Source organism: Paramisgurnus dabryanus, chromosome 23, assembly GCF_030506205.2.
Source record: "Paramisgurnus dabryanus chromosome 23, PD_genome_1.1, whole genome shotgun sequence".
Lineage (NCBI taxonomy): Eukaryota > Metazoa > Chordata > Actinopteri > Cypriniformes > Cobitidae > Paramisgurnus > Paramisgurnus dabryanus.
The window spans coordinates 15,231,302-15,353,197 of record NC_133359.1 but is presented as its reverse complement, the minus strand read 5'-3'; the positions used below and the strand labels follow the sequence as shown (position 1 = coordinate 15,353,197).

The following is a 121,896-nucleotide window of genomic DNA, read 5'->3' as shown; positions in this document are numbered from 1 at the left end:
CATCCCTTAATCCTACATTGGACATCTGAGACGTAGATGGCACAAAGGGCCGTTATTGAGTCTCCATCTGCAACGCTATAGGTTTGGCAGGGGTGCTTACTTGGCTCAGAGCAAAAACAAACACATAATAAATATGCCTGTAAATTCTTCAAATGCTTTTGTACCTGATTTAATAACACAAATGCTCTTTTATAAGAAAATTTATAGTAAAAGTGGTAACACTTTACAGTAAGGTTGTATTTGTTTACATAAGTAAATGCATTAGCTACCTGAACTAATAATGAGCTATATAGTTTATTAGCATTTATTCATATTAGTTATAATATTAGTTAAATGTGTACGTAAATCTTGAAAAGAACATGAATTAGGATTAATAAATGTTGAAAAATTATTGTTAGTTGATGTTAGCAATGCATTAACTAATGGTTATCCCTATTGTACGTGTGACAAAGCGCAGTGGAAACGTGCCAGGGCAAATTAATTAACCTGGAAATGCTGGATATCACATAGCCAAAATATTGCAAATCATCAGCGATGAATGAGCGATCGAGTTTCTCACATCACAGGCACGCTAACCTGTTGTCACGTATGCCAATTAAACAATGAAGCGAATGCGGTGCACTCTTAAAAATGCCAGTGTGTTGCTATACCACTGCAAATGTGTTCATTCTTATATGACTTATTGGTCTATATCAAACCAAAATGATCCTCATGTCCCTCTTTTAATGTAAATCTATGGGACTATTTTCAAATCCCTAAGCAAAATGATGAGCAACGACAATAGAGCCGCTCGCCCTTGGCAGGCACAGTTAATGAGCACCCGTGTGATTTCTAAACCCCAAATCACCAGACGACAACAAGGCACGTAGATCTAAATAAAAATCATTTATTTCATTAATATAGTAATCAATCTACCTAGAGCAAAGAAATAAAGGTCCACCATGCCACTTTAAAACTACAGTATGTGGAGGCTGCGCCAAGGTCTGAATACTGAACAGACAGACACACAGACCAATGAGGAGAGAGGGGCGGGGTTCATTCTGTTCTTCATTCTCCATGCCTAGCTTATAGTGGGAGGGGCCAGTGTACTCAGGGGTGGAGTCAAGGATATAGTCCCTTCATCTACAACTGGGACGAACAACTTTGACATCATCTAGGTCTGTTTTAGAGGGGCAGACCGAACCTTAATAAAACACGTGTGGGGGGGTGTGTATGAAGGGGTGTGTGTGTGTGTCTGAGATACAGAGGTGACAGGTGCTGCTTAGATCCAACTTTCACTGTACACTTCAAGAGGTTTCAGACACGAGGGATAAAAAATTGAGGTAACAAACATCTTCCTTTTTCTTTCACTGCCTGAAAGACAAAGCAGAAAAATGGCATGGTTCAATTTTAGAAATGTATTTCGCACTTAAACCCAAATATACTCAAACATGTGTTACCTGCTCTCATCGGGGTGTATTGGTTCCACTTGTCACTATATTGCCATCTGAATTACTGTGGGACTGCTCCTTTACCACGGGATCTGAGGCGCAACACAAAATTGTTGAGGGTTATTATGGGGTGCTTGTTGTCTCTATAGTAGTACTTAAAGGAATAGTCAATTTTCTTAAAAAAAAATCCAGATAATTTACTCACCACCATGTCTTTCAAAATGTTAATGTCTTTCTTTGTTCAGTCGAGAAGAAATTATGTTTTTTGAGATTTTTCTCATTTTAATGGACTTTAATGCACCCCAACACATAACAGTTTTAATGCAGTTTAAAATTGCAGTTTCTAAAATCTCTTCTAGGGTCTTATCTAGCGAAACGATTGTCATTTTTGGCAAGAAAAAATATTCACTTTAAACCACAACTTCTTGTCTCCCTCCGGTCCTGTGATGCGCCAGCGCGACCTCACGTTATACGTCATCACGTCAAGAGCTCATGGATGACGTAGGCGAAACTACGCCCCACTGTTTACAAGTGTGGAGAAAGAGGACCGTTCCGATGTTGTTGTATGTGGAATGATACTAATTAATGTCTTTGTGTCAGTTTAAAATGGTCCGCAAATGTGCGTTTCATATATGTAACACGTGACCTTTCGACGTCATTACGCAATTACGTGAGGTCGCGCTGGCGTGTCACAGGCCCGGAGAAAGTAGAGAATGTGTGTTTTAAGTGCATATTTTTTATTTATTTATTGCCAAAAATGACAATTGTTTCGCTAAATAAGACCCTTATGCCTCGTTTGGGATTGTTTAGAGTCCTTTGAAACTGCAATTTTAAACTGCATTAAAACTGTTAAGTGTTGGGGTCCATTAAAGTCCATTAAAATGAGAAAAATCCTGAAATGTTTTCCTCAAAAAACATAATTTCTTCTCGACTGACCAAAGAAAGACATCAACATTTTGGAAGACAGTGATGAGTAAATTATCTGGATTTTTTTTTTTTAAGAAAATTGACTAATCCTTTAAGTAGTGGTAATGTAACCTACTCACAGAAATATGGGTGCTCCATAGCTTCAGTCGCTGTCAGTCTTTGCTGATGGTCATAACGTAGCAGCTTGTCAAGAAGGTCCACAGCTTCTGGACTCACCAGATGCTGGTTCTCCGTCTGCACAAACTGTTCCCAGCGTTTACGTGTTTGTCTGTGGGATTGGAGTGGGATGTTTTTACAAACCGGGACAAAGTCTGTATTAAAGCGATAGTTCACCCAAAAAAAATGACAATTGTGTCAGCATTTACTCACTGTTAAGTTGTTACAAGCCCGTATTAATTTCTTCGTTCCGAAAATCTTTTGAGCAGTGTTTCTAACCAGACATGTTTGTAGCACCATTGACTTCCATAGTATTTTTTTGTCCTACTATGGAAGTCAATGGTGCTCCTGTTTCCTACTCGATTACAAATGTCTTTGTGTAACTTGAGGGTGAGTGACAGAAGTTTCTTTTTGGGTGAACCCCTTTAAAATCACCCGACCAAGCAATTTTGATAAACCTGTATTTCTTCTACATTTGTTCTAATAAAATGTTACATGTTATGTCAAAAAATAAATAGTTAAAATTTGTCAACGTAATAGCATAATAGTGTACTCAAAGCTAACTCATGTGAGCTAAAAGCCTGAAAACATTTATGTCATCTCATGGGGTCTCTAGCTGCGTGCCTGCGTCCCCGTTCGCCTTATTATACTATGCTCTTATTAGTAGGTACTGTTTTTGTGTTGGGATAGTACATACTGTTGAGTGTAGAACAACACAGTAGTAGGCAAACACTGGGACATACTAACACCAAACAAAAGTGACGACTGTTTGCTGGACGACGTTGTGATCCAAACATCAGAATACAACTCTGCATTTATTATTTTTCATGTGATGTTTACTCTGTAGTTTAATTTATTGTTTCAGTGTCGCATCATTTATTTAATTTGTTAATTTTGTGTAGCGCAACTAAACCCCGCCCTCTTACAGTGAGTTGTGATCTGGTAATATCAGCCGTTTAAGTGTCCATGGGTCTACGTTTTGCATTTTCTAAAACAGTAGACTATCCGGGAACTTAATGGATACTCATTTTAACTTATTATGATATGCGACATATCAATTTCAAATACTATTTAGGATGGATAGTATGCAGATTGGTACGCAGGGTCTCAATGCCTGTGATGAAATACTTAAATGCCTCAATAGTGTCCTCTGTTGGTACTTACTGGCCCAGCAAGTCTTTGAATCGTGGATCCAGTTCAATGTGGTATTTGCGCAGGTAGCCGAACAGCTCATCTGTTCCGAGAACTTTGGCGATCCGCACCAACTAGATCCATAGGGATTGACAAAAATCTTACTTAATCACATATTAAGCATCATCTACTTAATAAACTTAAGCTAGTCGCACTAGTATTTTAAAGATTCTTTTATCAAAATATTATCAAAAAGATAAACAGATACAAGCAGATATAGGCACTATAATACAATTCATCCAAAAATACATTTCTTTGTTCTGCTGAACACAAATGAAGATATTTGTAATCAAGCAGGAAACAGAAGCACCATTGACTTCTATAGTAGGGAAAAATACCACTATGGAAGTCAATGGTGCTCAGAAACAGTTTGGTTACAAACATTGTCCAAAATGTATTTGTGTGTTCAGCAGAACAAAGAAATGCATACAGGTTTTTAACAACATGAGGGTGAGAAAATAATGACAGAATTTTTGGGTGTACTATCCCTTTAAGAATGCATAATCATTATTTGCTAAATACCTGATCATAGTTGTCTTGGCCATGAAAGAACGGCTCTTTCTGAAAAATCATACTAGCCAGCATGCAGCCGAGACTCCACATGTCCAAACTGTAATCATACATCTGTCCAAACAATACAACACACATGTCAAACCCAACAAACATAGCCACATATTGACTCATAAATGAATAGTTCACCCAAATATGAACATTTTCTCCCATCCCAGATGCATATGACTTGTTTTCTTTAGTTGAACACACACAACATTTTTTATAATAATTTAATATTAAAATGCTGTCAAGTAATTTTCTTATCTAAACACCAAAAAATGACATGAATCATTAAAGTAATCCAAATGACTACAAGGGGTTAATATAAATTATGTCTACCAGTGGCAGCTGGAGACTTCTCGTCCAAGGGGTGCAAATTCAAAATATGTGTTCGAAGTGCCGTTTGTTTATGATCTATACTGGACGAGACACTGGGGGGCGTTCAAAACGTTTTGGTTTCACCTTTCAGGTCTTGTACGGCACGCTTGGTAGAAGATAACATGACAACATTTTAATATAAAATTATTTGTGTTCAACTAAAGAATAGCTGTCACATACAGCTGGAATGGCATGAGGGTGAAGTATTTTTTATAAATATAAATTATTTATTTGCAAAAATAATTCATTTTTAAAGTAAAAAACATCAATGAACTATTAACATTGACACCCAAAAAATATTTAAACATATTCATGAATGCTATAATGGTTACGTCAAAAGGTTTTTACTGTTGTTGTTTACGTAACACTGATCAGGTCAATAATTACATCTGATACTAACTATCAGATATGTGTTTAACATCCGTTTTAATGAAAATGACATCTGTAAGACGTCTGATTTAAAGAGAAGATAAAAGGTCAGAGAATTGACACACATAAAACTGTCAGAGGATGTGGATGACAGATAGATGGGTTTCTGGAACTTGTTAAACTAGTTATTGACAAAGACAAGTGTCCGCGCCTAATACAACCACAGGAATGTTGAATAATTATACAAGAGAGCGTGACTGGCTTCCACAAACCGACTTTAACAGTAACTCAATGTTTTTTTATCCTGATTAATATAAAACCACCTTAGCATTTTACCTGGTAGTCCACAAGCAGTTCTGGACCCTTGAAATACCGTGACGCCACTCTGACGTTGTACTCTTGGGCGGGGTGATAAAACTCAGCGAGACCCCAGTCTATCAACCTCAGCTAAAAACACACACAGCACACAAAAAAAATCAACATTTGTATAGCAATGCATGCAACACTGCTGCCGTCTGCTGGTGAGTCAATGCCATGACACAATTAATTATCTTTACCTTTCTTAACTGGTGGTCGATCATGACATTGTGAGGTTTGACATCACGGTGCATGATGCCCATACTGTGGCAGTAGTCCAGAGCCTGTGGGAAACACAAATAACAACATTAAAATAACACATCATCTACTTGCAGGACCTCTATATAAGCCAATGGGTGATTCTCACGAAATTGGACTTATGAGGTATCATGAAACATTTTGATAAAAAAAGTAAATGCTATCAAAATAAGAAGCATACAGTTACAAACATCTCTTCATGTACTATTTTGCACATGGTTTAAAATGACATCATACAAACCAATTTTGTTGTTTTTCCACATTTAAGGGGAAACTATCAATGACTGGATTTGGGTACTTTGACTTGTAAATATTTATAATTAAAAAATCTAAAAAATAAAAAGCTTCAGTGCATGTTATACTATAAACATTTACAGTAAAGAAACATGTGGTATTTGGTGATCATTGGTAATTGTAGAGACAATAATAAGCAATATAAATTTGTCCAAGATCAATTTTCTCATTCTCCGCAACAAGTTTAAATCATTGTTTAAGCCCTCAAGGAACTAACATTAAAAAATATATTGGAAGGGACATTTTTTCTCTCCAAATAAAAGTTAAAATTTAGTTTGTCATAGTACCTAGACAGCTTTTTAGTTCACAATACCAAAACATAAGTTTGTAAATGCATATATTTAATGTAATATCATGTTGCGGTAATGATCATTTTCGATAATGATAATCTAAAAAAAGGAAATATATTTTTTAAATCCTCTAAAAATAATGGTTATAGTAAGTTCAGACCTTAAGCTTATATGTGCAAATAAATGGGCTTCAAGGGCTTTTTAAAAATTCTGATGCTGGACACCTTCTAAATCTGGATTTCGTCAGAATCATCCCACTGTGTTTCTTAAACTTACCTTTAGTAGTTCATACATGTAAAAACGTATATCATAATCTGTTAACTTTTGATACAGCTCCTTAACAAAAGAAAAAACAGAGCTATTAGATTCAAAGCAATGGATGAAGTACTGATCCAAACTAAAGTACATTAGTGCATGGCTTTAGAATACTTGATTCTGATTGGTCAATTGTAGCAATCTGACATTCATTTTAATAATGATGTTTAAACTGTTTTACTAACTGTTAACTAACGTTACATATTCACTAACCCTAACCAAATTCACCCAGTTATTTATTTATTTATTTATATGCCACAGTGCTAAGAATAATAAATGTACAATTTGCTAAAAAAAATAAATACATGCAGAATAATAACACACCGGCATATTGTACATTTTAATGACCACCAATTAAATATTCATTATCAAATCACATCAAACATGAACCTTATTCAGAATATACCTTAAAATCTGTGTTATTGATGCATTCAAAGACAAGCGCAGGCGTTCGAGACTGAAAAGAAGTTGGGGGGAATCAAGAGAAAGAGATGAACATGACAATTAAAAACAAAGCAAGTGCTTAAATCATCAATGCTAAGCATAAACAGACCGGGCGTTCTCATTGAGATTACAATCAGGAGTAACGCATGAGGTGCAGGGAGCACAATAGCATCGTTGTGATCGACTGCGCAAGCATTATTCAGACTTAAAATCTAATTTGAGCACATCATCACGCTCACAGCCATTCACATATGATCTCATAATCCCCAAAATCATTTTCCACAGCTTACTTGCGGGTGTGTGTGAGCGACGGGATGAATTTAATAGGGCAGAAGCATCTCTCATTGTTGAAAATTGTATGTTAGTGGATATTGGAGTTTGTTATTGCTGATGTTTTGCTTAGTGGACGCGGTTATCGGTTGCAGAAATTAAAAATAAATTATTTTAAAATTATATATTAGTAATATTACTCAATCTGTCCATTTAAATTTTTCTCAGTACAATGATTGATGACATAAGGAACAAATTTATATTGATAAATATAATCTCAACGGGCCAATATGTGTTTTTGGACATTGTTATTATTTACATACAGTTTTGACTTGAAAATGACCAAACCTCAAAACATCTGAAATTATAAATTTAAACAAAACGTTTGACATTATTATGCACCGCCTAATCGATAATCACAACCTATTTTGTGAGATGCAACCACAATGAACTGGTTTCGGCTTAAAACAAATCGTCTGCACCTGTGAGCTCGAAAAAGCAATTCGTCTCAAACCCTGTCCACCCACTCCAGATGAGAGAGAAAATCAAAGTTCTCCAGGGAAAAATTGCGTGCCCTGATAGGACAAGCATCTTCAACAACAGCAAATAGCAGATGGGGGTGTGGCTAGTGGGAGGGGATATGGAGAACATACCACGGGATCCTTTACTGTGTCCATAAGCTGAATGATGTTGGTTCCTCCTCGTAGGTTCTCCAAAATTTTGATTTCTCTCTTTATCTTTTTCTTCTTGACAGGCTATTTAAAAGAGCAACGATATAATATAAACAATCTCACAATATCTACATTTACAAATTTATATGAAATCTACAGTACTCCTACCTTGAGGATTTTGACCACAACCTTCTCGTTGCTGTTGACGCTGATGGCTTCAAAAACCTCGCTGTATTTTCCTCTTCCGAGCTTCCGCACCAGCTGGTAATCCTCTTGGTTGCTGCAGGTGGTACATGGTCAGAAAGAGAATAACATACATCAGTAATCGACATCTCCCATCCAGCACACAAACACGCGCCTTCTGTGAGCACACAGATGGGGGCTGAAACACAGTCGATCATCTGGGAAAATGACCAAGCCCATCATTTTCCCTGTCAGCTGAAGGATGACTGACATCTCAATCGAGAGACGGATTCGACATTTTAAACATTAGTCTGCGGTCTTGAAATTGCTTTAACTATAGTAATAAGGAAAATGTCACCACTGAGATAGAGGCTTGATCATTCAGGAACAGAAAGACTTTAACTTTTTTCATTTTTAATTAAACAGAAAAGCTTGAATTTATTTAATGGAATATAAACTAGCCCTAGTTTATATTCCATTAAATAAATTCAAGCTTTTTTGTGCACAATTTTGTGCCGATACCGATATTTAGTTAAAATGAGATTTTAAGAAAAAAAAATTTAACACACGAAGTTTGGACCCATTTTTTTGACATTTCTAATCACTGTATATAATCGGATCTGATCATTGCCTGTTTTTAAACAATCCATTAATGTCTGATAGTGGGATAACTGCTTTTATCTACCAATACCAATTATACACGGATACATCGGTGCATCCCTAATACAAACACATTATAATACGCAATTGACAATTTTTATACAGATATAAAAAATAACTGAATATTTAAGGCGTGTAAATTAATATTTATGCATTAATTAATATTTTTTAATCATTCAAGGATTCTTTTACATTTCTTTTTTTTTTTTAAACACACACAGATGCACCGATATATCGGCCACTAAACAATATCAGTCAATAAAAGCAATTTCACACTATCGCTATCGTTCGAAAGTTTGAAAACATATATTTCCTGTCAATCAAAAGAGAACAGGAAAATGCAATAAATTTGCAAGTAAATATAATACTAAACTATCGGTATCTGCAGATATCAATCTGAATATTCTGGGAATTTTTTTTTAATCGGTGCATCTCTACTATAAACCACATTAAAGGGGACATTTCACAAGAATTTTTTTAAGATGTCAAATTAATTTTTGGTCTCCCCAGAGTAGGTATGTGAATTATTAGCTCAAAATCCCATATAGATAATTTATTATAACATAAATTGCCACTTTGGAGTTGTGAGCAAAAATGTAATGTTTGGGGTGTGTCCTCTAAAATGCACAAGAGCTGAACTTTGCACTAAATGGCAGTGCCGTGGTTAGATAGTGCAGATTAAGGAGCGGTATTATCCCTTTCTGACATCACAGGGGGAACCAAATTTCAATTACCTATTTTTTCACATACTTGCAGAGAATGGTTTACCAAAACTAAGTTACTAGGTTGATCTTTTTCACATTTTCTAGGTTGATAGAAGCACTGGGGACCCATTATAGCACTTAAACATGAAAAAAGTCTGATATGATATCATGATATGTCCCCTTTAACTTCCCTTTAGGAATCTAACAATTAAAACCATGAAATGTGCATTGATATAAAATAGTAACGTGCATTGTAAGAATCTGAACATTAGTATAGCAATCTGTAGGTGCTACAGTAGATGAGGATAAGCACTGTGATCACACACACTCCCTCTCTTTTCACGTTAACCTCACATCATCAGATTTCAAACAGGGCCTGCTCAATCACGTCCTGATGACTTTCCCAGCAGGGATCGATACCCACCCTACAATGTGAACCACTGCGTAAAGACCAGCAAAGACAAACAGCACACAGAAACACGCTTCAACACAACATATGCATCCTAAATCTCAGTGTGCACACTTAGTTAAATGGTATTTTTGGGAATCACAACAGCACTCCTAATATTTGGAAAATAACTACAGCATTGCCATAGGCTAAAGTGCCTGTGGTGCCCAAAATGTTGTGAAGGTAGACAACTCACTGAGACACATAACAATCACAGCATCAACGCACATTTCCAACACAACGGTATAATTTCCCTAACCATAGTAAGACGGCATTTTAGGACATTTCCAATTTATAAAGGTTCCCATGGTGCCCCAAATGCTATAAAGGTAGGCAACATGCTGAGATCTCACGCGCAAATGAATCATCAGACAACATTGCACACCTTCAATACAATGATTGTATCTCAAAACCTACTGAGATCCCTTGTTAAACAGCATTTTAGGCATTCTCAACGTTGAAAGATTCCTATGCTGTCAATGTAGGCAGCACACTGAGATTTGAGACGCAAACGTGGTGATGATGATGATGGACTTTGATGGAGCATTTCTCACCTCCAGGTGGGCACATGGGCTTCATAGTCCCAGTATTCCCTGCTCTTCAATGTGTTGACATCGGCATAAACCCGAGATTTACTACCGGCCACTGGGCCGGGCATGGCGAGTGACGGAGCTCAGGGTGCGGGAGAAATCCGATGCTAAATCCAAACAAGACCACAAGCGCGGCCGAGGACCTAATGGTGTCCGACTCGGGTGTGTTTGATATGGCTCCAAAGATGTTGCGACCGCCGAGCAGCCCTCGTCCTTCGCCTTGTCAGCTCGGTTTAAATCGCTCGAAGACTCGAGGTTGAAAATGAATGGTCGTGAGATGGTCTTCCGCTGCCGAGGTTGCATGCAAAGCTAAAGAAGGATAAAAAATGGGGGTATAGGTCATCTATTTTGGACTTTTTAGTCCAAAGCGGAGGAGGGGGTGTTTAAATCTAATTATTGTGTGGTAAACCCCCCCACCAGCACCCCAGAGGGGCCTCAAATACCAAGATCCAAAACATAGAGATCCGAGCAGAAAACGCCAGGATGGGCGTCTTCTCTGTTTGGAAGATGCAGCAAGTTAGAAAATAAAGTAACTAACGTTAGCAGAAAATAACTAACCAGCCTCTTAGGATATTGACTAGTATAGCCGGTTAGTGTGTGTGAGAGAGGGGGCGGTGAGGCACAGATCGATATTACTCGCAAACTCTACCCGACCCCCGGGGAAAAACCGCGTCACCGTTATGCTTCTTGGATACGGCCGATACGCAGGGCAAAAAAAATAAAAATAGTAAATAACCCAGTGCAATAGTTTTAATATTACGGTTCGGTTTTAATCCCACCACCGGTCCGGACTTTCGTGCTGCTGGAAAAACGAACTGCAACGATTTAACCCGGAAGTGCTAGATAGCGTTTATCAATTAGCATTGGAGAGCCGGAAGTAGTTGTTGTCATAGCCACTGGGCATGTCCTGTCCGTTGCTATGCGACAATTTAAAAATATATTTGAAATTAGTGACAAACATTTTGATTTTGATTTTATTTAATATTTTTTTTAAAGTAGTTTAAATGCACAAGCATTTATTTAACACAGCAGAGCACTAAAATAAATAACTAAAAATAAAAGAGGCCAAGGTGCAAAAACTAACAAACAAAACATCGAGACTTCTGAACTGAAACCAAGACTTTTCACAAACTCACACAAAAAAAGATTAAATAGGAAGTTACCATTGCATATATATAGTTAAATATAGTCACAATGTGTCACATTAAAAAGTTTATTTACTTTAATTTATTTACTTGATTTTATATTATAATAGGCTTATCTTAAAAAAATCACAGTCATTAATAATACATTTATAAATATATATCACAATTTATCTACAAAATCGAGCTCATGGCAACGTTTACCATAGCAACCATGGCGGAGACGCGAGAGGACCGTAAAACCAATGCGGAACTTGTAGAGGATTTGAAGTAAGGCACAAACACTTTATATAGAAATAGACCCAGGTTATATCAAAAACTACCTTTATTATTAGTTCGTGTATTGATATTTTTAAAATGTAATTTAGCAGTTTATTTGACTAGGCATGAGCCACGTCAGTCATCCATGATTTAAACCCACAGCAGTCAGTTCGTCTCGTATAAACATTACATTTACAAAAATTAATAGCCTATTTATTTCCTAATATTAGACGCCGTAATGCTGTGCTACAAGCAGAGATCGATATCTGGAAACGATACACTAGCTGGATGGAAACACGGGCTGAATCAGAGATGGCATCACAGATGGAAACGGTACTCGTTTTTATACGTCATTCCTTAAACATGTCTAACCAGTGTGCTTAAAATAAATTTTATGTTGTGCTTTAAACGACGTAATGCTTGTTATGGAATGATAAGTTATTATCATACATTTTATTTATAAATAAAAGTATTTTTATTGTTGCATATCTGTACATGCACATTTTTGTAACATTTTTCAATAAATTCTCATGGGTTGTGTGTTATTAATTTTATTTTCAACATTCTTACGTCAGAGTCGAGGAAGAAAGACAAGAGAACCTGCTCCAGAAAGACAATTGCTTACAATGGAGCAGCAATGTGAGGTCGCCCAGAGTGTACATAAACAAATAAGTGAAGATCTGAAGAGACTTAAATGCGATACAGAGAGATCACTGGACAACTACAAGGTTATTAGGCAACAGAAAAAACAAGCTGATTTGGCCCTGTTACAAACATCTCACAAGCATACTCCATACTTTTCTCCTTAGGCAACTCTTGAAGAAGCTGATGTCCACTTGGCGGAGGTTAAAAAGGAAAGTGGCCAGTTTGATCGTGACATTGGTAAAGCACTGCAGGATAAAAAGAGCATGACGATGAACGTTGAGAAGGTTATCAGATACATTGAGAATAGAAAGAAAGCCAAGGTAAAATAACATTTCGGTTCAGATTTCTGTTGTGAACGGCTGTTCATAATTCAATCAGATTTCCAAACCGTTTTTAGGACAACCTGATTGAGAAGTTGCATCAGCAGAATGCAGCACTCCTAGCCCATAAACGAAAACTACAGATCCAGATAAAACAGCAGGAAACGATGGTTCAGGGCCTGACGCCGCTGGACTTTGAAAAGCTCAAGATTGAGAACATCAAATCTCATACGCAACTGGATAACCAAAACCACAAGCATCTGGAGCTCAAACTTCTCGCGGGCAACACCTTGCATGCTTTGAACTCTAGCAAGGTGAGATGTTCGACTGACCATCAAGATAAAGATATCAGTGTAAATTATTTTAATGCAGCACTGTGCATAAACACGGCCTTTGCAAAACTACACACCACCAATTTCAGGATAGTATAAGGCCTTGCAACACAATTTGAAAACAGCAACTGTTGGCCTTTACTAAAGGTATGGTGGATGGATGTACCTGCAAAATTGATAAATCTTGATATCCCTGTCTTACAGGAAAAGCTTCAGACCTTGACACAAGAGTCAGATGCGCTAAGCAGTGACATCGCTTCACGTAGGAGATTAATGGTTAAGATGGAGGAAGAGACCAAGCAAGCAGAAGAGGTCTGGATGTCTTTACAACATTGATTTTACTAGCTACTAGCAGAAAGATCAACACAGATCTAAAGGGATAGTTCACCCAAAAATGTACTCACCCTAAGTATGATTTTCTTTTTTTCTTATAAACACAAAAGAAGAAATGTGATAAATGATAAGCACACGGCTGGTGGAACCCATTGACTTCCATAGTAGGGAAAACAAATCCTTTGGAATTTAATGGGAACTGTCAACTGTGTGCTTACTATCATTTATCAAAATATCTTAATTTATCACAAATACTACTTTAATATTTGTTTATCCTACTATGGAAGTCAATGGTTTCACCAGTTGTGTGCTTACCATCATTTATCAAAATTTCTTTGTTTCATCATAAAAAAAATATATACAGGTCTATAGAACAACATGAAGGTGATTAAATAATGATAGAATTTTGGGTAAACTATCCCTTTAATCTTTAATGCTGCTCTTCTTAAGATTTTAGTATCTAAACAAAGTTCAGATACCAACCAGGATGGCAGTGAATAACCACTGAGCTACTTTATAAAGTGACAATACTCTTGTAAAAAAAAAATGCATATCATTCTGCCAAAAGGTGTTAGTGTTGCATTATATTGGGCACACTTCCTAACACAGATCCTTTTTCCTGACAGGAGCGGAGCAAAGCGGAGGCCCTGAACCGGAAGCTCAGGGGTCAGTTGGCCGACTTTCAAGTACCACATGTTCTACAATATATCAAAGTTGTAGACTCCCACAGCCAGTTGGTGAAGAGCGTCAAAGCCTGGGAACGCAAGGTGGAGATCGCAGAGGTGAGGATTTTTTCCAGAGAAGAATTCCAGAGTTTATCTTCACATGATCTAATGATTATAACATTTTCAGATGGCATTAAAAACATACACTAAAGAGTGGGACAAGCTTCGGATCTCTGCTGGAGTTGGATCGTCACGTCCGTGAGGAACAACCTTAGATGCAGATCTGTGTGGGCTTTAAGTACCTAGCGTCCTAAAAAGTCTTTTTTGCTCAAATGTTGTTCAATGTAAACAATAAAAGAATACCATACTTTATTAATGAAAAGGTTTATTAGTTAGTGCTGTGTATATTAAATGCTACATACAGATATTTTATCATGAATGTCACATCAACCGCCACATGAAGTTTTCTTACTAGCTCATCCACAGTCTACAATTCGAAAAAAGCTAAGAAGTATGAGCGCGCAAACGCGCAAATACTTGGAACGGGATACAGGAACTAACACAGCAGGCATGCACGGTGGAGAGGTCTCAAAACCATAGAGGAAGGCCAATCACATCCATACAAATGAAGGATCTAACTCGATCTCCTTTAACCTTCCCCTGTGGTTGTGACACTTCTGCCGAGAATAGATATTTATATAGAGATTTTAAACGATATTAATAAAAAAATTAATATACAAACATGAGAACAACAACAAAAACAACAACATGCTTTGTATTCAAATCCCAACTGCTCTTTGATACTTAATGCCCCTTGGTATTTAAAAACAATGGATAGATAGATATTATAAAGAGGATGTGGGAGAAATTTGGAGGCGAAAGGGTCTGTAAAGCACCTAGATGCCCCAGCTTAAGGCTAAAGTGTTATTTTCACCCCTCTTACCCCACTGTGCAGGATTTGACAAAGAAAACTTGGAAGGAGATGTTTAAAGACCGGCACCTTCGGTTAACATACATAATACTGCACAAGATGATGGGACATTGTGTTTTGGGTAAAGGGGGTAAAGAAAATTCGATTTAAATGAATTTATATCACTATCAGGGGCTAAACAGTACTCCGTATCAAAAAGTACCATTTACCATCTAAATCACAAATACAGTATGTGCTATAACTGTAGTAAATGTAAATAAAAGGTTTACCAAAAACAGCTTATTTTGTTATCTGATGAGTATCCAACAAAGTCGTACAGGCCAAAACTAATACTTGGATCCTGGGTAACCAAAATCCAAATTTCTTTGATCTTGCATTTTATATAAAAGAATAATAAAAAAGCCCTTATGATAATGTATGGAGGGCAAAAGACTGCTGGCAAGACACGATGTTGGCAGGTTAAGAGATAAAAAAGAATAAATCTGTACAAAATGGAAGAAACTTATACTTTTCTTTAGGTGAGAGATGATGGTACTAGAGAAAAGCGACACAGTCCCTACGGCAAAATAAAAAAACACAAGGGGCTAAAACGTTTGTATAAAACTTTCACACAACCTTCAACACACCAACTACAATCCAAACTACATCTACAAAGAGGCTGAGATTAATTAAAAAAAGGCAAATGGGAAACAAAACGTAAGAACGTGTGAATCAGAATGCACATAATGTTAAGCTACTTATAAAATAGTTTGCAGTTTAAGAATGACAACGTAATATCTAATGACAGGACTAGTAAACAAGTTGCATACATACTAACTATGTACATACAGTAATACAGCCTTTTGAGGGTTGTAGGCAATTCAGGACAGTGTACTGTAGTGACGTGAATTGTTCGTATACATGAGTGAAGTTTACATTTCTATATAGATTCTATATAATTATGTATAACTGTTTGGACCTTTGGCGGTCCTTAAACTTCTGCTGGTTAACGATCTGTCCCGTTAAGAGGTGCGGTACAGTACGTTGATGGTTTTTGGTACATACCATTAGTTACCACCACAAAGGGAACGCTCATATACATACAGCTCAAAGAGTTCATAACAGCACAATTTGTCCCCTTTTATATTCACATTTTCGGTTAGATGTGGGCAAACTAAATGTAGGAGACTGAAGAATGTTTCTCGATTATATGTACAACTGGTTTTAAACTTTTTGCAATGTTGCGAGTGTAATACACTCGTACTGGAGCATAGCTACAATTAGAGTATAGTTTCTCATTTCTAGTTGTTATGCACGTATAAAAATAATTAAAATGAGAGGCAACCTGAACAAGTGAAAGTATAGCTGAATTATTTAATTTGTCAATTCAAGAGAATAAATGGGGTGGTTTTGTACTTAGATGCAACGAATGTTCGGCAACAGAAAATATTCGTCTGAAAACATTTTCATACATTTCGAATAAAAGAATAGACCAAAATATTTTTACAGTTTACGTTTGTAACTTTTTGATGACGCAAATATATAGCAACTAGCGTAGTGTAAGAGGGACGCGCGCTTTATAAATGCAGCAAACATTTCGGGAGTGTGCACTTTAGGTGTCCAAGAATTTTTTTTCGGTCGAATAGTTTCGGATGCCGATTATTCGCGCATCACATCCACTTACAAGTTAGCAAATGCCCTATAGGAGTGGACAATCACTGCTTTCGGGAATAAAATTTGTTGCCCGTACAAGATCCAAATGTAAACGCACAATTGGTCTTCAACAGTTTACCTATTAACTATGTTGATTTTTCGCAACATGCCGTCTCTCGAAAAACCACAGCAAATCAAATTGAATAATTCAGTAATTACGGGGAAAAAAGGGCATACTACTTGAATATATGAATAATGTATGTATCAAAGAAAACAGGGTATAATTTACATGAAGAATTTGGAACGGGGAATACGTTTTGATGCTTTCTATAACCTTTAGATTATTGAATGAGAGAGGACACAGGGTAGCCTCCACTTTCGGCCGTGTGCTGAACCGTATGCTCCTGAAGAGCTCCCAGATCAGCGAAACGTTCTCCACACCACACACACTTAAACTGGGCATCTCTGGCATGCACGCTTTGATGCTTGGCCAGGTGCTCACGTTGCTTGAAGCCCTTGTCGCAGCTGGCACACTTATAAGGCTTCTCCCCGGTGTGGACGCGTCTATGCCTCTGCATCTCCGAGGAGTACTTGAAGCGTTTTTCGCAGTCGGGACACTTCAAAGGTTTTTCCCTTGACGGGTCGCATCGGTGCTGCACGAACTCCGAGGAGGACAGGAAGCGACGGTCACACAGCGAGCATTTGAGAGGCTTCTCGGTGCAGTGGGAATTTTGATGCCTCTGCAGCGTGGTCGCCTTTTTGTAAGCCTTTCCGCACACGTCACACTTGTAGGGCTTGTCCGGATTCGTGGGTGTCGATGAGGCCTCGCCACATTTGTGACGCAGAAGCTCCCCGGACTGACTGAAGCCCTTGCCGCAGGAGGCGCACTTGAAGAGGTTATCCATGCCGTGAACGTGCTGGTGGTACAACAGGTGGGACGGCTGCAGGAAGCCCTTGTCGCACAGGTTGCATTTGAAGGGGCGGTCGGCGGAGGCCTTGTGCGTGCGGCGATGCCGCACCAGGGCATACTGCTGTTTAAAGCTCATCTGGCAGTCTTCGCAATGAAAAGGGCGTTCTTCGGAGTGCGTACGCTCGTGTTGCCTCAGGTCGGACGGACGCTTGAAGCCCTTCCCGCATGTGGCGCAGCGAAACGGTCGGGCGCCCTGCGGCTGACACTGGTGGTGCAGAAGCTCGGAAGACTCTTTGAAATGCAATTCGCAGAGGTTGCACTTGAACAGGTGCTCGCCCGAGTGGGCGTACATGTGCCGCACGAGGTGAGAGCGATGCTTGAAGCTCTTCTCGCACACCGCGCACTTGAACGGTCGTTCGGAGCTGTGCGTGCGCTGATGGTGGGCTAGGTGAGAAGACTGGCTAAAGCTTTTGTCGCACGTTTCACATTTAAACGGCTTCTCGCCCGTGTGGACGCGCTCGTGACGGGTCAGCTCGGACAAATGGCGAAAGCCTTTGGAACACACAGAACACTTGTAGGGCTTCTCAGGCTGTGAAGGCTCAAACGTAGGCTGGCCGGACGTCCCAACGGCAGCGCTCCCGCTGGATGACGCTTCATCGTTCGCCGGCTGCCCTGCATTGCTGGTGGACGAAGTGGGCGTGGCATTTCCAGAGGAACCCGGTCGATAGGTTTTTTCACATATGGAGCACTTCATAGGGTTAGTGCTGTTATGGGCATTGTGGTGCTGTGCTAGAGAGGTCAGCAGGGAGAATCCCATTTTGCACACTCCACACACAAATGGTTTCTGCTCCACCTGCACGCACTGGTGTTCCAACAAATCAGTGGCTTGGTGGAAGATCTTAAGGCACTGTGTGCACTGGAAAGACCGATCTTGGCTAACCATGCACTGGTGCTCGTGCGGATTAGCCAGATGAGAGATATCATGGCCGCACGCGCCACACTTGTGCCCGCCCTCGTTGCCTACATGAAGGGAGGGTTGCTGCGCTTGTGCCGGATGCGGCTGTTGGTTGTGCTGCTGCTGACCATGATGCTGCTGCTGCTGTTGTTGTTGTTGCTGCTGCTGGGACTGCTGCTGTTGAAGCGCAGTGTCGAGGACAATGCCATAGACGGTGCATCCCAGAGCGTCCGCACCTGGAGGTATGGTGTGCACCACTGGAGGCGGGGCAACAGAGTGCTGCTGCCACGCCTCCGTCATACGGGCTCTGGTGTACGGATTCAGCTTTGTGCCGTAGTTGGACCTCTTACCGTGTGAATCCAGGGGGAAGGGATTATTGGACTGCCCACGATGGGAGACGTGGGGAGGCAGAGAGGAACTTATTTTGACAGCTCTTGTAAAGACGACAGCTGAAGAAAAATCGAATTGTTCTTTCGGTAATGCTCTTTGGCTCACAGGGATGCGAGTATCCGCCCAAGATGCGTTTGTGTGGGATAGTGAAGTTTGACTCGGTGAAGAAGATCAACCTTCAGTTATCATAATCTGATTCAGCCCTATAAGGAATAAACAAGGACATGGTTAGGACGGGATGAAAATTACAATACAGTGCTCCAAACATCTAGGGTACAGAGCGAATTCCCCTTAATCCACAATATTTAATGTCTCTCTCTTTGAATAAATTGGTGCTATACCAAATCATGCATGGGTTATAAATGAAATGACACACAAGGAAGCATTTGTTTACACAGAACTCACTTATATATGCTATGTGCATATACCAATGGCAGGTTTTTAACATAAACCAGCTCCACATTGAATTATCCAAAATGTATGTCAAACATATATTAAACAGGCATGTTTTCAAACCACCGGAAAAACACACAGCTTCGCAAAATGGCTAACGAATACTGGCTAACATGCTAACTTTAGCTTTAGCGCATTTTTGTCCTGCCATACACGTCGTATTCAGTTATAATCAAAAATGCATTTACCTTCTTTAGTACCGGGTACCATGCATGTTTATTCCCAGAATTAAAATAAGCACATAATCGTCTGTAAGGCCGCGAATGCTCCTCAGGTCCGTTGTGTCTGTCTGCTAGGCCGCACCCCCTGCTCCGTGCCTACAAAAACACGCAAACCCCGCCAACTCTCCAGTCGCTCGGTAAAAACTTAAATTTCCAGTATTTTCGGCGTTTGCAGTGCATTTAATGGAGCAGGTTGGTGGGGAGAGACCAATACATAGTGTGTGTTTTATTTCGGTCTGAGCCCGCTGACCACCAAAACCCCGACAGCTGCACGGGAACCTGTATAACACATAATTGGGCATCCTCACAAACCATACCGGAACTTCATTTATTTTATTCAAAAACGCATTTGGGTGTTAAGGTTCAAACATCGAACAACACAAATTAAACGCATTAAAGTGTGACTATTACTACTTTAAAGTAGTGTCAAGTTAATATTGTATTATAAATTAGATTTTGGAGAATTTCTCAAACTTGATGGTTTCGGTAAGTACAAATCTGCATTTGTACATGCAGGCTCTTTATATTTGTCCCTAAATGAATTTTAAAATGCAAGGTTATTTTATATATTGAACATTTGTGCACATAATAACATTTGCTTTAAAACATGTACGATTGTGTTAAAGAGACGGAATCTTAAACAGGCGGAACCATTCGAATGTGCGCTTGTTGTAGTAGGGAACCATGATAAAGAGACATCGTTTGTTTTCAACGGAAGCAGCATCTTGTCATCACAGATTTGAGAGTGTGGTTTGCTAAAAATAGGTTTTGCTCATTTGCTCAGGATTTTATGTTGTAGTATGATCGTCGGTTACAGCAGCAGCTCCGAAGATGAAACTGAAAATTCCTCCAAAGATGACGGCTCGCCTCCTCAAAAAAGAGCAAAACCTGACTCTGAAACCAGGTTTGGTGCGTTTCATCATGTGTGTACTGTTTCAATTCACGCTTTATTTGCTAGCCCATCAGATTTACAAATTGTGTTTGTAGTACAACCACAGTGACCACAAATTCATCATAATCTCACTACACTAAGAATAATTTAACCATATTTGTAAATGACCATCAATCGGACTGCCCCCCCCCCAAAAAAAAACGCTTACTTCCCTTTTACCATAATAAAACCATAGTTCATTTTCTAAGGGAGGAGCCTTTGGATGGTGCATCTGTTAATAGGAAAGGTATCATGACACCTCGTCTGCCCCTGCCTGAGTCTGTTAAGGAGATGTTTAAAGAATCAGAAGAGCAGTGGATTGACAACATTAAAGATCATGGAGGAAGACTGCGCTCCTTCCAGCACCAGCGGGGCAACTGGGCCACATACGTGTACTTACCATGTAAGAACTTTGTCAGGGTGTTTTTTTATTTTAATGTTATAATGAGAGTTCTATTGGTTTTAAAGGGGACATATTATGAAAATGTTTAAGTGCTATAATTGGGTCCCAAGTGCTTGTATTAACTTAGAAAATGTGAAAAAGATTAACCCAGTAACTTAGTAATGGTAAACCATTCTCTGCATGCATGTGAAACAAAAGGTAATTGAAATTTGGCTCCCCTTGTGATGTCAGAAGGGAATAAAACCACCCCTTAATCTGCACTATCCAACCACGGCACTGCCATTTAGTGCAGAGATGAACTCATTTGCATTTAAAAGGACACACCCAAAAGGCATTTTGCTCACACCCACAAAGTGTCAATTTTAAAGAGTAACTAAACCCCTGGTCAGAGCCTGACTCCACCCACTGGCAATATTTGAAAAAATGCAAGAAAAGTGGGCAGACCCCAATGGAGATAGAGTGAACGAACTGAGCTAGTGTGTGTAGTGATATCGTAACAAGGGCATGGTGAGCTTGAACCTGCTTACGTAGGATCATACCGCTTGCGTCACGCAGTACCTCAACATCCAAAAGGAAAATTCAACTGCAGTAGCCACCGTTCAACCTGACTGGGGCAGCACTCAAATGTTTTTACACCATTGAAACACTTTATACCCAAATGTCGAAAAAGTTATTCAAATCAATGAACAGCACTTATAAAGCCCCATTCTTACAGATCATTAACTAAAAAAATTGGTTTAGGGTTTAGTTACACTTTAACATGTTATAATAAATAATCTATATGATATGGTAATGTGTTGGGTTCTGTTGGTGGGATGTTATCTGGTGGTGAACGGACACCAAAAGACATCATCAAATCCTACTGGAATAATAAGAAACTGTTAGAATCTGTATTGTTTATCAACTCTGTAGTTTGTCTGATTGACCTTTGACCTTTTTGCAGATGACCCAGTAGAGGGGTTCCAGGAGCTCCTCGACAAAATAATAGAGGCTGCAGTTTCTCACAGCATATCTCTGACCCCGTGTGAAGAGTTTCATGTCAGCATCTCAAAGACGGTGGTTTTACGACATCACTGGATCCAGCCATTCATCCAGTCCATTCGGACCAGCTTAACACAGTTTCGGAAGTCTGTTATCCTCCTTACGCTTTTTTATTTATGCCCAAGTCATTTTTGTGTGTGTTTGTGACCAAGATTGTTTCTTTAGGTTTTTCTGCTTGGCGGATACACTTAGGGTGTATTGTAATGCTGAGAAGACGAGGTATTTTATTACTGTTAATACCTAGTTTATTTTCATTTCTAATAATGGGCAGTGCAATGTTTTAATAAAATGTTTGGAATGTCATTCAGGACTTTCCTCGGTATGGAAATCACCACTGGGAAGCCTCAGTTGCTCGAGCTCATTAAAATTGTGGATCAAACCATGAATGAATTCAACCTCAGCACTTTTTATAAGGTTAATATTGTGAATTGTAAACAAAGATTCGGTAAAATGTGTGTATAAAGACTCATGGCCACTATTTCTCCACAGGATCCATCTTTCCATGTAAGTCTTGCATGGTGTGTGGGTGATCAAACAGAAAGACTGAAAAGGGAATGTTTATCAGAATTGCAGGTATCGATACCAACTCAAATTTGCATCACAGGTTAAACAATGACAAGACTGCTTTTTTAAAGTATTGATTGAAGCAAAGGTCGTGGTGTAGGGTTTGAACTATAGTAACCTATGCTTTACTCTTAACAGGGTCTTGTTGATAAGCATGAGGATGGTCCGTTTCACATTCCACTAAACTGCAAGGAGGTCCGTTGCAAATCAGGAAATAAAGTCTTTCTGTTTCCTCTCCAGTAAACGTACATTCTTGATTGTTCCAAAAATGTATGTATGTGTTAAATTTGGATATTTTTATGCAAAATGTAATATTTTTACAATAAAATACCTTGATATGAAATGTTTTACAATGTTTGTGATGATTTTGTTACACAGAACTGCATTGTGGTGAATCCATACTGTGTACTTGTTCCTTGTTTCAGCTGCAACCGTACCGGTTTGCATTCCTCTTACAGGGTATCTGGTATGTCCAACCTGTCTCTGCAATTCACCACATCCTGAAAACTAAAGATGTAGTTCCACTTTTCATTTTTCGGTAATGTTGATCATAGAATACCATATACCAGGCCCTACTTCAAGTATTCATCTAGTTCAGTGGTTCTCAACCTGGGGTCCGGACCCCCCTTAGGGGGTTCCGGAGTATACATGGGAATACCTTTTGATATGCTTTGAGCTTGAAATGCATAACATTTTCCACTAATTAAAAAAAAAAAAATTATAAAATTAGCTAACAATGCCATATTTAAAATATTCACTTGTGTAAAATACTTATTTCAATTTAGCTCGCTCAATGTAACAGCAAATTCAAAGGGAAAGACAGATGTTGCCGGTTTGATGGACTCAAATTGTCATGTGTGTACTTAAAGGGATAGTTTACTTTAAAACGAAAATTCTGTCATTTACTCATCCGTATGTTTCCTAAACCTGTATGAATTTCTTTTTTTTCTGATGAACACAAAATAATATATTTTGAAACATGATGGTTAACACACAGCAGATAGTGACCATAAACTTCCATAGTAGGAATAAAAAAATATGATGAAATTTAATGGGTACCGTCAACTGTGTGCTTACCATCATTTATCACAATATTTTCTACATCATTTATCACAATACTTCCAAAATATTTTTTCCTACTATGGAAGTCTATGGTCACTATCTGCTGTGTGTTTACCATAATTTCTACAATATCTTTTTTTTGTGTTCATCAGAAAAAATAAATTCATACAGGTTTAGAACAAGATGAGGATGAATAAATGATGACAGAATTTTCATTTTAAAGTGAACTATCCCTTTAAATGAAAAAGGTTAGGAACTACTGAACTTGTACACATGGGCTTATAATCCGAAAGTCGCTGCGGTAATGGCTTGCTCCAGGTGTGTGTGTGGGTGCGCATAGTTGACAATCATCTCTTTTTCATTTTAACCCCCCTTGGTAACTCTTACAACAAGTGGAAGTTAATGGAATAACACAATGGAACATTGAAACGTATAGCATTTATTAATCTATAGGTTCATTTTTGAATCTACAAAAACAAATGCAAATTTTACAATGCATAAATTAACATTAGTTAATGCATCATGAATGCAAATTAACACTGAAAAGTATCAATTAAAAGTACCCCAGATTAATAAAACAAATCTGTAAAATTGCTAGTTTGTTACATTTATGATGCATTTACTATTGTTTCCAAATACAACCTTATTGTAAAGTGTAACCATTTCCAATACTCTTTAAAAAAGTAGAAATCGCTTGCGTCACAATTTTATATCATATTTAAGAAGTCACAAGATAAAAATAAAACCGAGTGCACAATAGTGGTCACAGACGTTAGGTTGAATTGAGCAATATATTGAGATATCCATCAATGTTGTACATTCAACATTTAAAGGCGGGGTGCACGATCTCTTAAAGCCAATGTTCACATTTGAAATCACCTGTTGAAAACAAAACACGCCCCTACCACAATAGAATCTGGGCTGCGTTCAGCCCAGACAAAACATTGCACAACGTTTATTAAACAGAAACAGTGATGCATTGAACACCCTGTTGTGATGACGCAAGAGTTGCAACTACTTTGTGTTCTTTTTTAAACGTTTCTGGAGCCCGTTGCGCACCGTTTTGATCTTGAACGTGCCCCTGGACCTTCTTTTGATAGACATGATCCACACATACGATGTTGGTTAGTAGACACGACCCTTACTGCTGATTGGCTACAAGTGCGTTTTGCTACTCGGCTTGGCTCCCTTTTCCAAAGCGTTTCTCAAAAATCGTGCAACCTGCCTTTAAAAGACCTATGATACAAATATATAAAATCAATACTAGTCAGACAGTCAACTGCACAAAAATACTGAAGTGTCAGTACAATTCGGATATAAAGGCCTTTGGAAAGATATTTAAAAAAAGCAATAAATCTGTAAATTTTACGAAAACTACAAAGATTAAAAATGTAGGTGACATTAAATGGCAGGCTATAGCTATTTTGCTTTAACAAATGGCAATTAATTTTTTACATGTGCTTTAAAATCTATACAATAATTTCTGATTGCACTGAACCACAGAAAGCGAATATATCCTGATCAAACTCAATTCCACAACAAGGGAAGTGATCAACCAAAATGATTCACATCCACCTTAAAAGCAGAACCGTTTCCCATCTCTTTGGCAAACCAGAATCACCAGTTCAAAGTTAAGGGCTTAATGTTATCACGGTGAGAAGAGCACTGATTTAATGTAAGAAACTGTGGTCACGTTTAACAGCATTGCAACATGCTCATTACCAGGTAGCTCCTTCATACTGACAGGATGCTTTTGCTGACCTATCCAACGCTTGCACTGTGTCGCGCTCAAAAAGTTAACCGTCCCGTCTCCTTCTCCATTTATGACGGTGGGCTCTCCATCTGGAAAATTTGTGTAATTGTAGGCCTGAGCTGTAGGGATGCCAGTCCCATACAGGCAGTGAACGGCAACCCCCGGAGGCTTCAACGCGCTGACCAAGGGTTCGGTGTCCTCCCTCATGGCCCAGCCATCTTCATAGCCAATGTCTTTAAAGAAGCGCTGATAGTCTTTGACGGTGTACGTGGTGTTAGGGGTAGTCACCAGGGCCATGTCCGAAGGCCAGGAGTGGGCATACGGGAAGAGCCAAGCGGTGGAGACGGCTGTTCGCTGCTGGGTACGAATCTTCAATGGACTGATGACAGGAATGCGGTTGTTGTCACCTGCGATGGGAGCACAACGTTCAAATTAGACATTCATACAGTACAAACAATGACTAAACAATTAAACTGGGTCTCACCTGTTGCCATAACTCTAAGAGTTTTGGCCACTCCGGCCCACGGGGGTCCGAGACACACAAAAGCTTTAATGTACCGATCCTTCCACGCCTGCGGTTGGTGGTTAAGGAAGTACAGGGTATACATGTTTCCCATGCTGTGTGCGATCAGGACCACGGGACCTCCAGCCTTCTCAGCCATTTCCTCGATCATATGCTGTAGTTGCAAGAAATAATCCTTGTTTTCATCTAGAAGTACAGACCAGAAGAAAAACAAAAGTCATATCTTCAAATCGTAAATCATCAATGCAGTAAAATACTAGAGACACTTACTTGGGGCTTTACGCCAGTCGTAGGGGGCTCCTCGTACATCATCGTCCCTTGTATACCCCCAATCAACCAATGCCTGTACTATGGTGAAAAAGTACATTCCTGAAAGAAACAAGGTACTCGTCAAACAATGGTAGAAATGTACCAAGTAGAGATTTACATGATGAAAAATGTACCACTTACCCACACTTCTTTTGCTTGGATCCAGGTATTCTAAACTAAATGTTTGGCCAAATCCAGGTACCCTAACTTCCACCCCTGGTGGAGACTCGGTGAGGTGAGTTGTCCGATTGTACAGCAACCTGGTACACACAAAATATGCACATTAGATTTATACAGGCGATTGGTAAAAAATTAAGCTCCGAACTTTGGTTTGTCTTTTTTCAGATTTCTTCCAGCTATTTTGGGGTTAGGAAAAACCAATAAATATAATAACCAAATATTTTTTTTGAACATGAAGCAGTGTAATTTAATTTTATTTAATGAGTAGATTTTTATGCAATTTGCGGTTTTATGTATGAGTTTATACATATTTTTTCTCTCTGTGATTATTGCAGGTGCAAACTACTTTGTGAAAACTATTGGGGTATGTTGTCACAGAGCTCAAAATGTGTCTCATTTACTGGACAAAAATTAGGGGTGTTTTTAACTGTTGTTTTCAACCATCAGTGTAAGGTATGCGGTTATAAATGACAGAGCTTCTCAAAATGCACGGTTTTGGTTTCAATTCCTGTATTTTAAATAGCATAATGTAAAAAACGCAGCATAATGTATGGTATTTTAGTGAAGTATTTTAACTCCAATAAACTTGAAAATGTAACTCCACGTTATTTCATTTAATACTTAATTACATTAAAAATTAATTAATTCTTACTTGAACTCAAGCAAGCACGTAAAGGTTAACTTGGGTAAAACTAAAACAAAAATACAGTGACAAGAAAAAGTATGTGAACCTTTTGGAAATTTACAGTCAAAGATTTGAAGGCATCATTGAAACTTGCTAACATCTCTGTTCATGAGTCTACAATACGTAAAACACTGAACAAGCAGGGTATCCACGGCAGGACACCACGAAAGAAGCCACTGCTTACTAAATATAAGATTGCTGCACGCCTAAAGTTTGCAAAAGAGCACACTGACACTCCACATGGAAAAATGTTTTGTAGACTAATGAAGCTAAGATTTAACTTATTGGAAAAAAACACAGCGCTACATCTGGCGTAGAAAGGGCACGGCATATTATCATTAAAACATCATCCTAACTGTAAAGTACGGTGAAGAACACATGATTTGGGCCTGCTTTGCTGAATCAGGGCCTGGCCAGCTGGCCAGGGGAAGATGAATTTCCCAAGTATATCAGATAATTCTTCAGGATAATGTCTGTACGTCAGCTGAAACTGTGTAGAAGGGTGGTGATGCAACAGGACAATGACCCAAAACACAGGAGCAAGTCCACAACAGAATGGCTGCATGCATGAATATTACAGAGCTAAAGCAGTTCTGCTAGGAAGAATGGGCTAAAATTCCTCCTCAACTGTGTGTAGGTTTGATTTTCCTTCACCACTGTGATGTTAATTTAGGATTAGGGGTGTGTTTTCGTTATTGATTTTTTTATAATAACCGTACTTTTTTGCATGATTAACTTAAATATGTAAGAATTTTCATGAGATCAGGCTGGAAATTTAGTGGAGCAAAAAGTACCATATTATGCTTTCAGATACAGCTGGGCAAAAAAATTAAATAATTTGCCTGCGATTCTTGTGTGTTGCTGAGTCCCAATTCGCCTACTTATACTACGACCTAAAAGTATGTACTTTTTGTGAGGAAGTGTGTAGCAAAAGAGTATGCACATTCTGGGACATAACTTCGATGACGTCATTCAAAATGAACGAAAACGTGTTTGCCTAGTTGCGCATACCACGACTGTTAACAATATTTCATTCATTCTTATAACTTACATCCAATATAATTTATTTACTATTCCCATTTTTTTTTCACAATACATTTTACAACATGTTCTACCAAGTTGAGGAGTGAAGCAGGGCGTCGTCGTAGAACCAAACGCAGGTCATTTGTGAGGTGGCTGGTTCTGACGTTCATGTGCACTGTGTTTAACGAAAGCTTCTTATTTTAAAGTCAAAATATTTAAAGTTTATAGTATAACTATTGTTTAACGTATTATTTTATAGACTCGGAATTTCAGCCAAGGACTGAGTCCTTTGTTCGAGAAATATTCCATATACAGGAAAGGATGATGTATCCTTTGCGCTCTTCGCGCGCTGAAATCACCCACAATCCTATGCGCGCATCGCCAAAAGAACACCTTTTTGACGTGCACTTGCTAGCCTGTTCCATTTACGTGTTCTCCGAATGCTTAAGAGGAGCCTCGCCTTGCCTCTAAAGGAAGTGATTTGTAAGGACTAGTCCTGCCAAGGAAGTATCCTTGACATTGAGAAACGGCCAGTATTTCACCAAGAAGCTAGGCAAAATCGGGTTCATAATTGAAGATAATCCTCTACGATTATGAACGTGATTTTGCCTAGCTTTCGGTGAAATATGGCTTTGTGTAGTAAATGCCGCTCCATCTGAAAGCAGGTCATAGCGGTTTCCTACAAACCACCGAACCGGCTTTACTGATGTGACACACATGAGAATCGCAGACGATTTTTTTTCCACCAGCTCTACTTTCAGACAATACTTGGTCATATGACATCACCCTCCCACCATAAGCTTTACCTCATGTTATCGATCCAGCAGTCAATGGCCACCGGCACCAGCAGCTCCAAGTTAAGCCATAATGTAAAGTAATCGGTCTTCTTGTAGCAGATGTAGTGCACCACACTGGGCTTGTCAAGTTTAGCTTCCAGCTGATTCCCAAGGTCTCCTGGAACTACAGAGGAAAATAAAATCAATGCCAATCAAACAACAGCACATTTAAAAGCCATGTAAAACCTATTATCACTCATTAAGAATAAAAATTAATAACACAAGAGTAATTCATCAAATATTAATCAGCTGTCACAAGAAGCTCAATATGCAGCACTTTAGTGATCAAAGATTCTTGATTAAAAAGCTGACACAATCAAAAGAAACTTCCTAGTTAACACCTCACGATTAAGCATCCCACACATCAATCATCTCTAGCAGTTTATTCTGGTTTAAACCATTTTAACACCCTCAAATATCACTTAATGTGGTTTCCTGCCAGCCTTATGGCCTTTTTTATCATCAGCCAGCACGGCTAGAATGCGTTTGCAAATATTTAATAGCAAAACCTCAACATATCTTAAAACCACACTTTTGACAAAATCAAAAAAAGAGGATTTTCCTATCAGCTGACATGCAAATATTGGCTTGTCGAACACTATAAAGTGTACTTGAGATAATATACTTTTTTTTGTTTGAACAATCTATGAAAGATATCCATGCATTCATGTTTTAACTACATTAAAACAATGGTTTATTGGACATGCACTATAATGGGAAATACCATATTGTTTAATAAACACACATACATTATTTGAAGTGCTGTCAGGCTAACATGTACTATAAATAGCATGTCAATGATATGATTTCTAATGTATTCAATGGTTATACAGGGAATTGTATTGGTTTTAATGCAAACTATAATAGTCTCCGTCGGGCCGTTTAGTTTCTGACATAAAAGGCTGTGAAATTATTAGTTGAGTTACGAATTTTGCAATCGAGTTTGCAAAGTCACGTTTTGGTCTCACTAAAACTGCTTGCGCAGTGTTACAAAAATAAGGAGTCACATTTTATTCATGTCATATGACCGTGTCATGAGAAACCGCCTGATAGAAAATAAGCAAACCGTCTTCGGCTCCATGCAGTGCTGCGGAACTATCTGCGCATGACATCAAAGTACCGCGAGAGCAATCGGAAAGCACTTAGCTTTTCATACGCTCTCGCGGTAGTTTGATGTAATTTTGCGCAGATTAACTAAAAAAAACTGACAGACTCCTTCGAATATGGCTGAAAACAAGACAGACACTAGTTCAACTTAAAATTAATGTATTCATGACATTTTATACATTTCGTACATTTATTTACAGTTTCCTAAAATTGATTTCAGTTGCTTCGAATGATCTTTTAATGGATAAATAGGCTCAAAAGCATCACATTATGTTATAAACCTTTGACAACGGACTGATTACAACACATCATACCTCAATTGGATCCTATAAATGCGTTTAAATAAATGACAAAATACATAAAAATTAAATGTTTGAACATCTGGCTTATCAAGACTACAGTGTCAACAGCGCATCCTGAGAGACGAGTAAACAACTGTGACTAGTAGGAAGAACAGAAAAACCAAAGGAAATTACAACAGAGTGGATAAGCTGCAATAACAGCAACACTTACTGAGAACCACAGGCGGTCGATCCGAGCACGTATTCCCCCGAGAACATTTCTTTAAACTTCTGCTGTCAGCGAATGACAACAACAAGCACAGCTGGAGCGAGGCGATGATCACGCGACGGCAGCAAAGCATGTCTTTCAACGGCTCACAACCTCTGCTGTCTGACAAAATCAGTGATGCTTTTGTTTCTATCTCTCCATGTTTAGCTTTGGGAGTCACCCAAGAAGTGTCTGGACTAGATCTGAACAAAGGTGACCGCACGATGAACACAAATGTGGCGATCAAGTAATAGGTGTTTTTAAAGAGGCTAGACTTGTTAAACAATGACCGAAGTCATCGAGTTGATGGGCGGGTTCGTGAGTTGGTGGGCGGGGCCGGGAGATGCAATTAGATAACGCTGAAATGGCTAAATTGCTGTAATTTATGAATTATTGAATTGTTATTTTTATAGATTTTCCGAATAATATAAACTACTAGACATAGCTACTCATTTTTATTATTAATTATTAACATTTTAAATTACTATCAAGTCAATGATAACATTGATCATGCAATACAAATGCATGCACTTTATGTTGTGTAGTATGTTTTTAATGGCTTTTTCAATTTTATGTTTTTTTTGTGTGTGTATATATTTAAAAGGCTTTTAAAGATATATAGTTTTTTAAATTATCCACCATTTTAATTCATATCTATTTGGATATTCATGAGCTCATCTGTGTAAATGTTTTTGTTGTAAACAAATTCATATAAAAATGCATATGCACAGTTTGTATCTGCTTACAAAACAACTTGCAATGTTTCAAGCACAAGTTCTTAGATGTTGAAACTTGTAAAATTTCCAAACATCAATATTTCACCATCTGGTGTAAGAATGATGTTCAAAGATCAAAAAGGTTTCTTAAGGAAAAGAAAATATTTTGAATGTTTTACTGTCAAAATATCTTTTTTATAAACAGCAAAACATCTTTAGCACATTTCTTCTACCTTTTTTTGTTTTTATGTGCACTGAGTTTAATCTATTAAAATTTGTTTGCCCATATACTTCTGCACACTTTGAACTCCTAAACTGGTTAAAAGATTACAAAAATCTGAACAGTTTTGCTTAGTACTGTCTATAGACAAGTGTAAGATTACCATAGATGTGTGCACCCCTATTATGAGTAACATTTCGTAAACCTTTACTAAATCATAACAAGTGAACAACATTGTGAACTACTAAATTTTACTTTTTGTTATATTGTGAATACAATTTTCTTATTTCTGTTTAGACAAATCATAGCTATGTAATACATATACAAAACATAAATCTAGTACATTTTATACGTTAAGAGCTATAGTATCTATCATTTTTAATGTACAGAATAAATACAATTTGATGAATTCTGTATAATACAAAACTGTAACAAAGAAAAAAATGATATTTATGTTTTGACTTTTGTAAACTTGTGTAATAGCAGTACAGTTCTGCATTGCTATATACAAACATCTACGAGGTGGAGTTTTAATTCAGGTTATCAGTACTGATGTTTTCATCCACTGGGAATTTTCCTTCCAGAATTCTCTGGATGAGTGTGAGCACCTTGTGATTAAAGATCATGTCCAGATGAACAATTCCCCTGAGCTCCTTTACATGCACGGCATGTTCCTGTTTCCCTATCCATCGCTTACAGAGACTCAAGCTGCGACTGTCAACGGTGTCATCACCATCATCATAAATAATATCTATAGGATCTGCGTTTGGAAACTGCTCGTCATACACATACGACACAGGGGTAGGGAGTCCAACCCCGTATATGCAGTAGACCTCGACTCCAGGTGGGGGCAAGCCGGCCGTGAGGTTTTTGGTATCTTCCCACATGTACAAGCCGTCCTCAAAGTCGATATCTTTGAAAAACCGAGGGTAGTCTTGGTTGGTGTAATTGAAATAAGGGGTGGAGATGAAGGCATGGTCTTTGGGCCAAACCTCTTCAGAAGGGATCATCCAGGGATTTGAAGTTGTCATTCGTTGCTCTTCACGAATCTTGATATTGGACACGAAGGGTATACCATCATTGTCACCTAAAATGATATAAAATATAGATAAATGCTCTGTTAAAAATTTAACTGGACGATGGAAGTATTTAAAGGCCTTTAAAACATAGCACATGATCATTGATGTTTGTTTACATCTACCTGATGCTAAGACTCTGAGAGGCTTAACAGCGCCACCCCAAGGTGCTCCAAGAGAGATGAAGGCCTTTACGTAGTGGTCCTTCCAGTCCTGGGTCTGCTGGTTTAGGAAGTACAAGATGTAATTGTTGCCCATGCTGTGACCCAGAAGATAGACTGGTTGTTTGTACTCGTCATACATCTCCTCCACCAAACCTTTTAAACGTGAAAAATACTCCTCCTGTTGATCTATAAGGTGAAAAAAATAAAAAAGTTTGCTTGGGTCACAAAACACAAAACTGTTTGAATTTCTAAAAATTAGCAGTGGTCCAAAACTCATGATGTGGGTTGCTATGCAGTTGGTAAAGTGTTCATAGTTATTTTTAGTGCACTGCTACGAGGTTTTGCTTTTGTGTTCTAGGTGGTTACTTGGGCATTGCTAGGTGGTTGCCAGGGGTTTCTGGGTGATTGTTTTGGTGTTGCCAGGGTATTCTGGGTGATTGCTTACCTGTTTCTAGAAGTTTCTCTGTGATTGTTTGTGTGTTTATAGGGTGTTCTGGTTCGTTGCTTGGGCATTGGTAGGTGGTTGCTAGGGTTTTATGGGTGTTTTTTGGGTGTTGCCAATGTGTCCTGGCTGGTTGCTTGGGCATTGCTAGGATTTTCTGGGTGATTGTTTGGGTGTTGCAAGTTGTTTGCTAGGGTCTGGACATTGCTAGGGTGTTCTGGTTGGTTGCTTGGGCATTGCCAGGTAGTTGCTAGGGTTTTATGGGTGTTTGTTTTGGGTGTTGCCAGTGTGTTCTGGTTGGTTGCTTGGGCCTTGCTAGGTGGTTGCTAGGATTTTCTGGGTGATTGTTTGGGTGTTGATAGATGGTTGCTAGGATATTCTGGGGGGTTGCTTAAGTGTTGCTAGGGTTTTTTGGGTGATTGTTTGGATGGCGTTAGAATATTCTAGTTGGTTGCCTGGGCATTGCTAGGTTGGTGCTAGGCTAGGGTTTTCTGGGTGATTGTTTGGGTGTTGCTAGGGTGTTCTGGTTGGTTGCTTGGGCATTGCTAGGTGGGTGCTAGGCTAGGGGTTTCTGGGTGAGTGTTGCAAGGTGGTTCCTTGGGTATTTGTGTTGCTAAGGTGTTCTGGTTGGTTTGTTGGGCTTTACTAGGGTTTTTCTGTGTGATTCTTTGGGCGTTGCTAGGTGGCTGCTAGGGTCCGGGTTTCTGGGTGAGTGTTTGAGTGTTGCTAAGGTCTGGGTGTTGCTAGGGCTTTCTGGTTGCTTGCTTGGGCATTGCTAGGTGGGTCCTAGGCTAGGGGTTTCTGGGTGAGTGTTTGAGTGTTGCAAGGTGGTTGCTAGGGTATGGGTGTTGCTAAGGTGTTCTGGTTAGTTTGTTGGGCTTTACTAGGGTTTTTCTGTGTGATTTGTTGGGTGTTGCTAGGTGGTTGCTAGGTTCCGGGTTTCTGGCTGAGTGTTTGAGTGTTGCTAGGGTATGGGTGTTGCTAAGGTGTTCTGGTTGGTTGCTTGGGCTTTGCTAGGTGGTTGCTAGGGTTTACTAGGTGATTGTTTGGGTGTTGCTAGGTGGTTGCTAGGGTCTGGGTGTTGCTAGGGTTAACCGGTTGCTTTCTTGGGCATTGCTAGGTGGGTCCTAGGCTAGGGTTTTCTGGGTGATTGTTTGAGTGTTGCTAGGTGGTTGCTAGGGTATGAGTGTTGCTAAGGTGTTCTGGTTGGTTGCTTGGCCATTGCTAGGGTTTTCTATGTGATTGTTTGGGTGTTGCTATGATGTTCTGGATGGATGCTTAGGCATTGCTAGGGTTTTCTGTGTGATTGTTTGGGTGTTGCTAGGGTGATCTGGTTGGTTGTTTGGGCGTCGTTAAGTGGTTGCTAGGGTTTTCTGTGTGATTGTTTGGGTGTTGCTAGGGTATTCTGGTTGGTTGCTTGTGCGTTGCTAGGTGGTTCCTAGGGTTTTTTGGGTGTTTGTTTGGGTGTTGCTAGGGTGATCTGGTTGGTTGTTTGGGCGTCGTTAAGTGGTTGCTAGGGTTTTCTGTGTGATTGTTTGGGTGTTGCTAGGGTATTCTGGTTGGTTGCTTGTGCGTTGCTTGGGTGTTCCTATGATTTTCTGGGTAATTGCTTGGGGCTCAACATGATTTTGCCAAGTGAGAGATGTCCTCTAGGCAACATATTGTGTTGACCCAAGGACAAAATGTTTGTAAATAAAACCTAAACCCACCCCAAACCTCAAACTGGACCATAACTAAACTGGGAAATGACAAGTGAAAAACAATGGTCCAGAAGCACCTAATCCTGGTTGTAAGCTTAAACTTAAAACAAACTGTAAACTTTTTTCTGAAATCTAATTGGTTGATTGAAATGTTGTCCCAGGGTTAACATAATGTTTCCCTAAGGACATCAACCACTTGGCAACATCAGGAGAGCCTTGTTGCTCAGGCGTTACTAGTAGGTTGCTAAGGTTTTCTGAGTGATTGCTTCTGTGTTGTTAGGTGGTTGCTAGGGCATTGCCATGATTGACTGAGACGGGTGTAATTTTGTTTGATATAATGAAAGTTTAATTCTACTTACTTGGAGCGATTCTCCAATCATATGGAGCGCCACGGACTGTTGCATTTCGAACATATCCAATGTTAACCAAATGTTCAACCATGGTATGAAAGTAACCTAAAAAAAAGAGATTGGCAATAACAAAAAAATACAAATATTGTAAAGTACTGTAAACCATTCATTACCGGCTCGGAGATGCCCACCTGTTAGCTTGTTTAAGTCAAGAAACTCCAAAGGATGGGTCTGTCCAAATCCAGGTACCCTGACCTCCACACCTGGTGCATTAGATGCCTTGCGAGTTGTTCTGTTGTAAACAATTCTACAGATCATAAAAGATAAAGAAAGTATAACAGTTATATTTATTGCAAAAAGAGTCAATAAAAATGATGTATTTTCACATTTTCACATATTTCGTAACATAGCCTCCTCTGACTGCTCACTACACATATTTATTTAAAATCTTGCATGCTTTCTAGGGGACACAAGGAAAGTTTTAGGTCTGGCTCTGTCATCAGAGTTGGAGAATTCTCCAAATACAAGGGACAAAAGGTCAATGACCTGAAATAGAGGGGCAGACACAGAAAAGATCAGCTGAGGTTGATTAGGAAACACAAGTCAATAAATCAGAGCTTCATTATCTAAAAGGGGTATAGCTCTGCAGATTTGCTTACAGTACACATCTTGAAAAACAAGTGAGTTTGGATAGATAGATAGATAGATAGATAGATAGATAGATAGATAGATAGATAGATAGATAGATAGATAGATTATGATTTATAACCTTATATTATCAATCCAGCAGTCAATTCCAATGGGCACAAACATGTTTAAGTCAATCCAGAGTGGGAACCAGTGTTCAGTTTTCTTGTAACACATCCAGTGCACAAGTGTAGGCTTGTCTATTCTGGCCTCCAGGCGATTACCCAAGTTTCCAGGTACTGGGGTCAAAAATGCACAATTTGGGTTTTGTTATCAGGTACATATTTTGTTATCAAACTTGGACCTTGCAACAAACCGTGCAGAAAATATAGATTTTTTTCTTTAGAAATCTTATATATCGGGTTTCAAACTGTCTAAAAGAAGTGTATGCGAGTTCCATTTCATTATATCTGTCAACTGGTCGTCTTTAGCTTATGTAATTGTTTAGCTGGCATTATTAATTCATAATTAAACGATTCAATAAAACGTAATAAAATGAATAACAAAGCTTAAACAAAAAAATTAAACAAAATACATTGAATGTTTGTAACTTTAATATGTAACGTTATTGGATAGCCAAGCTAGCTATACATAAAAAGATTGCTTACCTATAATAAGAGGTGGAGTGCTGTTAGTTACAAGTTGTTGTTTGGCTGTCGGTGGAAAGATAACGTTTAATAACCAGAATCCAGAGGTTTGGTGAAGTACAGTGAGAAGAAAGGCAATGGATCTTAACAAGCGAGAAAAACCCATAGTGTCTTCAGTGTGTGTGTCGGGCTCTGACTCCTCAGTACTGCTGATGTTTTAATGTGGCATCGCGAGGGGGCGGTCAGTGTTTATTGTGAGGTCAGCGGACAGTAAACATGCGAAAGGAGACAATTTTATCAATCCAGATTGATAAAAAAGAGTGCAATTCTGAACAGTTTTTGCAAGTACAGTTGTAATACAATTAACGAATTTAATTAAATTAATGTAATTGATTGAAGCTCATCTCCATGTAAACATGATGTGATGAGATTAAAAAGATATTATCAGACCTTATTATTCGCGATTAACAAAAAGATTGTTGATGTTGTTCATCATTTCCTCTCATTCATTAGTAAGTTTTATCTGTCGAGTACTGCTGGCGTCCCGCCCCCTGTGCTGTGTCGTCAGCGCGCACTGCTGTTGCTACGGTAACCAGGTTGCGTGATATACACATTTACACGCTGCGTCCGTTATACAAAATTTCAATATTGAAAACTAAAGGGAGAGATTCGCTTTCTTGAAACGTAAGTTTAAAATGCTGACTTCATTTTTACAAAGTTTAAAAATATACACGCTATTAAAACAATATACGTATTTTAAATGGTTTAATCGGCTAGTTGCGTTCACTGACAGCTCTTAATAAGATCGTGTTCATAGTTACGTTTTGTTGAAATGCACAATATTTGCTTATTAATGCATATAATAATATTGAATATAGTTAAGTTAAGTCATTTGCAGACAAAACACGTGTCTTTTGTTTTCATGACCTCAGTCTGCATATGTTTCATAGTCAGTGTAAAGCTTCTCCTGTCTACCCTCATGGCCGTTTTTAGATGGATGTTTTACCAGAGATGGAGGAAAGTATTGGGAGTGGTGATGAAGACGATAAAAGAGTTGAGGATGAGGATGTGGAAGCTGTTCGGGAATTAGAGAGCAGTCTTTCTAACACACAGTTACGCCCAATTGGACACATGTAAGGCTACTAAAGTTCATTGACATGGTGTACACCCCTGTTACAGCATTTCAGCGTAGTAGTTTCAGTCACATGGTGAATGTTTACAGGGACCATAATCATTAGCCCAGGTCATGCACCCTGTGCCTTATGGGGTAACAAATTCAGGGTAAGCACTTTGATCTCTTAAATGTAAATACCGATACAGCAAAAAAAAATTGTTAAATATATTTTTAAATATTTCAAAATATAGCCTAAAAAATGGCCAAAAAATATATATGGTGAAATATATTTTGGAATACTTTTACAAAATATATTTTTCACTGATATATTTTTTTGGCAATTTCTTGTATGTATTTTAATATATTTTAAAAGTAAATAAATTGTAAAGCATTAAAAATATATATTTTAGTCCAAGGAAATATATTCACATCGTATTGGAATACAAACTTTGTTTATGTTAAAAACCTGTAAACATAACAGTTTTAAAAAGGTTAATATTAAATATATTTTTAACGTCAAAAACATACTTTATAAAATTGACTTGTATTTAGCATATATTTAAAATATATTTGGGCAAAAAATAAATTTTTGCCATATGGGATGTAAAATTAGAATTGTATTTGCTTCCCCTTTACATTTGTGTATTTAGCATTTATTTAAAATATATTTTTGGCCAGGGAAATTTATTTTTTCGCCGCATGGTAGTAACAATGTAAATATTAGACAATGTCTGAATGTACTTTTTTGTTTAAAACCACAAAATTTTATAAATCTTACAAATCCTATCGAGAAGATAAATAAATAAAGTTTTAAATTAAAAGGAATAATGCATTAAATTTATTTTTTGATAAAAAATATAAAATCAAAATTCATTAATTAATTCCAAATTATTTACATATATTTATATATATTATAAAATAATAACATTTTCTTATATTATCATTTAACAGTCAATCAGTGGCAGCCAGTGACTTCTCTTCTGAGGGGCGCAAATTCAAAATATGTGTTCGGAGTGTCATGTGTGTTGCTCGTCATGTCAAAATGTGTCCATTGCGTCATGTGAACCATGCATTATGCGTCACGTCAAAATACTTGCTTGCTGAAATATTGAGCATCTTTTTATCATAAACCCCTTCAAAGCATTTGCAGCAAACACGTATTTTTACATGAAGCATAATGCACATAAGTTTGCATGACGCGCCAAACACGTATTTTGACATGATAAGCCGCACACGACGGGCTAAATATATGTTGTGACGAGCTTCGCATCATGCGCCCTCGAAAAAGAAGTCACTGCATTTAATATTCAACACAGTTTTTAATATACATTCACCTTCATGTTGCTTTAGTTTAAAGCCAAGACCTCCATTGGACCTTTCCAAATGTCCATCCTCATACACTCAGAACTCACCAAAGGAGAAACTCATGCTTGCAATGGCTGAAAACTTTCGACAGCAGTACGCATTACTGTACCCTGATCGCAAACCCCTTCTGCTGTGTCCCCTAAATGAGTGTGGAGTTCAGGTAAGAACAGATAGCAACATTACAACAAATATATTTCATTTATTTTCTATGATACTCCTACACAATTGTGTCTAATAATCCATAATATCAACAGAAATTCGTCAGCACAACCCTGCGGCGTACATTGCTAGCATATCCAGAACTCTATAGCTGGGAGGGATGTGCCCATTTTGTATCCGATTACCTCTCCTTGGAGTTATTGGACCCAGCATTTAAAATAGTGAGATTTTAATTTGATTGATGCCATAATTTTTCTCACATTTACATATATGTTAAAGGGGACATTTCACAAAAATAAATCTTTGGTGTCCCCAGTATGGGAAGTTCTAGCTTAAAATATCATATAGATTATTTATTTATTATTATAGCATGTTAAAATTGGCACTTTTATAGGTGTGAGCAAAAATTTGACATTTTGGGTGTTTTTAAAAAAATGCAAAAATAAGATCTCTGCACTAAATGCGAGTGGCATGGTTGGATAGTGCAGATTAAGGGGCGTTATTATCCCCTTCTGACATCACAAGGGGAGCCAAATTTCAATTACCTATTTTTTCACATGCTTGCAGAAAATGGTTTACCACAAATAAGTTCCTGGGTTAATCTTTTTCACATTTTCTAGGTTGATACAAGAACCGGGGACCCAATTATAGCACTTAAACATGGAAAAGTCTGATCTTCATGATATGTCCCCTTTAACACTTACTTATTGCATACCTTGATAGACTTTGATACCATGTAGAAGTTGTTTTTGCATTTCATTCTGTAATATTTAGCCCAAGCAGTTGTCTTCCCCCACCTCGGTTCTGCAAACACAAAGTGGTACCTGTTTTGAGTTCTCCTGCCTGCTGTGTAGTCTTTTGTTGGGCGCGGGATACAATGCTTACTGCGTCAGTGGGTACGCCAGTAAAGAGATGTGTCTTCTCGATCAGTCACGCCAAGAGTGTCCATGCCAAGAGCGGCACATCATGTCCACGCCACATCTGCAGCCTCAAGTAAAAGACACTTTTTATATTTGTGACCCTGTCTGTGAAATCCAGGCTAATGTCTCATAATCTAAATATGAGATTAGGAGCATCAATCATTGATTTTAAAGGCGGGGTACATGATTTTTGAAAAACGCTTTGGAAAAGGGAGTCGGGCCGAGTACCAAACGACACTTGCAGCCAATCAGCAGTAAGGGGCGTGTCTACTAACTGACATCTTTGCCTGGGTTGCGTATGTGTGGGGGGGGTCTATTAAGAAGGTCCAGATTCTATTGGGTAGGGGCGTGTGTGTTAAGGTGAGTTCAAATGTCAACATTGGCTTTCAGAGATCATGCACCCCGCCTTTAATAATGACCTTACTCAGTCAATATTAAAGATATCAAGGTTATTTTTCACACAATGTTCTTTACATTATGTAGCATGATTTTATGTAAAAAACAAAAAATGACTCTAGCTGGGTTTTCATAGACTTGGTCCATAGTTGTGCATTTTTAAAGCATTTTATTAAAATAGGATGTTATGATTTTTGTGGGATCTGCTCAGGGTAATGAAGAAGATCAGAAGAAGAAAATGAACAAATACTCTGTCAAACCCCCACCTGATCTGACGAGCAAATTCGAGAAGCATCAGGAGGAGAAGCGAATTGCAGAGGCCAAAGCAACTGCCCTGAAGAAACAGAAAGAAGCGGAGAAACTTCAGGAGGTAAAAATAAACATTTGGATCAGGAACAGAGACATTTTATTGACATACTTAAGACTTAGAAATTTAGTATAGACCATGGGTCTTCCATAGGAGGTCCAGGGCCCCTTGGGGGTCCATGCTGGTATAGCAGGTGGTCGTCCAAATTTTTTTTAAATCAACGTTTAGGCAAGGCAAGGCAAGTTTATTTGTATAGCACATTTCATACACAGAGGTCATTCAAAGTGCTTTACACACAAATGAGAAAACAATATATAAAAAAGAAAATGTAAAAATAAGAGATACACGATAAAATCACAATAAAAACAAAGATACATGAGAATTTAAAATAACAATTAAAGAAAATAAATGTGATTTTAATAAAAACAGTTTAAAATGATAAAAAGAATAAAACAGGAGTAAAAGTGACTTGAGTTAATAAATTTAAATTAAATTAGGCAAAAAAATGCATTAATAGATTAATTAAACTTAATCAAAAGCATTACATTCCCAGTTTAATGTTTAATGTCATGTTATGCTATTATATTAAATGTTAATAACAACATGTGACTATGTATACCAAATCACAATATAATTCTTAAATAATTATTTTAATAATTTGGTAACGTAACCATCACAACAAAGTATATAAATCCAGTTCTAATTTGGTACATGTACTGGGGGTGCCTGCTCCTCCTTTCTATCTATTAAGTGTTCCTTACACAATAATTTTGAAAGAATGAATTTACCAAAGTTAAACACATGCATTTTTATTGGTCTATCATTAACAGGAACAAGAACGTCCACCACCAGACCCTCTTCTGGGACTGAGGGTTTACAGTTGGGTTCTAGTGCTCCCGGGGAACCGGGAGGTCACCAGGGAGTTCTTCATTGACCCGCTGACTGGAAAGAGCTACAACACATTTGATGAAAACTTCCTGGGTATAGAGAGCATTTGGAACCACCAAAACTACTGGGTCAACATGCAGGATTGCCGTTTCGGTTGTGCTGTCAGTATTAAAGATTGTCCCTCAAGGTCTACGAAATAAGAATTACAAGCATTGGGAAATTCAAGAGGTCTGTTTGTGTCTTTAGGAGATGACCTTTGACTTGAGTGATCTATCAAAGTGGGAGTATATGCTGTGCGGCCCTTCTAGCCAATCACTATCCATCGTTCCTGACCCAAAGACACTCCAAGAACCAGAATATGAGGAAGAAGTAGAGCTTTCCATTATTTCTAATTAAACAATTTAAACATATTGATATTGTGATTTTGACCACGACAGGGCATTTTATTGGTTGTTTCGTTTTTGGTTTAGAATTAACCACTTATTTTCTCCTGTGAAGGATGAAACCGAAGAACAGAAGCAATTTGAGATGCGTCCATCTTGGGTAGCCGAAATAGACCTTTCGCCACAAGGTGAACTTCTCACTATCAAATCTAACTATTTAATAATAAATGTTTTTGTAGTTCTTTATGCTCTCATCAGTTTCATCGTAGATATGGAAATGCGTTACCCTGGAGGGATAAAAGTTATCCGGTACAGGAAAGCCAAGCTGGAAAAGTTTGCACCTTCTCTTCGAAAAGATGGTCTGCTGACCAGGCTTACCACTTACACAGATCTCGAGTGTAAGAACGGTTCTGTCTTTCATTTTTGGGGTATCAGGATTGATGTAAAGTTAACCCTGTGACTGTTTGGCTTCCTAAAGGCACAAAACCCAACAAAGTTAAGGAGTGGTTTAAACATCGCAGCGATTGTCTTGAGGAACGAGAAGTGCAAACAGACACTAACATGACAACCGAACGTTTCAGGCCTGGAAGGAGCGATTTTCTCAAATGTAATCTAACAAACACACACACTTTACATATGAAAGGGGGATTCTCCTCAACCACCATTCAGCCGATCTCCGGGTCTGGCGCTACCAACTTTAGCATAGCTTAGCACAATCCATTGAATCTGATTAGACCACTAGCATCGCGCTAAACAATAACCAAAGAGTTTGGATATTTGTCCTATTTAAAACTTGACTCTTCTGTAGTTACATCGTGTACTACGGCCGACAGGAAATTGAAAGTTGTGATTTTCTAGACCGATATGGCTGGGAACTATACTCTCAGTCTGGCATAATAATCAAATACTTTGCTGCTGTAACATGGCTGCAGCAGCCAGCAGGCGTAGTTATATAACGCACTGCCCGAAAATAGTCCCCTGCCATTGAAAGTTACTAAGGGGACTATTTTCGGCTGCTGCTGTATATCCTTGCAGCAAAGTCCTTGATTATTACACCAGAATGAGAGTATAGTTCCTAGCCACATCTTCCTAGAAAATCACAACTTTAAATTTTCTGTCGGTCTTAGTACACGATGTAACTACAGAAGAGTCAAGTTTTAAATAGGAAAAATATCGAAACTCTTTGGATATTTTTTTGCTCGATGCTAATGGTCTAATCAGATTCAATGGATTGTGCTAAGCTATGCTAAAAGTAGTACCGCCAGACTGGAGATCGGCTGAATGGATTCCGCAGGTTATTTTGGCAAAACTGAAAAGTTCATTTTGGCTTGAGAAGTGGGTTACTCATAGCTGGACTATATTGGGTTTATAGTTAAAGGTGCAGTGTGTAACTTTTAAAAGGATCTCTTGACCGAAATGCAATATAATCTACATAACTATATTATCAGTGGTGTATAAAGACTGAACTGTATTGTTTTTATTACCTTAGAATGAGGCGTTTTTTTTTCTACATACACAGCGGGTCCCCTTACATGGAAGTCGCCATCATGTTTCTAAACAGTAGCCCTAAACGGACTCTACATTGCCTTAAATGGGTCGCACACCGGACGAGAAGTGCCGCGTCTAAAACAACTCGGAGGTATCATACACCGGAAGTGCACATTAAATAGCGTGAGTTTAGTCAGATAGCGTCTACTTCAAAATGCAAAATATACGTTAGCAGTCAATGTTAAATATAAACAAATATGATGTTTTATAATGTTAAACTATGTGAGCGGCGCTTTGTGGCGCAACAGGAATTTAAGCAGTGTCCTGAGTCACAGCAGACAGCCGCCGATGTGCGTACATTCAAAGAAAATAATGTGTCTGTTTTTAGATTCATGGCGCGACACAACGTGGCGCTTCTCATCTGGTGTGTGACCCCCTTTAGACATCAACATGTTTGTCCTGTGACAGCTACCGTAGCTTCTCTATGCGTTTCGAAGTTGAGGGGTAAGCTGTTGACTGAGCCGTTGGTTGCAATTCTAAAAAACCCACACTGGACCTTTAACCTAGACAGCGAAATGACAGCTATTGCTTGCTGGGATAAGTCTGTATCCAAATTTAATGTGCTTTAAAAAGGCTCGGTGTATTAAATCTCACTTTGTTTAGGCCACAGATACACCACTTTGGTCACCGAGACTGAACGTCAAATGGACTTTTATAGTTGCGCTCACAACGACAATCTGGCCGGAAGAATAGAGAAGCCATCTGAAATTACAGAAACCTTTGAAGACCGAACAGACTTTCTCTTTCATCGACATGTTGTTTATGGAAAGAGGCTCAAAGTGTCTCAGTCTGCAGCGGCTCTCGAACAGCGGCCTGTACAGGTAAAACTCTCTCTTGGCAAACAGCCTTTAACCTTTAAACCACTAAAACGCTCAAACACAGGTATAATATTAACCAACAATATACTAAGCAACATCTAATGTAGCATCGGTTGGCCTTGCTTACAGTAAATATCCCAATGTCAACTGACTAAAACTGGGTCGATGAAACTCTATTTGGGTTCCCAGATGGTGGAAGAGATGTTCCACAGAGATCATTCTAGACCGGCCGGTAAACAAGTGGCTGAACGGAGGTTTATGATGTCGGCGGGCCAGATCCACGTGACCTTTCATCTAGAAGAAGACCGAATATTCAGATCTTGGCTGAATTTCACCAAACCCAAAGAAGCAGGAGGGATGTGGACTCGAGACATGGTTTCCGGCTTTCAGGTCTGTTGCAACGTTATATATATCTAAAAAAAAAATATTGTATTTGGATAGCTCAGTGGTAAAGGTGCATCATTGTGTGTCCCGCAGGTGGATCCTTTTGCAAAACCTTACAAGAACTTGGAATTGTACCAAATGCTTATGGGTCTGATGAGAGATGAGGAAGATGTTTTGCTTAAAATTAAAGATTCAGAGAAAGAGGTAGTTTGAGAAAGAAAACCAACATTTTGGAGTTCACAAATCCGCATGTTTGTGTTGACCATGCATGAGTTTCAGGTTAAAGCAATCCTTTCTGCGAGGGAACAAGAGGAGAGTAATACAAAGCTTCAGATATCGATATACAACATCTTAAGAAATGAAACCGCAGATCTTCACATCAAAGAGATGGTAAGGGCTTTTAATACTTAACTAATACTTTTATTGGATCCATATTGCCTCCTCCCAACATCTCTTTATCTTTTAGGAGCGTATAGCTCAAGAAAATCCCCAGCGTCAGAAAGAAAAGAAAAGGGACCCATTGGCGCCCTTCCTAGTCGAGTTGGGACTCTCAGAACCCCTTACATACCAGGACGCTCTTCGGTTGAAAAACGACTGCCTGGCTGAGTTTAAAAAGGGGCTTGAATACAAAGAGAAACTCGTTCAGAAACGACTGGAAAAGGTACGATAGTCAAGAATGATTTTTATGAATTTAATATGCAAAACAAAAAAAATTGAATTTAGCAATGTAGCATCAATATCTGACACGCCTATGGATTTCACGGTTGTGGCTAGAAGGGATACAGCTACAGCCAAAATCATGTGTAGTCTTGTTGGATAAGTGCTGTTTTCATCCCTAAATCTACCCTAAAATCTTCTGAGATTTGGCCGTATAGCTGTAACCGCTCCATATAAAGCTTACATACCAATCAGGTGCATTTTTTAAATGGGGAGTGAGCCAAAAAAAGCATCAATGTTCATTAAACTTTATGTGGGTTGTCTACTTCTCATAAACAAGTGGTTATGTATATGACGTCATTTGCTTTAGCTTTACCTTGATTTTTTCAGGAGACCGAGGGGTTGCAGAAGAAACAGTTGTGGTACCAAACGAACCAACACACCATGACCAAGGAGGAGAAAGACCACTACCTCCATTACTGCTCTGAAGCAGAGATCAGGATCAAGGTCGCCAAAATGATACACAGGCGGTACGCGATCTCAGATCAGTATAAAATATATTCTTTGAAGGTGCACAGCTATAGTTTTGCTTTATAAAGATCTGAAACTGTGAACGTGTATGTTGTTTTTGCAGTCACAAGGAGAATGCACCTCAAAAGTTACTGGCACTGAAGGAAGAGCTAAAGAGAGATCCAAGGTTGGCCCATCATAATTTACCAATGGACTAAAAGAAAGATTCACAGCATTGTACCGCAGTTTTCTTTTAAATACATTTCAAAGGATAAATGTCATAGGATTGCAGTATTTTGTTTAGAAAAGCACATCTAAAAATGTTGTAAGAGCAAAATATGACCCTACAGACTTAAGTCAAGGTAGGTGTCATTTACACTGGGGACATGTCCCCACCACTTTTTGAAATGGCTGATTTTGTCCCCACCACTTTTTGAAAGCATTTGATTAAAATGTTCTAAAAAATCAAACAATGCCTGTGCGACTTACACTGCAAAAATGACTTTCATACTTATTATTTTTGTCTTGTTTTCTAGAAATATCAATTTTTTTAAATGAAGATGCTTCTTCTTGATGAGCAAATTGACCGTATAAAATAAGTCTAGTTTTTAGACAAAAGAAATACAAGTTAAGTGAATTTGTTATTAAAACAAGCAAAAATATCTGCCAATTGGAAAAAAATCTTAAAATAAGATTTCTTTTTTCTTAAAAACTTAAAGCAAAATGTTCTCACCCCATTGGCAGATAATTGTGTTTGTTTTAACTAGACTTATTTTCTAACGTCACTTTGCCTATCAAGAAAATACATCTTGATTTAAGAATTTTTAGATATTTCTACTGAAAACAAGACAAAAAAGATTTTCAAGATATTTTTTTTTTTAGTATTTTTGTCTTGTTTTCAGTAAAAATATCTAAAAATTCTTAAATTAAGATAAATTAAGTCTAGTTTTTAGACTAAAAATATCAAATTTAAGTGATTCTGAGCATAAAAGCAGCAAAAAATCTTGAAAATTTTTCTTGAATTTAGTGTTTAAGAAAAATGTTCAAGATTTTTTTGCTTACCCCATTGGCAGATTTTTTCTTGTTTAATACACAAAATCACTTAAATTTTATATTTTTTGTCTACAAACTAGACTTAATTCATCTTAATTTAAGAATTGTTAGATATTTTTACTGAATTTTTCTTGAAAATCATTTTTTTGCAGTGTACAACATTGTTGAGGGTTTTATGCTGACTATTTTTGTGTTGTTGAACAGCCTACGCTATGCCCATTTTTGATGCGCTGTTATTCAATATTTTTCCCGTCCTGCTGTAATGTTTTTTCATCTGATCTTTTGTCCCCACCACTTTTCAACACAAACTGACGCCCCTGAGTCTGAGCAAACCTGCATTGTCCAATAAACCTCATATTTTTAAGGCATTTTGCTTCTAAGTGACAGTTCATCCAAAGTGAATCATCATTTAAACCGGTTTCTTTCTTCAAAACCTGAACGCAGATTTTTTATTGGTATTATTTGGGGTTTTTCTGGTTATTCCTCTGGACTACCTCGGTCACCATCCACTCTCAGCAACCAGAAATTCCTTCAAGCTTCAAAATGACCAAAAGTTTTAAACAACTCCACTTAAATGGTGTTTTCGCACCTAGGTCAGATCTCACGAAATCCAGATTTAGAAGGTGTCCAGCATCAGATCTTTTAAAAAGCCCTTGAAGCCAATTTTTTTTGCACATATAAGATTAGGGTCTGAACTAATAACCATTAATTTTAGAGGATTTAAAAAATATTTCCCTATAGAATTATTTAAATTTTTTAGATTATCATTATGAAAAATTATCATCACCGCAATATTACATTAAATATATGCATTTACAAAAATGACCTTTGTCATTTTTTGGTGAATTATCCCTTTAAAACTGCATAAACAACAGTTTAGACAAAGTGAAAGAGGCAACACAGTTTTTTTTAAAGGTGCCATAAGCCCTGTTCGGTCGGGATTAGTTTTACAGGGGGACCTCTGAGAAAATCATGCTTCTCGGAGGTCCACTGTGTTTTTAATCCCGTCCGAATCGTCCATGTCTGTGTTTTTCTCTCATGTTGAGATTGGCCTGTTTTCCAGCGGTCTTTTCCATGCGTGATGTTTACATATAAAGGAGGAAACAATACCATTTGAGGCTCACAATGTCATTACCATGGACATAACTCTTATTCATCTATGCCTAGGTAAATACAGTTTTTTATTCTATGGCACCTTTAACGTTTTCATAACATGAGTGTGAGGAAATAATGCAACTTAAATAACGCAATTACATTTTTGGGTGAACGGTCCCTTTAAGCAGTTAAACACCACACACACGAACAACAATGTTGTAGTTGTTAAATTATAAAAAAAACCTTTATTGCCATTTTCACTATAGATTATACACTGAAACTTGATAGCAACACTTCAACACTAAATCCAGGTCGGATAATACAAAACAATGCATCAATTACCAACATTCTGCTACGGAGTGCAACATGTTGGTTATATTATTAAACGAAAAACTAAAATAACAGCTTTTTAGTGATGCAACCTTTATTTACATAAAAAGATTCAGTACTTCATGCCATGCTCCTTAAAGTATTCATTCCTTCAGATTTATGAAAGCTTCAAAGATGGACTGAAGAGAGAAAAGCCAGAAAGAAAACAGCAAAAATGGCAAACGTATAGAAGATGACAGACTGAAAAGCGACATTTTAAACGTAGGGTCCTCTAAAATGTCAAGTTAAAAAGAAAACTGCTCAGCTACACATATTACAGCATTCTGCACAAAGAAACTGTACACGGAAAATCTATATGACACAAACGCCTGGTGTGGTTAGCCACTTTATGTACAAAAAACAATTGTGCACAATACTAACATACATACAGAGAAAATTAGCTTACTTAATATTATACAATGTAGACAGATTCAAGTTATTTTTGTCCTACTCGCATAACCGTAACCTATGCACGCGTTTACCCTGAAAACAATGGGGTTTGTGAAGTTTGGGGAGAGAAAGCCTGGAAATGTGGGCGTTGCTGTGGTAGCCTATTAAGGTGGAGCTTTCATCTACTGGCGGTTGCTCTTTATCCTCTCCAGCCTCTTTTTGAGGTCATCGAGGTTTGAAGCAGGGGAGGAGCGGGTGGGGCTGTGGGAGTGTGACTGCTCCTGCTGGAAGTGCTCGCGGGACTCCTTTAGCTGGGAGAGTTTGCTGTGGAGCATGTCTGTGGACGAGGCCACCGAAGGTCTCAGGGAGCTGAGGGGAGGTCGCTCTTCCTCTGGCTAAAGTAAGAAAATAACCACAACATAACATGAAATTTGTGCATCACTTTTTTTTAAATATGAAGAGGACGTAACGTTCAAGTCTCAATAGATTGAAATGTGGCCTATTAAAGGGATAGCTCACCCAAAAATGACAATTCTGTCATTATTTACTCACTCTCATGTTGTTACAAACCTGTATACATTTCTTTGTTCTGCTGAACACAAAGATATTTTGAAAAATGTTAAATTAAACAGATCTGGGGCACCATTCACTTCAATAGTATTATTTTTTCATACCATCAGTCAATGGTGCCCCAGTTGTACTTGGTTACAAACATACTTCAAAACGTCTTCCTTTGTATTAAGCAAAACAAAGAAATGTATACAACTGTGGAACAAAATGAGGGTGCGTAAACGACACTTCATTTTTCGGTGTACTAGCCCTTTAAAAATAATGTTTGCGCCCATCTATGACAGCTACCAAACCTGCAGCTAAACAAGATAAAAGAAACTAAAACTTCTAGTAAGAAAACAAACCCCTGAGTTCTCCAGGCCACGTCGTTGCCTTAAGATCTTTAGTCTCTCGTAATATGCGGCAGCATTCAAATCGTCTCCATTACTGCTGAGGGACACAGAGCTGGAGCTCGGCACATACGAGTCTGTGGTGTGCTGGGGGATTACTAAAAAACATAACAAAAAAAAAAAAATCAAGACTTGAAACTTTGAAAACAAGACACTCAGGTTGAAAAAAAAACATAAATGAGCTCCAGCTTTATAGAAGTTAACAAACTAAAAATAAATAACCTGTAAAGCAAGCAAACAGTTCGTGGCCTTTCAAATCTGTGGATGTTTTACCTGTGGACGTCTGGATTCTGCCTTTGCCCTCACGCTCCGACTCAATCATGCGAAGTCCTCGCTCTACGTAGCTCTGGAAGAACTGTGAGGTGTTCATCAGGAATGGTTCGAGGTCGGCGGCAGAATACTTCTGCTTGTACTCGTACAACTCTGTCAAACCCTGAGAAAGAACATGATCCGGTTGACAAACCCATGAAGATTATCAGGTGAAAAAGTCACGGAAGATGAGACTGTAGTCCTACCTCTTTAGTGTTCTCCTTGGAGCCGATCTTTTTAAAAATCTCGGATAGGATGTCACTCACTTTGGCCTTGATCACTTTATCATCCTATTTATTATATTGAGAAAATACAGTGAGATACCATCATACATACAGTTCTCTTGAATAGAAACAGGAACATTTATTGAACTACTTGATATCCCGATGACAAATTGAAGGCAAACCTCCAATAGGATATCAGGTAGGAATTCCAGATATTAAGTCTCATTCACGAAGCACACGCACAATTTGTTCATACAGACATTTTAACGTACAAATCATGATTCAACAAAATCTTTCATACTAAAATTTATTTTAAATGTATGCAAAACGTAAGAACAACTTAAACCACACGTGCTCAATAATCAGGAACAAGGAAAAAGGACCCTATAATATACGGCTTATATATTTTTTTCCTTGTTCATGATTAATGCGTACGTGTGGTCTAAGTGTGAGACCCACTCAGTAATAATGGTTCACTTTTTTGAATTTATATGCACACTTGAACTTTCTGGCTAATTCACAACACGTGCGTACACACATGGGTTTGTTCTTATACTTGTTCTTACGTTGGTGAATTTGGAGTGTTCTACATGAGCGACTGCGTGCACAAGGTTGGTAAATTGCATAATTTGCCAAACCAGCTCCATATAGAAAATTTTAGAGCAGTTTGTCATAGAAGCAAAAGAGCTCGAAAAGAAATCCATGAATATATTTATTATCAGTAAAGTTCAGTTTTGCATTTTTTATTTGGCAGGTTTTGCTGTGAAGCCAGTGCTGTCCATTGACCGGAGTAACATTAAAGTAGTATGGGTGAGCGGGGGAAACGAACATGGAGTTAGTTTGAGCAATCTGTGCTTTTGGTCTTTTTCTCTTACTGTCAGAAGATGATCTCCTGTGATTTTGTGAGAAGTTTTGATGAGTTTTGTTTAAGATATTAAACAAAGTGTTTTGGAGGCATAAAAGTAATTTTATTTGTCTTGAAACTAAATTTTCTAGCAGGCGTTACAACAAACAGGTTTGTTACAATGAACCCCACCTATGGGGTAAGTTGTAACGTTTGCACTCCTGTAATTGTATGATAACGGTAGGTCCCACAAACAAACTTCACGTGTTCATTTGTAGCAGAGATGTGTGTGTTGATTGAGTAAAAAATTATTAATCCAACTTAAATATTTTTGAATGATAGAGCCAAATTCAAAAAGCATTAGGTTGTGCCCTGCTCTCCCCTATTGGATACGTTAACAAATATGACATTTAATTAATATTATTACAGACACACACATCTGTATCTAAAATAAAACAACAGGAGATCAGGTGAGTTTGAGAACTTCTCATTAGATTTACATGACGTTTACATTAGGCATTAAGCAAACGCTTTTCATATAAAGATTTAAAAAGTGAGGAAGAAAAGCGTGAAGATTTGTAGGAGGTTATAATAATGTATAATAATAATAATAATAATAAAAATCATCATTTATAACATATAATAATATAAAATAAATATTATAATATAAAATATAATCATGTAAATTTTATATAATCAACATCATTATAAACAATTATAGCCTAGTATTTGATTATAGTGTACGCGATTATTGCTAGAGGTCGACCGATATGCTTTTTCTCTGGCCGATGCCGATTTTTAGAAATCAGGACAGCCGATATGTTTGACCGATTTTCTATATGTACATACAAATGTTCTCATCATTAGCAGATATTTTAAATGTAGAAATGTCACTATTTAAGTCAAAGTATTTAAAAAAAAAAATGACTGGTCTTTCCGAAGAGTTTTACAACCTCCTCTGCACCATGCATTTATCAGACACAGATATTACCTGACACTGCTGTCATCATCTTTGATCAGTTTTTTGCCATGGCTTTTATTGCTTTGTAGGATAAAATCCTTATTTGGTAGACCCGATAAATTATTTATTCATCATAAAGTTAACATAATAAATGTCTATGTTTTTTAGTTGAGACTGTTATTTAGGGCAAATCTTTCTAAACACATTTACATTCTCATGTCTGAGGCGCTATAAGTGACTGATTGTGCTGACAGTGACGTCTTGTGAATTTAGTGTTGGACAGATCTGTTGTTTCAACCGTTCATTCAAACGAATCCGTTTAAAGGAGTCAGTTCGCGAATCGGACGCGCTGTGTTCTAATCCAGGCTGAGCAGCGCAAAACTGTAAACAAAGTGTTACTGTAACAACACGAAATACATTTCCTCGGTGGATATTATTTGGTCTTCCAACCTTTCACCATCGAGTCAGTTTTGTTTTGAGTAATAAAAGCAGGGAGACAGTTTAAAGACAGAAAGCGTGCTCTCTCTGTAACGCAAACAAAACTCATCATCACTCATTAATCACATGAAATGAGCCTAATCTTTGCACGGACAGTGCACCGCAAGACATAAGCCCATCGCGCTGTTGTACTGGCTGATTAATTCGCGCGATCCCGCCATCGTTTACTAAAGCTGTTTGTGAACAAGGCATGGCTACACACACACACACACACACACACACGGGGGACGGGAGCGATCAAGAGGCAGCGTCACGAGTTCTACAACAACGCTTAGGTGCCTGCAGAGGCGCCTGCCTATTAATCGGCCTAATTTTGCAGCAAAATCGGCCAATTAATCGGTCGACCTCTAATTATTGCATACGAGTGGTTTTAGGTTTTCTTGAATGTTTGCATACATTTAGAATAAATGTTTTTGTTGAATCACGATTTGTTCATGAAAACATCCATACGCACATCTCACTCACAAATTTGTGCTTGGTGAATGAGACCCATAGAACTTTGGAATCTTGAACTTCTCCAGATACGTACCGATCTAAGGGCACCTTTCTCTGTGCTCTTGTCAGACTTGTTTCCAGAAAGATTTGCTGAATGTTTAACCACCCTCCTCAGATGTGCCTCCAGCTCAGACTCGTTACGGTTCTCGATCATGGACAAGTGATCCAATATCTACGGACAAAGATTGGGAAATCAATTTCAGAAAATAATGAGACCATCATGGAAAAATGTGAAAATATCTCAAAACTGGTTTGGTTACAAACATTGCTCAAAAAATCTTCCATTGTGTTCATCAGAACAAAATTTAAGACAAGTTTGTAACAACATGAGGATGAGTAAATGACAGAAGTCATATTTTGGGTGAACTATCCCTTTAAACAAATTCAATCTCAAGTGTACCTTGGCACCAGTGAGTCTGCAGAGCGTATGCAACAATGTCTTTAGAGTCCGGTGAGGAACGTCGCTCTTGAGCTGTTTGAGCTTTTCTTTAGGAAAGACCTTCATGAAGTTGTGCACGTCGAGCAGGATACGATCCAGATTGATGCTGTTGATGGTCTGAGGCAGGAAACGGATCATTCTCCATAGACACTGGTGATGCACAGGCAAAAATTTATGTTTATATTCACCCCAATTCTGAAATGACATCAGTGTGATGGGACCACAAAAATTGATCCTTAATGTGCATAAAATGTACCTTCATGACAAGTTCAGAAAACATAGAGGACCCAGCGGTGTTGGTAAGACTGTCCTGCAGAAGCACCAGCAAAGCACTGAAAAATTAAAATTAAACATCAGAATGACCTTTAACCTCATTGTACATAACTCCAGTGTATGATATATTTGGCGAATGAAAGCAAAGGAGGCCCATTGGAGTTATTCTGCCAACCTCAGGATGTTAGTCTGGTCTGATTTCTCCAGCACTCGAACCATGAGCAGGTTGACTGAGCGAATGAGCTGCTGTCCATCCTCTATGTCCTCCACCCGGGAGTCCAACATCAGTGTGATCAGACCGTGCATCAGGTCCTTCAGGACGCCCATGGAGGCCTCTCGCGCCAAACTCTCCATCGAGAACAACTGAAAACAGACACGTAATGACTCGGCACGCTGAACACTAGCCTGTTTGTTTTGCAGATGCATATTCATGGAAGTTTTACAAAAGATGTTTGTTTCTGAAGATACAATACCAGATGTGTTTGACCAATAAACATCCTATGCAGAAACTTGTAAATGTAGGATTAATACAAACTTTAAAAGATCATTCGGAGTGACACTCACAGACAACATGTTGCCCAAGATGCAGCTGTAGAGTTTGAAGATGTCCTTCTTGTCCAGGCGATCGTCCGCCATGTGCGTGTTGTAAATGAGCCGCAGCTGCATAAAAGTGGCGATGAGGAACTGGTCGATGTGTCCAGACATGGCTTCCGCTTTGTCCGCCTGCCTCAATACCTCATCAATCTGCAAGAGGGCATTGAAGCAAATAAAAAAATTGATCTGTTGCTTTCACACCTTTAGACCTTAGAGCTAATGTGTTCAAATGAAGGACTAAGTCATGTCCCAACCAGCTATGACTTGCAAGAAAACCCAATGTTGGTTATACAATTAGTCTACCCATAGTAAAACCCAGCAGGATGCCAACCTGTGCCAAGGCCTGGATACTGGTGTTAATGTCTCCACTGGCCACTTGAGAGATGACGAAATTGATGGTTGACGCGGTGCTATTATGAATGTCGTCAAAGTGAGGAGAGACTGAACGCATCCTGTAAACAAAATCACTGCATTAAAACTTTATTTAATTTGAAACACTTTAGCACCATTACAGGGACTAACAAAGAGAGGCGTTTATCGTAATAAACTTACTTGCGCTCGGGAATCATGACTGGCTCCAGAACTTCATCCAGTTTGTGCTGCACCAGGTCGGGAATGTCGCTGGCGCACGTGTGGTTGTTCTCGAACACGTCCAGGTCCAGCTGAAACTCTTTCGGGATGGATGGAGCCGACTGCTCCATGTGAGCGTTCTGTGCCCGAGCTTGACTGTTAAAAATTATAGAGGACGGGGTCAATTTTACATAAACATATGAACATTAACGTCTTAAAATCTTTGTTTACTTTTTAATACAGTCTGGAAATTGAGTTAGTATTTGTAACCACTTCATATTTTATTCAGATGCACCCAGTGGCAACAAAATTCGAGACCAAATAACAAATATGGATGATTATGTAACTCCAGATACATTAAGTGACTAGTAATTTTTTTCTGTTTTTATCAAATGGTTATTTTTTATTATTTTAATAATTTAGTACTCATCGTCACAAGATGTTACAGGCCATAACAATATTTTCTGAAAATGTGTCCTGCATAGCTGAAAATCATGATTTCCTGTTGTCCAAATCTGTCAGTGTTTACTGTTATTGTAAAACTCTGTTACCAGGGTAGTGTAGCAATGATGACAGTCATGTATGCGTGTATGAGAGGTCGTTTGGCAGTAACAATAGGCTTTATGCCCAGCTGCACTTCTTCCTGAACTTCAGCCAGCTCCTTGTTTCCTGTCTGCCATTATTGGACAAACTGATTAATCCAGGTGTGCTTGACCTCAGTAGTCACAACAACAATAATCAGGCACACCTGGATTAATCAGTTTGTTTATGACTACTGAGGTCAGGCACACCTGGATTAATCAGTTTGTCCAATAATGGCAGACAGGAAACAAGGAGCTGGCTGAAGTTCAGGAAGTAGTGCAGCTGGGCATAAAGCCTATTGACTCCAGAAAACATGAAATCATGATTTTCAGCTATATACAGAAAATATTATATTATATTGTTATGGAACGTAACATCTTGGTCCATGACGAGTACCAAATTATTAAAATAAATAAAAATAACCATTTGAAAAAAGCTGAAAATGACAACAAATGTACCAGAAACCATATAATCGCCCATATCACCAACCCTACTTGCAAAGTATGTTAAGGATTACTGTGAATATTCTGCTAGTTTCAGTGCCTTTAAGGAAAAGGACCAAATACAATCTAAATAAACTACAAGCGTGATATCTCTCCATCTATACGTATTATTAACAAGGTTTTTATTGTACTGTCTAGAGTTTCAGGATGGAAGGTGCCATGCGAGCAGAGGCTACAGCGGTACGGCAGTACTTACATCCTGTAAGTTCGATACATTATTCTGTCCATGGAGGGCAGCAAAAAAAGAGAATTATAAAAGGAGAAGAGAAACGCTCAGAATTAAGAAATAACATGCAATGACAAAAGAGGATAGGATGAGAAAGAACAATGAGAAGACCATGTGCTTCTAGAGTCATTGCGAAAGATACTTTTTGACATCCTTGAAGGTTCTAGATGCTTACATTTGTCAAAAAAACACATCATAGAGCCATTACAAAGCAAGTAAACGCATACCTGAGTTTGTTGGGCACCTCCTCTTGAGTGGGCTTCCGGAGAAAGGTCGCGTTGGGATTGGTGGGATTTTCTTTCGGGGCTCGCTCCTGTTTGGCTGGAGCGGCGGGGGTCTTCTTAGCAGAGCGTTTGATTCGCTCTTCGAGCATACTCATCTCTTTCTCTGATAGCTTGAGGTGAAATAAAACTGATTTTTAGCTTGGGACAAACATCAGGTTAGTTTAAATTTTTACCAAACAAAAACAAAATGTTAGCAAAACGCTAAGATTGACTCAAAGCTAAATGTAAAAAAATTTAAATATCCAACATGCATGTTAAAGTCCACATGGGAAAAAGCCAAGTTGATAAACTTAAAGCGATACTACAGCCAAAAATCGAAATAACCGCATGATTTACTCACCCTTAAGCAATCTGAGACACATCAATCATCTGCCCGCTGACTTACCATAGTATTTTTTTTCTACTATGAAAAGTCAATGGACCCATCTTTAAAGTGGTCGACTCCTTTAATAAAAATCTTCTGCGGTGGGTAACCGATTCAATTTTGTTTTTCAAATTCAGTTTTATTGTAATGAGCGCTCATTCCCATGAATACATTGCACAGTGACTCCCGTGAATACAAGATGCCATTGTTACCAGAAGTTAATTATTATAGTTAATAAGATTAAAATATGGATTTTTCAAAAAAGAAAATACATAGATTACAAACAATACCTTTATTAAACCCTTGGAGCCATGTAGATTACTTCTTTGAAGGATGGATGCCTTTTTTGGATTTTAAAGTCAGTTGTTGTTCCCTGATCCCCATTTTCTACCATTATAAAGCTTGAAAGAGCAACGACATTTACTGAAATAACTCAAAATGTGTTCATATGAAATTTGATGGACACATGCATGTCGGATTGCTTGTGGGCGAGTAAATCATGGTGTCATTTTTAATATTTGGCATAGTATCCCTTTAAAACGCTAAAGACTTATATTTGTGACTTACATTCCCGATAAGTTTGAAAACTTGATCCCCACAGGTGTTGTAAGCAGCCAAAACGGTATTAAGTGCAGCATTGCGGACTGTAGTATCACGATCGCCGATGTGAACTGCAATTTCTTTGAGGGCCTTGGCTGGAGTCGGCTGACACACATTCATGCCGAAGTTTTCTATCAGGCACCCGAGCTCCTCGAGGCATTCTGAAGAATACATCAAAAGATGAGAAACTCAGAAGCAACTGTTGTAATTATTATAGACGATTTCAGCAGCAAGAACATAAACAAACGGCTTTCATTTTCTGGTTGACTTCCACATAAAAGGTATGCGTTTCAGAGATCAGTTTAGCCACTAGCCATACGATAAATAAATACAGACCAGAAGTTCAGTTCAGGCACGTAACGTGACAACGCATGTGCGTCCGACAAAAAAAGTCAAAAAAGTTTGTGGTTTTAAAGGCGGGGTGCATGATCCCTGAAAGCCAATGTCGACATTTGAAATCACCTAAACAAACACGCCCCCAACCCCAATAGAATCTGGGACTTCTTTTGATAGGCCAGCCCCATACATACGCAACCCACACAATGATGTCGGTTAGTAGAAACACCCCTTACTGCTGATTGGCTACAAGTGTGTTTTGGTACTCTACCCAACTCCCTTTTCAAAAGCGTTTTTCAAAAATCATGCACCCCGCCTTTAAGTTCTCAGGCATATCAGTTACCTGATCTCTGCTTGGAGTTCTTTGATTTGGTCCCGTCCATAAGGAAGGGGAAGATTTTACTGGCTGGATAAACTTGACAAAACATCCCCAAAATCCCACGGACATCTTTGCGCACCACATCTTTTGACTCTCCAACCTACCCAGAGGCAAAAACAAATAAGGGTCATGTCAGACTGCATTTTCGTACTAAATTAAAAGCAAGTAAACATCAAACAACAAAGGTGAGTCACTAAACATCCTTGTTTCAAAAGGCTGCAGAGTTAAGACTCACCTTAAGGATCAGATAGGGAATAAAAGACGAGGCCTCGTAGTCGCTAAGCTGGTAGTTCTTCCTGCTTAGCATGGTAAAGAGCAACTTCAGAAACTCCAGAGCCTTCATCAAAACACTGGTGTTGGTATCAAAGAAGCGCAGGGTGAACCACTTCAACACCAGGTCCAGACAGCCAATCACAGCTTCACATTCTGGTTCCATGTGCTAAGAAATCATTCACAAAAAGCCTCAAATCAGACACTTCAGAAATGTTTCAAGATAAATCACGACCATCTCCCTGAAATGCGTCTGAAGCCTGGTGTACACTGTGCGATTTTAAACAGTCCTTTAGGAGTGTTGCATGCCAAACTGTGCGATCAAGATCGTAGTTAAGTCCATGTCACACTGCATGATCTCAGTTTCCATCAATGTCAGACTGTACGAGTTTAAAGACTTAAAAATGGCTGGGAGAACACAAGACAATGCTAGCAAACCGAAACGACATCTAGCGTTCATTTTAACCGTGACTTGTTGAATATAAAAAAAGACGACAAAACGAAGGAGACGAATATCTGACATTTGTAATTCCAGGGCGTACGTCCATCTGGTACTTTTTGACATTTGTCTGCATTGGTTTGTTGTCGCACTAATTGTGTGATCGGGTTCTATGCTTTTATTGGTTCTTGATCTGCTAGTTGTCGTAGGGAGATTTCACACAGCAGGATCTTTAATCGACAACGACAACATGTCAAACTAGCGATCAAAGACAGCAGATTTTAGCCTAAGATTCCAGGAATCTTTCAGGATTTCAAAATTTGTCCCAGACAGCTAAATCCTGGCTGAAATTTCACATTGTGCACCGGGCTTTACGCAAACATAAGAAACAAAATGACATTAAACTATACCTAATACAACAAGTCCGACATTACTCACCTCAATCATGGCTCCGATAGCTTTAACATGACGTTGAAAGTCAAAGTGAAAGAGTTCGTCCTGAAGCCACTTGGCCAGACTCGTTGACATTTGAGTTTTCAGCTGCTCTACGTACTCGTCCCGAGGAGTGATAAAGTTCCACTTCAGAATCTAAAGAGTCATTTAATAATCGGTAACCAAACCCGGCAATGATTGGTGGTACTAAACAACTGACAAACTGTATCAAAAAGTTTCAAGCAGGGTTAGATAACGATTAATCGCGATTAATCTATTGCAGAATAAATGTTTTTGTTTACATCATATGTGTGTGTGTACTGTGTATAATAACTTTGTATAAATAAATACGCACACATGCATGTATACATTTAAGAAAAATATAAAAATGTGTACACACACACAAATGTATAATTTAAACAAAAACCTTTATTATGCAGTAGATTAATCGCAATTAATTGTTATGCAAGCATGTGGTTTTTGCCATTAGGCGGACTGGGAGATGCTTACCTTCAAAGCTCTCTCTTCCTTCATCCTCTGCTCTTTGCCGTTGGGAACGAGGATGAAGATGGGTCCAGATTTATCCTCCTCTTCCTTTGCCCCAGCCTTGACTGGAGGCTTCTTACCCACAACGCCCTGAGAGTTGGCAGCAAAACAGTCAAAATGTAAAGACTGAACTGATGTCTCTGCTACAAATAAGTCAACAGCAGCTTTATAGTAACATTATTTGCCAAGTTAAAAGATTTTCATGAATATTAAACAGCTTGTTACTTAACCTGCCACACTGCCTAATTAATATTCATGAGCCAAGGTGTATAGTATTTAAAATTTGATTAAATTGAGCCTAGTAGTGCTCCTAAAGATATACCAGTAAGCACACCTAAAGTTTCAAGACACAACCAGATTAAGTCAAGTCTACAGGTATATTTCATATCCACAGACATCTTTAATTTGGTCACCGTGATCCTACGCTGAATAACGTACATGCAGTGCTTCCACATTAATCACCTCACACCGGTCCCACTGGTGCTCTTTGTGCAGAGATTGTCATATACCTGCTGGCTGCTAGGTGTCCCTTTCGAGAGCCTGTTTTGTTTACTTGCGTTATCTTTATTATCACCCTTCACCTTGAGCTCCATACTCTCTCTCTAGTCAATGCAACAAATAAATGCTTGAGAAAAATCACTTGACAGCCCAAAGAAATCTCTTGAATGAATGAATGACAACATTGTCTTCCCATGAAATGACCCTTGTTGTTTATGGTAGGACCCTTAAATTGCAAGGCACAGACAGGTTTACATCTAATTATAAGTAACTCCCTTTAACATTTAGGCATGAACTTTGAAGTGTGCCACACCTTTTTAGCTGCAGGACCTGCTGGTTTGGCTTTCTTTGTGTCTGGTTTAGGTTCAGGATCACTGAAGTCTTCACTTGGAGTCTGGTTCCTGGCCGGAGCTGTACAATAAAGGAGGCATGATTCATTTAAACTGGGCTGTTAACACCTAAAGACCATATTACAAATCTGAGGTTTAAAGCTATGATCGCTTTGACTGCTGTAAGGACACCTATATGCTAGTGTACCTAAACAATGACACAAAAAACCCTATTAGAAGGCATTTGACAACACAGGCCATTTAGATTTTAGTCCAATCACATGCTTTCTTCAGTGAGAATGCATTTCAGCCAACCAACCAATCAGGGTTAATGTCAATGAGTCTAATCGGAGAGATCTAAAGTAAAAGTGTGTCCAACTTGTGGCACCACAAGAACAGACAAGCAAATAAGAGCATCTCGAAAGCGCACTGCGATCTCAAATGTGTCTCATTTGCTGCCAGCAGTGGTGTCACATGACCCGTGGTTAAATAAAAAGAACGAACCTGAGGCGGGTTTGGAAGCAGGGGCACTGGAGGCAGGTTTAGTAGCTGCAGCTTTGGCAGGAGCTGCAGGTTTGGCTGGCATCAAGGCCCTGGCCTTTTCCAGCATGCCGACCACCTGGTCCTTTGAGGCCGGCTGCAGAAAACAAGAAAGTGACGTCACACGGCTGCTTCTGATCAAACGAATTATTACCAATTTGTCTATTACTTTAAGGAAAAGAGGGTTCCACCCTAAAACCCTTTTACATACAAGCTCAGATCTATGACCAAACACCCAGACCTCTACTTGCCTTGAGTTTACCGGTAGCTTTGCACATCTTCTCGTAGCCCAGGTGCATCATAAAGGTGGGGAGGGCGTCCTGAGCTTTCTTTCGCACGTCACCGCTGCGGTCCTCTAGGCAGGCGTACAGGTGAGGAACACATAACATGAGGTCTGCGGGCACGGTGCGCATAGTGGGCAACTTCTCAGCCAGCCAGCCCAGCAGCTACAAGGAACAGACATATCGGTATAGATATTAAGTTAATTAAGGTGCTTGTTTACATTCTTCCAGGCAATCTGACAAGCATGACGAATTCAATCTACAAACAACCTTGAAGGACTAAAATGTAGTTGTTTCAGCATTTCATGGCATCTGTACATTGCACAACCTTGGTATCTTTTATAAACACGATCAAAACTGTACATTCTCCTATCTCATGTTTCAAAAGGAAAACTGGGATCCGTTTAAAAGTATGATTATTTCGGCATTTTCAAATGACAGGTGCTATACCTCCTGTCTGAGGAAAGGGTTTTCCTTCTTCAGCTCCTCTGATAGGTCCTCTCCTTCAAGCCACTCCTTCATCCCAGTCTGCTCCACCCAAGCATTCAGCGTCGCCATGGCAGTCGCACGGACGTTGGCCTGAAAAGAAGTCAAATTTTTTTATTTGCCTGAAAAGCTCATGTGATGCTATACAAGTAAAGTGTAACAAAAGTGAAATCATGGGTAAATGCCGTGTGCATCTCATACTTTGCTATCTCCGAGTACGGTGATGACTGGAATTCCCAGGTTCCTGATGTGCTGTTTAAGAGATGGACCCATTGCAGTTGCAATCTGCTGCAAAATGTTCAAGGTCTGCTGGACCTAGAGACACAAACACATTTAGACATTATGGTTTGGACTGACACTTGTGACCACTTTGGTCCAAATCACACACTTTATTCTGGCATTGCAAAATAGTGCACCACACTAAATAAAACATGCTTCCTGGATGTAGCAGTGTAACAGGAAGTTAACAAAAACGAAAAACAAATAAAATGTGGTCAGATATCTGACAAGAGATTGTTTGAATACGTTGTCAGCTTTACCAGTAGTTTGTTCGAGTCATTAAGGCGACCCTTCAGTGCAATGGGCAGCTCGCCGATGCTAGCCTGGATGAATTTAGCCTCAGAAATGACAGCGGCAACCTCATCTAGGCCTTCTTTCCTGATCTTCCAGTTCTTGTCTCCGATTTTCGACACCATGTCTGATGTGATTTTATCACTGTAAACGAAAAGTCACAAAATATGAACTCTGCACTTCAACTGATGACCCTCATTAACTCTTTCCTTGCCGTTGACAAGTCATATCATCAATAAGAGTACGGTAAACGCTTTCCTGCCAAAGAAGTTTTTACGACAAATACTCATTCTGAATCTGATCTCTTATACAAGTCCTTTACAAAAATGGAATTATCTCAGCTTTATCATCAAAATTTGGTATTTTTAAAGGCAGGGTGCACGATGTCTGAAAGCCAATATTGACATTTGAAATCACTTAAACACACCCCTACCCAAATAGAGTCTAGACGTTCTTTTGATAGACCCGCCCCACACATACGCAACCCAGACAATAGGTGTGTTCGACTTCATGCGGCGCTGCGCAGACGGATCGGTGGCTGACTTGAAGCAGTGCATTCCGGTTAGTATTTTTGTCCGACTTCAGCTGGCGCTGCATGTACGTGACTGTATCATGTGGTTTTTAAGTAGCGTTTCGAGAGTAGCCGGCTAGCTCAGTTGTGATGACGACACAGCTTTACGTGATTGGTCGCCTCACTGATGACAAGTATCACGTGCGTCTCAAGTTTAATCCAACCTTTAGTTCCACTAATAAACATTTTAAATTCATGTTTTAAAACAGGGAAAACACGTTATTATGTATAAATATGTTATATTGTGTCGAGTAATAAAATAAAAATGAAAATAACAAACCCTATTGGTATTTTAATCATATAGGCTTGTTTCCCGTTATTTTCGGGTATAAAGTATAAGCAGCAATTAAAATATACTATATAAAATGTTTCTGGTTGCAACTTTTTATTTAAAGGTTTGTTTTTATCAAATTCAGCATCTAATTCACTTCATTCGCGATTATAACAAGGAAACACGGCGCACACGTCACTACGGCAAGCAGCAGGTGTCCGGCTTGACGGCTCCGTCTTCAGTTCCTCCCTCAACTGCAAGCGGCAAACCTCGCCGATCGGTCTGCGCAGCGCCGGATGATCTCGAACACACCTAGTGATGTCGGTTGGTGGACACGCCCCTTACTGCTGAATGGCTACAAGTGTGTTTTGGTACTCTGCCCGACTGCCTTTTCCAAAGTCATGCACCCCGCCTTTAAAAGAAACCTACCCATGTTTGAGATGTGACAAAAAGATAGGATGAAACTTTTTTTCTTTCATTTGATATGTTTTATGTTTAAACTTGTAAAATTCATTAAAAAAGTATGCTGGTGCTGGCTGGCAACTTATTTTTAAAAAAAATGCGGGCGGGGAAAGAGTTAAAGACGATCCTTAATTTTGGTGGCATCCAAAAAGTGACTATTTAAAACAAGGAACCATTTAATAACCTGATATCCGTTCTGGGTAGCAGATCCATGATGTCTGCAGCTCCACCACCATCAACTTCCTCTTCATCAGCATCCTCACCATCCTCCTCAGCTCCTGCTTTTTTGGCTCCACGGGTAGGAGCAGGAGGAGATTGACCCTGCATCTATGAATAAAAGGTGAACGGTCATACATACATATTTTAAAATATACAGATACTACAACACACACAAATGAAACTATAAACAAATTCACCAATGGGCAGATTGGGGAAGGGCAGATTAAAACAAATCAATGGGTGTGGCTTAGTAAATATTTACACAAAGCAGGTTTTAATGAGAGTTAAAACCACTGATGGTTAAAGAAAATATTTGAACTCTATTGTATTGCGGAGTATCATAAGGGAGTGTTTTACCTTTTCAAACTCAGCATTTATTTGTGTCAACAGGGCTGGTTTTTCATCTTCAAAGAACATGCGGAGCGGAGCTCCCATATACAGGAACATGACTCCTAACAGAGTAATCGCTGAAGTCCTCACAGCCTAAAAATAACATGAAAGCTTATTACACACACCATTACAAGTGAGGTCTGACAAATAAGTAACCATCCATCCAAGACATTGTCCTCTAGAAAGAGGGGTAAAATAAAAAAATCATTGCAACTACAGCAATACTAGCAGAACTGCTTACCGGATTTGTGGCACCCAGAGCAGTTTTAACATTGTTGATGAATGCTTTCACATTTATTCTGAAATACGAGGAACAAGTTTTAAGAGTTACACGATACAAAAAATAAACAGACCAAAAACTAAAAAAGCACAGGTGTGAATTGCTCACCCTGCAAATCCAAACTCCTTCATGGCATTGGCCAACCAGTTAAGAGTCTCGGCTTGGTTTTTAGGATTCTTCTGTGCAAAAGCCAGAGAGACCACCTGCCAAATAAAAAAACGAAATGAATATAAAACCGACTTCACAACCAATGGAGAAGTTCTAGGTCTAATACCTCAACTAAAAATCTGATTTTTGTGCATATCCAAGTTTCCAAAAGTCAACTAGACGTTTTAAAATCAGTTTGCTCCTGGGCTTAAAACTTAATGGGTCCCAAAGACATTACTAGGGCTAGAGGCCTAACAAATCCTCTCTTTAGGACTTCACAGAGAACCAACCTGTTCTGCGGTCCAGGGTAGAGAACAAGCCTCGCCGATTGCAGTCAGACCTTCTTTGGCCTTGCCTCCACACTTGACATCTCCAATCTTATCAACCAGACCATCCAGAACCACCAAAGCGGACGTCTTCGAGAACGAGCCCTTTTGCGCGATCAGACCCACAATGTGCAACTTCATTTGCATTACCTGGAAAGGGAGAAATATCAGAATCTAGCACCTGACACAAACTAAATATTTGAGATCTGTAGGCGATGACTACCTGGAAGTTGGTCTCTTTCCATCCTGGTTTCTTAGCCAGCATTTTGACCAGAGCCTGGCATGGCATTTCAGATTTATCCATCTGCTCCACGGCCTGAGGAGAAAATGGTCAAATTCGTTGTAGATCAAGTTTCACTCAGCTTAAATTAAATTATGACAAAGAGCTGAAAACAACATCGAGAGATGACGTAATACCGTCCATTAACTTACTCTCTGAAACTCTTCCATGCTAGCGAGTCTTTCTTTCCAGTTGGCGCTGTCCAGAAGTTGCATACAGGAGGCTGGGAGCACGGCAGCTGCCCTCTCCTCGCATACTTCAGGCTAATGTGAAACAATGAATATTATTGGACACAATCAAGATAGTTTAGCGTTCTTATACATGCACTAAATATGCCAATGTGAAAAGGCTTACAGATAGCTCAGTCTCTATGATTTCCTTTGTGTCTGGAGCTTTCTTAGACTTTCCACTGGGGGCAGAAGCAGGTTTGCCTTTCTTGGGTGGTCCAGCAGCCTGGTAAATTCAACAAAACATAAATGAGTCAAGCTTTAACTGCTGTGCGTCCCTTAAAAAAAGACGACAGCTGGGAGACGACTTTACCTTTGCTGGAGGAGCTTTCTTTGGAGGGCCGGACGGTTTGGCAGGGGCTTCAACCGGTGGAGGAGCTTTTGCAGCTGGTTTTTCTTTTTTCTCTCCTGCTCCACTCCCACCACCTTTCTTTCCTCCAAGAAGTTCCACTTTATCTGCACACTCTTTTATCTGTTTATGCACGAAACAAAGTCAATAACCTGATCATAGAGTCAAACGTACACTCAATGCACATAATTCACCTTTCAATTGCTAAGCTCACCACAGTGTATGTATGTATACATGCAAAATAAATTGTTTCTACCTTATCCAATTTAAGTTTGTCAACATCCGCCAGGAACGGGTTGACTGCTTTCTCCCCGATCACCTTCATGGCTGTCCCCAAAGCCTCAAAAGCAGCATCTCTGACCTCTGGTGCAGAATCGTTCACTTGCTACACAAAGACGACAACTTTTTAATACACTGAGAAGTCTCAAAAGAAAGTCAGTTTCTTCAGATAAATCCTGAAAGCCGTACCTTGAGGAATGCTGCACAGAAAGGCTTCAAAACGCTTTTTGGCAACGTACTCGGGGTGCAGTGACGGAAACTTCTGGCGAGGAAAAGCGAAGCCTGTTGCTTGATAGATGGATTCTTATTGTCCATCACTCCTAAAACATCTTCACTTATATTCTGCAGGGTTGTCTACAAAACACACCATAACAACTTCTTAACCTCAATCATACATAATCAAAACACCAAGTCTTTAGTCCATACATATGGCTCATATAAATCCACAGAATTAACCGGCCAATCATCTAGTTTTGATTTCTTTAAAATAATACCTTTCCACAAACATCATGCTTTGAGGTTTCATTCATGTCGGTAGTTACATGCAAGTTTAAGATAGACTATTGATTGCATTCAACAGTAAACTCACAGTTAGGAAGACTGCATCAATGGCCTCCTGTAAGGCCTGGACAACCTGAGGTTTCTTCTCCTTAAACTTCTCCAAGATGGTTGGCACCACCTGAAAGATTCGGGGCTTTAGAGGCAAGCCAAGCTGAGCCCATAAAAAGGCAAATTGTGATCAAACATGGACTTGGTTTTGCGTGGCAAGCACTTACATGACCCGCATATGTTCCAAACTTCTTCCTCAGTCCTGCTGCCAGTCCAGCCAGACATTTAGCTGCCATGGTCACCAACATAACATTGGCATCTTTCCCAATTACCTATAAGTAATAAAGAAATACATTTTCTATGGTTTTGTTTAAAAACAAACTAATTATTCATTTTTTTTACTTTGAACATGCCCGTTACCTTTTTAAGAGCTCGAACCAGGTCCCCATAGTCTCCACTTTCTAGTTTGGGGTTTTTAGTCAAGGCTTCCACGGCCTCCAATGCTTCCTTCCTCTCCTGCCATTTCTTAGCTTCCTGAAAGGTCACAAAAAACACAAACAAAATGACAAACTGACAATAAAAGAAACACAGATACGGTTTGTGTTGTTCTAACTTACAATCTTTTCGTAGAAGTCTTTAGGCAGCTTTGAAAGGATATCGACCGCTTCCAAGAGCTCATAAGGATCCACCTGAACTTCGGTCTCCTCCTCAACATCTCCTGTATGATCACAAAACACTCTCTTCAAGATTTATTTTGACATCCCAGAAAGCCAAAGTCCAATAGCTATGACGCTCCAACAATTTTGATGCATCAGACTTTAATTTGTTCTTTAGTAAAAAGCAAAACAATTAGTTTGATGGATTCATATAAGCAACACTTTATATCTCATCTAATTGTTAATGGGAATAAACTGGACTAAGTTATATTTACTCTATATTATATTTAACAAACAGCATCTTTTAGCATTTTTAAAGGGGACATCATGAAAATCTGACTTTCCATGTTTAAGTGCCCGAGTGCTTCTATCAACTTAGAAAATGTGAAAAAGATCAACACAGTAGTTTCAGTTTTGGTAAACCATTCTCAGCAAGCATTTGAAATAATAGGTCATTGAAATTTGGCTCCCCTGTGATGTCAGAAGGGGGAAACACCACCCCTTAATCTGCACTATCCAACCACAACACTGCCATTTAGTGCAGAGATCAGCTCATTTGCATTTTAAAGGACACACCCAAAACGGCACATTTTTGCTCACACCTAAAAAGTGGCAATTTTAACATGATATAATAAATTATCTATATGATATTTCGAGCTAAAACATCACACATGTACTCTGGGGACACCAAAGATTTATTTGACATCTTAAAGTCTTGTGAATGTCCCGTTTAAATGGGCCCAATTTTCAGATTCTTCCTGGATTGAACCCCATCCCAAATAACACACACAATATTAGTTTTGCACAAATATTAGTGCATATATTTACACAAGCAACACGATTTATAGCATTAAAGGCCTAGTTCTCCCAAAAATGAAAATTTTGTCATTTACTCACCCTCATGTCATTCTTAAACTGTGTGAGTTTCTTTACTTTTTTGAATAAAAAAAGATTTGTTTTTCCTACTATAAACAATTCTATGGGTATTGTCAACTGTGTGCTTACCAACATATAAAAATACAATTTGTTACCTCCTCTTTGCTCTCTTATTGAACTTTTCTATAAACGGAGCATTCTTAAAAAAAAAAAAAAAAAAAACACACACAAATGCAGGTTAAGAACAACATGAGAGTGAGACAATTTTCATTTTTGGGTGAACTATACCTTTAAAAATGACATTCAACTACATTACACGGTGAATGAATAAACTAAAGGATATGAGCCAAGTCAACATTTCCTTCTTTCAATACTCTTGAGATGTAGAACAAAGTCTCCTAGCATTATGTTGACACCCAAAATATTACTATGGCAACTGGTGTAGACATAATGGATATTGAATACACGGTCTGACTCTGAACAAACAGATCTGATTTCATTACTTCCATACAGAGTCAGTTCTAAAGATCAGATATAAAAAGCACATCAAAAATGAGTTTCCTCTATTACCTCAGTTACACAAGCATCCTGTGGCTTGTCTCTCAAACACTACTTAAAGCCCCACTGTGGGGAAAATCAAGTTTTTATTGTTGTTTATATGTCTATGTGGTAGTTTTAATATGCTTTTTTACACACATCAGGTGTTGACGTGGAGATAAGCATTTTTTTTCGGTGAGCCTTAGGGGCGGTTCACATTTTGTGGATGCACCTGGAAAAAACTAGCACATCACACCGCATCGCTTTAATTATCCATAGGCTTATGGTAATTGTCAAAATAGTTTTTCCCACTTGTCATCCTGGCATACTGTTGCCTATCCTTTTTTTCACAGTTAAAATCAAATAAAATGAAAAAAAATACACTGCTGTGGACGTTGTTTACTTCATTTATGTGTTTTACATTGTTAATGGAATAAGGATGCGAGTAGGATTCGATATTCGGTTCTGGATTCAGTGCATCCCAAGCTTTAACACAAGCCACCTGTAAATTCATCGCTCAACATATAATTGGAGACGGTCTCGTTCCTGCGTCACGTCGCCACAAAGATTTTAACAATCACATCAACACAGTTAAACGCGAGGATCAGCAGTTCGAGTCAAAGATATTGTGTTTGGATGCCGCATAGACTCGATGCTGCAAACGCGCAGTTCACATATGCATTGTGTGAAACCGAACTTAGCAGTTGTGTGTCTGAAACTGGCGAATGTAGCATCTATTTACATATATACATCTATGGTCCAAGGTGGTGCGAAAGAATAATTTGCATATTCAAAGATCCTCATAATAAATAAGGCATAGGAGTAGAGTTAAAATTAAGCTGTTTAAAACCATGAAGAAATTACTGTGACAGGTAAAACTTTTAGATATACCATTATGATGCTCAAAGATGATCTTTAACTAATTAAATTGTGGACTACAGTGAGACTTTATGTCCTGCAATTTAATATTTGTGCAAATGCCTAGCGGTGCCCTGTTCTCACCATCTGCTTCGTCTCCTCCAGCAGCTTGATGCTGTTCAAACTTGGCCTTTAGATCCTGCTGAGAACGCAGGAACCTGGTCTGCTTAGGAGCTGTGGTTGGCACTTTCACCCATTCTTCCTCCAAGTCTTTTAACTGGATGAAACGGATCAAATACATTAAATATCATGGGCCATATTGTAAGACGGTCACCACAAACTCATGCCAAATGAACAAAAAGCATAAATAGTTTAGCACCTCACCTGTACAGAGTTAATGTTCTGGAGGGGAGGTCGCAGAGCATCCCGGATCCACCTGTATATTTCCACAGCGAGTAATTTGGCCTCATCTCGAACTGCCTTTTCTCGAGACTCAAACTGTTTTGGCAATATTTTCACTACAGGCTTTAGGGTTATAATTTTTGATCCAAATTCACTGCGGATGAGAAAAACAAAACCTGTTAAAGTGCTTCAAAGAGCAAGCCAGTGCATTATCAAGCAGCAATCTGACTTCTGCGTTTCGTACAACACTATGGTTAACACGGCTCTGAAAATGCAAATGTATACAAAACACAGCCAACTCACCAAAGTGCTTTCCTTAGCGTTTCAATGCAAGCAACAACAATTTTGGGGTTTTTGTTATCCAGTCCTTTTATCAACTCATCTTGGACGACTTCCGCCTTCTCAATCTCTATGTACATGAGGCAGATGTCGCTCCCAAGTTCTTTTGCTCGAGCTTTGGGCTGATTGAAGACTTTACTGACCACTCCAGAAACCACTTCCCCTGTTGTTCTGCGAGACAAGATTCACTGCCATTAGAATCCATTAAGAGGCTACGGATAATGGGCCAACAGAACAACACTGAAAGGGTTATGTTGTGTTTCAACATGCTTGTCTGCCCAGTTAAAGGTGCCATAGAATAAAAACTGTATTTACCTATAGGCATAGGTGAATAATAAGGTCTCGGTACATGGTAATGACATATCATGAGCCTAAAACACATTTGTTTTATAATTTAATGTAAGCCTCATGCACGCAAAAGACTGCTGGAAAACAGGTCAATCTCAACATAACACGGACTGTGATGTCATGGTCAAGATGTACGCCCCAACATTAAATTACAAAGTTGTTGAAATGTTAACTAATGTGAGCTACTGACATGAGCCGGACCATACTTTGGCCGTTGGAGAGGATGAGTGAAGTATTTTGTGGGTTGGTGCAAATTTTCCCCCAAAAACAACTCTAACCTCATGCAATGTTGCCTATTGTTTAAGCATTCATTTGTGCATTCATATTTCTCAAGCAAATTTAAAACAAATCAATACTTCAATGACTAACTGAATCTTATTCGGCTATATTTAGACCGACACACAGAGACTACTCAATAATAGAAAGCAGTCCTGAGACCAGTAGACAAGCGAAATGACCTTTAACTAATGCACTTGTTTAATCCGTTATGGGAATTGCTGCAGTACAATTAGTTGGGGCTTATGTGAATCGAAATATGCACCAACTTGTCTTCAACCCATTCAGAAAACTAAATTACTTTTGGTTTATTATATCCAACTCATTCCAATTTGTTCAACAAGACACCCAACTTTGCCCCATGGTGACCTATTCATCCTAAAATAAATCTCCATAAACAAGAATAACATTTCTGCTGTGTTTAGTTGTAAACACATAGTTCTTACAAAATATTTTCATATAAAACTGGTTACAGGAACGTAAATGTAAGAGTCTAAAATAAAGTAAAAGGGTGTGCAAGCATTTGTTATTTTTGAAACTGGACAGCACCCCAACACCATTTACTGTTATTGTCTATGCTAATCTTTACTCCATCAATATCTACATGTGTAATCCACCAGATGAAAGAGTTACATGAGTTTGCATGACTGCATATAAGTTACTTACTTGCCAGCCACATGTGCGTTCTCAATAAATGCAAGTGCTGCCTCTAAACCTTTAAGTTGGGCTACGGCATTGGAATCTGTTACGAATTTTTTGATAAGTCCCAGGTATTTGCCCCATTCAGGGCTCTTCTCATCATCTATCCTCTGGAAAAGCTTCAGTGCTTCCTCGTATCCATTTAATCTGGCTTTCCAAATCTTAAAGCAGACCAAAACAAAATGAATCAAAATGAAGGAGGCTGTGACAACAAAATTATCCACTACTATATACAAACACATTTAATATTATTAACAAAACTAATATACATATATTTAGGTGTATTGGTACTAGTACATTGTGATATTTTATAAAGAGAAATGCATCTTTGATTTCGCTACTGTAATTGCATATTTTTCATAAAGGCAAGCAGCAATGAGTTTTAAATGCATTTTCTCAGGCTGAAAGCAGCACTCATGGTCATTTACTTGCTGATCTAGAGACAGTTTGGTTAAACCACCAAATGGTGTCATTTCTTTAAGGTAGGTAGGGGATTTTTAAGGGAACATAATATAAAAATAAAACTGGTTCTGGATCACTCACCTTGTGTTCACATTTCTGGTCGATGGGTAACTTCATCCATTCGCTGTCATCCCCCATGGCTGTTTTTTATCTATTCAACTAAACAGAAAAGGGAAACTTTGGTTGTTCGCATGCCTTAACTTCATCATTTGAATAGTAAAGGTCACACATGTGCAAAGCTTGTACAAAATACACCACTACAAACAAACAAACAAACAAAACAAACAAACACTGTTACTAAGCTACACAAAAATTGTAATTTAAACCAAAGCATCACATTTTGTAATATACTGGGTGGTTGTTTGACATCAGCTGATATGAAATTACTTTAAAATTGAATCTTGAACATGTTTAATTCAATGACACAAGCAGCAAGCATCCCAATTAGCTTTATGATGAACAAACTCTTAATGGATGAATAGATGAGAAACTCGTCAGACTTGAAGCTTGTCAAATGGGAAACAACGTGTTTAATGAAGATATCACGTGTATTTCAACAACAACAACCACCACCACCTTAACTTTACCAATAACTGGAACTATACAACATGTGATCATCCAGATCTACAGCCATAACAGAGTAGAGCAAAATCCACTAATGCATCTCCCTCCAGTTTCATATTACAAATCGATCCAACACGCACAATAAACCCTTAAACACAAAGGCTTAAATGCTTTAAAGGCGAAAATGTTTAAAAAAGCACAACCCAAAGGCCCAAGTAGAAACTAGAAAGATAATAAATGCACAAGTACCGCCAATTAACCCGCCCAAACCACACACAAAAGGCAAACAAATATCGTTGGACGCAAAATTAGAGATCAGAATGAATATAAAACATAAAAAGCGTCAAATAAAAGCGTAAAAGGACATAAAAATGCGTTATAGTGGTTAGCAGGGCATCACATGGGAAATATTATCGGGGTGCAGCAGAGCCGTTAGTGACCCGCAGCTACTGTCTCTCAGCTTGACGCGTTTAGCAGGATAAATCGTTCAAATATGAATTTATACAAAACACAACACCACAAATGTAATCCTCAAGGCTTCCTTATACCATCCTAATGTGTAATTCGTTTGGTTTTAGTGTGTAAATGTGTCTAAATTTAAATTTACCGGTTAGCTGTTAGCACATTCGCGGGCCTGACTGACTGGGAGCTCTACTGCAACAGCTTGAACCATCATAAGATTCAAACAAATATCGCCATTTTATACCTTATTCCAACAAACCCATAATGTCAAACAAATGCTCTAAACATTTTTTAAATATGCGACACGGTATGAAATTATAAAATGTAGTACCCGACTCACATTGTTGTGCACTGATATTAAAGCAGTCTGGTATTATCCAGTCCGTCACAGCCAACCGGAGGCCTTTAAATAAAACGCAGTAACGTCTAACGAAGCCGAAAAGGCTAAAGATGACTAGAATTTAAAAATCTCTGATCGCTCCTAAACACAAACATATAGAGGTGTATCGGTTACCTGCTTTTAGTGAGGGGAGATAGGACGATCTTCATCAGCTGGGACCGATATTGGTCATTACTCTTCAGGCTTTGAAACGCCTCTGAGGGCGGGGAGAGAGAGAGGCGGATTCAGGAGACGCCTAGCATTCATGCAAACTACTAATATATTTATGTAACTAAGTTTATTTTGATGGTGTTGTGTTTAATTAGTTTATAACTATAAATTCGCAGATTATCTGAAGTACTGCCTCTGTTATAAATTGCTTATTGTCCATGCTTTGTTAATAGGAATGCATTTTATTGTACTGTCTTTGTGTTCATATAATATACTTTATTCCTTTTCATTTATTGTGCATACAAATATTTTTAGATGTAAATTGTAAATCTAAATATTAAAACCCCTCTGGTTTATGTAGAATTCCGTATAAATGAATGCCTGTAAGTGGTTTTAGGACTGATGTGAAATGAATGTGCACCAAAAATGTTTGCAAAAATATTCATGATATGCATATAAATATTTAAATGGCAGGGCCACGGTAGCATCAACAAAGATGACGAAACACACCCATGCATTTTTCAAAAATGATGACGAGACTCCACCCAGCGCTTACGTTAGTGAAGTGTCACGTGATGTTCAGCCGCGTCATCCATTGGTTGCTTTATATTCCCCATTGAACCTAACAGATTTTTTTTAGAATGTACCTATTTTGTGTTCCATTTGTAGTACAAAAGACAAAGCAGTTTAACATTTGTTTTAAATCATTGTTTTTATGATTGCAGAAACTTTTGAAAATGTTCATTCAAATTATGTAAATGCTGTTTACACCACAATGTTGCTTTGTTACAAGGTAAATTTGTTTGCCAATACCCGTGTTATAAATTTCAAGCCTAACTTTCTAAAACTAACCACGATTTATCTACAGTAACCATAGTTTAACTATAGTATTTTTAGTAAAACCAAACATAACACAAATCTCCCACTGTCTTACCATAGTAACTACCAATAGTTTAACCATAAAATTTGTAGTAAAATTATAGTGGTAATCAATCAGCTACAAAACATGGCTATTACACCATAATAAAACAAATATTTTCCTATGGGTGTATCCAAAATATATACTTTAGGACAATGCTTCTGATTCCTTTATAATCAGGAATTTTAATATTATCTAAAGTATTTTTTCGACGATGTCCGCATGTTCCCATTGTTGTATGTTGTGACAGTTTTTGCCTAAAAAACGAATTTTATCCTTACAAGCACTCTTTTCCGGGATCTGCTGTCACGTGACTTGTTGTAGCACTGCAGGAAAACAGCAGCTGTTTTCGAATTTATGCGGTGCTGTGCAGACCGAGCGGCCTATGACACCGAGTATCGCGAGATCAATTGAAAAGTAACAGCTTTCGAATCACTCTCGCGATACCTGACGTCATAGACGTAATCTTACTGCGCATAGCGGCATAAAGTTGAACACGCCTTGCGTCTCCTTGACAATGACCAATAAAGCCGCTCCATTCCGAATGTGTTACCCGCAGAGTCATGCTCTGCACCTGCACACACCAACATCTAAGAAAATAACATCATATGAAAATGAATACGGATCGTTTCAGCCTCACAGTTGACGAGTATTTAGGTATGTGACATCGTTTGTTGTTTGGTCTTTTGTTGCTGTTGCAGATATCACCGTCATGCGTATCCAAGAATATGCCTGCCTTTAGAATGATTGACAGATGGGTTTAAAAAGTATAAACATGCCATTGTTTTTTTTTCAGCTGACACGAATGTCCTGTTGTATCTCAATGATGCAGTCACACAACTACTTGAACATAAAGAGGAATATACCCAATTTGGTGTGGTCAGATATTTTGCAGAATAGTAAGTTTTCTATTATAAACCTACAGTATACATTATAGAGTTTGATATATGATTGCAATAAGAATGTGAAACCATAATAATAATACCATGATAGATAAATACCATGGTATTTAAAGTACTAGTCTCTATGGTAAATAATTACAGAATATGATCTTGCCATGGCACTTTTTTTGTACGGTAAATGGCTTTTCTTTCCTCTTTGAAAGTCTGTTCGATCCATGTGTGGTTGTTTTGCAACTTTTCATAATATTTTATAATCCTGTAGTTTTACCAGTGTGAAGAATGGAAATCATGTGCTCTTCAGGGAGTTTAATTACATCAAGGCAACGCCTCATAATAGAGTGTCCTTCATTCACATCTTCTGGAAATGCTTCAGACAGATTGGAAAAAATGGAGGTAGGAAGAGGGGTATGTGATGACAATATCAGTTTCTTACACATGTTTTTATATAGTAAACAAATGCACGTTCTGTTTAATTGCAGATTTATTGTCAATGTCCGAGTACAGTTCACTCTTACAGCTGTTATGCCCAGACTTTCCAGTTGAGATGATACAAAACACAGCCAGGTAATTGTAGCTTTGTTTAAGGAATCTGTACACATCACCACCTATCATGCTATAATATTTTTCTTTTTATGATAATCTTTCACAGGATTGTCCTGATGGATGATGCCATGGACTGTCTAATGTCATTTTCAGATTTTATCTATTCATTCCAAATCCAGTTCTATTATGAAGGTAATTTTCTAGTTTTAATTCTTTACTTTACATTTAAATACATTTTTAACTATATTGCACAAGATAAACATGAAACAATTCTATTGTGCGATGTAAAGGTCTTGTCTACACAGACACAGTTGTGTCCTTGAGACTTTTACAGCAGTGTGAGATCATCACATGGGTATGAAAGGGTTTCCATGGTTACTGTTGTCTCCCCTTTCGTATTCACCGGTCACTTTCACAGAGTTTGTGGAGAGCGTATCCATGATATACCAAGACCTGCTTTCTGGGAAGAATCCAAACACTGTTATAGTTCCAACTTCTACATCAGTGGAGCAATTATCCAGCACAACCAATGAGAAGCCAGATCCTCAGGAAGGTGTAGACTCATCCATTTTATGTGAATGCATAGAAGCACTTTGCGAGAGGTTCAAACACAAGTAAGTACAATTGTGATTTTACTTTTATAAATTATAAAGCTCAATTATGACTAAATTAACTTTACTGTATAAAAATATGATGATTACCATTTAAATGACACATTTTATCCAAAGTGAAAAAATCAGTAAGTAAATCAAACCCGAATTTACAATTTTTTTCTATGTATTAGTGATGTAATAGTTAAAGTGTTTGAGGCCTAGGACAGTAAACACATTCTCTACTGAAATGTGATATTGATATCTTTTCCCAGACATCCCTCGACAGCTGCTATTAAGGAAATACTAGAGAGCAGTCAGCAGGTGTCTTTCTATGGCTTTCTGATGGCCTTGGCCAAACATGAGGGAATAAACCAAGAAATCGGTGAGTCTAACATAATACAAACGCATCCCATATTCAGTGTTAAAGCTCATGTAATGCATCAACAAATGTATTAATAAATACACATCCTTCTTCTGTCATATCTACACCAGATGCTCTTCCAAATAAATCGGACCTGCTGATTGATCCAGAGATGGACCAGGAGTTGGAGAGACTGTAAGAGGGACACAATTGATTAAAGTTATATTTGCGTGACAACTTTATTTCTACATTATATTCACCCAATACCGTGTTATCGTGTTTCAGCATAGCTCAAGTGGCCATCAGCCCCACATCTAACAGCAGCAGCAGTGCCGTAGGACAGAAGGACTCGTCCAAAAAAGCCTCGCCCCGCAAATCCCTGCATCAACGCAAGAGGATTGAAATGGAGAGCGATGGTTCAACGGAGGAGACAGACTCCTCGGAGAATTAACACATTTGGATTGTTATTACTTCTTTTATGATACAACGTTAGTTCTGGTTCACCAATTTGAATAGGAAACTGGGGCTGATATCTTGTATGCATTGGGATGTATTTATTGTTTGCATCACTTCACACGGTATCACTATACTTTTCCTATTGTAGTTTCAAATAAAATTAAACAAAATAACTGCTCTAAAATGTCAGTTACTCCATAATGATGACTTGTATAGTATACAGAACTGGTACATAAAATCATAAATTTGCCTAAAAAAATCCTTTGTAAATACATTTAGATTGCTTAATGGTGCATTTTGATAATAATATATAATTTTTGGTGGAGTTTGAGGATTATATTTTTAAAAGGTCTTGAAGAACTTTAAAGAGCACCTATCGTCCGATTCACGGTTTTACATTTCCTTTGGTGTGTAAGTTATAAGTACATGTTTACGATATGTAAAAGGTACATACCCAGAAGTAAAGGATGATGCGAGTTATCGTTTCCAACGTAAATCTCTTTTCTTGGACTACAACAAACACATGGATTATATCATACCGACATTATCATAATTCCTCCCCACTTCGGCCTATAAATTAGCTTCTGTTAGCATTGCATTGTGCGAAAATTTTTCAATCATGGTAAGGAGCATCACATTTCCAGCTGACGTCAGAGGTATTCAAACCAATTACAACGTACAGTTTAGCTGGCCAATCAGGGACACAGCGCTTTTCAGATCGATGAATTTTTATTATCAGTGGGTTTCAGGAAGACAGAGATATCTGGAGCTACAAAAATGCATGGTATGTGGAAAATAATGAGTTTTTTAAACACGCAACTACATTGTTATTTTTTTAGCAATGAAATAGGTGCCCTTTAAAGTCCCACTGTGGTGAAAATCAAGTGGTTGTCTTAATGCTTTAAGACAAACCATGTGCAAATTCATCATTCAACACCATTGTTTAATATTTTATCCATAATATTTGAGTTTTCCAAAGACATCTCCTTCTCGCAGTTTGAAATCGCCTTGATTTGCTACGTCGCAAACATGTTACAATCACGTTTCAACTCATGTGCATTGTGTAATAGTCTAACCTGCCAACAAACAGTTATTGCTGCAAACGTGCAGTTCACATATGCATACGCATCTATTTATGTGTAGAAAAGGATGGTAGAGGCGGGGATTAATTTGCATATGCATAGATCTGCATATACTAAATGAGAGAATTACATTTAAGTATGTAAAAGCATGTAGAAATTACTGTCAAAGGAAAAACTTTTACAAATGCTATTATGATGTTCAAAGATGAGTTTTAAATTATAAAATTATCAGCTAAAGTGAAACTTTAAATATGAAAATTACAAAAATTACAGTATTGTGCACCATGCCACCATTAGATTTGTTTTGCAATGGTGGGTGACCATATATAATTATATCGTTTTAGGTTACAACCAGTAAATACAGAAATAAAAAAAGAATGAGTTTTGATTTATTTTGTGTACATATTTCATGTATTTTCTGTTTGTATCTTAATAGATATGGATGGTTATTAAAACTTTGCTGGTGGTGGCCTTAGACTTTTGTACAGTAGGCTACTGTATATAAATGCAAACATCACTTGTCATTTTAGTTGCTCTCTTCGCAAATATACACAAGGACAATACATTTACAAATAGGATTTAATTTCATGGGTCCCACAGAACAGTTATGATCATTCAAAAAAAGTACAGTGATAAATTAAAAAGAAATAGGCACAACTTGTGATTTTGCAAGGTCAGTTTTTTGCAGACACAAATGGTACAAATAACTTGATATTACCTTTCAAAATGGCCGTCTCTACTGAAACATCTTTACAAACAGTAAAATGCTGTTTTACAGAATACCATTACTGTAGGTCTGTCCATTCAGTTGACAAGATTTTGCTCATATTGCATTAAGTTACTTCGAAGCGCATGCTGTGAGGTTGTACCATTTTGAAAGGATTAGTGGAGACGGATCTACTGTGGGTCTTGAATCTGAAACATTCATTTCTTGAAACATCAGAGGACAAAACAAAACGACAAAACAAACTTTTCATAACCAAGCCACCATGTTCTTCAGCACCATTTATATGTCTGTCATTGTGACAGTAGCTCTGCAGTACTGTTGTATATCATTCTCCTTATATATGTTTTTTTTAGGTGCCAAAATAATATATTTTAAGATTTATTTCTATTTTGCTATAATTATAAATAAGATATCTGATATAATATGTTGAAAAGTAAATAAAATTATTTGGTTTTCACAGCTACATACTTCAGGGGTACTTCGATTGAACCAAACTCAATAGGCCCAGACTACGCTCTGTTTAACAGAGCAAAATTATTTGTACACATAAATGTTGAATACATAAAACAAAACGCATTCACAGAAGAAAGCATGGATGCCATATTATATTTGTGATGCCTAAATAGATGTATAGTGTGCATCTGACCAAGATAAATTGTGTAAATGACATTATTTTAAGTGTAACAGAATGGGGCTTTTCACACCTAAAACTGTTAAACATGGGCGATTTTCGTAATGTACCCAGGACAAGTAATTCCTACTGTATACCTTTGGCACCTCAGTTCTCAGGGGCAGTGCTTTATAACCCAGGTTAAATGTGGTACTACTAACCAAGAGATGTTACCCTTAACAGGGAGACCTTTCACACCAGACTGGGTACTTTGCGCCTGATTTCATGATAAACCAACTGTCCTGGAAAGTATGTCCAGTATAGCTTTGGTTTCGGATAAATCCTTGATTTTGGATCCAGTCTAGCTGTAAAATCTCCTTACATTGTGTTGATTTTAAATGCTTTAAACATTGTGCTTTGAACAATTTCAAAACCAAGCTTTGCACAAATTAACCAATAACATCTTTTACAGATCACATTGAACGTATTTGTAAGGCTTTACACCAGTCAGTAATACTCAAGTAATAAGAGGCGAACGTAGTTGCATTGTAGCCAATATCTGTTTCGTAAACACACTGGGTGTTTTTTCTGATTTTAGCATTTGTCTTAAATAGACATCAAAATTATATCATTAACATGACACGTTACAAAGAGGCTTGAAACCACCATCATGCGACACCTCATATAGTATGTGATAATGCGGAAAGACGAAGAGCTGGAAAGTCATTCGAGAAAAATATCTTCTGTCGGACAGGAATATTCCATGTGTTGTTTGCTGAATTGTTGAAAGGCTTTCCTGTTTGAAAAAAAATGCAGGCATTAAGTCATATATGCGTAAGTCATATTTCATCTTTTGACTGATCAAGAATTAACAATATTTACACATAAATACACTATTCTACATGGCAGAATTCTATCCCAATTCAAAGGCTGGATCTTTCTAAGACACTTCCTTCAAAAATGAGGACTTGGTCTTCGAAGGACGCAACCTCTAAAGTTCACGAAGAGAACCGAAATAAGACGATCTAGCCTATGGAGGATCCAAGGTTGCACCACCTGCTGTTCCCTTCCACCGCCCCCTGTCAGCTGGACACAGCAGAGGCGTTTCTGCTTTATTCAAATAAATATGGAACCAGAAAAAATATTTTATTTTAGAAAATATGACACAGATTAAACCAAAGATATTTAATATTAACCAGATGCATCACTGCTGTTGTTATGAATGGGGGAGATTGCAACAGTCAATATGGCCACTCTAGTCCCGCCTTTTAGTAAAAATGATTACAGAAATAATATTCATACAAAACATTAATACAAAATAATCCTCCTAAGACCCGAGCTTTGGTTTGGCTTGCATTTCAGATTTCTTCCAGCTATTTGGGGTTAGGAAGAGCCAATAAATATAATAACCAAATATTTTTCTTTGAACATGAAGCAGTGTAACTGTCCACGTTTGTGTACAACAGCTTCCAGTTACACAGAATTAAGAATCTTGGTGCAAACAACAAAAAACACCAGGTCTTAGGAGGTTATAATACTAAAACACTGACAATAACCTGTTCTGCAAAATACACACTTTAATTTAACAAAATAATTCAATGTTTATTTTAAAAAAAAAATGGAAAAAGAATGACACATTTTGAGCAGTCTTCGCATTGGGACAGCCTTACTAGCTTTCAGTGGCGCTGCTGTGATGCAATCAGTCTTGGAATGCAGCCTTCGGAGGACAAAGCCTTCGAATTGAGACACATCTATTAACATAATTCAGCCCTTTGACCAATCAGCAAAAATATTCTATTGTTCTTGATTAATCAGCAGAAAGATTGTGGCTTTTTGACTAATAAGCTAAAAGATTCTGAATTTTGGAGCAATAAGCAGAAAGATTCTCCCTTTTGACCAATCAGCAGAAAGATTTTGACTTTTTGACCAGTAAGCTAAACGATTTTGAGTTTTGGAGCAATAAGCAAAAAAATCTGACTTTTTGACCAATCAGCAGAAAGATTCAGAATTTTGGAGCAATCAGCAGAAAGATTCCTACTTTTTGACAAATCAGCAAAAAAGTTCTGAATTTTTGACCAGTAAGCTAAAAGATTTAAAATTTTTGAGCATAAGCAAAAAAAATCTGACTTTTTGACCAATCAGCAGAAAGATTCTGACTTTTTGAAGAATCAGCCAAGATTCTGACTTCTTGACCAATAAGCTAAAAGATTCTGAATTTTGGAGCAATAAGCAGAAAGATTTGGACTTTTTCACCAATCAGCAAAAAGATTCTGACTTTTGGACCATTCAGCAAAAAGATTCTGACTTTTGGACCAATAAGCAGAAAGATTCGGACTTTTTGACCAATCAGCCAAAAGATTCTAAATTTTGGACCAATAAGCAGAAAGATTCCTACTTTTTGACCAATCAGCAAAAAGATTCTGACTTTTTGACCAATCAGCTAAAAGATTCAGAATTTTGGACCAATAAGCAGAAAGATTCTTACTTTTTGACCAATCAGCAAAAAGATTCTGACTTTTTGACCAATCGGCAAAAGGATTCTGACTTTTAGACCTGACTTTTAGATCAAAAGTTAGAATTCTTGCTTTTAGACCAGATTTTGACTTTTTGACCAATCAGCTAAACGATTCTGAATTTTGGACCAATAAGCAGAAAGATTCTGACTTTTTGACCAATCAGCCAAAAGATTCTAAATTTTGGACCAATAAGCAGAAAGATTCCTACTTTTTGACCAATCAGCAAAAAGATTCTGACTTTTTGACCAATCAGCTAAAAGATTCTGAATTTTGGACCAATAAGCAGAAAGATTCTTACTTTTTGACCAATCAGCAAAAAGATTCTGACTTTTTGACCAATCGGCAAAAGGATTCTGACTTTTAGACCTGACTTTTAGATCAAAAGTTAGAATTCTTGCTTTTAGACCAGATTTTGACTTTTTGACCAATCAGCTAAACGATTCTGAATTTTGGACCAATAAGCAGAAAGATTCTGACTTTTTGACCAATCAGCCAAAAGATTCTACATTTTGGACCAATAAGCAGAAAGATTCCTACTTTTTGACCAATCAGCAAAAAGATTCTGACTTTTTGACCAATCAGCTTAAAGATTCTGAATTTTGGACCAATAAGCAGAAAGATTCTTACTTTTTGACCAATCAGCAAAAAGATTCTGACTTTTTGACCAATCGGCAAAAGGATTCTGACTTTTAGACCTGACTTTTAGATCAAAAGTTAGAATTCTTGCTTTTAGACCAGATTTTGACTTTTTGACCAATCAGCTAAACGATTCTGAATTTTGGACCAATAAGCAGAAAGATTCTGACTTTTTGACCAATCAGCCAAAAGATTCTAAATTTTGGACCAATAAGCAGAAAGATTCCTACTTTTTGACCAATCAGCAAAAAGATTCTGAATTTTTGACCAATCAGCTTAAAGATTCTGAATTTTTGACCAATAAGCAGAAAGATTCTTACTTTTTGACCAATCAGCAAAAAGTTTCTGACTTTTTGACCAATCGGCAAAAGGATTCTGACTTTTAGACCTGACTTTTAGATCAAAAGTTAGAATTCTTGCTTTTAGACCAGATTTTGACTTTTTGACCAATCAGCTAAACGATTCTGAATTTTGGACCAATAAGCAGAAAGATTCTGACTTTTTGACCAATCAGCCAAAAGATTCTGACTTTTTACCCAATCAGCTAAAAGATTCAGAATTTTGGACCAATAAGCAGAAAGATTCTTACTTTTTGACCAATCAGCAAAAAGATTCTGACTTTTTGACCAATCGGCAAAAGGATTCTGACTTTTAGACCTGACTTTTAGATCAAAAGTTAGAATTCTTGCTTTTAGACCAGATTTTGACTTTTTGACCAATCAGCTAAAAGATTCTGAATTTTGGACCAATCAGCAGAAAGATTCTGACTTTTTGACCAATCAGCCAAAAGATTCTAAATTTTGGACCAATAAGCAGAAAGATTCCTACTTTTTGACCAATCAGCAAAAAGATTCTGACTTTTTGACCAATCAGCTAAAAGATTCTGAATTTTGGACCAATAAGCAGAAAGATTCTTACTTTTTGACCAATCAGCAAAAAGATTCTGACTTTTTGACCAATCGGCAAAAGGATTCTGACTTTTAGACCTGACTTTTAGATCAAAAGTTAGAATTCTTGCTTTTAGACCAGATTTTGACTTTTTGACCAATCAGCTAAACGATTCTGAATTTTGGACCAATAAGCAGAAAGATTCTGACTTTTTGACCAATCAGCCAAAAGATTCTAAATTTTGGACCAATAAGCAGAAAGATTCCTACTTTTTGACCAATCAGCAAAAAGATTCTGACTTTTTGACCAATCAGCTTAAAGATTCTGAATTTTGGACCAATAAGCAGAAAGATTCTTACTTTTTGACCAATCAGCAAAAAGATTCTGACTTTTTGACCAATCGGCAAAAGGATTCTGACTTTTAGACCTGACTTTTAGATCAAAAGTTAGAATTCTTGTGCTTTTAGACCAGATTTTGACTTTTTGACCAATCAGCTAAACGATTCTGAATTTTGGACCAATAAGCAGAAAGATTCTGACTTTTTGACCAATCAGCCAAAAGATTCTAAATTTTGGACCAATAAGCAGAAAGATTCCTACTTTTTGACCAATCAGCAAAAAGATTCTGACTTTTTGACCAATCAGCTAAAAGATTCAGAATTTTGGACCAATAAGCAGAAAGATTCTTACTTTTTGACCAATCAGCAAAAAGATTCTGACTTTTTGACCAATCGGCAAAAGGATTCTGACTTTTAGACCTGACTTTTAGATCAAAAGTTAGAATTCTTGCTTTTAGACCAGATCTTGACTTTTTGACCAATCAGCTAAACGATTCTGAATTTTGGACCAATAAGCAGAAAGATTCTGACTTTTTGACCAATCAGCCAAAAAATTCTAAATTTTGGACCAATAAGCAGAAAGATTCCTACTTTTTGACCAATCAGCAAAAAGATTCTGACTTTTTGACCAATCAGCTTAAAGATTCTGAATTTTTGACCAATAAGCAGAAAGATTCTTACTTTTTGACCAATCAGCAAAAAGATTCTGACTTTTTGACCAATCGGCAAAAGGATTCTGACTTTTAGACCTGACTTTTAGATCAAAAGTTAGAATTCTTGCTTTTAGAACAGATTTTGACTTTTTGACCAATCAGCTAAACGATTCTGAATTTTGGACCAATAAGCAGAAAGATTCTGACTTTTTGACCAATCAGCAAAAAGATTCTGACTTTTGGACCAATAAGCAGAAAGATTCTGACTTTTTGACCAATCAGCAAAAAGATTCTGACTTTTGGACCAATAAGCAGAAAGATTCTGACTTTTTGACCAATTAGCAAAAGGATTCTGACTTTTGGATCAAAAGTTAGAATTCTGACTTTTACACTAGATTCTGGCTTTTTGACCAATCAGCTAAAAGATTCTGACTTTTGGACCAATAAGTCGAATGATTCTGACTTTTTGACCAATTAGCAAAAGGATTCTGACTTTTGGATCAAAAGTTATAATTCTGACTTTTACACTAGATTCTGGCTTTTTGCCCAATCAGCTAAACGATTCCGATTTTTAGACCAATAAATATGATCACAAAGCACGTGTGGGTGAATCAGTGGGTTGTTGTCGTTTTTATGGAGGACAAATTGCAAATTTGTAAATTTTTTGTCAACCATGGATAAAATTAGCTAATGTAATTTGTTCGTTCTCGAATCCTTAACGCTCACTGCTCAAACCTTTCAAAATACGATGCGACCCCCCACAAAACTTGCTGTGGCCCCCTTGTGGGCCAGGAGGGACCCATGCAGTAATGCACAACTTACCCTACAGATGTGGCCAGCTTTGTGGTGGTATCTTCTGAAAAGAAAACATGACAGGCAAACCTCTGGCATGCTGGATGTTTTGTTATTAGTCCAAAATACCTAAAGGACAGAAATGGGGCAGATTTACATTTATTTTATAATCCTGCCATTTCATTTCCCATTTCATTTCTTTCTGCCCAGTAGAGGGCATGCTAAAACACATTCGTTTGTGTTTCTGTTCATACTCACTTGTTGTTTTTCGGATGACATCCACAAAATGAGATGTTTTTTAACTGAAAATAGTGGAAACACTTTTCACCCTGTGATAAAAAAAGATAAGGTTTAATCAAGAGCACTAAGTCACAGGACCAACATGTAAGCCGCAAGCACTTGATGCCAATGCAGTGTGACGTTGTCACAATCTGTGCACAGGCGATTAGAGGACCAGAAACCATTACATCATGGTTACGGATTACCATTCAGACGATTCATTGCATAACAGCCGTAACAAAAATGTTGCTTCACTGAACACATAAGAGTAGAAACGCTAAGGATCAATTGGGTATAAACTCAAAATTCACAATTTTTTAAACAAGATATAAGATAAAGTCTCAGGTGTGCCAAAAATGTGTATGTAATTTCAGCTCTCAATACCCCACAAATCAATTTCTATAGTATGTCCAAAATACCCCTATTTGGGTGGGAGCAAAAAAGCACTATATTCATGTCTGCACCTTTAAATGCAAATGAGCTATATCTTCTCACTCCCTTACCAACAGACCGTGAGTGCTTTTGGTTAAAAAAAGATACAATTCCTGTGAATACAGTCTGGAACAATCGTATCTTTAGCCACATTTGCGCTACAATGTGCTAAAAAGGACATTTAGAAAAGCTTTTGGGTAAAACAAACCAGTCAGTCACTGGCCGTGGGCGGGGCTTTGTCAGTGTGATGTCACATTAACAAGAGCATGAACATTAGCAAAACAGCATGTCTAATGAGACTGCTTTGGTTTGATGGGGATTAAAAAAGAAAGAGAGGGTGGATTTCTTTCATTGTAGGGTTATTGTGTTAAAGGCAGGGTGGATGATTTTTTAAAAACACTTTGGAAAAGGGAGGCGGGCTGAGTACCTAAACACACTTGTACCCATCAGCAGTAAGGGGCGTGTCTACTAACCAACATCATTGCCTGGGTTGCGTATGTGTGGGGCGGGTCTATCAAAAGAAGGTCCAGATTTTATTGTTCAAGTGATTTCAAATGTCGACATTGGCTTTCAGAGATCATGCACCCCGCCTTTAATACACATTTATGTCTAAACACCTTGTAAAAGTGGATATTGCATAATATGTGCCATTTAAAATAAAAATCACATTAGTTAAAATACCAAGTTCTAAAGGTACTTATACAGGAATAACCCATGCACATGGTGGTAATGTTTCGGAAATTTATTCTGAAATATACAAACCCTTCCAGAAGTCCGACAGTCATCCTGAACAATGATTTTAACTCCTCTTGTATTGATTTCCAGAATGCAAGGAGAGGGGGGGCTAAACTGCATTGTTCTTCTGTTTGATGCAATCTGTTTACATAATCGGATTACATATGAACACATGTCAGCGTAATTACTATGCAAATATATGTAAATTAAGGCCAGTATTCGCAAATACATAAAGGGCTTGCATACCTTGTGCATAGCGGCACAAAGCACATCATTCCCTTTGTGAAACGGCACTTGAACAGAACCGAGGAACTTCACCCAGAATTTATCCAACCATTCACCTTTAACCTCTGAATAAAGAACGGGAGACAAACTTCCTCAAGATAAACAAAAACTCAAATGTTTCAAAAGTGCAATATGTAATTTTTTGGGTTGAACATAATCACAAATCAGATACTGAGCAAATACATAAAAAATCAGTGCTCATGACATAAATTTAAATTTAAATACTTGGCAGGCACTTTCATCCAAAGTGCCCTACAAGGTCTACATATTTTTATCAGCATGTGTTGGTTCGAACCCATGACCTTTTGGGCAATGCTCCACCACTGATCCAAGGTAAGAAACTATCCTTACCATAGCCGTAAGATAGCCGATTTACAAGAGCAAGCAAAAATAAGTTCAACATCTGATTTTAACCCATTTAAGATAAGTACGTAAAGTGACCTGCAGTTTTATGTTCCAAACAGAGATGGCGATATAGAGGCAAAAGTTACGAATTGCCTAAAGTAAAGGAAGACTTTACCTTTCGTGTCTTCATCTTTCGTGACCTTGACGGCGTAAAATGCAGGGAAGACGCCTTTGGATCCAGTGCGCATGTTGTAGGCCTCACACCATAGATCTTCCGCCTGAAACTCTATCAGTAAGGGGTCGTCCGTCTCCAACTCCAACTCATCATCATGGCGAGGAATAAACCTTTAAATTTAAAACTTAAATTTAAAACATCTTTAACAAGAGGTTCCTTGTAGGTTCTTAAGACTAGAAAAAGTAAAAAAGGGATGGTTCTTGTAAGAAGCTTTGACTGAATGGTTCTTCAGGAACCCAAAATTAGATGTCTTACCTAAAGACTGCCCTGTGGCTTTGTTCTCTTTCCTCTCCATTAATAACACACGAAAAGTGTCCAAACTCAGCACCTAAGAATGAAAACATAATTTAACTAACTAGATCACTAGACATTTTATTAAAAACTGATAGTTAAATGTCATCATTTTGATCCTAGGTGGAAGAAACCGAGCTACGTTACGTCCAGCACTTACCAGAAAACCGCGACCGTCCATTCCCAAAGACATTCATGAACTTGCGGGACCGTGGCATGTCTGAGGTGGTGTCTGTGGTGGTGTCTGTCAAGCACGAAGTGTCTCTCCTCATGCTCCTCGCTCCCGATTCTTCATCTTCATCTACCTCCTGATCCTCCTCATCCTCATCGATGGCAGACTCGTAGACGGTATTGTCGCTGTCGCTTTCGTAACCTTTGTAGCAGTCTTTGATGCTCACTAGCTCAAGTTTAGCATGCTCGTCCACCACCAAAGTGTACTTTACGGAGTCGTACGTCAGTCCGGAGGCATCCGTGCTGACCGCCGAGGTCTTTGAAGTCCCTGTGTCCTCTTTTGCCGCTTTAGACTTGTGAGATTGAGTCCACTGGCTATTGTCACCCGGGTCACTGAGACTTACAGTCCTGCAAGGGGGAGTAGGTGGGTATACCTCATCCTCCTCACTAATAGATGGGTTTGCACAACCTGCTAATGGATAATAGTGAAGGGGAGGTAACTCCGTGTCCGAACTGATGGACATACGATTGCTGTCGCTGCTCTGGGACAGAAAAGGTCGCTCGTGGTCGCCGTTGACGGGCGTAAGGTGGATCTCCTCCGTGGCATTTCCTTCTGATATTTGATAGTCCTTGTTTTTGTCAACAGATGGGTCACACGGACCCCCATTCTCAACAGGATACTGCACTTGTTCCCGATAGCCGTTCACAGTGTGATAATGGGCTTTTTCCTTGCAAACGGTTCCAGAGTCAACGACGGCCTCTATCACCTGCCTAGATTTTTCCCTCTTAACCGCCTGCGTGTTGGGCGCCATTGTGGTGGGGTTCTTCAAAGACTCTTTGTCCTGTTGCTTGGCTCCAGCTCTCTTTGTGGTGGAGGCGGGGCCTCTTGGTTTGGCATCAGCCCTGGCCTGAACTTTGTCTCCATCGGTCAGGCCGACCTTCTCAGGTTTGGGCGCCACATCCCCTGTTACACACACATTTTTAGAAGATAAGGTAACTTAATGGAGAAAACACCAAAAGAGGATTATTGAAAAAATGTCAACTAATACTCTGGGAAATGCTTACGTTACATTTCACTCAGCATAGGAAGCCATGCAAAGTGGTTTTAACGAGTATAGTCAGGAAATGTCACGATCCTGTCGGCCATGTGTGTGTTTAGTCTCGTTTCTAGGGTCTTGACAGCCCCCGTATCCTTGTCTTGTGTATGTGTGGAGAGTCAAGTGGCCTGTCTCTAGTCTTGACCCCTCCCTCCTGTTCCCTTGTTAATTATTTATTAACAGTTAAAGGCTCTCTAAGCGAATCTGCGAGACGTTAGTTATTGTTGACGTTTGAAACTGTTTTCAAACAGACGGAGCGTAGCTAACTCCTCCCCCTCCCTTCCGTGCTTTCATGAACGCGCCCAACCCCAACCCCCACCCCCAAATCCTTTTTGTCGTTTATTGGCTGGAATACTTTGTTTTGTTTTGTGATGCTAGGTTTGGCCACTATGTTGATATTGCCGTTTGTGAAGCCTGGGCTGTCTACAGAGATCGCGTTTTTTTACAGTTTGATCAGCGGACAGGCAGCAAGCAGATAGTGAAGAGATGTTTCCGGTATGTAACAAAAAATGTTTTATGGTCTAAAACGCTTCAATTCGCTTAGAGCACCTTTAACGCCCTTCACCTGTGTGTCCTTGTTCCCTTATTTAGTTCTCCCCTATTTAATGTCCTTGTGTCTGCTGTTGTGCTGGATTATTGTGTGTCCTGTGTGACACCATCAGGAGTTCTTTGTCTTGTTTTGCCCCGTCTTGTTATGTGTTATTATTTGAATTCTTTCCTTGTTTACCCCCTCAAGGGTGTTTTTGTTACTTAATTAAAGTCTTTGTTAAGAGCTCTCTGCAATCTCTCCCGTTAATTCCTGACGGGAAATATAAGGATAATTTGTTTATTTGGTCAGTTTAGCGTTTTCTTAATGAACTTCTTTACTGTTGTAAAGTGTGGGGGTGAAAAGTTGATCATTTAATCTTCAAATTAATATAACTAAGGCATTTTTTAGAAGCCTAATCTTGGTCTTGTTTTAAAGAAGACAATTTAAGGTATTTCACTGAAGTGTCTGGATGTGAAAAGATTAAATAAAAAATTGTCATAGCAGTTTAAACGTATTTTAATAAATAAAAATAATGCAATAACATAATAGTTTTATAAATAAAATGATATAAATTTAAATGTTTCAGAAAAGAAATGATGTAACCATGATGCCATAAGTCTCAAGTAGTTGTGATCCAAATTTCAGGTTATATAATACAGAATTGCACGTTACAATAAAGTTGTATTTGTTAACATAAGTAAATGCATTAGCCAACATGAACTAACAATGAACAATATATTAAATGTAATTTACATTTACACGTATTTATTGAGCAGTCGCTTTTATCCAGAGCGACTTACAAATGAGAGAGCATTTGATACACTTAACCATACATTTGCTTATGCCAATTGTGCATTAACTAACGGTAACAGTTACAACTTTAAAATGTGTTAGTGAATGCTAATATTAACACGAACTACAATAAATAATGCTATAGAAGTACTGCGCATTGTTAGCTAATGCATTTACTAATGTAAACAAATACAACCCTAATGTAAAGTGCGACCACTATTACAGGCTTGCTAAAGACAATACTGAGACACGACAGACATCAGACAAACTCCTGTGCGTAAGCAGATTAAAACTAAAATCCCATTAACGTAATTCAAGCACGTAAACACGTTCGCATTTCGTAGAACTGAATACTACAAAAACAACCGCAGCTTGATCATTATTTATAAATCTTTTCTTTATGATCAAGTGTGTAAACATCAAACACAATTACAGAGATGACTAACAGCTGTTTGTTGGATTTATAAAAAGCATTTGTCAGTGTAGCTAAATGTTAATTTCTCTATATTGCATAAAAGCGAGTTTGAAATATGAGTTGTTATATACAGTCTCAGCATCTCAGACAGGATTATTTGTGTTGAGTGCGTGGTCATGACTCACCCTTAATGTGTGGTGATGAAGAATGAGTTTTTTTCTCTTTCCTCCGGTCTTTGTCACCGAATGAATTGTTATTTATTGTGTCCTGTGATTAAAGCAGAGAACAATAATAAAATACATTATAGTAAACACATTGTATTCTTGAAATATCTCTCTTAATATGTAAATAACAAAGTGTGCCTTTGTATAACCTTATGGTACATAAGGTGCATAGAAAATGTATGAATGTAGATCAAATTATTTATTTTAATAACAGATACTGTAGCACACAGTAAATATTATTAGGTTTCAAATAAAAAAATGTACAATAATGGCCAAAAGTGATGACATTTTTATATTTTATAAAAAAAATGCATTAAATAATGAGTATGTATGTTGCACTGGCGTGTCTGGAGTATAACCTAAAGCTCAACTTTGAGAAGAATTTAAGGACGCTTGGCCAAAAAATAAAAATAAAAAGTTTATAAAACAAACCCTGATCAATGGTTACACAATATAACCACAAAAGATGATCAACAAATCATAAAATTGTATGCTTTATTACCTATCAGCTATTTGTGTATCTGATCATGTGTATTCAAATAAAATACAGGTTGCCTAATATGCTGTATTTTTGGCAAATTATTTTGTCAAATTAATAGCTTAAAGGGATAGTTCACCCAAAAATATAAAAAATTCAGATAAAATATGCTAACTTACAAGAAAACATTCAGACGCACTTAGAGGGTTTTGCATCTGAGCTCTTCATATGAAGTTCTTACATAGAGTTATTATGTTTTTAAGGTTAGAACTTTAAAATAACATGTTTAAACATTTAAATAGACAAAGATTTGTTTTCTTTCCTCCATTTTGGATCAATTGTGAGATTTTGATAACATTCTTGGCAACCACCACACAGTGGGAACACAAACACACACATACGCATTTACGGGAAAAGCAATTTGATACCTTTTACTAGGCCTACTATATAGCCGACTCACGATCGACCACTCTGCTATGATGCACTGCTATGACACTCCTATATATTGCCATAGAAACGCACCCATTGATGATGCAGGAATTGGCATGCGTGTGCTAGTGTCACTGTATGCGTAAGTGTGGGGGTAGATGGGAATACACAGTGCTGTTTGTAATAGAGGCACAGACACAGATGGTGATATAATGCTTCTAAAAATGGTAGCAGAAAAAGAAACAGATGGAAGAAATTCGATCCCAACCGTTCCCCGTGATCTACAGTTGATTAATAATCCAGTTTGGAGAAAAGGAGGCTTTCTCGGTCTATTACTGTTGGCTTAATAAAATCAGACCGGTGATTGAAATGGCAGCCTAAACATGGTGGCACATATCTGATACTTTTCTTATCATCTTTCATCATTTCACACTGGTTTTCAAAAAGAGATTTGTTGTTTGTAAGTGTCAATTAAACGTAAAATAAACTCAAAATGGAAAGTTCACCCAAAGAATTAATACTTAGTTATTTATTCAACACTTTAGGGTCATTTTAGGGTTTTCTGGTTACTATGAGAGTGGATGGTGACTGAGGTGGACTTTCATAAAAAAGTCTGTTTTCTGAAGAACAAAGAAAGACATTTGGGGTTCAAACGACATGAGGGTGAGTAAATAATTACAAAATTTAATTTTTTGGATGAACTATCCCTTTAACATGCGTCTGCATTTGTTCAATTTTAAAAGTTCTAATAATAAAGTAGCCAACTATTTTTACAATTATTTTTTACTATTGTTATTATTTTGTGTCAACATGAAATTAAAGGGACAGTTCATCCAAAAATGACAATTTTGTCATCCTTAAATCACTGTGTAACAAACCTGTATAAATATATTTGTTCTGCTGAACATAAACGAGGATATTTAAAATTAAACAGGAAACAGAAGCACCATTGACTTCCATAGTAGGAACAAATACTACTAAGAAATTCAATGGTGCTTGGATACAAAATTTCTAAAAATATCTACCATTGTGTTCAGCAGAACAAAGTATTATAGGTTTGTAACAATATGAGGGTAAGTAAATAATGATTGATTTTTCATTTTTAGGTGAACTATCCCTTCAAATTTCTTAAAGCAACACTATGTAGTTTCCATGTAAAATGACTTTCTGCTCCCCCATGTGGTTGAAAAGCGCAACAGTGCCTGGTATCAGACACTCTTCTGCAGGCAGGGGGAGGGGCGGGGCTGTGTTTCCTACCCTCCACCACCACTTTCAGAGTGTGCTTGTAGCAGCTAGGAGGCTGCTCAGGTTGCAGCAACAGTACAATTTGTCCAGTTTAAAGTTGTTCTATCACTGAAATAATTTTAGAGACATTATTAAAAGGTAAAAAAACTACATAGTGTTGCTTTAATGCGCTGTCATCTGTGCATTTTATCCCATATAAAAAAGTCCTTTCCTTTTCACTGATGATGACATCACAAATCCTCCAACCACTTGAATTTTTATTTGGGTGGGAATCCAAAATTCCTAGTGGTTGGAATCCACTAGGAATCCAAAATGCTCCATTTTTTGATTCCTATCGTGCATAAAATTTGTACTTTCCATTCATTGCCTTGAGTTTTTAATATCCTCATATTATGGAATTTAAATCCTGTTGACTTGTTCGCCCTTTACTTAGACGTCAAAATATTTCCGCCTCAATATATAGAAATCTCTCAAGAATACTTTCCATTGTTTTGTTCTCTATCCCCGTTCACTTTTCGTGTAAAAGCTCTTTGCTAATTCCTCAAATGCTCTCTGATCCCACGGGATGCGCCAATACCGCAGACGTAGAGCAATCTGACAAGCCAAGATTACAAGATTAAAGAGAGAGAAGCACATTTACAGTCATCCACCACCATCTTCTATAGTCGACAAACACTTTGTTGACCTGAATGTGATGACGTTCAAATCAACCATCAGATTCAATGCACTTTATTAAAACACCTATTATGTGACAAATAGTATGTGACCCTGTCTGTGAAATCCAAGCTAAAATCCCATAATCTAATAATGAGATTAGGAGCATTAAAGTTTGATTTATATCACATTGATTTCAATCTTTGACATGACCTTACATAGTTAATATTAAAGATATCAAGGTTATATTTTCACAGAATGTGCTTTATGTAATGTAAGAATGATTTTTAGTAAACAGTAAATCACAAAAAATTACTTTAGCTGGGATTACTTTAGACTGGATCACAAATATCTTGCTACAGGAGAACAAAATCATTTAAATTTGGAAAGATCTGAGGGTGCATAAGTACAAGAAATTCATTTTTGGACGAACTGTTCCTTTAAATAGTTTTTTTTTTTTACATAATTTAGTGCTCTGTATTGAAGTGACATCACATTATATTGTCGTTCTAAATCACACAAATCTATTTTTGTTGAGAATCTCAATAACTAGAAATGCCATTTTAAAGTGGACTGTAAAAAAATAGGACAGCAAGCAGCACAACAAAACATTATTTCAGGTCATCCCGAGTTCAGTAAAGTCTAAGTTGGAAGTCTTTTCAGGACACGACACAGTGATGGGCAATTACTTAAATCATTCAGTTCCCCCTCTAGTAGAACAGCGGCCTCATTACCCAGAATGCTTTGCAAACAGAGAGCTAGAAGGCCTGGATACCGATGATCTACTACAAACTCCCCATATAAAAATCACTGCAGAGATGAGTATTATCTGCAGACATCAACACACATATGTTTCATTTATGAGGTCTGAGATGTCTTCAGATGTCGTGGTGTAATGATTTGTTTGAGACATCTAATATTAAAGGTGCAGTGTGTAATTTTTAAAAGTATCTCTTGACTGAAATGCTAAATAATATACAAAACTATATTATTAGGGGTGTATAAAGACCTTTCATAATGAACCGTTATGTGTTTATTACCTTAAGAACGAGACCTTTTTATCTACATACACCGAGGGTCTCCTTACATAGAAGTCGCCATTTTGTGCCGCCATTTTCCTACAGAAACCCTTAACGGACAAATTGTTTTACCAAGTTGTCTCCGACGATGACATGTTTGTCCGGTGGCAGCCACCATAGCTTCTCTATGTGTTTCAAAAGCGAGGGGTGAGCAGTGGACTAAGCCGTTGGTTGCAATTCGCAACCTCACCACTAGATGCCGCTAAAATTTACACACTGCAGCTTTAAGGATGTCCACATTTTGAGGGAACTAAAACAGTAAATTTGTAAACCCAGCCAAAATTATATTTTATGATTAAAGGGATAGTTTACCCAAAAAATTGTCATCTTCGTGTTGTTGTAAATATGAATTTCTTTTTTCTGATGAACACAAAAGAAGATAGTTTGATAAATGATGGTAAGCACACAGCTGATTGTAACCATTGACTTCCATAGTAGGAAAACAAATATTATGGAAGTATTGTGAAAAAAGATGAAGAAGATATTTTGATAAATGATGGTAAGCACACAGTCGATGGTACCCATTAAATTCCATTTCATTTGTTTTCCTACTATGGAAGTCAATGGTTACAATCAGCTGTGTGCTTACCATCATTTATCAAAATATCTTCTTCTGTGTTCATCAGAAAAATAAATTCATACAGATTTGTAACAACATGAGAATGAGAAAATTATGACATCATTTTCATTTTTGTGTGAACTATCCCTTTAACTGTTTTCTACATAAAATCATCCTACATAATGTAAATATGCATTCTGTGAAAATATAATCTTGATATCTTTAAGGTCATGACAAAGATTAAAATCAAACTTTGATGCTCCTAATCTCATAATCAAATTATTAAATATGCATTTTTAACATTGACCATGTTAACTGCATTATTACTATAGTATTACATATGTGTACCCCACTGTATAACACACAGATCAACAAGTTCAATCAAATGAACCTAGTCACCATATAACCTCCATCTGTCAACAAGAAATCCAACAAGAGCAAGGGTTAAACTCCCATTTTCTTGTTTCGTATTGTAGGGTCCGGTCCATTAAAGTGCCGCCCCCTGCTGTTTGACCCCATACAGGTCAACAATAACGATCCACTGTCTCTACCTCTTGTCAGATTGCATTACACATGGAGGGCGGCCAGCGGTGATTCATAGCAGGTGGGCCGAGCGAGCGTTCGCAAACGGGAAACGTCAGCGTAAGCATCAAAGAAAACCGAAACTACATGCCAAAGATTAGCATATGGATGAAGATACACCTTAAAAATGTCCATTTAAAGGAGCATGAAGTAAAGGCATCATCGGCTGAGATCTGATTGTGTGTCGGACGCATACCAAGAAGGTAGATTCCTGTTTGTGTGGAGTATGGAAATCATCACCTCATTTTACTACACAAGAATTTCATTTTGCATAAAGGTCACCACCTGCTTCGAATATACAATAACAATTCTCTAAAAGGCCACGGGCGCCAACAAACAAAACCGTCATCTCACCTGAGTCCTTGGCACTTGGGGAAAAAGATTCAAGGTGGTGGGTCTCTTGGGCCGATAGGTATCCATGGCAACAGGAGGGATGAAATCCTTCAGCTTCGGCTGGATGACAGGCAGCCCAGCTCCCTGTTCCTCTCTGTGGTTGTCATCCACGGCATCGACGAGCTCTAGCCGCCTGTCGTTCTCCTCTTCCTCCCCTTCTTCCTGGATTCCTCCCTCTGCATCAATTAGGTCCAAGTGGAGCATCTCCGTCTGCAGTTCCACCACCCCCCTCCTCCGGCCGCTCCTCGGCGCTCCATTGGCCGGCTGAGTCACGTGATCCTGGGAAGAGCAGGCAGCAGAGCTTTAGAGGCAAGAGAGAAGGAGCTGCAGTCAGAGGCAGCCAGCCAATCAGAGGAGACGGGTGACATCAGCCTGTGGCTGCTGTAAGGAAAGCTAATTCAATCGGAGAACAATGAGGCGTGTCACACGACATAGACAACATAAACACACCCAGAAATAACATTTCGACAACATTAAGGGAGTGATGGGCGTCCAGTAACAAATTAATAGCATATAGCAAAGGTGTTTGTGCAAAGAAGATGAAAAAGGATATAGATGGTAGTGATTTTTTTTTAGGATACAGGGATTCATTGGGATTAATCGGATGTGATTGGATTTGACTTCTCCCATTTGCTTTAACATCTAATGACAAAGCTGCAAATCGACACAGTCTCACCCACTCACACACATTCATTCAAATACTGCTTATACAGGATTGGTTTTCTACAGAAAAATGCTGATGGGGTTTTTGACCCAGAAAGCTATTTTTGCTGTGGGGTAAACAGAAGGCCAGAAAGATTTTTCATCATACGACCGAGTGTATCACACAATGCTGAGTAGATGTTTGGTTTCGGGGTGGAGAGGGAAAATTCAATGACTAGGGCACATACACACACCCACATACACGTCACTTGTTGTTATAGTAGGGAACTCCCTTAATCCTATTAAAAAAAAAATATATAAAGTAGAGAAAATCCTAATGTTCAAGTAAAGGAGTATTTTTGCTGAGATATTTTTACTCCTATACATTAGAGTTGCATCCGAAATCGTACTGAATTAGATGAAGTGCCTACAGCTTTATAATTTAAACAGGATGTGTGGGTGCAGAATGAATACATTTTGGACATATTGCATCCCTATGTTTTCATGGTCATGTGATCCATGTGTTCTTTGACCTATGACGTAATCTAAGTAACTGCTACCATAATTTACGTATGCATTGTTTAACCATCACAAGAAATACATTTCTTACCTAAATCACTAAAGAGTCAGAAAAATAGGTCAAAATATGTACCCCAAGTACCCTTTAAAAAAGATCCTAATATGGTGCAGATATACATTTGGTACAAATATGTACCTTTGAGGTACTAATTAGGGATGCATAAAGATTATTCGCGATTAATTTATAGCAGAATAAAAGTTTTCAGTGTGTGAACTGTGTAAAATAACTTTGCATAGATAAATGCACACACATGCATGTATATATTTAAGAAATGTTTACATGTGTGTATACATTTGTATATTTATGTATATTTTATAGTATATATAAATACTTAATATATAAATATAATATAAATATATTTTTTTCTAAAAATTATACATGCATGTGTGAATATTTATAAATAATTATTATAGGCCTACACAGTTCACACACATATATGATGTAAACAAAAACGTTTATTCTGCTATACTGTATATTAATCGCGATTAATCGTTATGCATCCCTAGTGCTAATATGAACTCTTTGGTACCTATATGTACCTCTGAGGTGCTACTATTTTACAATTAAATGTAATTTTATTTATATAGTGCTTTTCACAATTGTTTAATTGTTTTAAAGCATCTTTACATTAGTAAATGCAAGAGAAAACACAGAAAAATCGATAGACAACATAAGCAGCAGAGTACAGTGGCTAAGATTAAACCATACTAGCGAACGTAGTAATAATGTAACTCCTAGGAGAAAAAACATCCCGGCTTTTTACACTGAAAAAAGTATTAATTAAATTTTCTCAATTTTTTAAGGTAAGTGGTTGCAATCAATTTATTTCAGCTACATTTAAACAAAAGTGTTTTGTTTTGCATTTCTAATTTTTTTGGTTTAAATGTAGCTCAATTAAATTGATTGCGACCACTTCCCTTAAAAAAACAGTAAATCGAATTAAATTGAAGTAAAGTAAATTTTAGTAAAGTAAACTCTTTATCTTGACTAATTTGTTCTGAGAGTATATTCACTTTTTTGAATTTGCTCACGTTGGCTAATAGTAGTATTCATCACATGTACACTTAAAGATTTTGGTCATCCTGGTACTTTTCACGTAATGTTTTTGAATAGGCCTATTATGAATTTGAATATACTATTTGCCTCATATACTAATTTTTGCCTACTACTGCATATATTATGAAAGTAGCCAATTCGGACACAGTGTAGGTGTTCCCGACCTTATTGTCAGTTTGGAAAATGTAATCCCAAAGTTGAAGCATAACATCACATCCCAAACCTATTCAAAGAACAGAATACATTTTACCTAATTTTAAACACAATTCAACTTAATTTTATAGTAAGATCATGTAAATGTATTAAACATTACATTAATAAGACAGATAAATACCGGACAGAGCTTATACTAGTTCCAGAGTAAAAAGCTTGTGAGGGGCCTTAATTTGAAAACTTCTTGCCTTGACATATCTTAACATATATTGTTGCCATTATTTTGCTTCAAGATGCACACCAGTATTGTTTTTGTAAGATATGTTTGTAAAAACTACTTAAATGTCTTGGCCTAGTCCTGGATTAATCTAAACCCTGTCTGGGGAAACTGCTCCTAAATGAACCTGTGACATAACACTTTCTTTATGACTTCTGAACCCACAATCAGATCTGGATTTTAGCCATTTAAGATTAGCTACAGGGTCAGAACACATGTAATGACATGTGTACAGGGTGGCAGCCTGGCACACCTTCAAAACCTTCCACTACAGCCATTACACTACTACGTAACATTGTTTAGATTTAATAAAATTGTGCATGCATTTTTTTATAAACTGAAATTTGTATTAAACTAGATTCCTTTTTTAAAATAGGTTCAAGCTAAAACTTTACCCATGACCTACATAAAACTGAATTAAAATTGCAAAGAATGCTTGCAGAGTACAGTGACAGAACAATTCAAACATTTTAAAACATTTCAACAGTGGCGGCCGTTGACTTCTTTTTCCGAGGGCCCACGATGCGAAGTTCGTCACAACATGTATGTAGCCCGTCATGTGTGTGGTTTGTCATTTCAAAATATGTGTTCTGCGCGTCGAGTGAACCTATGTGAATCACGTTTCTTGTCAAAATAAGTGCCTGCTGCAGACGCATCTAAAGGGTTTATGATAAAAGAGACGCTCGCGTTTGCCAGATACTCATATAATCACATACGTAATCAGAGTTTACTGTTAAGGGAGTGTCTTGCGTGTATTTTGTGAACGTGAGCGTCTCTTTTATCATAAACGGTTTTGATGTGTGTGCAGCAGGCACTTATTTTGACAAAATACATGATGCACATGGTTCACATGACGCAACAAAAACATATTTTGAAAACACGAGTAACACACACGACACTCCGAACACATACCTTTTAATTTTGTGTGTAGCCCAGTAAATAAAGGCTATTTAATATTTTTCTCACTTGAGTGCCTTGGATTTTTGCGTATTTAGTATACTCCGAACACATATTTTGAATTTGCGCCCCTCGGATGAGCAGTCACGAGCCGCCACTGCATTTCGGTAGTTTATATAATGACCTTACTCCTAAATAAATGAATATATGTGACCCTGGGGCACAAAATCATCATAAGGGTCAATTATTTTGAATTTGATATTTTTACATAATTTGAAAGCTGAATAAATAAGATTTCCGGTTTGTTAGAATATGACAATATTTGGCAGATAACTACTTGAAAATCTGGAATTTATGGATGCAAAAAATCTAAATATTGAAAAGAAAATCACCTTTAAATATGCCCAAATGAAGTCCTTAGCAACACATATTACAAATGATAAATAAATATTTTGCTATATTTTCATGGACAAGATCTTAATATACAAATGATTTTTAGCAAAAAAATCCATAATTTTGACGACTTGTGACTGGCTTTGTGCTCCAGGGTAAAGTGAAATATAAATGTAAACACATATTTAAATATACATTTATAATGTACCTTAAAATAATTATTAATAATAATATTAATAATATATATAGATCATAATTTTTTTCCATAATAATATATCATTGATGTCAACATTTAAAAATTACATGACTCTTTTAGCTAAAAATAAAACAAAAATGTAAAAGTTTAAGTAAATATTTTACATACATTTATAAAAATAGAAATAACAAACAAACATTAGCACAAGCTAAATAAGATTTATTTAAATAAAAAAATTGCTATGCATGTATATTATGCATTCATAATCATTAAGAATTAAAAAGATATAGCTAATAGAGGATGTTAAACAAGACTGTATTCGGTAGACCAGTAGGTCACAGATTGAAACAGTGTGTTTAATAGACTTACTTTAAAGTCCAGATCAAGGTGGTCAAGCATGCTGCCATTCTCATCAGTGATTTCTGTCACTTCTGATAGGTCATCATCGTCATATTCATTCAGACTAATGTCACGAGTTAACCTGCAGAGCCAAACGCAGATATTAAAACGCCACCAGCATCATACAATCTTTGAGGAATGTACAGTCTGATAAAACCTTCTGGTTTAATTATAGGTGGTAATTAAATGTAATCAATTATAATATAAAGATTATATTAGCACAGTTCTGCTATTTTGGATTTTCTAAATTTCTACAAAAGGATATTTTTGTCCTTTCTATTTTCATGACATAGCCGATGATTTTGGGTGCAGTCAAACTAGTGGCTTAAGTTTAAAAAGATTTAAAAGCACTCAAATCTGCTGAATCCCCAGTAAGTCCTGCTTATAAACGTGCGATCATGCAGCCGCAAATAGGTTTTAACAAGGTAACAAGATAAACATGACAATTTAAAGTGATTAAAATCAAAACATTAAGGAATAGATGTAACTTTACGTTAAAGTTACTTTGTCTTTTGCCCAAGATTTTGTTCAGCACAAGAAGTTTGATCTTTTAGTTACTTTTACAATTTCGTAACATGGACGGCTAGCACTCAACATAATAAGTATATCTAATATTAGACCAAAAGCTACATCCGCACATATTAAATTACAAAAACCTCTCGGTCGCACCCATAGTCCTACGCATTTCCTTCTTGATGCATAAAAGTAACATTTTAGCTCATAGTATCCCACATTTACGTCATACAAGCTGATCCAAGGTCAGTTAAGTACGTCTCGAAAGGCCGAAATGGGGACACAGCTGTATTTGGCTACTGTACCATTTCTCCCACTGTTCTTCCATCCAGCTGTCCCCATCCTCTCTGGAGTCCATGGCCAGGCTGAGCACCATCTGCGGGGCAGGGCGGGGTGGCGTTGGACCCTTCTTGGGGGATCGATGAGGCTGGCAATTATGGCACTTTATCCTCAAGCACCAACCCGCCGTTCTGGTCCCTTGCAGAAATGTCCTCCAAAAGGTCCTCAGGGGGGGTTACATCAGCCACAGGAAGCCGTGGATGTCCTCACTTCCCATGGAAAATGTACTACTGTGCAACCCTGACACTCCTTGGACTGGCTGCTCCGCGTGCGTCCTTCAATGAAGCCATTAAAGTCAGTGGCGGATGACTGTGAGGGAGAGAGAGACAGAGAGAAAAAGATAGAGGGAGAGAGAGAGAGGCGTAGTCCCTCTAAAAGGGGTGCCTGGTGATTGATGGTCCAGATCAATGCAGCTCAAGTTGCCACCTCCACAGAGGAGCAGGCCAGCAGTAGTGCAGATGATGTCAGTTTGGATCGATGTCATTGATAACAAATAAAAAACATCTGCAAGGCCGCCTGTGATGAACACTGTATAATTACAATTCATTACTGTACAGTTTATCACTGCCACCACTTTGTGTGTTTTATTAACATTTTAAATTGCAAAGTCAAGTACTTTTGTGTTTCACATCTGAAGACAATGTCAAGATCTTATTTTACAATGTGATGTGGGCCAAACTCAAACAATGCATTGACTTCTAATAACATTGGTTTCATTGAAGGACTCAGCAGAAAGTGCGTACAGACAAACAGAAAATGGTCAAAGAGAGGGGGAGAGATGGATAAGAGACAGTTGGAGTCTTTCTATGGTCATTATGCTGTATAAGAGCAGACATTAGCTGACCTGGGCAAGAACTGAGAGCTCTTCCCTCATTAGTGCCGGTCCCACAGGACCTTATTCACATCAGCTCTGTTATTGTAGTAATGCAATAGAGATACTGCAGACAGTCTGAGATATACATCATAGCAATGCTGTAAGGTGCACAGTTCGCTCAGCTATAAACTGAAGCAACATTGTGTATGTTAAACATAACAAAAAACATTGCCACTATTTACTCATTAGGAATAGAGCTAGCTGCTTTATCAAACAGCTGATAACACAAATGTAACTTGAGGCCAATGTCAATGTTAAATGCAGATTACGAAATAATAATTCTGTTATTAATACAAATGTGACTTAAGGCCAATGTCAGTATTAAATACAGATTTCAAAATAATAATTCTGTTAATAATACAAATGTGATTTAAGGCCAATGTTAATGGAGATTACAAAATAATAATTCTGTTATTAATACACACTGTCAGAAAAAAAGGTACAAAACTGTACCTTTTTTTGTCACTGTGGCCAGTGTGGCGGTACCCCAAGGTACAGTTTTGTACCTTTACAGGTATTTAAACATAATACAATGTTGTACCTTTTCAGGTACATTACTGTTCCTTAAGGATCTATTTTGTACTTTTAAAGGTACAGTTAACTGTTTTGTACCCCTAAAATTTAACTGGTACAAAATTGTTCATTAAGGTATACAAATGGTTCTTAGGGTATAATATTGTACCCCATAAGGTACAACATTTTAATGTGTTGTATACCCATAAAGGTACAAAAAGGTCCCTTTTAGGGTACCACCCCAGCGACAGAAAAAGGAACAACTTTGTACCTTTTTTTCTGACAGTGCAAATGTGACTTGAGGCCAATGTCAGTGTTAAATGCCGATTACAAAATAATAATTCTGTTATTAATACAAATGTGACTTAATGCCAATGTCAATGTTAAATGCAGATTACAAAATAATAATTCTGTTATTAATACAAATGTGACTTAATGCCAATGTCAGTATTAAATACAGATTTCAAAATAATTCTGTTAATAATACAAATGTGATTTAAGGCCAATGTCAATGGAGATTACAAAATAATAATTTTGTTATTAATACACACTGTCAGAAAAAAAAGGTACAAAACTGTACCTTTTTTTGTCACTGTGGCGGTACCCCAAGGTACAGTTTTGTACCTTTACAGGTATTTAAACATAATACAATGTTGTACCTTTTCAGGTACATTACTGTTCCTTAAGGATCTATTTTGTACTTTTAAAGGTACAGTTAACTGTTTTGTACCCCTAAAATTTAACTAGTACAAAATTGTTCATTAAGGTATACAAATGGTTCTTAGGGTATAATATTGTACCCCATAAGGTACAACATTTTAATGTGTTGTATACCCATAAAGGAACAAAAAGGTCCCTTTTAGGGTACCACCCCAGCGACAGAAAAAGGAACAACTTTGTACCTTTTTTCTGACAGTGCAAATGTGACTTGAGGCCGCTGTCAGTGTTAAATGCCGATTACAAAATAATAATTCTGTTATTAATACAAATGTGACTTAATGTCAATGTTAAATACAGATTTCAAAATAATAATTTTGTTATTAATGCAAATGTGACTTTAGGCCAATGTCAATGTTAAATGCAGATTACAAAATAATAATTCTGTTATTAATACAAATGTGACTTAATGCCAATGTCAATGTTAAATACAGATTTCAAAATAATAATTTTGTTATTAATGCAAATGTGACTTTAGGCCAATGTCAATGTTAAATGCAGATTACAAAATAATAATTGTTGGGACACAAGCTCAACTAGAAGAGTCCCATGATTTAAATCTATAAATATTTATACATAAACAGATTTATGACTATAAATGTACAAATGTCAATCTACTTCAAACACTTAAAGGGATAGTTCATCCATAAATGAACATTCTGTCATCATTTACTTACCCTCATGTTGAGTTTTTTTATTTATCAGGCTGAGTTTTTAAAATATTTTGATAAATTAGGCACTCAGGTGATGGTACCCGTTGACTTCCATAGTATTTGTTTTTCCTACTTTGGAACTCAATTGGTACCGTCAACTGTGTGGTTATCATAATTTATTAAAATATGTTCTTTGTGTTGAACAGAATAATGAAACTAATACAAGTTACGAACAACATAAAGGTGGGCAAATCATGATAGAATTTAAATTTTTGGGTGAACTTTCCTTTTAATGTAAATGAGCATGCATTGGCAAGTTATTACTAATAACTAAAATTAACTTAAAGTATTAAAATCATGTCTGTTAATTGGAATCCTATAGGCCTAAATTGTAGTTGAAAAACTTTTTCAGAAATGTTGCCTTAGCAAAAAAATGGAAATAAGTTTGAGGAACCAAAATTATTAAGCGAAACAAAATGAAAACTTAACTAAAACTGAAATAAATTTTACATTTAATTTAGCAATATTTTAGCAATATAGTTTGAATAGAAATTATTAAAAAGCTCAAAAAATTTCAAAGTTACTAAAACTTTTACAAAAGTTAACCAGAAAACATAAACTCAAGTAAATTCAAAATATGAATAAAACTAATATTGAAACCACTGTTGGGGAAAGTTACTTTTAAAAGTAATGCATTACAATATTAAGTTACTCCAAAAAAAGTAACTAATGGAGTTACTTAGTTACTTTTCATGGAAGGTAATGCTTATGTTACTTTTAGTTACTAGTTTTGACTACATTTAGTTAAATTTTGTAATTTTTTTATCAAATTAATTCACCAAAACAAAAAAACTTTTTATTAACAAATATTAATGTGTACATTTAAAAAGTAATGCGTTACATTACATTCTCCAGTGATGACTAGAGTCAAGCAGCAGGTGGTTGATAGGATGTTGCTACACTGTAAAAAGTGAATGTTGGATTAACTCAAGTTACCTCATTTGGTAACACTTAAAATTATAGCTTTATCATCTTACATTTTCACTTAAAATAATACAATTTTAGTTTTAAGGTGTTACCAACTGAAGTAATTTTTTTTGGGTTAATTCAACTTTCACTTTTTACAGTGTAGGGGGTTAAGGCTTAGATGCCAGATGGTAGAGCCCAAGACAGGTCAACATTTACATTAATGCGTTTATGTTTTAAAATGCATTACCTTTGCCACGTTTACCCCTTTCATTCAGACTACACCAGCGTTTTCAACCCTCATAAATGGAGTCGTTCGTAAACGCTGCATATTTTTTTGAAGTGAAAGTTATTTAATTCAATTCAATTAAGGTTTTCAAAGAAGGTTTTCCCCAAAATAGTAAACATTATAAACTATTATAAACGCTATTTCAGATTGTTTTTAACATGTATTCTAATAAAGAACATGTCTGTTTTATATTTATGTTTGAGTATTGTTGTGTTCGAAAAAAACATAAACAACATTGCAACAATATTTGATTTAAATAGCTTATTATGAAAGACAGACGGTATTTTTAAACATCATAATATAGGGCGTGTTGTAATAGATTAAAGACCAATATGACGGAAGAAATGAAGTGGGTGTCAGAGATAATTTTCGACTACTTTCGTCTGATCACTCACTGAAAAAGTAAAAACAAGCTTCTCAGATGAGGGTATCACACATGTCCATAGGTTTTCTGTATTAGAAAGTGACCAATGTTGCTTACTGTACCTCAGCAAGCACATCTACAAAGCACAGAAAAACAGTAGAAAACAAACCCAAAAATGTTTCAAATAGGTTCAAGAAATTTATTTTCATATATTGTATTCTACAGCAAAATATTGTAGATGCAATATACCGCAGAAACATTTCGTTTGTCGCTGACAGATGCATGCGGTGAAAAGGCTTCAATAAATTAGTCACTACGAACAGAACAGCTTATACAATCCCATCCGTCTTTTAAAGAAAATAAACTCTATTATACAATACAAAAACGAAAAAGGGACAAAAATAAATAAAGCTGTTCCACATCGCTACAGATAAATCATTTGTTAAAATTATTGCGAATTAACATGTAGTGGAATGTAGAATTTTTCGACGACTTTATAAAAAGTTCTTTATTTGGTAAATAAATCGCGCTTAATATGATTACATTTGAAAAACGTAATAGCAGCCAGAGCCAACGAAATGTTTGCGCTATGTTTACAAAGAATACATTTACAGGGACTAACTACTAAACCAGAAACCATAGGAATTAAATTCTTCATTGCGTGTGAGAACTAGTTGGTTGTGGTTTGCAAGCAATTATAATCATGACTACCAATTCACGTGGTAAGACCACGTCAGGCCATATTACACTCAATATTTCACCACGTATTTATGATGTTTTTATACCAATATGCTATAGAAATATTGATATACCAATGCATAACATTTGGCTAGATTTCATGAATACTGTCAGTAAAATGCTCAGTAACCTAAATGGTCAATAGCAAGTGCAATATCTGTTAGTTTTGGTACTCATGCATGGTAGTGTTATCAGTGTTATTTACTGACTCTCATCTAACTTTCTTCCATGAACTACCAAAACATGATAAGTAGGCTACCGATTGTTTTTCCATACAGTTACAATGAATGCTGATTAAATAACTCTTAAATAAGTGTGTTCCTCACACAAAGCTATGACATGAAGTCATATGGACCATTGTGATGATACTTTTACATCCATTTATTATACTTTTACTTTCTTCTTGAGAGCTCCAGTACCTATTTATTGTAACTGTATAGAAATAAGCAACCAGTAGACATTTCTCCTTGTGTGCTTTCCAGAGTCATACATGTGGAAAACATGGGAAGAGTGTGAATGTCAATTTTTATATCTGGGGGAACCATTTCTTTACAATCTGATTCAGATCTTTTTCTTGTTACAATCAGGGTTAATTTTGAAAAAAAAAAATATTCCAACTATCCGATAAGAAAAGCTGAAGCCCGTTCTCCATATATGATAAATTGCAGCAGAAGTGCAGCTTTAGTTACATTATTTTCTTATGGTGCAGTTTCTGTTCTATTGCAGAAGGTGGCGCCATTTTTCCATGTTTCTGGATGATACAGGGAGGGAGATTCCTCCGATTCCTTCTGGTATTTCATTGGCAAAGCAGTCCCAACCTGAAAAGAGTAAACAGATCATTTATAAACATGATACAATACCATCAGCATGCTGATTTTCCTCTCTTTTGAAGTAGCCTAATCATTGACTTTGGTATAAGGGTCAGTGAAAAAACAAGACGGCAAGATGAGAAATTCAAATTTTTTACTTGTTTTAAAAGTATGCATCAGGTTTGTTTCAATGCACAGTGCATTTATGTTAATTTTATGCAATAAAAATACATTAGAAACATTTTTATGAAAGTTAAGACTGAATGGACCTGAAAATGTCAAATGGTGTAACCGGCAATTGCGCCAAAGAATGAGAAATATTAAATATTTTATCCACCTTGATGGCATGTAAGTGTAAACTTAAAAAAAAAAAAAATTTCTAAATGTACATTTTAATGCGTTTTTGTAATTTTTGTCCTGACATATGCTGAAAACAGCTCTGTTTTCTATATAACCTTTGACAAATGATGTAAAAATGTATGTAAAAAAATCTTTTTTTTTCATTACACTAAATTAGATGATCGAATTTTATTCCACATTTTTATATGAATATATTTATATTTTAATCAAAAAAACCTAGTTACACCAATTGAAACAGACCGGTTACACCACATTGACATTTTTGTAATTATCCCCCAAATATTCTTTCAAAATAAAATAAAACTAGAAATTTTAGACTTGGTCCTCATGTATGCAAAAAATCAGCAAATTTATTTTGAAATTAGAACCCTTTAACATTTAAGGATGGTTTCACATTTGGTGCGATTGCCTGGTCCGAACCAGAGTTCGATTGCTCCCCCCTCCCCATGCCATTATTTTTGCATCCGAACCGCGGTACGCTTGCATCATCAAGCTGCAGCCGGCGCTTTCTCATGTTGCTTGGCAACCGCTGTAAACGAGAAGACGACAAGCGTGAGTGACGAACTGCAAGCAGAGAGACGATTTCTGAATGCCACCGCAAAAATTGACGTCGGCGGACAGACCATTGTCATCGAAACGACTTTAGTATGTTTGGGACAGACAGATGAAAGTGCGTTTCTGTATTATTTCTTTGAAAACAAAACCAAAGGTTTAAAAAAATAAGAACAAAACTCAAGCAAGCATTCTATGCATTTTATTGTCAAGGTAAGTGCACGCACACAAACACACACGTCTGTTTTGGTGGGACATTCCATATAATACGTAATTAACAGCGGTTCACTTCCGCGATTTGGTACGATTGCGCTCACATTAGCAGCGAACCGATCTGGAGTTCACATGAACCGGACCCCAGACCACCCTTTTTAAGCGGACTCGAGTACGTTTCGCGGGTGCGTACCCGAGTTCGGAAGACAGCGTTCACATCATCCAAATGTACCGAACTCTGATGTCAATCGAACCCGGGTGCGCACCAAAAGTGCTAATGTGAAAACGCCCTAATTTATCCATACGGACACAAAAAAATGTATGTCACGCCATTGACCCATAAATGCTTTCAGGCCTGGTGGTGACTTTATAAAGCTCAGATAACCTCTGAATTAATACAGCAATGAGGAGAGGTTGTATAAACCAACTTCTACAAAGCTTATTTTAATGAATCATACTAATGACCATGAACATTTCACAAATTGAACAAACAAACAAAAAAAAACATTGCGCCAAACATGATATGTTTCACAATATAGCACAGCCTCTCATAGCTTATTGCGTTTCACGAAATCTACTGTTCGCTGTGGTCACTGTGCTGTACCTGTGGTCACTGGATTTCCTCTGTCGTCTGCTCAACTCCTTTGGTTTGGCTGGTGTGCTTGACTTTTGACTTCTGTTTGCCCGGGAGCTCAGAGGGTCGAACCCTTTTCCTCTGTGCGTGGGTGGCGGAGGCCATCGCTGTGGGGCTCGAGGTGTCGGAATAAGGTGGGGACGATGGTGCTGGAGCAGGCTGGTGTGAGGAGGGGGTTGATGCTTGACCTGTAAAAAAAAAACAAAAGCTAATTAGCATTGAAGTTTGATATTAATCATTGATTTCACACAGATTTCCATACTAATATTTAAGATATCAAGGTAAGTTTTTACACAATGGGTCTCATTCACTAAGCATGCGTACGCACAAATTTGTTCGTAAAATGTACGTAGACATTTTAACTAACAAATCATGATTCAACAAAAACTTTAAATTTATTTTAAATGTACCATATGCAAAAACTTAAGAAGAACTTAGACAACAAATACGCAAACAAGGAAAAGATATATAAAATATATAAAACACATACTTATTATAAAGTTCTTTTTCCTTGTTTGTGATTATTGTGTACTTGTGGCCTAAGTTGTTCTTACGTTATTGCAAACATGGGGGAGATGACGACAGCCTTCACGTGGCCTCCTCCGTAAGTAGCAAGAAATGGTGCAAGACCAGCTTGCGAAACTAATGTCGCCAACCAGTCATCATCATCATCATCATCTAGCTGGCAGGCCGAGGTGCAAGAGACCAAAGGGACATGGTGCGTCCAGGTCAGGACGAGTGACCATCCCGACCATCGAGTACCAGGGTCTGTCGGTGTTCCAACTTAATGTAGAGGGCCTTACCACCGCCAAAATGGAAGTCATCTACCATCTCGTTGACTCCCACAAAGTAGCAGCCGTCCTTCTCCAGGAGACACACCGCGACAGTGATAACATCCTCAAACTGCCTGGTTTCCAGCTTGCTGGGTCAACCTACAGCAAACAGCATGGACTTGCAACCTTCGTAAGGAACAACCTTAGTTGGACAGCCACTGGCCAATCTCCACCAGGCTCGAGTATCGAATGGCTGTCCACTAAGGTGCAAACCACAACGGTTGTCAATGTTTACAAGCCCCCACCATCAATGCTGACCATGGCATCACTTCCACCGGCACCTGCACCCGCCATCTATGCAGGGGACTTTAACTGCCAACACATAGACTGGGGTTACAGTCATACTACACCGAATGGAGAGACATTAAGCCAATGGGCCTCCAGTGCCAATGCGTTGCTGCTGTTTGACCCCAAAGAACCTCCAAGCTTCTTTTCAGCACGCTGGAACACCTACACCAACCCGGACTTGGCTTTCGCTGTGTGGCACACGGCTCAAAAGCCAGAGAGACGTGTCCTTGATAGGTTCCCCCGCTCACACCACCGACCGTCCATCATAAAGGTCCCATCCCTGGTGCAGCCAGTTGCTGGGAAACCCGTCAGGAGATGGAACTTTCGTAAGGCAAACTGGCAGTTATTCACAGAGGAGACAGAAAAGGCATCATCCTGTCTCCCAGAACCAGACAATGCCGATGTGGACGCTGGGTATGCAGCCTACTGTAGAGTACTCCTTGGGGCAGCAAGAAAAACCATCCCCCGTGGCTTTAACACAAACTACATCCCGGGCTGGGATGGAGAATGTAGCCACCTCCTGCATGTCCATCAGCAGGCGAGCTCCAGGGAGGAAGTTGAAGAATCTGCAACGGTACTTCTTCAGAAGCTAGATGCCACCCGAAGGTCAAGGTGGACAGAAGTAGTTCAGTCAATTGACTTCACCCACTCCAGCCGTAAGGCGTGGCGGACAATAAATCAGCTGACAGGTAGAACACCATCGACCTCCCGGTGCCCAATAACAGCAAATGCCATTGCATCCCAGCTCCTTAAGAACAGCTGTTTTCCTGATGCCGATAAGAACTTTGCCCGCACAACCTCACACCAGGTGACTTCCCTGTGTAGAGCAGCTAGTGTGGACGCCAACTTGTCAGGGGAATTCACAATAGCTGAACTCCAGACTGCCTTGAGTAAGACCAAACAAGGGAAAGCACCAGGCCATGATTACATCCACCCTGAGTTTGTGATCCACCAGAGTGCAAGAACATCTGTATGGCTCTGCTCATTCTACTCGACATGCCTTCGGAGGTCCAAGCTCCCGAGGATATGGCGCCGCGCTGCTGTCATAGCCCTTCCAAAACCAAACAAGCCTGCTGAAGACCCCAAATCCTACCGACCCATCTCACTGCTCTGCGTTCCATTCAAAATCATGGAGAGACTGATCTATACTCGTATCGAGCCAATAGTGGACCCTCAACTCCCACGGGAACAAGCCGGCTTCCGGCGCGGTCGGTCAACGGTTGACCAGGTGACACTGCTCACCCAAGACATTGAGGACAGCTTTCAAGAAAAACAGAAGGCTGGAGTAGTGTTGCTTGATCTCACAGCTGCTTATGATACTGTCTGGCACCGCGGACTCCACCTAAAGCTATTAAAGATCATTCCCGACCGGCACATGGTGAAGTTCATCATTGAGATGGTGACGAACCGCAGCTTCACCTTAAAGACCAGTGACGGTCAATGCAGCAGGCTTAGAAGGCTGAGGAATGGTGTTCCGCAGGGTTCTGTCCTCGCACCGATGTTATTCAATATCTACATCCACGACTTACCGGAAACAACATCCCGGAAATATGGTTACGCTGACGACCTGGCCATTATGACGAGACAACAAACATGGGAGCAGATGCAGGCCAGCCTAAACCAGGACATGGACACCTTGGCAGCCTACCTGCGTGAGTGGCGTTTACAGCTCAGCATCGGCAAGACAGTTGCAGCAGCTTACCATTTGAACAACAGTGAGGCCAGACGGGAACTGGACATATTCGTGAATAACAAGCGCCTTGAGTTCCAGCAAGCCCCACGGTACCTTGGCGTACGTCTGGATAGATCTTTAACATTCAAACAACACCTTGAAGAAGTGACGGCCAAAGTGTCATCAAGGGTCGCAATAATTCGACGCCTCGCTGGTACTAGCTGGGGTGCAACTGCCAAGGTGCTTCGAATATCAACAGTAGCTCTCGTTTTCTCCACAGCTGAATACTGTGCTCCAGCCTGGTGCAGAAGCCCACACGTCAGGAAAGTCGACACTGCCATAAACACTGCCCTTCGGATCATAACTGGTTGTCTGAAATCCACCCCTGTTTACCATCTGCCAATACTAGCGGGAATTGCCCCGGCCGGCCTCCGACGAGAGGCTGCTACCCTCGCTCTTGCAAGGAAAGCCCAAAGATACAACTGGCATATCCTGCACAATACCACCATAACAGCATTGCCACCTCATAGACTGAAGTCCCGCCACCCGTACAACAAGGCGGCACAAGATCTGCTCAGGTCTATCCCTGAGGACCTGTCCACAGAGGCATGGCTCGCGGCAGCCTGGAAGCAGGAGTGGGAGTCAACAGGGCCCTCACGAATCCACCGTTATATCTTTGACCCTGGAGGCGGTCTTGAAGGAGAGGATCTGCCACGCCGGCAATGGACCCTGCTAAACCGCCTGCGAACTGGGGTTGGACGTTACAAAGCATCGATGAGGAAGTGGGGCCTGGAGGACAGTGCAGTGTGTGAGTGCGGGGAGCCAGAGCAGACCGCTGAGCACATAATCACCATCTGTCCATTGTATAAACCACCCTCGGAGGCCGGCCTCTTCGATGTGGGACCTGAGATGAGAACATGGCTGAGTTCTACTGAGCTGGACATTTGATGAGGACACACGAAAGAAAGAAGAAGCAAACATTTAGAGAAAATTTTAGTATAAAAGTTTTTGTTGATTCATGATTTGTTAGTTAAAATGTCCGAACGAATACTTCACGAACAAATACATGCGTACGCATGCTTAGTAAATGAGACCCAATGTTCTTTATTATGTAGGATATATCAAATCACAAAAATGACTTAAGCTGGATTTTTACAGACGTCACATGTATAAACACATCACAATTAAAGATAAAACTAATTGATGCTAATGGATATTTTCCTTCAATGAAACAGGCGACTAGATCTTGAGTTTAGTCAATATTGTTCTTTGATTAATTTTAAATGAAATAATAGACTGCGTAAAGTCATTTAGTGTGTTTATTTATACTGCGAGCCGAGGCATCTTGACACAATTCCATTTTGAGTCCCATCTGTCTTCAATCTCTCGTAACAAACCAACGATTTACAATGATGCCGATTTAGGCAGGAATAAAACTACTGTTTGTCTGGCCGTATGTTGGGCAACAGTTGCAGAAACAAGATTGGTCTGTAATATTTTTACAACATTTACATTTTGCCTTTAATTCAAAATGACGTACTGTAAAATATCCTTGAAAGATAAACGTTTTATCAGTATGTGTGATCCTGGGTTCGAACCCACTAATGTTTGCGTAGCTAATGCAATGCTCTACTACTGGGCTACATTAGATTTGTACTAAATATTTTTGAGCAAATGTTTATAATGCAGAGACTATATTTAGCTGTGGCATTAAAGACAGAGAACTAAAGTGAAAGCTTTAATAGAAATCTATTAGTGTGATGTTTCTCACCCCCAGTGCTGCTGCTGGCCTGAGAGTCATCAGACATCGGAGGCTCCGCCTCTTCCTGGATTGTCGGGACAGAGGCGAGCAAACCTGCAAAGTGAGTGAGATACCGACAGAAAGTGAGAAAGAGATTGTTAATGTTTATAAATCAGTTAACAGCTATGCAACAAATGATTTAGACAAATATGAAAATTCAGATGTATAAGACTTTCTTCAGTTGAACACAAAAATAATTTTATATTAAGATTAATAATGATATTTAACATTATTGTAAATGTAAATTTCAATGTACTATTATATATGCAAGGTATCAATAGCTGACCAAGTTCAAAATATTTTTTCTCTCGCAAAACTATTGTTGCTTTGCTTCAGAAACCAAGTATTAACCCATTCAAGTCATTGGATTTACTTGAATAATGGATGTTTGTGTTTTTTGGAGCTGTCATGTTGACCCCCATATAAGAAGATAAGCATTTTGACATCAAATTATTTGTGTTTAACTGAAGAAAGGAAGTCATATACATCTGGAATGGCATGAAGGTGAATAAATTATGAAACAACTTTAATATAAACCAGTGATTTCCAACAAGGTTGCCCGCCAAAGCACATTCTATTAAATGCCTCAATTTGAATATTTATTTATTTATTATATATTCTTATATTAGCTTGGCTTCTTTTATGCATGTTTACATTTTAAACAATGACAATGACAAAACATATCAACAAGTAAAAAAATAAAACCAACAAGTAAAACGTTTTGAGTACTCTACTTTAAGAAAATAGCCCCCCAGATTGTTTTATTTATTGTAGTAGCCCCTTGCTCACAAAAAGGTTGGAGACTTCTGTTATAAACTATTCCTTTTTAACAAAATAAGCTAAATAACAATTATTGGGTCACTCACTAAGGCCTCTGTAGTGTGAGAGCTGCTGATAAACCTGCTTCATGCGTTCAATGTTGAGGCGGCTGCTCTCGGCGTGGTTGATCATGGGTTTGGGGTAGTCCACACCCACAACGCAGTTGGCCGCCTTCTGCACCGATTCGGGAGCGTTCCAAGGCTCGTAAATGTAGCGGTTGGGAAAGTCTTTCAACTTTGGGATGTACCTCCTGGCCCAAGACAGAAAAGCACAGAGTAAGTGTTTTTTCTATAGGTTCAGCGTGTGTCTTCCATTCCATGTTTTTTTTTAAACTCTGTAATTGTCCATGTCAATCCCAGTATGAGCAATTATAATAGCGATCAGCAAAACCAGCTCTACATATTTTCCTATATAAATAACTATGATGTTTCTAAACAACGAAAGATGAAACCAGGAAGGAGAAAGAATAAGAAATAAACTCTGACGTCTATTATGACTACTTTGTGCGCTGATGTCGCTTGAAATAACCAGATTTGAATTGAAAACAGCAGCTGGTTTCTTTTGATATGCACAGGGGAGGTTTACATAAGCCTTTATGCAACATGAATGGATGATTTTTCATGATATGTAACACCTGCCACTGATATAACATGTGCTGTGTCACTGTGTTCCAGGTGCGATTCGGGCTGGTTTGGGTACCTGATGTAGTCACCGCTGGGATCTGTTCTGCGACCAAAGCCCACGGGACAATAACAGTGAAAGAACTGCTGAAAGAACGCACTGCAGGACAACCACATCCAGCTGCCCGCGTTCACGCTCCAGTCTGCGTCCAGCAACAGCTCCTCGAATACCTGACACAGAGGAGGGAGAAGATGAATGAATGACACAAGAAAGACAGAAAAAAGAGAATTAACAAGAGAAAAAGGAGGAGGAAGTAAAGAAGGAAAAAACGCAACAATGGAAGCAGGTAAAGAATGTATGGAGAAAGGAAGGATGGAAAAAAGAAATAAAGGAAAAATGGAAGAAACAAGGAAAAGAAAGAGAATAAAATAAAGAAAGCAAGAAGTGAAAAATGAAAGGATGCAACAAAAGATGCAGGGAAAGAAGGAAGAAAAAATTAATAATTAAAAGGAACAAGGAAAAGAAGGAAATCAGCGAGGAAGAAAAAAATGAAACAATAAATGAAAGAAAGAAAGGCAACAATGAAAGAAAGAAAGAAAAGAAACAAAGAAAGAAATGAAAGAAACACAGAGACAGAACAAAAGAAAAAAGAAAGAAAGAAAGCAGAGACAGAAAGAAAGAGAAAAAAGAAAGAAAGAAAGAAAGAAATTAAACAATAAAAGCAGAACCAGAAAGAACGAAAGAAAGCAGAGGCAGAAAGAAAGAACGAAAGAAAGCAGAGGCAGAAAGAAAGAAAGAAAGAAAGAAAGAAAGAAAGAAAGGAGACAGAAAGAAATAAAGAAAGAAAAAATTAATTAAAAAAATTAAAGCAGAGACAGAAAGAACGAAAGAAAGAAAGAAAGCAGAGACAGAAAGAAATATAGAAAGAAAAAAGAAAAGAAAGAAATTTTAGAATTAAAGTAGAGACAGACAGAAAAAAAGAATGAAAGCAGAGAAAAAGAAAGAACGAAATTAAAGAAAGGTAACAATGGAATAAAGAAAATAAAGAAATAAAAAGTAAAGCAAATAGAAAGAAAGGAAAACAATGAAAGCAAGAAAAGGAAATAAATAATTAAAAGAATGAAAGCAGAGACAGGAAGAAAAAAAAATGAATAAAAGAAAGCAGAGGGAGAAAGAAAGCAAAGAAAGAAAGAAAGAAAAAAAGAAAGAAAGCAGAGACAGATAGAAAGAAAGAAAGAAAGAAAGAAAGAAAGCAGGGAACGAAAGCAGAGACAGATAGAAAGATAGAAAGAAAGAAAGCAGAGACAGAAAGAAAGAAAGAAAGAAAGAAACAAGCAGAGACAGAAAGAAAGAAAGAAAGCAAGCAGAGACAGAAAGAAAGAAAGAAAGAAAGAAAGAAAGAAAGAAAGAAAGAAAGCAGAGACAGAAAGAAAGAAAGAAAGAAAGAAACAAGCAGAGACAGAAAGAAAGAAAGAAAGCAAGAAAGCAGGGACAGAAAGAAAGAAAGAAAGCAGGGACAGAAAGAAAAAGAAAGAAAGAAAAAAAGACAGAAATGAAAGAATGAAAGCAGAGAAAGAAAAAAAGAAAGGCTGCAATGGAACAAAGAAAAGAAAAGAAAAGAAAAGAAAAGAAAAGAAAGAAAGAAAGAAATTAAAGAATGAATGAAATGAAAGCAGAAAAAGATATATAGATATATAGATATATAGATAGATAGTAGTGCTGCACAATTAATCGCATCGCAATCGCAATCGCAATGTCAGCCTGTGCAATTATATGACAGCAAAATGTTGCAATTATATTAAATAAATAAATGTGTGGACTTGTGAACACAAACTTTCTGATAACAGTTTGATGATTTTTCTTGCTGTTTAAAAAAAAGAAAGAAAAATGAACAAAAACGGCAATGCACGTGTGGCATGCACGTGTGTGGTGTGCTTCGTCACTTATACCAGAGCGAAGATGGATACAGAGGAGGTTTACAGTGATCTGGTAGCTAAAAAAAAACTCTATGTCTGTTGTATGGCGGTATTTTGGATTTAGGATTACTGACACTGAGCTGTTGCTACATCACGTGGCAATACGAAAACATTTCTAGTTTTACAAATACACATTTTAGCTAAACTGTGTGTGGATATTCTTTAAAACCCATCAAGTTGACTCATGATACCATTTAGTATAGTCGCAATCGCACATCGCAATTTTAGCATCAATAACCGCAATGGGAAAAATTACCCAAATCGTGCAGCCCTAATAGATAGATAGATAGATAGATAGATAGATAGATAGATAGATAGATAGATAGATAGATAGATAGATAGATAGATAGACGTAAAGAAATGAAATTAGAGAAAAAGAAAGAAACAAAGAGAAAGTCAAAAACAATGAAGAGTAAAGATAAAACGAAAAAAAAAAAACTAAGAAAAAATGAAAAAGACAGAGAGGGACAAAAAAATGAAAGAGAAACAGAAAAAATAAACGAAGGAAAGGAAGTAAGAAGAACAAAAGAAAAAAGAATGAGGGAGAGAAAGGATGAAGGAAGAAGAGAAAAGGTACAAAGAAAGTAAAGAAGAGAAAAAAAAAGTGTAGGAAAAGGAAGGAAGAAAGTAAAGAATAAATAATAAAGAAACAAATGACATAAGAGTGAAAGTTAAGACAAGGTGAAGATGGTAGGGATAGACAAGCACACGAAAATAAGAAAGAAAATCAAGAAAGAAAAAAGTAAAAGAGAGAAAGAAAGAAGAACAGCACACACTACACCACAAGCATTGTCCTCTTTATAAAGCGTATGACGTCATCTCATTCACCTTCATCCCACTCTCCCAGCTGATCCACAGATCTCCACGAGTCAGGAAGCAAGCCACAGCGTGCCGAGCCAGGTGATGAATCCAGCCCTCCTGTCTGAGCTGGGTCATGATGGCATCGATCCACGGGAACCCCGTCCGACCCTCGGCCCACTTCGCCAGCGCCTCAGGGTTGTGATCCCACGGGATCTGCACGCAGATGGGGTTTCCCTCCATACGGTCAAAGTTTGGGTTGTTGGTGGCCGCCGTGTAAAAAAACTCTCGCCATAGCAGCTGACCAAAGAGCGAAAGAGGGGGACTGGAGGGTCTCCGTAGCTGGAAGAGATCATGACAAATGACTTAATAAACATTAAGTCTACTTTAAATAAAACTCATGACTCTACACAAAGACACTCACCTTCATATAAAGTTCACGGAGATTATAGTAAAACATGCGACATGACAGACAGCCGAATCGTAGGTAAGGACTGAGGCCGGTCGGGCTGGCGAACAGTGACTGAGCGCTTATTCTAGGCCTCTCGAAATTTGCTACCCAAGCCTGCATCCAAACAAAATACATATTATACGCAAATAGACTTAAATACACATAAAACATAAAACAGACTTAATTCAAGCTGCTCCAAATCTAACCTTTCTGTCCAAGTGTTTATTGAGTCGCTCAAGGGCTTCAGTTTCACCTCCCTTCCACACATGTGGGCTGTCAGCTTGAGTCTTGAAACCTAATGATAAAACAATTCAACCTTTTGTTTACATTTTTACTGTATTATTCTGTATTCAAGACATTAAACACCTAATTGATAGCAAGACCTTGTTTGTAGATAATGCAAAGAAGGTCTCCAAAGTTAATCTTTAAAACTTTTAAAGGACAGTCGTACCCAGCTCCTCGAGGGACGGGACGCCGTATCGCTCATCGTGACTGTCGGAGATCTGCGTCCGGCACCTGGCCATCTGTTCTTGAGTGATGGTCGGGAGGGGCTTTCTGGGGAGTTCGAGTCTGTTTACGATGGCTTGAAATCTCTTGAAAGTGAGGGGAGGGCTGTGGTTGTTCATTTCTATGATCCTGAGAGAAAAACAAGAGCACGGCTAAGTTATCGTTGCCTTAAAATAGCTATTTAGGGAGTGTAGGTCAATAAAGAACAAATGCAAGAAAGCGGTTTCCTTAGGTTGACTTGTTCCCCCAAAAATGAGTTTATATTTGGTTTCAGAGAACGCAAAATGTATAGCCTGACGTCCCGGGGCTATTGTGCCTTGCAGTTGGGCTACCAAAATGCATCTCCACCCTAGGGTGCGTTTCCCAAAACCATCATTAGCCAACAAACATCGTAAGTTCCATCGTTACTAACATCGTTCAACGATTTGGTATTTCCCAAAACCATCGTTCAAACGAACATTCGCAAACTTGTGTCGTTGGAACGACAGCCCTTGACTTGTCGTTAGAAGCATCGTTCCTTGTTATTATCATATTTAGACTTACATTGATCATGCTTTTGAACAAAATAAGCAAAAAACATGTAGTACAGTCTATATCCATCATTCGAATAATATATTAAAATTTTATTTGACGTCTTTAAATTTGTAAACAGAATCAAAAGCACTGCATTTGAAAACTGCGCATGTGCTCAGCCTACAAGCTTTAAGACCCTGGGGGAATCCCTGGGAGGAGTGACGTAAGAGGGAACTTGTGCGTGAATTAAATATCTTGATAACTAAATCATGGTAACAAAATCAGTCTTCCGATGGAATATATGTTATTTCTAGCAATAATCTGACATTAAATCAATTTGTACAGATTAATTAGTACTCTACCTCCCACGTGACATCATCAACTATATTGTTAAACCAACATCGTTCAAACGACGAATGTGCGACAAAGTTACTATGCTTTCGGGAAACAGTCGTGACAAGGTAGTTCGTTTCTCCAACGATGCATCGTACTATGGTCGTTCAGCAACGAGTTATGTCGTTGTTTGGGAAACGCACCCATGGCCGTCAAGCTATCTTGACTTATAGACCGTTTCAGCAGTAACAACATAAACAAGCCGCTGTCGCGGTACGCACGTAACTTCCGGTAAACTCCGCTAATGTTAAATAACAACAAAGTTCTTTAAACATAGTTTATTTATATAACAAGCAAACAAAACAAAACATAGATTATATAGGAAACCAAACATTTGTTATTTTCGACGAGGCATTTGTTCAAGAGATTAGTTTAGCAACTAGTCAGACCATTAAAAAACGTAACAGGAAGTAAGGTTCGGATCCAGACGTGTATCACGTGCGTCCAATGAAACCGTCTATACGGCGCATTCACACGGGGCGTAAGCGTTAACGCTTCCCATTCACTTTTAATGGGTGACGTCAAGCGTTGGCGAACTGAATTGTGGATCCGTCGGCGCCGCGTCAGAAGTTGAACATTTCTCAACGCGTGCGTCAGCCAATCATATCGCCTTATGCAAATAACCTAGGCAGAGCCAGCCAATTACGTTTATGGAAGACCGGAGCTTGTGTTGCGGCCACA

The 121,896-nt window shown here is 38.0% G+C and overlaps 11 protein-coding genes across 16 annotated transcripts in view; 4 read left to right on the top strand and 7 right to left on the bottom strand.

The window, feature by feature from the left end:
- Positions 1 to 866: 866 nt before the first annotated feature.
- On the bottom strand, positions 867 to 11,301 carry csnk2a2b (casein kinase 2, alpha prime polypeptide b). Its single transcript, XM_065273626.2, has 13 exons — positions 11,046 to 11,301; positions 10,452 to 10,796; positions 8,071 to 8,182; positions 7,885 to 7,986; positions 6,924 to 6,974; positions 6,479 to 6,538; positions 5,561 to 5,644; positions 5,340 to 5,450; positions 4,227 to 4,328; positions 3,678 to 3,778; positions 2,477 to 2,625; positions 1,440 to 1,522; positions 867 to 1,353 (listed from the first exon to the last, which is right to left on the bottom strand). Exons 2-12 carry the CDS (start codon positions 10,553 to 10,555, stop codon positions 1,446 to 1,448), a joined length of 1,053 nt encoding a protein of 350 aa, XP_065129698.1. The 5' UTR covers positions 10,556 to 10,796; positions 11,046 to 11,301; the 3' UTR covers positions 867 to 1,353; positions 1,440 to 1,445.
- Positions 11,302 to 11,397: 96 nt separating this feature from the next.
- Positions 11,398 to 14,500, top strand: cfap263 (cilia and flagella associated protein 263). The gene is made up of 8 exons (XM_065273597.2): positions 11,398 to 11,899; positions 12,121 to 12,223; positions 12,466 to 12,618; positions 12,700 to 12,855; positions 12,933 to 13,169; positions 13,392 to 13,499; positions 14,147 to 14,302; positions 14,373 to 14,500. Exons 1-8 carry the CDS (start codon positions 11,820 to 11,822, stop codon positions 14,445 to 14,447), a joined length of 1,068 nt encoding a protein of 355 aa, XP_065129669.2. The 5' UTR covers positions 11,398 to 11,819; the 3' UTR covers positions 14,448 to 14,500.
- Positions 14,501 to 14,553: 53 nt separating this feature from the next.
- znf319b (zinc finger protein 319b) lies at positions 14,554 to 20,007 on the bottom strand. The gene is made up of 2 exons (XM_065273625.2): positions 19,645 to 20,007; positions 14,554 to 19,206 (listed from the first exon to the last, which is right to left on the bottom strand). The coding sequence occupies exon 2, from the start codon at positions 18,911 to 18,913 to the stop codon at positions 17,090 to 17,092; it is 1,824 nt and encodes a 607-aa protein (XP_065129697.2). The 5' UTR covers positions 18,914 to 19,206; positions 19,645 to 20,007; the 3' UTR covers positions 14,554 to 17,089.
- A 351-nt stretch (positions 20,008 to 20,358) lies between these two features.
- Positions 20,359 to 22,943, top strand: usb1 (U6 snRNA biogenesis 1). 4 transcript variants are annotated; one of them, XM_065292361.2, is made up of 7 exons: positions 20,359 to 20,586; positions 20,805 to 21,011; positions 21,955 to 22,138; positions 22,218 to 22,271; positions 22,361 to 22,466; positions 22,542 to 22,625; positions 22,755 to 22,943. In XM_065292361.2, exons 1-7 carry the CDS (start codon positions 20,478 to 20,480, stop codon positions 22,857 to 22,859), a joined length of 849 nt encoding a protein of 282 aa, XP_065148433.1. In that variant the 5' UTR covers positions 20,359 to 20,477; the 3' UTR covers positions 22,860 to 22,943. The 4 variants fall into 4 exon arrangements, with proteins under 4 accessions (XP_065148433.1, XP_065148434.1, XP_065148435.1 ...); XM_065292362.2 differs by having other exon boundaries at positions 20,360 to 20,581; positions 20,818 to 21,011; positions 22,755 to 22,941; XM_065292363.2 differs by having other exon boundaries at positions 20,370 to 20,600; positions 20,818 to 21,011.
- A 1,153-nt stretch (positions 22,944 to 24,096) lies between these two features.
- pla2g15 (phospholipase A2, group XV) lies at positions 24,097 to 30,914 on the bottom strand. The gene is made up of 6 exons (XM_065273606.2): positions 30,608 to 30,914; positions 28,958 to 29,111; positions 26,405 to 26,523; positions 26,225 to 26,323; positions 25,916 to 26,140; positions 24,097 to 25,838 (listed from the first exon to the last, which is right to left on the bottom strand). Exons 1-6 carry the CDS (start codon positions 30,735 to 30,737, stop codon positions 25,327 to 25,329), a joined length of 1,239 nt encoding a protein of 412 aa, XP_065129678.1. The 5' UTR covers positions 30,738 to 30,914; the 3' UTR covers positions 24,097 to 25,326.
- Positions 30,915 to 32,025: 1,111 nt separating this feature from the next.
- On the bottom strand, positions 32,026 to 36,816 carry lcat (lecithin-cholesterol acyltransferase). Its single transcript, XM_065291638.2, has 6 exons — positions 36,607 to 36,816; positions 36,081 to 36,237; positions 35,503 to 35,618; positions 35,321 to 35,416; positions 32,781 to 33,005; positions 32,026 to 32,666 (listed from the first exon to the last, which is right to left on the bottom strand). Exons 1-6 carry the CDS (start codon positions 36,749 to 36,751, stop codon positions 32,110 to 32,112), a joined length of 1,296 nt encoding a protein of 431 aa, XP_065147710.1. The 5' UTR covers positions 36,752 to 36,816; the 3' UTR covers positions 32,026 to 32,109.
- A 729-nt stretch (positions 36,817 to 37,545) lies between these two features.
- Positions 37,546 to 47,455, top strand: ccdc135 (coiled-coil domain containing 135). Its single transcript, XM_065291640.2, has 17 exons — positions 37,546 to 37,718; positions 39,050 to 39,224; positions 39,319 to 39,444; positions 39,998 to 40,184; positions 40,743 to 40,909; positions 41,677 to 41,895; positions 41,981 to 42,103; positions 42,233 to 42,305; positions 42,387 to 42,515; positions 42,596 to 42,724; positions 44,269 to 44,486; positions 44,673 to 44,873; positions 44,961 to 45,071; positions 45,147 to 45,257; positions 45,334 to 45,528; positions 45,915 to 46,054; positions 46,159 to 47,455. The coding sequence occupies exons 1-17, from the start codon at positions 37,579 to 37,581 to the stop codon at positions 46,250 to 46,252; spliced, it is 2,538 nt and encodes an 845-aa protein (XP_065147712.1). The 5' UTR covers positions 37,546 to 37,578; the 3' UTR covers positions 46,253 to 47,455.
- A 943-nt stretch (positions 47,456 to 48,398) lies between these two features.
- Positions 48,399 to 74,255, bottom strand: ckap5 (cytoskeleton associated protein 5). Of its 3 annotated transcripts, none has more exons than XM_065273617.2 (45): positions 74,116 to 74,255; positions 72,657 to 72,734; positions 72,081 to 72,274; positions 70,755 to 70,961; positions 70,434 to 70,605; positions 70,194 to 70,326; positions 67,740 to 67,840; positions 67,543 to 67,656; positions 67,350 to 67,454; positions 67,163 to 67,252; positions 66,763 to 66,927; positions 66,551 to 66,679; positions 66,259 to 66,417; positions 66,073 to 66,171; positions 65,871 to 65,981; positions 65,662 to 65,754; positions 65,403 to 65,588; positions 65,074 to 65,168; positions 64,927 to 64,984; positions 64,653 to 64,778; positions 64,261 to 64,403; positions 62,742 to 62,916; positions 62,404 to 62,517; positions 62,167 to 62,295; positions 61,687 to 61,881; positions 61,400 to 61,532; positions 60,880 to 60,977; positions 60,033 to 60,158; positions 59,529 to 59,678; positions 58,617 to 58,820; positions 58,346 to 58,481; positions 57,634 to 57,827; positions 56,646 to 56,812; positions 56,389 to 56,412; positions 55,090 to 55,263; positions 54,869 to 54,989; positions 54,508 to 54,687; positions 54,119 to 54,306; positions 53,927 to 54,002; positions 53,632 to 53,820; positions 53,266 to 53,403; positions 50,416 to 50,499; positions 50,174 to 50,333; positions 49,856 to 49,998; positions 48,399 to 49,336 (listed from the first exon to the last, which is right to left on the bottom strand). In XM_065273617.2, exons 2-45 carry the CDS (start codon positions 72,711 to 72,713, stop codon positions 49,124 to 49,126), a joined length of 6,048 nt encoding a protein of 2,015 aa, XP_065129689.2. In that variant the 5' UTR covers positions 72,714 to 72,734; positions 74,116 to 74,255; the 3' UTR covers positions 48,399 to 49,123. The 3 variants fall into 3 exon arrangements, with proteins under 3 accessions (XP_065129689.2, XP_065129690.2, XP_065129691.2); XM_065273618.2 differs by lacking the exon at positions 74,116 to 74,255 and adding an exon at positions 73,942 to 74,066; XM_065273619.2 differs by lacking the exon at positions 56,389 to 56,412.
- A 1,340-nt stretch (positions 74,256 to 75,595) lies between these two features.
- cstpp1 (centriolar satellite-associated tubulin polyglutamylase complex regulator 1) lies at positions 75,596 to 79,220 on the top strand. Its single transcript, XM_065292365.2, has 9 exons — positions 75,596 to 75,727; positions 75,867 to 75,969; positions 76,235 to 76,365; positions 76,452 to 76,536; positions 76,622 to 76,707; positions 76,934 to 77,129; positions 77,381 to 77,490; positions 77,601 to 77,664; positions 77,755 to 79,220. Exons 1-9 carry the CDS (start codon positions 75,679 to 75,681, stop codon positions 77,918 to 77,920), a joined length of 990 nt encoding a protein of 329 aa, XP_065148437.1. The 5' UTR covers positions 75,596 to 75,678; the 3' UTR covers positions 77,921 to 79,220.
- A 254-nt stretch (positions 79,221 to 79,474) lies between these two features.
- Positions 79,475 to 103,158, bottom strand: mapk8ip1a (mitogen-activated protein kinase 8 interacting protein 1a). The gene is made up of 12 exons (XM_065291641.2): positions 102,828 to 103,158; positions 101,980 to 102,091; positions 97,378 to 97,695; positions 91,959 to 92,040; positions 88,930 to 89,904; positions 88,734 to 88,806; positions 88,419 to 88,588; positions 87,860 to 87,963; positions 87,641 to 87,754; positions 86,426 to 86,496; positions 86,198 to 86,296; positions 79,475 to 81,140 (listed from the first exon to the last, which is right to left on the bottom strand). Exons 1-12 carry the CDS (start codon positions 102,896 to 102,898, stop codon positions 81,068 to 81,070), a joined length of 2,262 nt encoding a protein of 753 aa, XP_065147713.1. The 5' UTR covers positions 102,899 to 103,158; the 3' UTR covers positions 79,475 to 81,067.
- Positions 103,159 to 107,415: 4,257 nt separating this feature from the next.
- Positions 107,416 to 121,896, bottom strand: part of cry2 (cryptochrome circadian regulator 2) — a 23,664-nt gene continuing 9,183 nt past the window's right edge. The window contains exons 4-12 of the mRNA XM_065291643.2: positions 120,254 to 120,438; positions 120,009 to 120,097; positions 119,776 to 119,916; positions 119,382 to 119,693; positions 116,656 to 116,807; positions 116,004 to 116,206; positions 115,108 to 115,191; positions 110,514 to 110,731; positions 107,416 to 108,793 (exon numbers count right to left, since the gene is read on the bottom strand). Of these exons, the coding sequence (XP_065147715.1) occupies positions 110,520 to 110,731; positions 115,108 to 115,191; positions 116,004 to 116,206; positions 116,656 to 116,807; positions 119,382 to 119,693; positions 119,776 to 119,916; positions 120,009 to 120,097; positions 120,254 to 120,438 (1,378 nt within the window). The 3' untranslated portion in view covers positions 107,416 to 108,793; positions 110,514 to 110,519. The remainder of the gene's footprint in view (positions 108,794 to 110,513; positions 110,732 to 115,107; positions 115,192 to 116,003; positions 116,207 to 116,655; positions 116,808 to 119,381; positions 119,694 to 119,775; positions 119,917 to 120,008; positions 120,098 to 120,253; positions 120,439 to 121,896) is intronic.

What these genes read in the sequence shown, in the direction of transcription:
- csnk2a2b (XM_065273626.2), bottom strand. Translation starts at nt 10,555, where the DNA reads ATGCCCGGCCCAGTGGCCGGTAGTAAATCTCGGGTTTATGCCGATGTC. An exon ending in ACACAGTAAAGGATCCCGTG is followed by an intron (nt 6,975 to 7,884) that starts GTATGTTCTCCA and finishes ACTTCTTTTCAG; the next exon opens with TCTCGAACGCCTGCGCTTGT. An exon ending in AACTGCTTGTGGACTACCAG is followed by an intron (nt 4,329 to 5,339) that starts GTAAAATGCTAA and finishes TTGTTTGGACAG; the next exon opens with ATGTATGATTACAGTTTGGA.
- cfap263 (XM_065273597.2), top strand. Translation starts at nt 11,820, where the DNA reads ATGGCAACGTTTACCATAGCAACCATGGCGGAGACGCGAGAGGACCGT. An exon ending in GAACTTGTAGAGGATTTGAA is followed by an intron (nt 11,900 to 12,120) that starts GTAAGGCACAAA and finishes TCCTAATATTAG; the next exon opens with ACGCCGTAATGCTGTGCTAC. An exon ending in AGAATAGAAAGAAAGCCAAG is followed by an intron (nt 12,856 to 12,932) that starts GTAAAATAACAT and finishes AACCGTTTTTAG; the next exon opens with GACAACCTGATTGAGAAGTT.
- znf319b (XM_065273625.2), bottom strand. Translation starts at nt 18,913, where the DNA reads ATGACGGAGGCGTGGCAGCAGCACTCTGTTGCCCCGCCTCCAGTGGTG.
- usb1 (XM_065292361.2), top strand. Translation starts at nt 20,478, where the DNA reads ATGATCGTCGGTTACAGCAGCAGCTCCGAAGATGAAACTGAAAATTCC. An exon ending in AGCTTAACACAGTTTCGGAA is followed by an intron (nt 22,139 to 22,217) that starts GTCTGTTATCCT and finishes TTGTTTCTTTAG; the next exon opens with GTTTTTCTGCTTGGCGGATA. An exon ending in TGTAATGCTGAGAAGACGAG is followed by an intron (nt 22,272 to 22,360) that starts GTATTTTATTAC and finishes AATGTCATTCAG; the next exon opens with GACTTTCCTCGGTATGGAAA.
- pla2g15 (XM_065273606.2), bottom strand. Translation starts at nt 30,737, where the DNA reads ATGCTTTGCTGCCGTCGCGTGATCATCGCCTCGCTCCAGCTGTGCTTG. An exon ending in TCGACCGCCTGTGGTTCTCA is followed by an intron (nt 29,112 to 30,607) that starts GTAAGTGTTGCT and finishes TTTCCTCTGTAG; the next exon opens with TTCCAGGAGACCTTGGGAAT. An exon ending in TCTTAGAGTTATGGCAACAG is followed by an intron (nt 25,839 to 25,915) that starts GTGAGACCCAGT and finishes CTCCCATCGCAG; the next exon opens with GTGACAACAACCGCATTCCT.
- lcat (XM_065291638.2), bottom strand. Translation starts at nt 36,751, where the DNA reads ATGGGTTTTTCTCGCTTGTTAAGATCCATTGCCTTTCTTCTCACTGTA. An exon ending in TGATTGGAGAATCGCTCCAA is followed by an intron (nt 33,006 to 35,320) that starts GTAAGTAGAATT and finishes TTCACCTTATAG; the next exon opens with ATCAACAGGAGGAGTATTTT. An exon ending in TCTCAGAGTCTTAGCATCAG is followed by an intron (nt 32,667 to 32,780) that starts GTAGATGTAAAC and finishes ATATCATTTTAG; the next exon opens with GTGACAATGATGGTATACCC.
- ccdc135 (XM_065291640.2), top strand. Translation starts at nt 37,579, where the DNA reads ATGGATGTTTTACCAGAGATGGAGGAAAGTATTGGGAGTGGTGATGAA. An exon ending in AACCAGAATATGAGGAAGAA is followed by an intron (nt 42,104 to 42,232) that starts GTAGAGCTTTCC and finishes TCTCCTGTGAAG; the next exon opens with GATGAAACCGAAGAACAGAA. An exon ending in TTAAAGATTCAGAGAAAGAG is followed by an intron (nt 45,072 to 45,146) that starts GTAGTTTGAGAA and finishes CATGAGTTTCAG; the next exon opens with GTTAAAGCAATCCTTTCTGC.
- ckap5 (XM_065273617.2), bottom strand. Translation starts at nt 72,713, where the DNA reads ATGGGGGATGACAGCGAATGGATGAAGTTACCCATCGACCAGAAATGT. An exon ending in TGGTTCGAGCTCTTAAAAAG is followed by an intron (nt 67,455 to 67,542) that starts GTAACGGGCATG and finishes TATTACTTATAG; the next exon opens with GTAATTGGGAAAGATGCCAA. An exon ending in ACAAACTTAAATTGGATAAG is followed by an intron (nt 66,418 to 66,550) that starts GTAGAAACAATT and finishes GTGCATAAACAG; the next exon opens with ATAAAAGAGTGTGCAGATAA.
- cstpp1 (XM_065292365.2), top strand. Translation starts at nt 75,679, where the DNA reads ATGAAAATGAATACGGATCGTTTCAGCCTCACAGTTGACGAGTATTTA. An exon ending in TGCGAGAGGTTCAAACACAA is followed by an intron (nt 77,130 to 77,380) that starts GTAAGTACAATT and finishes ATCTTTTCCCAG; the next exon opens with ACATCCCTCGACAGCTGCTA. An exon ending in GACCAGGAGTTGGAGAGACT is followed by an intron (nt 77,665 to 77,754) that starts GTAAGAGGGACA and finishes ATCGTGTTTCAG; the next exon opens with CATAGCTCAAGTGGCCATCA.
- mapk8ip1a (XM_065291641.2), bottom strand. Translation starts at nt 102,898, where the DNA reads ATGGTGCTCAGCCTGGCCATGGACTCCAGAGAGGATGGGGACAGCTGG. An exon ending in GAAGAACAGTGGGAGAAATG is followed by an intron (nt 102,092 to 102,827) that starts GTACAGTAGCCA and finishes TTGGCTCTGCAG; the next exon opens with GTTAACTCGTGACATTAGTC. An exon ending in TGGACGGTCGCGGTTTTCTG is followed by an intron (nt 88,807 to 88,929) that starts GTAAGTGCTGGA and finishes TTTCATTCTTAG; the next exon opens with GTGCTGAGTTTGGACACTTT.